The 142,742-nt window shown below is 37.0% G+C and overlaps 4 protein-coding genes across 4 annotated transcripts; 3 read left to right on the top strand and 1 right to left on the bottom strand.

Annotated features, from left to right (window-relative positions):
• Positions 1-2,233: 2,233 nt before the first annotated feature.
• LOC113044030 (bifunctional 3'-phosphoadenosine 5'-phosphosulfate synthase 1-like) lies at positions 2,234-18,691 on the top strand. Its single transcript, XM_026203620.1, has 12 exons — positions 2,234-2,482; positions 3,151-3,265; positions 3,366-3,601; positions 4,010-4,148; positions 5,695-5,813; positions 6,340-6,453; positions 6,589-6,700; positions 8,062-8,267; positions 12,377-12,512; positions 12,735-13,003; positions 14,403-14,632; positions 18,319-18,691. Exons 1-12 carry the CDS (start codon positions 2,423-2,425, stop codon positions 18,455-18,457), a joined length of 1,875 nt encoding a protein of 624 aa, XP_026059405.1. The 5' UTR covers positions 2,234-2,422; the 3' UTR covers positions 18,458-18,691.
• Positions 18,692-41,889: 23,198 nt separating this feature from the next.
• LOC113044029 (dickkopf-related protein 2-like) lies at positions 41,890-51,734 on the top strand. The gene is made up of 4 exons (XM_026203618.1): positions 41,890-42,371; positions 48,551-48,701; positions 48,792-48,917; positions 51,353-51,734. The coding sequence occupies exons 1-4, from the start codon at positions 42,189-42,191 to the stop codon at positions 51,601-51,603; spliced, it is 711 nt and encodes a 236-aa protein (XP_026059403.1). The 5' UTR covers positions 41,890-42,188; the 3' UTR covers positions 51,604-51,734.
• Positions 51,735-81,485: 29,751 nt separating this feature from the next.
• Positions 81,486-94,835, bottom strand: LOC113044028 (aminoacyl tRNA synthase complex-interacting multifunctional protein 1-like). Its single transcript, XM_026203617.1, has 7 exons — positions 94,804-94,835; positions 90,431-90,564; positions 89,313-89,426; positions 89,009-89,176; positions 86,726-86,931; positions 84,477-84,645; positions 81,486-82,329 (listed from the first exon to the last, which is right to left on the bottom strand). Coding segments are annotated over exons 1-7 (960 nt in total). The 5' UTR covers positions 94,806-94,835; the 3' UTR covers positions 81,486-82,162.
• On the top strand, positions 94,835-142,130 carry LOC113044027 (TBC domain-containing protein kinase-like protein). The gene is made up of 26 exons (XM_026203616.1): positions 94,835-95,067; positions 95,458-95,676; positions 97,155-97,227; positions 98,670-98,784; positions 99,120-99,193; positions 99,700-99,841; positions 100,825-100,885; positions 100,989-101,050; positions 101,439-101,500; positions 102,592-102,740; positions 102,819-102,957; positions 103,055-103,154; positions 103,982-104,031; positions 104,129-104,258; positions 104,552-104,650; positions 104,973-105,035; positions 105,284-105,410; positions 105,808-105,858; positions 105,961-106,044; positions 106,458-106,543; positions 110,779-110,815; positions 112,041-112,202; positions 131,071-131,246; positions 139,435-139,610; positions 141,530-141,689; positions 141,816-142,130. The coding sequence occupies exons 2-26, from the start codon at positions 95,484-95,486 to the stop codon at positions 141,924-141,926; spliced, it is 2,682 nt and encodes an 893-aa protein (XP_026059401.1). The 5' UTR covers positions 94,835-95,067; positions 95,458-95,483; the 3' UTR covers positions 141,927-142,130.
• The last annotated feature ends 612 nt before the right edge of the window (positions 142,131-142,742 follow it).

Genomic DNA, 142,742 nt, shown 5'->3' with positions numbered 1-142,742 from the left:
TCCATCTTGGTTTATTACATATGGAAATTAAATGTTGAAATTTTATAGGATGGTCAGTAGAAGGTGTCTCCTGCTTCCTGAAAACAACAAACACTGATAAACACATGACAAATGATTTTATACAACTTATATTAAATTATCCATGTTCTAAAAAACAAATCGCAGTCTGTCTCTTGTTTAACACAACTGATTTCATATAGTTAGTCTTCACCCACACCCTCTACATCCCATCCCAATTACCTAATATCCTATCCTTAACCTAATTATTCTCATTCCTGCTTATTTACAAAGCTGCAAGTATCTTGTTGAAAGCAGCAGGTAGCCTGTCTGAAACTCATCTGACACGAGGAAGCATACACTTAAAATAAAAGGTTTGTAGTCTAGCTACAGTCTTGGCACAGAATTGCTGATTGTGTGGCGCATGTAACTTGCTGTGATGGAACCCAGATGAGCAGCTTACAGGTCCTCAGCCCGGTACAGAACATGGCAAACCTAAAATACATTTCAAAGATTTTACAGTTGTCTTATTTCAGAATCATTATTATCACACTAGACGTTTACATACATTATTCATTGATTAGACTTAATGTACACCTACCAAATCTTACCTTTACCTTACCTTTTGCATGTACACTGTGCAGAATCACTAGGCAAGTTGATTTTCTGATCATATTTTTTGGTAAATTTACCAATTCCAAACCAAATCAATCTTAACTATTAATTTTGCATTTAATCTTTTATAAGTGATATATAATCTTTTTTTGGCTTGTTTTATCTGTAAAATAAAATCTGCCTAATAATTATGCATACCTGGATATAAGGTGTTTTTCACTTCCAAGTTCCAGCCTCCTCCTTTTCTAATGCATAATTGATAAACGTTCACTTACCTTACTCCACTGTGCAATTAAGTTATTAGACAAAATACTTAGTCTGATGATGGTCATCAAACACGTTATTATACTTTTAAACATTTATAACTTCGTGTATATTAACATCACACACACACAAAACTAACCAGCACCATGCTGAGAGGTTTAGACTGCTCGACTGGCTGGTTGCACGTTCAATTTTAAAAAGACGAAAAAACCCTCGCAGTGTAACAGTACACGACCCACTGTCTCACTATGTAAAAACTGGTAAGCCTCGGTACATTTTTTTTAAATCATTTTTCCTTGCTGCTCCATCAACTCCTCCTGACAGGGCAGTTAAATATATAGGTTAACTCTGGCCACTTCTTCATATCGTCTAACATTACCCACGTTAACAGCGACGATGGATGGGACAATTTGAGACCATTTGATCGTCGTAAGACGTTTTTATCGTGCTCCCAATTTATAACATAACGTTCTTTGTCTCCGACCGATTTGCGTTTAATAATAAGGGATCAGGGGTGGTTAAGCCAATAGTGGGCAGGCCTGCGACGGCTGTTCAGGTTTCCAAAAAGTGGAAGTTCCTCGTTTTACAACTTTAACTGCTACCTTTCAGCATGCTAAACATAGGCTTCATACAATTTAGCCAATTAATCCTATTGGCATCAATGTGGAGGTGGTGATTCTTACACTGAGTGTACACTTTGTACATCGTTGTATTGTATAACTTTTTTTAATTTCATTTTGGTATATAGTTGTGTTGTACCACTATGAAGCATGTCTCTTATAAAAATAAAATCACTGTACATGGCAGGACATTAATTCTATTTCTACCACTTTTTTCATACTGTTTTTATATGCTTCATCACAGGACAATGTAATTAAGTAGTATGTAACTGCAAAAACACTGTTAGAGTTGTGACATACATTTGAACCTAAAAAATACATTGTAGCATATATATAAATATATATAGAGAGAGAGAGAGAGAGAGAGAGAGAGAGAGACACACACACACACACACACACACACACACACATATATATATATATATATATATATATATACATATACACACACACACACTGTTTAAACTTTCAAAACATGTAATTTATATTATGTAATAAGTTATACAATGAATAAAAAATGTCAACGTTAAATACACACATATAAAAATATACTAGTAGTGATATTAAAAACCATAAACATGTATAAGAGAAGGATTATCTAAAAAAAATAAAATAAATAAATAAATAAATAAAAACTGATACTTGTTTGTTTGGTTTCCACGGCTATATGAACGACTTTTCAATTGTCCAATCATGATCGGCTCTGATGTCATTCCGGCCAATCCAATGGTCTAGTAGGCGGAGACTTGACGCGTGAGAGGCGGGACTTAACCGGGCCTCCATCACTTCCCGTGCCGCAGCCTGTAATCCTTTGGGCTTCAATACACAGACACAGTGGATCCGGCACTCAATTAAAACATCTCCTTCGAATATATATCGCACTATCTTATTCGTTTATCCATCAAGTGTGAATTCAGCGGGTTAGAATGGAGACATCTGGTAACTCGAGTAAGAAGCAGAAGCTGAGTAACGCGCCCGAGAGCTGGGTGAGTATCTGTTAGCGGATGAATATGTTGCATTACTGATGTGTTCAGTTACAACGTAATCATTTTATGCGTAGATATTACTTGTGTCTTACTACCTAGTGTGCTGCCCACCTAGACAGTATTTCTAGGCAGCACAAGCACTTTTTGGACATTTACTACGATACTAACATGGCTTCTAGGACGTGTAACGTACTGTGGTATTCTTTGGAGTATGTAAATACCATGGTACATAGATGTAATCATTGTTTTTGATTTATAGGTCTGTGCAATAGTTTTGAATATCATCAATAAAGATGACCATGTTTATTTGGGCATGGTACCAAGATAATGCAATTTAATTATTTAGTTAGTATATGTATTATGGCATTAAACGTTTTTTTTTTCTTCATTTATATATGCATATATAACAGATTTATTAATAAAAAATAATTGCAATTAAAAATAACACCAAGAGACGTGTGCAATACAACAAACAAATTTTAACTGAAAATTTTACAGAAAGAAAACACTTTCTTTAAGTGTTTCATTTAATACATTTATGCATTTAGCAGACGTTTTTATCCAAAGTAAATTACAGTGCATACAGGCTATACATCACTTACAGTACGTCAGTCAAACAGGAGGTCTTTGTGAATGTGATGTAAATGTGTTTCCTACAATTTGTGCAGGGGATGCAAAGAGCCACCAATGTGACGTATCAAGCCCATCATGTGAGTAGAAACAAGCGTGGCCAGGTCGTCGGCACTAGAGGAGGATTTCGAGGATGCACGGTGTGGCTTACAGGTACTCTATCAACCCCTTTCTTCTGTTATTTTGGAAAATTAAAAACTTGATGTTTCTATCATGCCTATATCTGAAAATACCTATTGTTCTGCATCCTCAGGGTTGTCTGGTGCGGGTAAGACGACGGTCAGCATGGCTCTGGAGGAGTACCTGGTGTGTCATGGCATCCCCTGCTACACTCTGGATGGAGATAACATCAGGCAGGGCCTCAATAAGAACCTGGGCTTCAGCCCCGAAGACCGCGAGGAGAACATTCGTCGTATCGCAGAAGTGGCAAGACTGTTTGCTGACGCTGGGCTTGTGTGCATCGCCAGCTTCATTTCCCCATACAGCAGGGTGAGAAACATGCAGAACTTTGTGTTTGTATAACCATGTAAAGCCTGACATATGAAATAATATTCAGAAAAATCGAATGTTTTATATTTTCTGTTATAGTCAGGATTTTATGGCTCATGGCTAGTCTGATATAGGAGAATATGGAGCTCGTTCTTGAGACTCAAACTGAAACATTCAATATGCATGTAAAGATATTCAAAGTAAACCTCAGTTGCCTCAGTCCAGGAAGTGTTTGTCTTATTCTCACATTTACTCTATAAAAATCATTATGGATTCCACAGCTAAAACACACACGTAGCCTGAAGGGAGATGTACTTGCCTTTGAGATACCTGCTTGTCTCAACTTTGATGCAGTAAGCTTTACAAAGTTAAATGTTTGATCAGTTGTTGTCTTCTACATGTCTTTAGGATCGTCTGAATGCAAGGAAGATCCATGAAGCTGCTGGCCTTCCATTCTTTGAGGTGTTCGTAGATGCCCCTCTGGATGTGTGTGAGCAGAGAGATGTGAAGGGTCTCTATAAGAGAGCTAGAGCTGGAGAAATCAGAGGTAACAAAATATGTGTCCAAATATGCTTATTTTTACTAGGGCTGTGCGATATGGACAAAAAAAAAACATATCACGATTTTTTTATACATTTTGCGATTTCGATTTTAATCACGATTTTGACACGCACAGGCATGCTTTACAGTCATAAATGCATTCAGTATAAATTTGAAACATATTTCCAAAAGATAACCAATGAGAGCTTTGTCAAAAAGTTGTAACATGTCTCTGTAACAGACTTAAGTCAAAATAATCACTAAGTAATTATGTCAAACAAAATCTAGACATATGGCAAAAAATTATAATAAAAAAATAAAATAAAACCCGTGTTCAGGGATGTTTTTTTTTTTTTTTTTTTTTTTTTGCCATGCATTGGTCATAAAGCTCTCTGTAGTGGTGCCTCAGGTGTTACATGTTTTGCCCAATTTATTTATTGCCCAAGGGTCACACGTACTCCATCTGCAGTGCGTATACAGTAAGTTATGTGTACGCGGTTCAGAAGCAGCAACGAGAGCGCATTATTGTAACGCAAAAGCACATAAAAATAATGCATGAGCGCGAATCTATCCGCTCGCATGCAGATTTCCTTTTGCTCTGTTAACAAAACCAGATGCGCATGCTCCGATCATTTGTGCTCCGAAATTTGTGCTATAAAGCGATTTAGAAATTAGGCACACTCAAATCGCGATTTTATTTCGATTCTGATTAATCGAACAGCCCTAATTTTTACTCACTCTTTTGATGTAGATGCGCTGTGTTTTATGCCTCAGATTGAATCTCTAAATGGTCAGTAGTCAATAGGACAGTCTGTCCTAAAGTGCTGTGTCAACAAACCCAAAGCATTCTCTTGATTTGTGTGACCTATATGTGCAGAAATATGTGAAATGATTAAACGAGACAAGACAAGCGTCATGGAATGTTTTGAGGCACTGAAGAAAAAAAAAAACAGAACAAGTTCTTGTTCAAAATGTTTAAAATTGGAGATTGTAGGCTTATTGCGTATGTGCGTAGCATTTCATATCGGGAAGCACAATAGTGATTTTAGCATTGTGTGAGTAGTTTGAGAGTAAGTTAAGGTCCGAGTGGTCACACTGTCACCAAACATCTTGAGCAGTTCAGTGGTGATTCATCACAAGCCTTTTGGGGTGATTCTTGGAAAGCAGGTTTCTGGTACGAGATGACTGTGACTCTGTTTCCTGCTGTTGTTGTTAGATTTAATTTCTTTTGCTGTGGAGCTGCAGAATAAGTAAGGGTAAATCAGGTGACACAAATCACATACACAAAAGATGCAAATCTGAAAGCTGCCCACATTTTGTGATGAAAACGATTAAGGTTTATAGCAGGAAGGAACTGATACATGCTCAATGCATCTGAGCTTCTTTACACAGTGGAAGAAAACACCAAATCTTTTCAGCACTACTAAGAACTAAACTGCTTCAAGTGCTACTGAATGAAAACTTGTTTTCATGAAGTGCATTCATAGTATGTCTGTTTCTGCTGGTGAATGAATTGGGTTTTTAATCTAACAGGTTTCTCCTGTTGTCCTCAGGGTTCACTGGAATAGACTCTGAGTATGAGAAGCCAGAGGCCCCTGAACTGGTACTGAAGACGGATTCTTGCAATGTGAACGAATGCATCCAGCAGCTACTGGACCTCCTGCAGGAGAGGGTAAGTTCACTGCTCTCATTCATGTTACAGTGATCTAAATGTCTTGCTTGGTTTACAAAATAATGCTTACTTTGTTGCTGAATAAAACTATTTAGTTCTTCTTCAAAAAAATAAAAAAGTAAAAATCGTACTGCCAAACATCTCAACTGTAGTTTATCTAAATGAATGCATTTCTGTGATGACGACAAGACGGCAATTCTATTTTTAGATAAAATTAATTAATTAAATAAATGGACTTTTTGATGCCTTCATGCATTTAACCATCATATTTTAAATATGGCCTTAAACTGAAGTTTTTGTGCATTAACTACGTTAAAGTCGTTATCCCATTACATGATGGGATATTTTTCTGTGCACTCTACGGCAAATACATCCTTATTTGATGAACTCAAAGCCACAGTTGTACTTTAACACTCATTCTTTCAAACAAAGTTGCAAGTTGGCTTAGCAGTGTCTCTTATCCTTTCATCAGATTTGGAAATAAATGACAGTGATCTCTGTCTGATAATGTTTTGACTGTTTGCAGGACATAGTTCCTGTGGACGCATCCTACGAGGTCAAGGAGCTCTATGTGCAGGAGAACAAGCTGGACCTGGCAAAGGCTGATGCAGAGACTCTTCCAGCAGTGGAGATCACTAAGGTATCTTCTCTCTTCGTGTGTCACTCAAATACAGGTTTAAACTCTTGAAAATGGTTTGCAAATACATTATGACTTAATAAGGCATGACTTCTGTACATCCTAGCAGCTAATGTTTGGTCTGTGTTGGTGTGTTAGGTGGACATGCAGTGGGTTCAGGTGCTCGCTGAGGGCTGGGCTACTCCTCTGAACGGCTTCATGAGGGAGAGCGAGTACCTGCAGTGTCTACACTTCAACTGTCTGCTTGATGGTAAACATATGACCCTGTGTGATCTTGTGTCTTCTCATGGCATGGATCTCTTTTTCATGCACTGTCATCTGAATGCACCACTAGATGGTGATGTTTGACAGTGCAATGCACCTTTTCCTGTCAGCCACTAATACATTCAGAAGTGCATTATCTTTTCCACTTGTTTGCATTCACTGAATCATTTTATTTTAACTGACAATGAAAGAGTGGAGAAACAAGTTTTTGATTTATTTTGCACATTTATTTAAAACAGAAATTGCAAATTGATTGGAAACCAACATCAGATAGAGCATGAAGAAACCCAACTCAAGGAGGTGAACAAGAACCTACTAGTAATCAACTAATCTTTCTGGTTAGAATCAGGAGAACAACTCAGAATCGGGGTCCAATCGCAAAGAAAACATTTCATTTCAGTGAGGGAATCTGAAAGCCTCAGAAAGTGGATTTTAAATGTTAATTAGTGGTAGAAATAAAAGAGCTATTATAGTTTAAATGGTGGCTTGGGTGATGTTGATTGCATGCTCTCAAGCCAGTTTCAGAAACCCGATCATCTGAAATAAAAAGTCGGCACCTTTTTGATTACAAGAACGACAAATGTGCGAATGGCTTTTTAAAACCATAATGCGGTCCTCGCATTTATAGGACTGGGTAATTACAGCAATTTCCCACATCAAGCTTGAGTTTCCAAAATGTGTCAATTTAGTTTTACAGCCTCATAACGCTCTGCTGTGTGTTGTCTTGCCTAGTATTCAAATATGCATCCAAGCTATGCATTGACACTCTCACACACACACATCACACACACACACACACACACACACACACCTATTAAGATAAAAAGTGGACCTAGTAGATCTTTAGTTTTAGTTATGACAGGATACAGCAAAAGAAAGCCATTAGGTGTCCATGCATTACATCAGCAGCATCATTAAACTCGATTACTGTACGTCACACCTTGTCTTATTGTTTTGATCCTTACAGTATGCCCAGTTGGACTCTTGTTGGACCAGACTGCCATTTTTATGAAGCGGACAGATTTGTGCATGTTGCGGCCTAATACTAGTTTAATTTGGATTGAGCTGAAATGGGATGCTCGCTGGGCTCTTTCTAATGGAAAACAGCTGTTTCTGCTATGATGTATGTGTGTGTGTGTGTGTGTGTGTGTTTGATCCTGAAAATGGATTTTAAAAGCTTCCCGCTCATATTGCTTCAATCAAGGTGTCAGACCTCTAACTTTCTTAGAAAACTCATCACTTTCACATTCAAGGGTTCTTTCTCTTATCTTGCCCCATAGGTCATAGGACTCGGTCTGGCCCCAGTCTGGTTGATATATGTACTGTGCATCTGTCCTCTGTTTATAGGTGGGGTTATTAACCTGTCGGTGCCAGTGGTCCTCCCCATCTCCGGTGCTGATAAGGAGCGTCTGGATGGCAGCACTGCGTTTGCGCTGGCCTACGGTGGTCAGAGGGTCGCGATACTGCGAAACCCAGAGTTCTACGAACATCGTAAGGAAGAGCGCTGTGCGCGGCAGTGGGGCACCACATGCAAGGATCATCCTCACATCAAGGTCAGGGGGTCAATATCTGTATGATTAGAAGATTACTAACAGTTTCTTAACAAAGTGAACAAGTAAAAGTTCTGCATGATGTGACACAATCACAGTCATTTAGAACGTATTTGATTGATTGTAATTACTAGATTACTGTAATTACTCTTCTCTGAAACTCGCTTATTAGAACTCAGAATTCTGCGTTTAAATTTCAACACTATTAATTCCAAATGAGTTGGTATAATTCGAGCAATCAATAGAAAAAAAACACAGTCCAAGAAGTTGTGCAAACGTCTTGTTAATAAACGTAGTGCTTTCGTGGTACATTAGATCGGTGTTTAACGCCGCTATCTACATTAAACTGCATTGTATGTCTTTTTGTTTGCTTTTAAATTGTTATTGTATAATTAAGACATTTACAGTAGTCAATTATAGAAGTTATTAGAAATATTACAAAATAACTGCTTAACTACATTGTAATGCGAAAGCCACTGCCATTTTAAGTGCTTCCACATGGTGTTGAGGAAGTAGAAGCTCGCAGCAAATTTAGATTTTACAAGTAATTGTTACATTTTACAAGTTGGAAATGTCCTAAACTTCTGGTGCTGCTCAAAAATGACTGGTTTTGTTTTTACATTTCGTTAATGTTTCGTATGTTAATATATTTTCATTCTTTGCAGCTTTTATGGTACTAAATTATATGATACATTTTTTACCAATTAAAAAGGGGTAACTATTAACCACATTTTGAGCATGCAAAATTTCAAACAGAAACTATCCTTAAATTACTTTGAGCAGACTTGTGTTCCATGTCTTTTATTTATATATATATATATATAGATAGATAGATAGATATAGATTATTGCTGAAGTGAAAAAGGCAAAGTGAAACTTAAAAAACAAATGGTAGAAGTTTATTTTAAAATTTTATTTTAAATGTTTTCTAAACATGTTTTACTCCTAAAATTGTGTGAAAATCAAAGCCATAATCTAAACAAGTTATGTTCCAAATTTGAGGTTGATATCTCAAAAATGAAAATTAGTTTTGATGCTGTACAAGATGTTTCCATTAGATAAAATTAGCTTCACACTATTTCCAATGTGGTCAAACAGTACAAGTGACTATTTAAAAAACAATTTGCAGGACAATTTAACCTTTCTAAATCTTTTTCCTAATTCTTTTGTGTTCACATAGCAAGTGCCAAAACCATTTCCAAGTTTCGTACAATTACGTTGAAATTATTCTTTCAGAATTGAATTAATTCTGATGTGTTGTGAATGCACCTATACAACACTGTGAAGCTGGATTTTGGTCTAATGAGATTTCGTTGTGCTGTGTAACCACATGCATGTTAACGTAACCATAGACTTGATGCTGGTTAGGATAAAATTGTTGATAAAATATTTCTATCAACTTATGTAAGCAGTTGGAAATGATTAACATCATTCTGTATCTAATTTTTGTTGTCAGCTCCCTCCCTTATCTTTCTTTTCTGACTCACAAACCACCTGGAAAGTCCCGATTATATGCAGGCCGTGAATGCGAGCACTGTTTAGACCACATACATGTTAAAAAGAAAGCAGAATCACAGTGATTCAGCAGCATGATCCATTAATGCATCACTTTTCACCTGTCTGAGACTGAGCACCCTTTATAGGAATACATGACGGTTGCTTCATGTCCCTTTAGTGAAGTTTATAAGCAAATATTATTGCTTTTGCTTTGCTCTTGATCTGAAACTCTTGATCTGCACTAAAGACATTAAAGCTTAAATCTACTGTTTCTTAAAAGACACCTAAGAAGGGACATCGTAACTGTGAGTTATCCCAGGGAAAGATTTTCTTCTAAAATTAAGTTTTGTTTCTGTAATTGTATTTAAAAGAAGAGATTTTCCACTTATGTCCCATTTTTTGAAGGTAAAGTCATGGATGTCTAGCGAGAAACAGCTGACCTGATGCTTTAATAGGTCTTTGTGCGGTTGCATTGCCAAGCTTTCCTTGGACTGCGCTCTGACAGAAGACAGAGCCTTGATGCCCTCTTCGTGGGTCTATGGAAACAAGGTCTCACTCTCTCAGCCTCCGCTTTAGTAATCTCGTTATTCCTCGACCTCCTTCATTTCACACATGTGTTTTAGTTGGATTTCTCGCCCTGCGTTCTATTTAAACCGTGTTTAGGCAAGTGGCGCTGTCCTCCCCTCCTCTCCCCTCACCTTCCTCTTACAAATCTCGCAGAGTAAATACTGAACAATTGTTTCCATCTGTAAGTAGGGATTGTGGGCTTAGGTGGACTTTAATGGCTCCGCTCTGCTCCAGCTTGCTCTAATGGGCGCCAATGGAGAGCTTTCGGACTCTGGAATGGCCCGGTCTGTCTGCTTGCCTTTGGTCACAAATAAACCCATCCACAGACCAAAGAAAGAAATTGCATGCACACAGTAAAACACTCATTCAATCATCCAATAAAAAGCAAATCTCAAAATGAATATGCATTTTTCTTAGTGTACTTTATGATCTTGTCATGCCTAAATTGATTTGTAGAGTTTTAAGCAATTTATTTTATCTGGTGTGCATAATTCTTCTTATTATTATAATTCTAAATTATTCTACTTGGAACAGCATACAATTTAAATATCAGGTTACTGGCCATAATTTATATATTTATTGTTTTTAATTGAACCAGAATTGTTTGCGGAAAATGGCTTGCGAATGTTATTTCTAGTTTTTGAGCTTTTGAATCTGGAATTTGATTTTATGAATCTGTATGTGTAAAATATGAAGGTATGTAAGATGAGAATATAGTATGTTCATAGAATCGTTCATCTCATTATTTGACTGTGTCTGGTGTGCATGTTAAACTCTCTCTGCTGAAGCGTGTCAATCAGCAGGACTGTAAAACTGGCCTCCATTATGTGAGGTAAATACACTTTTCCTGTTTATTTCGGCTGTCAGTCTGACAGCTGAATCCACATTCAGGATTTGGTGCAGGGGGATGTTAACCAGACTCGAGAGCATTTACTTAATTGCATTATCAATGTTTTTTTTTTTTTTTTTTTTCCTCATTGAAAGGGGTACAGTGATCAACTAGTGCTCTGCTATTTTCTATGACAGCTAATAGAGTTGATTTACTGTATAGATGCGATTAGTGCCAACAGATCACTCATTGAGTTTTTCCATTGCCAGGCTCTGCAACATAAATTAAATAAACGGCTGCTACTGTTGCTATACTGTGGCCAGCAAATGACAGCTGCACATGCATTCAGTCTTCAAATGCAAAAGCAATGCAGTGGATGAAGCGTTTTATTAACATTCACCGCTTTCAGAACTCTCCAAGTTTGCTTAATATGATCACATACTTGCACATAAAGTTCTCGAGCCACCAGTGCTGCTGTCAAGTCAAATCAATAGATGAAAGTCTGGGGTTGTGAAATGGTATGCTCCTTCCTAGTGGCCCTGAATCTGCTGAGAGCTGTGGAATTCTCACCATACTGTACTGCTTTTTAACCCTGGCCAAGTTACCGGCTCAATGAATGCCAGCGAAGACCTCCTGAAGGCAAAATATTAGCAGAAGCAGCCGAGAGTTGTAGCCTGATATAATAGATCACTATATAGAGGGATTGTAATTTCTGGTTTTAAATGGAACTCTGTAGAAAAGAGCTTGTAGACTAGAGCTTTCTAACTAGAATTATTCAACTTGTACAGGGAAACAAAACTGTATTTACTATGTAAGGTCATAGGCTGCTACAATGAGTACTTTTAAGGAAAAGCCTGTTGGGTTGTACAAATCACAAATCATATTTTTAAAATGCATAGTTTTGTTTGATTTTAGTATGTTTTCAGAACCAAATGTGGTTGGCAAATTAAAACAGTTTTTTTTTTCTGTCTTTGTGGCTGGTTTGTGGCCAGAAGAAGACTGTAGACAAGACTTTATTCAATAGCTATGTAAGACCACTTTATTACAACATGTTGAGAGTTTAAGTCAGTATGTTCTTGCATGCATCATTTGGTTTCAGAATCTGAAGGGTTCCTTATGTTCCTCATGCCTCAAAGAGACGGGGCAAATTATGATAATTTTTCCAACGGTATTGTACAGATGATCATTGTTGTTTTTCCTGATGGTCTTTCCTGTGGCAGATGGTGATGGAGAGCGGAGATTGGTTGGTGGGTGGTGATCTCCAGGTGCTGGATCGGATCTACTGGAATGATGGGCTGGATAGTTACAGGCTCACACCAACTGAACTTAAGCAGAAGTTTAAAGAGATGAATGCAGGTATGGAGCTTCACTCAAAGAGTTGCTCCCTTTGACCTAATTGTGACTAGTATTTTGTGAGATAGAAGTTGTCTTGGCCTCGAACTGTAGCAGGTCACACAGACGTACAATTTCATTAATGGATTTGTATTGTCGTAGACTTGCATTCATCCATATATTGCTGCAATACAATTGTAAATAGGGCAAGTTTTGAAATATTAAATACTCTTCTCTCATTTTTAGATGCCGTCTTTGCCTTCCAACTGCGGAACCCAGTGCATAATGGCCATGCACTACTCATGCAGGACACACATCGGCGTCTAATTGAACGTGGCTATCGTCGACCCGTGCTTCTGCTTCACCCATTGGGTGGCTGGACCAAAGATGATGACGTGCCGCTGGCCTGGCGCATGAAACAGCATGCGGCTGTACTGGAGGAGGGACTGCTTGACCCCAACTCCACCATAGTGGCCATTTTCCCTTCACCGATGATGTACGCTGGCCCAACAGAGGTTAGTGTAAATTTAAAAAGGACTGAGAACAGATACCTGAGGCACCCCATTAAAATAATAACTTTAGGCTCAGCTGGTCACTATATTTTTTCAATTTTCTTGCTTTTAGTGGAGAATCTTGAACATTTAGTCATCTATTTAAGATATGATGTTCACCATATAAAAAAAATAAAACTTGTTACATCCCCTCCCCAGGCCTATTGTAATGCAGCTGCTAGCTCCTCATTTTGAAACACCAGATTAAAATTAGCCTTTTAGCTTTTGAGATCTTTCTCAATATGTAATTCTTAAAGTATCCCATACTTGAATTCTTCAGGAATTGGAAATTGTTTGATATATGCAATATTTTAAAGAAAGAAGCTCTATTTATTGCACTTTGTACTATGAATGATAATTGAAACAGCATTTGAAGCCAGTGAACAGTCGTATGGAAAGTTAGTGGTGAGGAAGTTTGCACAGGGCACATTCCTCCATGAATTGTTGGAGGTGCACTGGATTTCTGATCTGTTCCACCTAACCTGTGCTTGAGGCTGAAGACAACGGGGACAGACTCTTCTTGTGGGCGTCACACATCTGATTTGTGATTTGATTTGTGTCTCCAAGAGAGTTGTAAACAGAACCAAATTGTTTAGAAGCCAGTACATTCTCTCTCTCTCTCTCTCTCTCTCTCTCTCTCTCACACACACACACTCACACGCGCACACACACACACACACACACACACACACACACACACACAAAAACTTTTGCTGGTGTAGTGTTCCATGGCTATTTTGAAGTCTCTTGATCTTTATTCATGTGGCTGGGGACATTAAAAAATTTATTGGGAGCAGTCAAGAGTCTTATGACCAAAGCAGCCCACAGGAAACACACTGACTCCACAGAAAAGAATTAGCTTAGGTGATGTAGGCCAATTCTAATCATGCATCCATAATAAGAGATGTTTTCATTTATTTTGAAATGATAAGTTTTGACGTTTTCTTTTTAAATCGTCAATTTCGCTGTGCCATTAAACTAAATTTCACATTTGCATTTGTTTTACATGATCAATGTTCTTCCAATTTTAAGCACAGGATTGTTAATCAGAAATAAAATCTTAAGCACAGATTGTTACAGATTTTTTTTTTATGTCTATCTGTGCTCTCAAATCTTATTCGCATGCATTTGGTCACGACAACATTTTGTTATGCCATATTCAAATATACACAAATGTGAATGACATTTGAGAGCTATAACAGAGGGAAAGATTTTAAGCAAATAATGGTTTAAAATTTGCCTTTTTCTCACACAAAGCTCAACAACAACTCCAATTCTCATTCATAAGTCAACTGCTTGGACTAACTCTTAGTTAGATTTGTTTTAAAGTAAACATAAACTACATTCAAACTGCTCTCAACAGGTGCAGTGGCACTGTAGGGCCCGGATGGTGGCTGGGGCCAACTTTTACATAGTGGGCCGTGACCCTGCAGGAATGCCTCACCCAGACACAGGTAAAGACCTCTACGAGCCCTCCCACGGGGCTAAAGTTCTCACCATGGCCCCTGGACTCATATCCTTGGAAATTGTGCCTTTCAAAGTGGCAGCCTACAATAAAGCCAAGAAGGCCATGGATTTTTATGACCCCAAAAAGTAAGTTTTTTTTTTTTTTTTTTTTTACATTTGCCTTCCTTTCTATTGAAACAAACTAACTATACAAATTGAGTAAAACGAGTATCTTTAAGCAACTAATTTCATCAAATTTGAGAGTTGGGCATATTGACAGTTGTAAATTGAAACCAACCGCTGAAAGCATGAATTTACTTCATGAACATTTATCTTCTATACATCTTCAAGCAATCTATCACTGTACAAAATTCCCTCCATGTCAGGCTTCCTCGATTCCTAGCTGCGTTGCCAAGAATAACAGGAAATGTTTTGTTGTTGTGTGCCTTCATCAAATTCTACGGATTTGCTCCGTTCTTTGAAGTCATTTAGAAGGGGAGATCTGCCATTATTCCTCTGGCCCTGTGCAAATGCTGCCGAAGATGACTAACGAAAATCATGCGTTTTCGCTATGTCTCGTCTTGCAATTAATAGCGCCCACTGCTATCGAGTGAACAGGCTTTTCAGTCAACCTTGATGAAGACCATGCAGCATGTCAACATGCAGCAAAAGTGACTTGAAGAAAGACAGTGGACTTTTAATGTTGCATGATCTTCATGCAAATGCTCATCCCACACGGAGTTTAAAGGAATAACTTAACAAAAAAAAAAATGTATCCATTACTCACCCTCAGGTCATTCCAAAACAATATACGACTGTTTTTTTTTCCATGGAAGAAGCAGAACAACAACAACAAAGACCTTTTAAATAGATCTTTCATCTGTTAAGATTCAAAGAGGACCAGGAAAAAAAAAAAGCTCTGAAAATAATCTATACGAATCATTTATGTGCATTATGGTCCCTTAGTGTTTAAAGGGGTCATATGACCCATATGACCATATGATCTGTAAAGTTGCAAAGACTTAAGTCTCTAACCCAAAGAGATATAATTTATCAAAGTTAAAAGTCAACCACGTCCTCCTAAAACGGCTCGTTCTAACATGCCCTCACATGTCTATGTCATGATGTGGGAAGATTTGCATAACACCGCCAAAATGTTCACGCAATGAAAGAAAGGGTAACTTTTATTCTCGCTGTTGCCGCTGGCACCTTGTCGTGGAGATGCTGTGTGTTTCATTGTGAAAGTCAAGCTACTTTGTTTGGCCTTCCAATAGAGGACACAACTAGAAATCAGTAATTAAAGGTGCAATAGGTGATTGTCTTCAGAAATTTTTTGTTATACTGGTTGAAAGTCTCTTCACATCTCGATAGCAATCATTAAGTGGTTTAAATTTATATATCTGTATTTTGGACAGCGGTTGCAGGGAGGGTGGGACGTTCCCTTTCAGTGCTATCAGGCTAATGTTAGCATTTTCCAAGATCTCCTATTGCACATTTAAGTTATATTTACAACACTGTTCCGGAAAAGTTCAACCCAAATATTCAGATGTGTGCTGTGCATTTTGATAAACATTGCAAGGACAGTCTGGCACTTCTGACTCGCAGTCTATAAGTACATTTTCATATGTAAAGGATTTGCACTGATGATTCAAATGTGAGTTTTGAGCAGTGTAGAGTAACTGTTAGAGCTTGTTGTTTGATGTTTCTCTGAACACAAATGCAGAAATGGTTTTATGTTTACTCGACACGATATGTGAATGCCTATTTGAAATTGGTTTTATTGGTGTATGTCTCATTGCACCAGAACACACGGCATTACAGTGTTAAGGGGCATAACATTTCCATCACACGCATTCGGCCAATCACAATGCACTAGATAGCTGGCCAATCAGCGTATACCTCGCTTTTCAGATCAATGAGCTTTGAAAAAATGTTGCGTTTCAGAAAAGGGGGGGCATAGAGGAGAAACAATAATGTACAGTATGTAGAAAATAATGTTTTTTGAACCTTAACAAAAACACATTGGAACCACATAAACACATTGGATTACACCAAATAAACAAAATAATGTTCTTTTTAGCAACTTCATATAAACCCTTTAAGTGTAAAAGAATATAAACATTTGAAGCAGTTAATAAAGAGCAACTTGAACATTCTGTAAAACATCTCATTTTGTCTTCCATGCAAGAAAAAAGTAATACGAGACAATTTTTACCTATGTTTTAAGTGGTGCAGTTATTTCTTGAGATCATTGCTTAACTTAATATGTGAAGTCGAGCAGCATGCGACAGTGAGACTGGAGGTTACTGGCATCGCTTCCCTCATATGGCCCAGCAAGACCACCGAAATATTGGTTGGGGGGTGAGTTTGGGGTGGCAGACTCACACTCCGTCTGACTTTCAAAGGGTCCCGCTTGGCGCCTTAGTAAATTTATGGTGTTCTGTCTACTCCTTAAGCAGGGTGTTGGGCCTGGCCAAATTCAAGACGAATATGGATGCTGAGCCTAATTGCCAGCCCATCCCCCTTGAAGTCCTTTTCTAAAATGCCTCAAATCAGTCCAAGCTGTTTCTCATTTAAATTCATATTAACTGTTCTCTATGGAGTTGGAGTTTATGTGTTCCACCCCTTCACCCCACTGAAGTGAATACCAGGTGGAATGGTGATAATATTCCATAAACCATCATTTGGCGGTCCATCCAATAGTAGAATGCATCATATTTGCCTCTTACTACTGGATGATTGCTTAGGTGTTCTGAATGCCTGTGTATATATATCTGTACAGTACTTTTCAGAAGTTGGTACATTAAGACACACAATGTCTTTAGGATACATTTTGATTAAAAAAAAATACAAAAAAAAATGCATTTATTTGAATTAGGAAATGTTGTAATATTATAGTTGTCACTTTTTGCTATCACTTTTGATCAATTTAATGCATTCTTGCTGAATTTAAGTATTAATTGATTAAAAACACAACCTACTGACCCCAAACTTTTAAATGGTAGCAGTATATTTTTTTATTTTGTACCGTAAGTAAAAATAAAATGAATCCTACTAAACACTATCAATACCATAAAAATGACTTGACTGATTCAAAATACTTGGGTTTCTTCCAATGCATTATTCAACATTCCACATTATAAGCACATATGAAACTGCTTGTCTAGACTGAAAAGCTGCTGTGAACGACACCGTTTAATGAATGTGGTTAAGATAGGGAAAGCGCAGTGCAACAGTGTACATTTATAAATTCATTGCGCTGCGTGAATTTGTTTTCTTAAGGTCTGCGTCTTAATTGAAGAACAACTAATCCGTAACAAATAAACCCAATCCGTAGGAGCCGTTGAGGATTGTATTTAGACTAGTGTTCGAGTTTTATTCATGCAGTTGGAGACTAATTAACTCTATTTATCAGACGTTTTGCACTCTGTTTATTTTCAAAGCATTTGTTTAAATGAAAACGTGTAGCCGAGAGTTTGGATTTAATGACATGGGTCTGAAGTTTAGATTTCTTTCTTGCTAATTTATTTTTTGTCTAGAAGTAAAGTCAGCCTGTTTACCTCCTCGTCTTTGCACCGTTGAAAGGAATTATATGGCTTGAAGAGCCACTTGAGAAAACATATTTTATCATAGAGCTCTTTTCAGAGAACAATGCACGGTTCCATCCAGAGTGAAATGTCTCGAACAAAGGAGCAGTGTACAACACCTTGTTATTATCTCTGACGCAAACCCCGAGATTATGTTTCTTTGTCATTTTCTTATCACATTGGGTACCACACTGTCCCTTTACCATGCACATCTTAACATTCCCTCTGCCGTCTCATTTTACCCAGACACCAGGACTATGACTTCATCTCAGGAACCCGTATGCGGAGGATGGCTCGTGAGGGCCGGAACCCTCCGGAAGGCTTCATGGCGCCCAAAGCCTGGAATGTTCTCAAGGAATACTACCAGTCTTTAGAGAAGGCCTAAGCAGGTTTCCAGGTGCGGAGAGACAGGTGGAAGCAATTCTGTTACAGTGGAAGAAGGGAAAGGAAGTTCTTGGTTTGTGAAAAATAAAACACACACACAATGATTGAACACTGGGACCACCCAAAGGACTTCTTGCAATGTTTTGGATGTTGTTTCCTCATTAAATCACTGTCGGTTTCATAGTTCAGAGTCTTATGGCAGCATTTTTATATGTTCGGTAAAAAAAAAAAAAAAGTGAGTTGACTTGTGAAAGGTGCATTTTAAGTTTTCAATACTGTAAAGATTATGCCAAATTATGCCATCTCTATTCTTGTACACTCCATAATCACTGTAACAATTGGATAAAAGATAACATGTACATTTAAAATTGCCCTACTTGCCTTAAAGAGCTTTTATTGAAACTGTTACATTTACAGCATTGTTCTGGCTTTCATGCATGTTGAGCTCTATTGACAGCATTTATGACATATTGTCAACAGAAGTACAACAAAAAAATAGATTTGGACTTTTTCTTATTTTTTTTTTTAGAAACCCCCGGAAGTCGGTAACATCAGTAAAGCTGAGACGCTTTGCACAATAGGTGCAAAAATAAAGGACTTTTTGCATAGAGAAATATCCAAACAAAAGACCTAGAACAGTAGACCCACTGCACAACTAATGTATTTATTAGTGCTGTCAAACGATTAATCGTGATTAGTTGCATCCAAAATAAAAGTTTTTGTTTGCATAGTATATTTTTGTATACTGTGTTTATTATGTATATATAAATGCACACACATACAGTATATATTTTGAAAATATTTACATGTCTATATTTACGTTCATATAATATTCTAAACAAATATTTTAAAAAATCTGAAATATACTTGAATGTGTTTGTATTTATATATACCTAGTAAATATACACCATACACAGACGTATATTATGTTAGCAAAAACTTTTATTTTGGAAGAGTTTAATCGTTTGACAGCACTAGTATTTATTAATATAAAAATGGAAAAGTATATTGCAAGTACACTAATCTAAACTTTTTTTTTTTGTCTTACCATCAAATAATTACAATTGCAGTTGATGGAGCTTAATGTTCTGAGCAGTGAACAATTGTTGGAGCCAAAATGTGTGCCTGGATGGGACTGTATACGGTTGTTGTGACGGTTGATATCATTAGAAAAATCCCTATTGTTTTATTCAACGATTATTCAACTGAGTGTGGTGACAACAGTATCTTTGTCTTCATTTTTGGCAACATTTTATTCTAAAACCTGGACGACTGTTTAAGGAATTTGCTTGCAAAGCAACAAAACAATTGAAATCTGTGAGGTTTGTTTTTGAAGTTACTGGCATTACTTTAATAGCATCTGTCTAGTCTGTAACATTTCTATCCATAGTGTTTTGATATTCCTTTGTCTGAATATAGTGTTTTGTTGAACAAAATTATTTCGCTTTGTCTTTAGGTGCATTTTTTGTAGTATTTATTTTTATGATTTTTTGTGTTGTATTAGAATAGAAAGATTTTCTTGTAGATGTTCTTCAGTTTACAATTCATAGTTGCCCTGTTTATTTTTAACAGCATTGTCATTCTTACCTCAGTGTCTTTAATAAACCATTCCACCAAAAAATCCAAAATCACAAATAACAGCTTCATTGATTATTAAAAGTCTGCGCTTGTCTAAAAATATGAAAAGGCATGAAAATCACTGATCATAATGTACATTTTCCCCAGTTCCCGTAGTTAAACAGTGCCGTGTGCAACTGCTGTACAAGTTTAATGAAATACATCAGAAAATACACGCAGAGAGCCAGCTGGCCTCCAGATGCGGTCGCGCCCCTGTGAAAGTGGGACACCTAGGGTTAATCCAGACTCTTTCAGGAATACCCTGCCCTCTCCTTTGATTCCAGCTTGGAGATGAAACGTCCAAATGTGCCAGCCGTCATGTTTTTCTCCATACGTCCTCTGCCAGATCTTGTTCGATCTGTGATCCGCATCGAGTGGTGCCTTCAACATGAGTGAACAGCTCTTCAATATGAACATGACGTGAACGTTTGCCTGGGTATAAAGTTACATTTTCCCTCTTCATCAGTTTACCTATATTCCTATGGGATCACTTGAATTATTTCGGTTGAGACGCAAGACCAGCCTTATGTCTTAATTAAATATGCCAGAAAAAATTTCAATACCCAAGTTGGTGCCCAACTTGTAGCATTCAGTCAATCACGTAACAGTGTATGTGTATGATAAATGATGCTTGTAAATGATTCTGCCAACTGTTTTTTTTTTCCTTCAGCAGTGTCTTTTAAGTTAACACAGGCTTTATTAATAATGACAGACAGGGAAGCGGCTTTTGGTAACACCTGGTTCGAGCCTGGGCCCGTTTGACCTTCCCTCCAGTGCTGAAAATGCATAAAGGTAAATGCATCAAATCATGTGGAAATCATTACAATATCCTTAACATGTAAAGATGGGTTAGTGAAGATATTTTCAACAAATTATTGCGGTCAATATATTTGTTGTTGTTGACGATAGAAGTCTCTGTCAGAACAGCATGTGTTTTCCTGACAAATAAATACACGTTAGAGTTTATTTCTAAGTATACAAACTCCAGAGTCTTGGATCATTCAGCAGACAGTTCATGTCTTTTTTGAGATCTCAAAGAGTTCCAGCTCATAGGTTTTGACCATCTTGACCTACAACAGTCAAACATGTTCCATTTGTATTGATACGAAGTTCATTAGCGAACAAAAATAATTATTAAAATGACTAATTATTACCAAATTCATGTTTTGCGCACAACCATATTTCCTCTTCTTAAGAAAATTGAAAATTTTTATAAAATTGTGCCACCCATGAAGTGACATCATTGTGGCGGGAAGACAAGTTGGAAATCCAATTCGATTTTCATTGTCGTCTTGACTCTAGATGTGCAACCATTTAACAGTCAACATCTTTGTAAAAAAAATGTGACTTTTTAATTTAATTTTATACAATACTCTAGCAATGCCAAGGATATGGGTTACATTCCCAGTAAATGCATGATTTAACAAATTGGATACCTGAGCACCTTATTTCTCGGAATCTTTGTTGAAAAAAAACCCAACTTTTTTCCAGAAACTCTCAAGTCCCATTTTGTACCCATGTGTGGAAAGTGGCCGGTAACTCGCACGCATTGCTGCACATCCTCCATGACTAATTAGTGTCACCACTCCATCATGTGACATCATCATCGGCTGTACCGGTAGATTAAACTGTTACATGAAGCCCGGCCACATTTCCCCTGCATCTGCTTCTACTTCCATACAAAGCCGTCCATGACAAAATCTTCCTCCTATAAAAGGACAACGAAGCTGGGCTATTATCTTTAACTTCAATTAAAACTTAACTCTTGGTAATTTAAATTAATCTGAAATCAAATAAAAAGCTTCAACTGAACAAAAATTTGAGTTAACTTGGAAACTAACTAAAAGAATGTAAAGGTATATTCTAAACATAAGTTTAAAGCAAAATAAGATATTTTGAAAGATGTTGGTACCGATCAGTTGACGGTAGCTATGGACTTCCAGAGAATGAAAGTAAATACAATAGAAGTCACTGGCTACTGGCAACTGTTTGGATACCAACGTTCTTCAAAATATCTTTGTTAGTAATCGAGAGAAGTAAGAAACTCAGAAATGTGGTTGAGTAAATGATGACTTTTCATTTTTGGGTGAACTGTCTCTTTAAGTAACAAACCTGAAAACTGAATCTGAAATAAAATAAATTTATCCTGAATCGTAGTGTTGAGAAAAAAAACTACAATAACAAAATTACTATAAAACATTGGAATAACAATGAAAACTGAAAATAAAAGCTAATTAAAAAAAAAAACTATAATGGTGTATAAATAACAGTAAAACAACTCGAGCTTAGTCCCCGGTCCCACTTTACCTGACACATACAGTATTACTAGTTCTATTTATTATGTGTATAGTATATTTTAATCTGCTTCCATCCGGTTTGGCGTATCTACAGATACTAAAATCTGAGATACAGGGAATTACCTCAGATGTGAGGGTTTTGCAATGAAGAGATCACATGGATAGAAGGGTATCATAAATCAAATGCTGCATGTTACTATGTTCACATCAAAGAGACGCATCTGTTTCATGACATGATGAGGACCCAGTCCCATGAGGCAGCGAGGAGGAGGACCTGACAGTCAAGCCTCTCGCGTTCCTCGTCTTGTCCTCGTTCACCGTCTGAGTGTCTTTATACGGTATGGCAGCGCTCCAACCTCATGCCACCTGCCTTGAGTGAAAGTGATCTTTGTCATTACGAAAGACTCCGTCGTCTCAGTAAGGCTGTTCACAAACCATATGATGCATATTGTATGTCTAAATGACAAGAACTGTTCAAATCTGCCATTTCCAGGAGTCAAGTGGTGATCCAGTTATAAGTAAACAAGATTTTGGCAATATATATCTATATGTGTGTGTGTGTGTGTGTGTGTGTGTGTGTGTGTGTATGTGTATATATATATATATATAGACACGCACAGTAAATCTACTGTACAACTGAAGCCTTTGTACATTGCCATAATGTTCAGACAAAATGATGAGGTTAATTTTAATAATATTTCTCTTTTAAGATTTCACAGTTGTGTCTGTATCTTAATACTTATATAGATTCAAAATCTGTCAGCATGAAGGTCAGTCTATCTTAAAAGTGTGGAAAATTGTATTATGTTAGTTTATATGTGTGTGTTTTAATTTATTTTAAGTAATTGTGCTTATATTTCCAGCATCATGAACCATCACATACATTCAAGAGAATCATTCATTTTTGTCAGCACTGCAATTTTCTATCTGTGATGACATTTTAATATATGGACCTGAAGGTTTTATTTATTTTATTATTAAAAAAAAATAATTCACAATTTGCGAAAAAAATTAGGACCAACTGGAACCTACTCTGAATAGTCTTATTAATGTGTTAAGAAAATTTTCTGCTTCAAATCACTGTCAGTGTGAATGCATCTTTCAGTGTAAGCGCTGACTTCAAATGTCCTCCTCATGTTTGTGTGATTATGTCATGCCTAGAAAAAGCAACAATATGTACCAGACTTGATGCTGATAGTTTGATTTTCTTGTCTGCGTGTGTTTCTCAGGTAATGCGCTGCACTCAGTCACGATTTTTGCGACAGGGAAGTTGGAGTGACACTGTCTGTCTGATTGAAAGCTGTCAGCACATCTCTGTGCCTTTGGCCACAATGAGTTGATGACGAAGGTAACACTGATGCTATCATCTGCTGTATGCTTTATAGGTCAAAACTATGCATTAATAAGACATTAGCGTTCACTGACACGCTACTGTATTCAAATGCAATGGGTTATGTGGAGCGGTCTCTTGCGTCAGCACCATCTGAATGCGTCCTGATGCTGCACTGTTCTCCTTTTATCTGTCCTTCCTCAATCAGGAGACAGAGATGCTATCTGTGAGAAGAGAAACATGCACTAATCCCGGAGTTTATTTGTTAATCACTAGCAGTTTCAGACCACCCTTCAGGGGGTACCGGTACCTCACAAAGTAAACATGTACAGCGCCAGGAGCGCTGCTAGTGATTGTTGCTAGTTCATCTAGAAATCGTGTTTAGGGGGATAAATTCAGTAGGTTTAAAGTTACTTTTAAAGCTACTTTTCAAGTTTTAGATATTTTGTGTTGCTTTCATTTTATAATCATAGCTAAAGAGTCATTTGGTTGTTTGGTAGGTTGCATCAAGAATGCTGTATCTTTTAAAATCAAGTAGAATTTAGTTCTTAAGAAAAAAACTAAAAACCTTGGATAATTAGCTATAAGGATATTAAAGCTGTTTTGAAATTAAAATTGAACTCTGCCACATTTGGTGCATTTAAATAATTTCAAAAAGGCTATATTTAAGTGCTGAACACACTTAAACTGCACAAAAAAGCTTTAATTACTATCCCTGAGTTTCTGATTGTGTTACTGAAAAAACATGGTGGATGCAAATCATGCAATAGTGAAATTATTGCAATTTTGTATTGTATTTGGTTCAGTTGTTTAGATTTTCTATTACAGGCAATCTAGTTAAGTTGCATGCACAACATGCAATTATAGTATATAATGATTCAGTTTACTGCATCTTAAGAAATTGTATAAAAAACAAAAAGCAAGCAACCAATGCATAAAAAAAATAAATAATAATAATTCCAAGCAAGCATAAAAGAAACCAGATTTACATAGAAACAAAAAAAAAAAGGTCTTTTGTCCATAAGTATTGTCACCAAACAAAAAATGTATTTGGTCTCATTTACTAACCATATGGGTTGTGAATTTGGCACACACACAAAAAAGAAAATGTGTAAAGTTGTTAATTACTGTGTGTATAAATCTATTAATTGTATTCAAAGTTTCAGGTTTCTTTAATGCTTTTCTATTAAACAAACATCCTAATTTTGCTGGTGGAGATGCTCAACAAAAAAAGCAATATTAGTGCCATGCAATGTTTCCTTATCAAGGAAATCAGTCTTTGAATGACTTGTCTGCATATTAAGTTCCAATATATATCTTTACAACAAAAAAAAGAGAATTAATAATACATTATAAAAAATAAAATATGCAACTTTATAACCGTACATGTACATGTGTTGTCTGAGGTTTGAGAGGCTGAGGTCATTTGTGTTGGTTTACGTTCTCTCTCACGGTATTTGGCCATAAATAAACACAACCTGATGATATATGAGCAAACTGGCATTTGCATTCAAACTGAAGATCCTATCATGACAGCATGCAAATGGAGTGGTAGCTTTGTGAGCTCATCTTGATACACACTGTACCGTTTCCCAAAGCCCGGCTTGAACAAAATCTCACGTTTCTGCCACTGCAGATTACCTAAGCTTTGTTCGCATAATTAATAACCGATAGCGGAAATATGAGTGTGTAGTTACATCTGCTTGGCCTTTAGCCATGTGTTTTTATTAGTAATACACAGTGGCTCTGTTTCAGCCAGGGCTTGTTGGCTGAGCACCTGGTTGGCAATCTTGATTTCCCATATATCATCTGCTGTGGTGCTATTCGATGCCGCGATTGTATTTGTCTTGGACATTGTTCTAGCTTTGATCATGAGCAGCTGTAATTATTTGGCCCCGCACTTTCCGCAGGAGACAGCCGGTGCAACAGGAGAAGGCCTTGTGTGTGTGTGTGTGTATGTGTGAACACAATCCCAAACAGACCAGGCACAGTGCAGGACTTAAGTAGAGGATAAATAGCCCAACTAAATGCCTCCTTTATGGTTTTCATCAACAATACAGTTGGCTGGTATTGTGCAACACTCTTTAAGTCTGTGAATGAAGGCGGATACGTAAATGAATCAGTGGAAATTGAAGCAGGCCCACCCTCCCCCTCCAGGCTTTCATCCTTAGGTCCCGAAACAAAAATAAACACATGAATTAAACCTGAGAGGTGAATGAAAGGGAATTGTTCATTTATGGAGTCCGGAAAACAGGAGCAATCGGGCCCGAAAACAAGGGTGATTTTTCATTAAACCCCAAAAACCACGCATTTGACCCCTCCCTAAAGCTCAGCTATTGTAAGGAGCGAACAATGAAGCTTTCTGTATGCAATTCTTTTTGTATTTTTACTTTTTTTTTCTTACTGTACTGAGTGTATTGTTTATGACGCTTTTACATGCACTATAAAATAAGTATACAGTTTAAAAAGACCAATACATTTTATTTGTCAATAAAAATATATGTATAAACAAAACCTTATACAAATATTTTTATTTGCAGTTATTCAAAATTCTATCACATGCCCATATTTATTCTCTGTAAGTCAGTACTTAGATAAGTTGTTATATATATATTTATGAATGTATGTATGTATATATGTATGTAAATTAATATAAAACACAGAATAATCATAAGATTAGAATAGCAGGAAAATGCAAATAAAAAAACGAAATATATAGGGCCTATATATATTTAATATTTAAATTATATTTCTGTACTTTACTATTCTATCTATTTCTCCTACTATTACTATCTATCTATCTATCTATCTATCTATCTATCTATCTATCTATATATATATATATATATATATATATATTAGTAATAATTATTATTATTTTGTTTTTTTGCAAAATTTTGCTAAAAAAAGTTGATAATTATGTATTTCATTCTTGTTCATTCTTCCACTTTAATTTTTTTCCTTTACACTTTTTTTTTTAAATGCTATTTGCAGCTTTCTGGCTATTTTAATATCTCCTCTATTAGTAATTACAGATTGGTTTATTTTTTTAAGTAACAAATTTACGTAACAGCATGCCAATGCTTCTAATCAAAACATTATGGTAAATTGTAATTAAGCATTTGTATTACATCAGTAATGAGGGCAAAACAGACACTTTTTAATAGTAATCTATGTTCAGCACTTCCATCAGTGGCACAGTAGCATTTGTGCGTACTGTTCTGTTGACTTCTTGTCTTTTAGTGTCTCAGGAGTTAAAACAAAGGGGGGAAAAACATTTTATCTAGATCTGGTAGTCAGCAGCCCACCCTGAAGTTCAGGTAATCCAGGAGTTCCCCAGAGACTGGCTTACAGCTTCACTCCTGGTGTCCTGATTTTTATAGTTCACTCTTCCTTCACTACCATTCCTCTATCCTCAGAGCCAAAGCCAAATGTGGGCTTTTTTACAAGTTTTTTATGAGTTATAAGTAGTATTGCATGTTTCCATTTCCATTGTCCAGAAATTCCAACAAAACACACATCTCCATAAATCAGGCCCAACGGATCCCCCAGCAGTATTGTTGCTGCCCTCCTGGTTTAATCCTGAGCCAGCTTTCTGAGTTTAGTGGAATGCAAAATAGCTTTATATCGGACAGATTTAATTAGCAGTGACTGTGGAAGAGACAAAGACATTTTTAGCTTTGGAATCTTATTTGTGATAATCACGCTCTTGGAGGACAGTCAGAAACCATTCGTTCCCCCTCCCCGTGTCCCCCCTGAAATTTTAATTTCCCTTGGCCACATCCTGACTAGCCAAGGGAAGAGATATATTCAGATTTGTCCTCAAATAATATGGCTCCACTGGAGCTTATTGTGTATAGATGCGCTTTGGCACAACATCCATAATTTAACGTCAGTGTTTTCTGTTTATTGTGCAGTTGGATAAATATACAAGTCTCTTTAGTTGTTGTATCAGCAGATTTCTAAGCTTGTAATTTTATTCTTTGTAATTAGAAACTCGTCGTCTTGTCGTATCAGCTTTTTAGAAGAAGGGGGGTTTCTTCAGTGAACGATGTACTCTAAGGAAGTTTTATTTTTATGACTGACTTCTGTGGAACAGACGAGAAGACACTTTGAAGTTTTTTTTTTGTCCATACAGTGAAAGTTAATGGGGTCCAATGTTGTTTTTGTTTGTCTTATAAATATATTTTGTGTTCCACAAAAAAAGAAAATCATACCGGTTTAGAATGAAACCAGTGTGAATAGACGTTGACAAAAAATATAATTTTTCGGTGGTCCATAGCAGATGGGATAAAATAAAAATTGTATAACAAGCATAACAAGATCTTGGATGGATATGATGAGAAATTGGAGAATACTCTCCATGATGCTCTGCCTTTTGAACCTCTGCTGTTAAACCTGGTACCTGGTCCAATGTGTATTTGTTCCACTCTTTGTGTGAACAATATCTTATTTTATTTTTCAAATTAATAGTTGTATGTGCATCATCTTGCTTCTGAATGGTATCTAAATGATGCCTTCTGCCAGGAAACTTGGCGAAATTCTGTCGCTGGCTCACAGTCGAATTCAGTTGTCATATTATATTATTTTGTACAACTATTTGACTTTCAATAAATGAAAACAGCACCATGCCTCAAAAACGATTGGTGTTCAGCTTGGGGGTCTTTTAAAGGTAGGGTAGGTGATTTCAGAGAGGCTAGCATAGCAGTCTAGCTTTGGAAGCATAAGATCCCACCATCCCGGCAAATCACTCTCCAAAGCCACGCCTCCTCCAAAACACATATTCAAAATGAACCAATCAGCATTTTACGCTGTGAATATCATGTTACATTAAGAACCCATCTGCCTGTGCCATCTAGAGTTTCATGAAAGAAATCTGCATTTATCTAATGCGTTCCGTTTTTTAATACAGTCAATTATTGGGTTTAATTGTTTAAGTGTTCCAACATGAGTATTTCATTTGGCAATAATACAAGCATGTTCAACATCAAAGTGAGAGGGCTTCCGAGAAAGGCCAGAAAACTGAAGAAGGTAATTTTACAGACAAGTTTGTCCAGCGGCCTAAATGACAGATATTTTTTCTGTATATCGGAATGTCAGATTTTTTCACTTTCCGCAGACAAAATTCCAGCTAAGTGCCAAGACCTCTCGGCAGTATGAATATGAACAGAAACACGTCCTGTATGCGTGATGCATCAGCCCTCAATGGCTCCCCAGAGACATTTTCTATCTACATCCCAAATCAAGGTAACAAATGTGTTTCTGTATCACGACTATGGTTCTCTGCCAAATGCATTCAAATCAACGTTTTATTTGCGTCATGTTTTTGGTGGAGTGGGACAACACAATTAAATGGTCTTTTGGACCTCCATGAAGTGGAACATCTGTGATGTAAACACTCTGTCCCACTGAATCACTCTTATAAGGGGACATTGCCATCTTGCCTTTCGTAAGCGCTCCGTTACTGTTATATCCCACCAGGAGTGGGTTATTTATGTGAGAAATTGCTGTGGTATTACTAACTTTATCCCCTTGTGTGTATTTGTGGGAGTCTGGATTCCACTTCTGCTCATTTACACCTAATCATTTTTTAGTGTGAAAATCAGGCAAGATGGAAAGGCAGATGGAACATATTAAAAATAGATATACACACACACTGAGTGGCTTACTAATGCTTGTCAGAGTGACAGTGGGCATTATCCTTGCACATGGATTTCATTTGTGAAGCTTAAGAGTCGACAGATTCCTACATGATTTTTGACTTCTTTCAAACTTCCATTTTGTTTTGATGCCAGTGAATTTTGTGGCATATAATTTTTACTAAAACACTTTTGAGGACTGTCCCAAGGAATTTTCAGTAAGTCAGGGTATGTATAAAAGATAAAATGCATTACAGTGTATATAGGCATAATTAGTAATGCTATTCACCTACTTCATAAAAATTAAGTTGTAGAGAAAACATTATTGGATTATGCTTTAGAGCACTGCATTAGTAGCGCAAAAGGTCATAGGTTCAATCCCCAGAGAACACGCATACTGGTAAAATTTTTTTATAGCACTATAAGTCACTTTTGATAAAAGTGTCTGCTAAATGAATAAATGTAAAATAGCCTACTATTTCTGTCATTGTACTTCAAAATGTGCAAATGTTTAATTCATATTTTTGAAATTTACTAGCACTTCTGACGAGTAAAAATTGTTTCTACGCCAATATATGCATTGAGCTCATATATATACCCTAATGTAGCTACTTGTCAAATTCTCGCTGAAAAAAAAGATTTATGAAAAATTTAAAAATTAGATTTATTTAAAAAGATGTTATGAGGATAAATAAATAATCGCTTTTCTTTTTTAAAGGACTTAGTATATTTATAAGTACAATGTAGTAACCATTAGGCTAATATTAATTCTTAATATATGCCTATTATACGCGTCGGAAATTACTCGATTCTGATTGGCATCCAGCGGTGAGACATTTTTAATATTAGTAGTAATCCATATCAGCGATTTCAGTTTGCTTGTTTCAATAACTGAAACTGGCATAGATCGTGAACTCGCGCTCTTTTATTTTATACAATCACATCTGGCGCCATCTTGTGTCTCACGCTTTGTAGCGATAATAACTGCTGATGACTTCAGGTATTTTAAATACATACAGTAGCCTATATTACTGTATTTGGTTGCACTGTTGGTCTTGTTGCCAGGACAAATGTGTTGTTTGGTTTAATGGACTTTTTTCCTTAGTGGAAGCTTTATATTAATGCGCAGGATAGGTTACGATTTCAACTCTAATCATTTGGATAAATGCGATTAGTCTGTTTGATATCATTTTACTCCATCTAAAACTCATAATAGAATGAGCTTTGGACCTGTGCCAGTGTAGATTTTCCTTTAATGACTTTAGGAAGTGGCTGTTGAATAGACTTACAATGTACTTTGGGTTTGCTTACGGTATTACAGACTTCTATGAGGCCCTTTGAACTGAAAATAAAGAAGTGTTTCCTCGCTATTCAGACAAATTACATTTGATCTTGGCTGTTTCCTTTCTTTTCAAATCCCTTTTAAGTTGTCTGCTGAGTGAGAGAAAGCAAAAGTGACTTTCTTGGCTGAGCTGAAAGGCCAAAAATATATAGGGCTAATAATCATACAAAGGCCCAGCTGGTGGTTTTGACTTTAACCTTCTTAACGTATATGGTGACTGAATAGACTCTGAAAGTGTTAATTCACCCAACATTAAGCAAAATGTGCTCTTTTTATGTCAATAGAACAAAAAACAGCATAATTACTGAAAATATTCATTGATATCGATGTTCATGTTACGCTAGTTTTGATGTCAATCATATATCATTCCTTGTCTTGTGAGTGACTGCAGTGCACCAAACTTGAAAATCTATAGCAGGTTTCAGTGGATAACAATTAGCATTTTAGTCTGTTCCTCACACAAACTATTGCGTGGCTTATGTCTAGTGTTTTTAGGATGTTAATTAAGATCATGTTAATTTAACTAGATTGAAATCATTTTAAGACTTATTTCAGCCCCCTGTTTGAGAACCACTGGTTTTTCTAGTATATGCTGCTCTTTTAACATCCATTTTTGTGTTCTAAAATAAGTCACATTGTTGGAACTACTTACCACGCTTACAAAATTTCCCCTTTTTCTTTAGAAAAATGAACTTTTTGTGTTCTCAAGGCTAATCAAATCCAGATTAACACAAAGTTTAAAAGAAAGTAAATACTTTTTTTTAAGTCAATTCCTCTTATCTCCCCTGCTTCTCCCAGAGTGTTAAAAGCTTTTGCAACATTTAGTCCAACACATGGTTACAATGTACTATGCACCATCACACGCTATTTAAATGTCTCAGTATGTATACTCTTTCGTCAAGCGCATTTGAGTCTGAATGTATGGATATGTGTTCCAATTTACTGCATTGCTAATGAAAATGTGCTAGTTTAGTGTTTACTTCATACTCAAACCCGGCCTGAGGGTCAGAGCAGAGACTGCAGTCTTCCCTGTAGAGAAGCCAAACTTCATTAGACATTGTGTATTTATGTTTCAGTGTTTATTAAATGGTGGTTTGAGTATTTTAGTGATGGTACGCTTGCTCATCACTCTTGTTGCCCAGAACTGGGTAGTTAAGTGTCCAAGAACAACAATGATGGATTTTGATAAGACATTCTTAATTCTTCTTGGAACATCTCCATGCTCTTTTAAACCCAAATTATTCATCCAAACATTTGTCAGTGACCTATGGTGAAAATCAGGTCAGAACAGGAGTAGCTGTTATGGCAGTTAGATGCTTGTGGTATGGCAAAGTATGGAACCTCTTTTTAATGTTACCCACAATTCTTCCTTTTACACCCAGAAGGTCTTCTGGAATCAATTGTCGCCTCAACAGTGTGTCAGCACTCCTGAAAAGTTGTCATCAGACCAAAACTAAGGCTTCTATGCTAGTTCAGCAGTTTGTAGAAAATGTCACCCAAGACAAAATCACAGCCAACAAGTAGCTCTGTTTCATAACGTAGTGAGCTGTCTCACAATTCACTGACAGGCAGCTGTCTTTTAAGGGTGACTTTGAATGCAGTTTGATTTATTCTTCTCTAAAGATTTCCTTGATAGAATCTGAACTAATCATGAAAACTGTCAATATGAATTCAGGACTGTGCTATGATTTTCTCTAGATAGTTTGCTTTATTTTATAACACCGTTCCAATTCTCCAAAAATATCCAATGCTGTCTTTAAAACGACTTAATCATGCAGGACTTCATGGCATCTTATCATGCCAGCTGGGCATGGAAGCGTTGGCTGAAATGGACTCTGGTAGTCATTACACAGGGTTCCCGGTCCCTGCTTGTTGTTTCTGCAATTTCTACATCTCATGTTTAGGGACAATGAGCCATTGTGTGGCAGTTATTCAATCCTGTGCAGCTTACGAGCTTTGACATTGAGTGATCACATAAAATGATGTCACTGCAAATGCTTGTAAGCCAAGTACAAAGGAGCACCTAGATACTGATCTGTGGCCAGATTAATGTGAGGGAACGCTGAAGAATTCAGAGGAAGTCTGTAACAAAAGTCACAAGTGCGTTGATTTTACAGAATGAGGCAATTTTGGTTCTTAAAAAGAGACATGGATTTTACTGAACGTTTTAAATGACAACAAAGGAAAAGAAGAACTTTTGAAACCCAGGATCCACAGAAACTGGAATGCCTGATTTCTAAAAAGTTCTACAAATCCCATGTCCATTGCGTCTACATTTATTGACCATTAGGCTAATTGATTATGCTTTCAGCTACAAATAATAGTGTCCACACAAAAAATATGTTGTAATCCACCATGTTTTTTGAACTTTCATTGTATGGAGAAAAAAATAGTTCAAAATGTTGTTTATCTCTCCAAAAGTAAGTCATGCATGTTTGGAACACTCTTAAACACTCTTAAAAATGAAAGTTCTTTATTGGCATCTATAGGCCGGGACATGCCAAGCCGACCTGTTGGTTTGTTTGGTGTGTTCCACTCGTTGGCTCTCATCGGGCTCACGTTGGCTGCAGTTTGCCCGATTCAACATGTTACAAGTGAGAGCTCTGATTGGATGTTTAGTTAAGCGAACGAATCAGTGCCCCTGAATTAAAGCGAAAGTGATTAAAACAAACATGTAAATTACGGTACAGACAGAAGGCTGTTTAAATGTTACGTGATCTTTCACAATCATTCTAATACGCGAATGTTTTCATAACAACATGTGCCACTTAAAATGATTAAAGTTATCAACATTACTGATATTCAAAATGGTGAGTAGGCGCTGCTTTCTTTACGTTTCGTATATCTGCATTAATCTTGTATATATTTGTTTCGGTTTCTCCCTTTGAATGACAAATGTGTACTATTAATAGCTACTGATAATGAACTGCTCATTCCTCTCACGCATGCGCAGAATGCACGTGTTTGTTTGCCGTCGGCAGTAGTCTGTGCGGTGTGTTCCAATGCAGCTTTTTGGTCCTACGCGCTAGCTTTGTGTCCCAGCCTTATGGTTCCAAGAGGGGAACATTAACATCTAAAGAACCTTTCCATTTCTTAATAGTGAACCAATTTCATTATATTATTAAAATGTTAAAGAGCCACGCAGATGGGAAATCAAAAATTACCTGTATTACAGTGTATGATGTAGCTGTCCATCAGTGTAAACAATGTGCAAATAATTAAACCAAAAAGTACACGATTTATGAAGTTATTGGCTTCTAAAGTAAGGAGTCGACTCTGAATCGCTGAAACGAGTCGTTATAGATTTCAAATCTTTTGCCCATCTCTATGTACGTCACTAGGAACACTTTCCATAATAATCTCCGCCTACCGTCTTGGGAGAAACTGAACTCTGACCCGCCCCCCACACAGACGCTCTGGTTAGTGGTGGTTGGTGTGATAGCATCATGTCGAGGTGACAGTGTGTTTTTAATTGTAAAGGCAAGTTTGTTTTATTTTCACTGCCAAAGAATGAAGATCAGAAGAACCAATGGCTAAAATTCATTTTCACCACAATACCAGAGCAGTACAACAAATCCCTTTTGTTGTGTTCACAACATTTCACTGATGACTGCTTTTCTAATCTCGGTGAGTACAGCGGGATTTTCAAAGCGTTTGGCCATAAAAGAGGGTTCATTACCAACTTTATTTAGAACAACGAGCATCTCCGAATCACAACACGAAGTATGATTATGAAGTTATGTGTCTGTTTTCTCCCGAGCGTCTTATCAGTATGTGTGCTTTCTGCAGCCTTTGTTTGTGCTGATTGTCATGTACAAACACGTCATTAAAATGAAGTGTAACTCCGTGAATACTCAACGAAGAGACATGAGAGAGATATCTATAGAAAGCTTGACATGTCTACTTTAAAACTAAACAAGTGCTGCCGAAAACAGATTCTGTGATAAAGTAATCCATATGAAAACAACGTGATGTCTGTTTTTCACGTCTCCCTTCATTATATCTAATGTGACCACGCCCCTGCGCTGAACGTGCCATTCAGATTCAAACTGAAGCGCGCGGCTTGAATACACCCACACAGAAGAAAAAGCAGCGAGACTGTTCAAGTTTTTTATTTTACTGTTTGCTTCGCGGTGAGAGGAATAAGACCTAATTCACCCCAAACAGATGCCATTGCATAGTTTACCGTGGAGGTGTGTGCGGAACAACCAATCCAAACTGCTTATGTTAGTTGACCAATCAGAACACAGTATGCTACCGAAAGGTGGGGTTTAAGGAAACTGAATCTTTTGAACAGCTTCGCGCGAACCGTTTGGGGATCTCTGAGAATTGAGGTAATTTTAAAATGATATTTTGACAAAATGACAATGTTTTTTAACGTTGGATGGATTTAAACCTAATGTACAGGACTTATAAACAGTGATAGGAAGCTTAGAATTTTCATCTTACTGGCTCTTTAATCTAAGAAAAAATAAATGGTTATTTTAAGAACTTTCCCTCAAAAGTTTATAGTTTTTAGTTCATTTTTTAAATTGTGTACGAACGCAGAATTTTCTTTTTTTGTGTGTGAACTAACCCTAGAATTCCAGTGTTTCCCCCCTCCAAATCAGTGTGGAAAATGCAAAAATCAATCTGCTGATTCCATGGATCAGATTCCATCTGGTTCTGCAGATGATGTAAAGTTTTATTTGCTCTGAAATTGAGTGTTGATGGCTGTTCACCGTGTTCTCAATATAAGGAAAAAACTCACAAAAACATTTGCAGCCCTTTACTAGCAGAACAGAACACGAACAACAATGACTCTGTGTCTGATTTACATTTAAAGATCTGTTTGTCTATAATTAAAACCCTATTCCTGACAAACCCAATCAGGAGTGTACACCGCTATAATTACACAACAATAATTGCACACAAGTATGTTGTGTTCTGTTGCATTTCAGCATGCTATTAACATACCGACACGATAGCATTGCTGTTTTATGGTTGACTGGACTGATTTAGTGGAATATTTGTGAGATCACAGTTTATCATGAGAGCGGTTTAGGGCCTACAGTATTTGGTCATGGCACATCGTAAGTCTAAATAGATGAACTGGCTCCAAGTTGCACTTCCTGTGTAGAACTTTTATTTAGATAATACAAGATGGAATACTATTGACATTTTAAAATGTAATTAAAATTTTAAATGAAGTGTTTCTTTAAGAGGGATTGCTGTGTTCATAGTAATCTGGGAATTTACAAGAACTTCAACATGAAATCCAAATTGATTTCTTAAAATAAAAAGGGGTTAAGAATACTATTTCAGGTCGACAACAAGTAATTTATCATATGAAAATGTTTTTGGTTACTGAAAAGGGTGTATTTGTAAAAATGTACACAAAAGCAAATCTGCATATTAGAGTGATTTCTGAAGGATCATGTGACGCTGAAGACTAGAGTAATGATGCTGAAAATTCAGCTTTTTAGAGGCCAATAGTAGCCTCTTCAGGGGCTTTTCTTAAAATCCAAGACCATATGGATAAAATATCTGATGCCTGTGAACACCTTTAAAATATGCAGCGCTGAAATCAAGCTGTGTGTAACTCCAGGAAAAACCCCACTTTATGGATTCCAGTTCTTTTAGGATAACTCATCAAATATTTCTCAATATCTGGCACGCAAGGTGACTTGCTTCTCACTAAGCCTTCAAAGCCCGAGGCGTTGTCGTATTAACCCAGATCAGGCTGCTTGGGTTTGAGTCAGAGACTATGCCTCTAAGGCTGTAATTTGACAGCAACTTCCCTTCATGTGGTTAATGTGGTCACTGTTATCAATTTAAAAATCTGAGTCATTAAGATGTCAAGAAGCTGCATTCATGATTTGACCATTTTGTGACTTTTAGGGAAATGGCCCAATCCATCTTCCGGAAAAAAGGGGACAGTGTAGGAGAGGTTATTTTCAGATTAGGCAATGTGGTCTCTTCATGCTCACCCACCATTCCAGAGAAAAATTCCAATTCTTCCAAGACTTCCTGGAATTTAGGGGTCTTGAGGAATAAGCTCTCTGAATCAGTTGACCAAATCTGATGAAGGTTGGAGAGGTTTGTCTCTGCTATGATTTTGAAGGTAATTTTATTAAGAACATGCTAAAGAGAATAGTGCAACAACAACAACAACAACAAAAATAACAAAATAAGCAATATTATTACAAATAAAATCAGTTATCAGTAGTACAAAATAAAATATAAAATGAAAAAAGTAAACCAAAATAGCAATTTCTTAGTTTCCCTTTCACTTTGCCATATATCTATTTTTTTCTAGCTTTTTTAAAATAAAATTCTTTATCTATATTAAATTGTTAGCTATAGATGATAATTTTTGTTTTATTATTTTTTTTTATTATGTAATATATTCTGTATGAATAATTATTTCAGAATCATTACAAAAATAAGAAAAACTTTGACTGTTTGAGATATGAATAATACATTGCATTTTATTTTGTCATTAAAGCATTTGTTTATGAAATGCAAATCCTAGCCTCAGTCTTCCTTGTTGTTTTACTCCTGGCAAAAGATAAAACACTTCTTTTGCGTATTCACTTATCTAGAAAGCCTTGACTTCTAGCAGAATTTTATGGGTAATTGATTTACAGAAATAAAACAAGAAACCACACACACCTGTTTTCCATCATTTGTTGAAAAATACATTCAGGAAACAACATGGTTTGGGTCAAAGGTTTTCAAAGGGTTCAGAATCTTAGAAACATTTGTACGATGAAATGGATAAATGCAATAGCAAATTGTTTTGTTCCAATCATAATTCTTACATACTGTATATTTGGCAGCACTGAGGTGGGTCTGAATTTCAGGTTTTATTTGTCATCGTGGGTTGTGCTTGAATGTGCACACATAGAAGGACCACACGGAATATATAAGAAATAAAACATTAGATTTTGGGTGTTAGATGGGTCAAAAACAACCCATCTATGCAAGCATGAAAAAAAGAATAAAAGGCATTTTGTTAAAATTTTTATTTTAGCAGTTATTTAGACCAACACAAAAATTGCAAACAAACATTTAAAATATTATTTTTTCATTATTATTATTATCATTAAAATGTTCTTCACAACTTAAATTAAACAAAAAAGTTTAATTTAAAAAGTTTCAACTGTTCATTGAAATGTTTTTTGGGGAACCAGAAATTGTTGAATTATTTTTTTTTAAATACACGTGCTGGTCATATAATTAGAATATCATCAAAAAGTTGATTTCACTAATTCCATTCAAAAAGTGAAACTTGTATATTATATTCATTTATTACACACAGACTGATATATTTCAAATGTTTATTTCTTTTAATTTTGATGATTATAACTTTAGAATATAACTTAAGACCAACACAAAGAAAGGATTTTTAGAAATCTTGGCCAACTAAAAAGTATGAACATGAAAAGTATGAGCATGTACAGCACTCCATACTTAGTTGGGGCTCCTTTTGCCTGAATTACTGCAGTAATGTGACGTGGCATGTAGTCGATCAGTCTGTGGCACTGCTCAGGTGTTATGAGAGCCCAGGTTGTTCTTATAGTGGCCTTCAGCTCTTCTGCATTGTTGGGTCTGGTATATCGCATCTTCCTCTTCACAATAACCCATAGATTTTCTACGGGGTTAAGGTCAGGCGAGTTTGCTGGTCCTTAAACCAGGTACTGGTAGCTTTGGCACTGTGTGCAGGTGCCAAGTCCTGTTGGAAAATGAAATCTGCATCTCCATAAAGTTGGTCAGCAGCAGGAAGCAAGTGCTGAAGTGAAGTGAAGGACCTTGGACTTCAAAAAACACAGTTGACTACACCAGCAGATGACATGGTACTGGAAACCATCACTGACTGTGGAAACTTTACACTGGACCTCAAGCAACGTGGATTGTGTGCCTCTCCTCTCTTCCTCCAGACTCTGGGACCCTGATTTCCAAAGGAGATGCAAAATTTACTTTCATCAGAGAACATAACTTTGGACCACTCAGCAGCAGTCCAGTCCTTTTTGAAGCGAGACACTTCTGACGCTGTCTGTTGTTCAAGAGTGACTTGGCACAAGGAATGCGACAGCTGAAACCCATGTCTTGCATACGTCTGTTTCTTGAAGCACTGAATCCAGCTGCAGTCCACTCTTTGTGAATCTCCCCAACATTTTTTAATGGGTTTTGTTTCACAATCCTCTCCAGGATTCGGTTATCCCTATTGCATGTACATTTTTTTTTCTACCACATCATTTCCTTCCCTTCGCCTCTCTATTAATGTGCTTGGACACAGAGCTCTGTGAACAGCCAGCCTCTTTTGCAATGACCTTTTGTGTCTTGCCCTCCTTGTGCAAGGTGTCAATGGTCGTCTTTTGGACAACTGTCAAGTCAGCAGTCTTCCCCATGATTGTGTAGCCTACAGAACTAGACTAAGAGACCATTTAAAGGTATTTGCAGGTGTTTTGAGTTAATTAGCTGATTAGAGTGTGGCACCAGGTGTCTTCGATATTGAACCTTTTCACAATATTCTAATTTTCTGAGATACTGAATTTGGGATTTTCCTTAGTTGTCAGTTATAATCATCAAAATTAAAAGAAATAAACATTTGAAATAATACATCAGTCCGTGTGTAATGAATGAATATAATATACAAGTTTAACTTTTTTGAATGGAATTAGTGAAATAAATCAACTTTTTGATGATATTCTAATTATGACCAGCACCTGTACAACTGTTTGTCAAGTCGTTGTCCAGTGACCTCATGTTCTGTTTATATAGTAAGCATAGTGTTCATAATATATACGGCAAAAATAGTAATAGTAGTATGTTAATTTAAACATAATCATTGTTTGTGCCCATTTTGGACACTGCAAAGAACACCAACAAATTGAACATTTCAATGGAGTCTTTGTTAAGTGTTAAGTTTCTTAGTACCATGCAAATTTTGACCTACAGTGTGTTTATGTTAAGCAAAATGAGGAATAAAATAAGCAGATGTGACTGCAGTTTTGACGCAGAGGACAGTAGATTCTGATATATGATCAGAGTGATGAGATAAGACACGCTTCATTGACAGAACAGATGAGTTATGTTTCTCTTATTATACCTCTCGCGGCATTATTTCTACTGGAATCAGTCCAGTCATGACTCATGTTGATGTGAGATGTAACCAAGCTGAGGTTACCACCTGGATATGGTTCCTGACATTTGAAATGGCTTAAGAACTTGCGGGCCACCAAATTTGAATGAAATTCAATGAAAAACAACAACTGCTGATCTCTGCTGTAAATTTGTCTCTGTTTGCTCTACTCGAGATGGCTTGAGGCGATAAAGCCTTTGGACTCTAATGTTGTCCATACGCACAAAACATTACATCGTACCGATCAAATCTCGGTTGGCTTATTAGCACTGTGGCGATGACAGAATTTCAGAACGCCACCCAGAGTTCTGTGTTAACCTCATTGGAAGCTTTATTTATTTTTCCACTGCTTATTCACCCTTGAACCTGTTCCTCACTTTCAAGTACCATATTTTCCACTCAGGCTACATTTTTACCAGTGAGGTTTTGATTTCAACACTATATCGTTTAGCTGCCAAAAACACCATCCCTATGATTTCATCATCATAAAGCATGACTGCATTACAGCATTACTATATTACTGTTCACTTACTTCCATGGTCCTTCTCCACATGTGATTTATTATTGTGACCATCTCATACAATTTATACCTCCAAGATCTGCTGATTCATGGGTAAAAGTTCAAGCATGTCAGTTGTTTGAAATCAACATCCTGAATGTTGTTTTTATCCAAAACTTTGAGAAATGTGTTTCTCCTCTTTAGCAGACAGGTGTTCTCAAAAAATCCTGGCTTTAAACAACTGCTGGGAAACTCAAAGATTCCATCTGGTCACTGGCAACGAATTTAAGCGAGGACTCATACTGACATTACGTAATTATATTTGCGGTTTATCGTTATTATTGTTTCCTAAACCATAATTTGTTTTGTATTAAAACCATACAAAAAGTGTGATTTTGTTTAAATGGTTATTTTTTTATGTTCTCTATTTTTCTTTTTATGATATTATGTTTTTAATCTATGAAAGTTTAAAAAGCAAACAACTCTTGTGCACTCATTAGTCGACTGTTCTCATATAAGATGATTTTCTTATACTTAATTAGCAGAAATGTTTTTATTTGCTTTGACACAAATAGCCCATAAAAAATTGATTGATAGATTTGAACCTTTTTTTCCCCAAACTGGGCTAGTTACTAAGTTCTTAGTTTTTGAAAGCTTTAGATAGATAGATATATAGATAGAGAGATAGAGAGATAGAGAGGTAGATAGAGAGACAGACAGATAGATGATGAGCGGATGGATAGAGTGACTGATGGACAGATATGGAGACGGGCGGATGGACGGACAGAGAGAGACAGACCGATAGATGATGGATGGACGAATGGGTGGACGTATAGAGATAGGGATGGACAGACGGACAGATAGAGGGACGGACGGACATGCATAGATGATGTATGGGCTGACAGATGGATAGAGAGATGGACAGACAGATGGATGGATGGATAGACGGACGGACAGACATAGATAGATGAGGGACAAACAGACAGATAGATTGACCTGACAGATGGATGGACAGACAAAACAGATGGACAGACAGACGGATGGAAAGACAGACATATGGATGGACAGATGGACCGGCAGATGGATGGACAGACAGACAGATAAACAGACGGACGGAAAGACAGACAGATATAGATAGATGGACAGACAGACAGATATATAGAGAGATGGACAGACAGATATATAGAGAGACAGATGGATGGACGGATGATGGAATGATGGATGGCTGGATAGATATAGAATGTCACAAACATTACTTTTTATACCATACTTAGTTAAATTAATAAATTAAATGTATCAACAAACATATAGGCAGGCAGATCGACTGATTGAATACTACATGAAATAGTTTTAATGTTATATTTCAATATTTATCCTGTAGGTTCAGCTTCATCTCTTTAAGCTTAGCCTATCGCAAATGTGCTGCGATGGTTTCCTGTTGTTTGAGTCTGTAGAGTGTGTGAACAGGGGCGCACCAGATCAGTTTCATCCTTTTGTCAATACAGACTGGGGGCGGAGGAAACACATCCTATAAAAAGAAGGTATCCCACATCATAAAACGCCAGGCTTCTTCTCAAACACTCACACGAACAGGAATCCTCCTCTCTGCTGCAACCAACTTTGATTTTTAAATGTTTTTTTTGACAGAGCATCCTGACGCTTTACATTCCTCTACATCTTTATCTTATAAGGTATTAAGTCTATCTGCAATGTGTATGCGATGTTAATTTTATCTGACAGCTTATTTGATGGACTCAGTAAAGGGTTTATACTTTTTTAAGCCAAAGTGTGGTGGTCAAAGCACCTAGTGGCGTAGGAAATATATTATCTTCAAGAAACCAACACATTTTCATTCCGAGAAAAAAAAAAAAGACTGAAAGGATGCTGAACGATTCGCGGAGTCTGAGCTTTTGGATGTTGATGCTGATGATCGCGGTAGTGCGGATGGGAGAAACTCAAGGGACCGAGAGCGAAGCTCAGGTGAACTCCATCAAATCACTGGAGCCACAGACCGCCGCCAACCGCTCCAGCGACGGCCCCAAGAAAGACAACATCCCCGCTCAGGTAAACCCGACACCTCGGCCATTAGTTCATCAGTTTAAGCTAAACCCCTTCAGGAATTTTTACTTACCTATTGGCTAAAGAAGTACGTCTCAAATGTCACATGTGTGCGAATTGTTCGCTGATCTTTTTAAAGGAATTTCTATCAGTTACTGTTTGAGGACAAACTCATAGCCAAATTCCTAAAATAGCAAGATTTCATTGATTATCCCACATCATATATGTTTTAAACGAGTTTTTAAAACAAGTTCTTGTGATCTACAAACAATCTACACTAAAGTGATAAACCTGACAGAAAGTGGTTTTGTTGTTGTTGATGTAGTCTGCTGTGTTCGTGATAACGGAACGCGGTCAAGCGGCAAACTGTTGCTATGGCTACCTCAGCGATATGTGGCTGACATGTAAACAAACTTTTAGTTGTTACCGAAATCTTGTTTTGTATTAATTTTCTTTTATATGCTAACGTTACATATTACACCGTAAAACTTATTTATTTGACTACTTATTTCTCATGTCTATCCATTATAGGCTTCATTTGGGTGTTTGACAAAGTGTTGATATACGTTTTAATCTACAGGACCTGACGCCAAGTTTTACTTTATATATAATGCAACTGGCTTTTTATATTATGTGGCTCATTTACTATAATCAATTCTAAATGCCTCAAACATATGTATTAATAAAAAAAAATACTTGAGTATTATCAGAAAGTGATTGTGCCTCAGTTGAGTGGCCAATGTCCTTTTGAAAGCTTTATTCATATTTCTAGTCTGTTAAATCCTGGATTCATGCCAATCTCAAGATTTATTTAAGACTTGTTTTAATTATACATTTTCACAATATTGTTACTTTAGATTAAAAAAATAAATAAATCCTCTTTGCTGTTTGGTCCTGGTTATGTCTCTCAGATCAGCTATAAATATGCAGATGTTGTTGTAATTGAGAGCAGATGCAATTCAATGCAAAAAAAGATGAGCTGATGGGATTTTTCTCCCTCTTGCTTCCTCTTTGGAGTGGGAAGATCTCCAGTATGCAAGTTTTCCTGCCAGACCCTCATCTAAACAATTGCTCTCGACTTTACCATCTCCATAAACGCAGGTGGTCTGGATGATCAGACCACTGCCATACATGTGGAAACCACTACAGTCCAATATTAGTTAAATGTCATGCTACATTTAGCTGCTTATCCAAATGTAGATTGCTAACAACTCTGTAGATTGCTAACAGAGCGACTGTTGTCTCATTTGGAAGTTTCCAGTTGCAGATGTTGCAGATATTGTGGCCAGATCCCAGCTTTCTATACCTGGGGCGGCTCTCTAAATCTGAAAGAATTGCTTAGGAGATTTAATTATATTAATTAAAGATAACTCTGGAAATCGTATAAATTGCTGAAAAAAAAACAGCCTAAAATTGTTCTGCTGGTCTTAGGTGATTTAAGGTTCTGGACCAACAAGTGGCTAAAAACATCTCTAAAACCAACCAAACCAGCTGCAGAGACCAGCAACGACTTTCAATGTAAAAAAATTAAATAAAAAGTAGATTAATTTATCTGTATTATCTGAAGTGGGTAGTGTATTTTTACTTCATGATTATGTAGTGTGTGTTGTGCAGTAATTTATAATAGATTCAGCAAACAAAATTGTAGATGATGAAAACGGGTTACATCAGTTATATTGTTCATAGCTCTTTTGTGCCAATGGTCACACTCTAGATCACCACGTAGTACACATCATTTGCATGTATAACAGTTTACATTGACAATGTATTAAATTTAATACCAGATTCGAAAGAACTGGTCATGTGGAAGCATTTTATGTGGTGGCAAATTTCTTGATTGCACCTGTGGCTTTGAGAAATTTATTTCATTCTAGTTCCCTCTTATATCGGTTACATTTTAAAAGCAAATAGCCATCATGTGTTTGAATAGCATATACACGCGCACTCGCGCAGACATGAACATTGACCATTGGTGGCCATTTTTGTTGATTTTTCTTATTGCTATCAATTGGTGGTGGATTTAAAAAAAAAAAATTGATGTAATGCCCCCTATGGGTGGAATTGGATAAATCTAGCCCCTGCAGTTTCATAGTTGTTTACAAAAATGTAAATGATCTTATTATAGTCCCATCTAGAGTGAGATGGATGCAAAGTAGTGTGAGAGATATCTTTACAAAAGTTAATGATGGCACCCAGAAGAGTGCCTGGAATTAAATTACCATTATGTCCTTGTAGACACTTTCCCTACATTTTTCTCTCCCATCTGATTGAGCTGTCTGCAGAATGCTTTACATTTTATATGTCATTACACAGCTGCTGAAATGTTTCCTCTCAAGTCCTCTAACTCTCAAGGATATGGCGAAGATTATAACACAAGCTCCCAATAAATCTCCCACACTGGCGTTCTCCCAACTGCTGCAAATTAGCCAGGCAAGAGAAACGGCCACCCAGTTTCATACATCCGTCCTAAAGGGCACAAGCAGAATTCGGTGCTGTAAGTAAAGCTGGCTGGTAGCCATGATGTCAGAGTTTTATTAGTAGCTTCAACTTCATTTAAATGCGTTTTACTCTTTGACGGTGAAACTCATGTCAGATGTTGTCCACAAATATAATAAACCTAACAGTACATTTGAAACAAACCAAAATCACTCACTTTAGACGATCAGAGTAAATGTTCAAGGGGGGGTTGATAGTGGTTTCCAGTTGTGGGCAACCCAAAAAGAGGGATATTGGGATTGGCAGAACTCATTCACCACATTAACCTCGCGACTAGAGGGGAAGAAGCTATAGTATTCCCCATGAACACGAGAGCTGTTTCACATCAGTGGCGCAGCTTTGGGACTTTTAACTTTTCCTCTTATTTAATTTGACGCTGAGGTTCCGTTAACGAGGAGGGATTGTTTGGGTCTGGCTTGTAATAAGGCGAGGTGGGTTGCCCTCTCCAGCTCCCTCTGAGGTTAAGTGACTGTTTAGTGATGCTAACGAGCTAAGAAGGTGAAATAAAACAGGCAAAGGTGTGGCGGCTTTTTAGCGCTAACCAGGCTAATCATCTGGATTTGACTTCATTTGAGGAACAAGACAGCCAAGAAGGAATAATCATCACCGGTTTCACAAAATTGCAATGCATTACTTTTAAAAGCAACTTACTCCACCACTGGTCATTTGTTGCAGTCAAATGCTTGAAATGTATGGGAGGGACCTTTTGTATTTATTTCTTGTTGTCTAGATTGTGTATAAAGGAATATTCCCAGAGCCCCCATATTTATCTCAATACTGCCTTTAAGGGTTTGTTCCAGATATTTTTTTTTTTCTTGCTGGTAAGATTAGTCTTCAACTTGTGCTTCAAACAGTGGGAGAGTGCGCAGCTTTCCTGTGCAATCTGATAGCTATAGGGCCATGCCCTTTGAGGGTGGATAAGGTTTGTTTGTTCAGTGACATAGTTTATTTTACTCTTGAAAACCCTCTCAATTCACTAACACCATTCATGGTGTCAGATGTCAGCTTTGCTTTTGTAAGGTCAAGTTAAGCTGGGCCCCAAGGCCCTAGAGGAACATATGTGTGAGACACAGGTTTTATGTGTGAAAACCCTTTTCAGAATTTCATGAGTCTGTTGTGTAGATGAACTTAGACGGGGTTCAAAGAAAGCCTTGCCGTCCTATAGTTGCACACTGAAATTAGATGGAAGATGTTTATTTTGTAAGCTGTAGTGTACAATATCTATTTTGGGCTCAAAGGTAGCTGGGAAAAGAAAGAAGTATTTGCGCCCTTATGAAACAAAAATATATTGCAGTATATTGGAAAATATCATGTAATATATTAGGCATATATTCTTATATATGGGATTCAATATTTATTTTTTCCAAAATATTGCAATGTATTGAAAGCGGCAATAATTTTATAATATTATATAATATATGTATAATCAATATATTATTCAGTGTATTCAAATATATAATATATTAGAAAATAAAAAGGGAAAATAATATATTACAATATATCACAATATATTTTAATAAATATATTGGTAAATATAATTTCCTTTCGTAAGGGCAGTAAAATTTAAATTAAAGTTTTTAGCTGTTTTATGCATATATTTTAAGCAGATATTTAGTAGCATTATATATATATATATATATATATATATATATATATATATATATATATATATATATATATATATATAAACTAAATGTTATATACACACACACACAAACAAATGCACCAAATATTTACAACTACATTTTTTTTCAACTTTAAATGCATATATTCACAACTCTACTCTTAATTACAAAAATAAATAGTTAATAAAAAATAAGAATACAGAAGATATTTTTTTAACTGATACATAATGTGACATTTTAATACTTACATAAAAAAAAAAAAAAAAAAAAAAATTTTCTGGCAGTTTACAAATCTGCCTGCTCAAGTACTGCATGCATATCGGTTGCTACTAACAAGATAAGACTTGACGTAGTTTGGGTATTACCTGATATCAATCCTTAAATGTTTTTTGAAAGCATGAGGGAGAATACAGATAGGGAGATGATTTTCAAAGGCATGGCACATTTAGTCTTCAAAGTTCGCCTTTTTGCGAGCATGAGAGCGGTGACACAGGGGCCAGTGGGCATCCCTCATCGCCGTCTGTCTCTGAGCTTATCATCGTGACACTTATCTCACACATGAATGTACTGTATGGGAGGAATAAAAACAGACTGTGGAATCAATGAGGGATGAGGATCAACGAGTCGTATCCAAGCGTTGGCCGGGTCATTAAAATCCTGATGTGATGACGTTGCCAGATTGTGTGCAGACGCGATTATGTGTCTGCATTGGCTCTGGCGGTTTATGCTACGCTGTGGAGAGATGCGGGTGACTCTTGCAGCTTCGGAGTCAAAATTCAGTTTGTCTTTTACAGTTTGTATCGTTAAGTTGACATAATTTAGCTTGAAAGCTGAGCACATTTTACATCTAAGCACATCACATATAACTGAAACGAATAAGAGATGGAAAATGTAGTCTTTTTTTTATGACGTCTGAATGAAACTGTCTGTTTTACATGGTTCATTCTTCTGCTAATGTAATGTACCCGATCATTTTCTAATGATGCAGTGAATGAATACTGAATGTTTGAGGTCAGTCACTTTTTAGTATTTAAACATTTTATGAGCCTCATCCATTCCTTATTCGTCTCATGAATGTTTCGTTGGTGGTTTGGCCTGGTTTCATCATGTGTTTTCAATGTTACCAATTCTGTTCCTTGCATCAGAAAGGAATATTGCTCTAAGGTCTTTCAAGCTACAAAACAGACTTGTTTTTATTTGCTATTAGATATTGAGATTTTCTTCTCCCCTTGTTGGAGCACGTTTTTTTTTTTTTTTGCATTTGACGCGGAACTGAAGATTGTTATGGGTGATGTAACGCTGGAGTTTGTGATTCATTTAACATTGTCAAGCTGAGTTCAGTTTGAGCTTATATTTATTTTAAGGTAATTTAACCAAATATGAATGTGCTTATGGTCTGGTTTGCTTATTTAGTAGGGGTTTTGGACGCCCTCTAGACTAATTTGATTGTAACTCGAAGGTATACTAGCATAAAACACATATTAGGTAATTTGTAAGTGTATTATTATACACTATTATACAGAATTTTGACATGAAACATTGCAATTACCTTTTTTAGTTATCCCTCAGTTCAAACAAGCTTTTATACTATCTTGTTCAGAAAAATGAATCTAAAATGTCCAATGTTTTCAGTGCATTTATTTGGTATTTAGCAATGTTGTAAGTGGGAAATTACTCAGTCGGGACTTGGTACAGTGATCAATGTTCCCAGGATCTTGTAGAAATAATGCACTCCGGCAGAATGCAAACTTTTCATCACATTCCCATCATAAAAAAGTTTATCATGGGATCACTTTGCATGTAGTTTCATCTAGAATTTTCAGCGGTCACATAAAAAAAAATGGCTGGTGACAAGGATTAATGATGGTTGTAAAAATTCAAATAAAGGATCAAATAAATGTATATTGTCACTCCTATTTCCTGTTATTTTATATTTATTGTAACATTAACTAGGTTTTTTGCTATTCAAGGAACTAATAACTTCCCAGATTTGAGTGTTTTGTTGAAATCAGGATTTAATGGAGAAGAACCAGATCTGATCCGTCTTTCTCATTCTTTTCTCAGGGTCATCCATGCAGCAGTGATAAAGAGTGCACAGTAGGAACGTACTGCCACAGTCCTCAGCACGCCCCGTCCCGCTGCCTGACCTGCCGCAGGAGAAAGAAGCGCTGCCACAGAGACAGCATGTGCTGCCCTGGGAACCGCTGCAGCAACTGTACGTTCCTGATTGATCACTGGGAGATACTGATCGTTTCCCATACTAACTCAAAGAAAGTTACAGTGGATCTCTTCTGTCTTTCTTTAGACATCTGCATCCCCATCTCAGAGCGTGCCCTGACCAAGTCACCTGTGGATGAGCACAGCAAGCTTTCCATCAAAGAAAAAGGCTGGAGGAGGAACGGCAAAACTCAGACCAAGATCCCTCTCAAAGGTGAGCAACCGACTAAATGGAGAACCACAGTTTGTGAAAAGATGTCTAGGACTTGCAGATGTGCATGGTTAGGGAGAGCATTGACTCAAACAGACTTTTGCCCTGCGTGGATAAAGCCTGGTCGGGTTTGCAGCAGAAGAACCGATAATCAATGATAAACTAGAAAATCTAAATCTAAAAATTTTCTTTTTTTTTTTTTTTGCAGAAATATGGGTTTATAATAAGGTCCACATACTATTCATGGTTAGTTCAGTCAGCTCAGGTCCTTTAAATAATGTTAACAGATACAACTTTACATTTTTGTAATGTATAAAACATTGTCACAGACTGTTTCCACAGTTATTAACATCTTAAATGTACCAAGGTGTTAAATATTGGCGCAGTTCTTTTTGCATAAGCAGCCAGTGAGCTTGCTGCTCAACATTTAATAGTACTTGCTGTAGCAGTTGCAGTGTGCTTCAGAAACCCTCCACCTTCCCCAGCTCCACCTGTATAGATCTGCTACAGGGTGATCATGTACAGTATGCTGTATGTTATGTCCAGCAACATGCTCACAGCAGCATGTCTGTGGATGTATTAGCTGAAGCAAGTCTCTGTACATAGCAAATCTATTCCCCCAAGACCAAACACATTAACATTGTCAAGTAAGTTACCATGCTAAAACCTCCAAAAGTCATCATGATAGAACTAAGTTTAGTGTTAGTTCGTGTTAACTAAAGGAACCTTCCTACAAAGTGTTTATAGATTTATTAGAATAAACTCTGAATAGCTTTGGGAATAATGATGCCTCTAACCTGACACACTTTCCAGTGATTAATTTTTTCTTGAAAGCGCTCTCTGTATACCCTGATTTCTGGAAGTTACATATAATCTCAAGCAATGTTTTTCTGTCTAGTTTTGTGTGCCGTATGCATCAGACAGTCAGTCAATGTACCTTGGGCGGTCTAAGACTGTTTCATATTCATACTCACTTATGAACTATGTCTGCAATGAGTTGATTCACTGGATGTGGTTGCATGCATGTGTTGAGGGGGACGGCGGGCCACAAATTTGGCTGTAACTAAACGCAGCTCGTATATCTTGACATTTTAACCACAGCTGGAGGCCTGTGAAGGAAGGATCACAATGCAGTGCTGTTCCCACACCTCCGTATTCTCGCATCGGTAACATGCATGCTGACGGCAAAGTCACGCTCAAACATTAATTAAACCACACAAGATTTAGATGGAGCCATTTGAGGCACCCTACATGTACAGACTGCTATTTACAAGAAATTATGACTTTTCCTTTTATTAATCAATCAATTTTTTTTTTTTTGTATTGTTTATTTTGTAGTTAATGTATTTATTTATTTATTTGATTGTTTGATTCATTTGATGAATTCATTCATTGTTAAAAATACCCACAAACCAATATGGAAGATGCAGGAAACTGTGGCTTTGTTACAGGAAGTCTAATTTCTGTGTTAAAAGGCCTTTGGCAGGAAAAGCTTTCATGGTGAATTGTAAAAAAAAAAAAAAAAAAAAGACACTTTTGCACGACAAAGTAATATTTATATACATAATAAATATTTGCTTCACTAATTATCCCTTTGAAGAGTAAAGCAAACCATAAGCTGAGAATATCAGGTTCCCTTCAAACAGGCCAAATTTCTTAATATATATCAGGAAATTATTTGCTCAAATTAGGGGCCCCAACACTGTTTCTGTATATAGGCCTCGTAATGCAACTGAAATTAGTATAATGCAGTACAGAAAATGCTTTAGTGTTTTATAAGTAAGCCAAAACAACATATGGGGCTGTTTTCATGCCAATTTTAATGTTACAAACTGTAGTGCTTTTAGAGATTTGTAAAGGAAGATTAAATAAACTCAAACAGGCTAGTTATTTTGAAAGTGAAAATCATTTAAAAAATACAATTATAGCAAAAAATAACTATATGAACTGTATATGGAATATATTGAACATCCCTTAAAGGGATAGTTGTCGTAATTTACTCACCCTGATGTCATTCCAAACCTATATGAGTTTCTTTCTTATGTTGAATATCATAGAATATATTTTAAAGAATGCTGGTAATCAAACAGTTGAAGGTTTCCATTGGCTTCAATAGTATTTCTTTCCCCACTATGGAAGTCAATGGGGACCAATAACTGTTTGATTCTTCACAATTCTTCAAAATATCTTACTTTGTGTTCAACATAAGAAAGAAACTCGTACAGGTTTGAAACAGCCTGAGGGTCATAAGTAAAGTAAATGATTACAAAACATTTATTTCCTTTAAGTTCTATGGATTGTATGAATTTATGCATCTGGCAGATGCTTTAATCCAAAGCATTTTTAACTGCATGCATTTCCATGACCTTGTCATCATTAGTGTTCCATACTTCTGTTTGAGTAACAGAAATGCGATTGCTGCCTTCTTTGATCTGCAGGTCACGAGGGTGACCCTTGCCTGCGATCTTCCGACTGCTCGGAGGGCTACTGCTGCGCTCGCCACTTCTGGACCAAAATCTGCAAGCCTGTGCTGCGGCAGGGCGAAGTCTGCACCAAACAGCGCAAGAAAGGCTCCCACAGCCTGGAGATCTTCCAGCGCTGCGACTGCGCCAAAGGACTTGCCTGCAAGGTATGGAAAGACGCCACCACCTTCTCCAGGTCCAGGCTGCACGTGTGCCAGAGGATCTGAGACGGGACGCCCCTGCAAAACAAGCTGCACCTTGGGGCCCCTGCGTCCCGCTGGGAGAGGAGTGGACGAGGTCTCCTTTCTCCAGGACTTACTCAGCTGTGATAAAGAGAGAAAGGGTGAGATACAGATGAATGTGTACCAGAACAGGGTGGGTTTGGGATGGGAACGAACTGATATGGTGGGGTGCCCAGTCGAAGCTGTTGAGGAAGCACTCCGGGCCTCTTTTCAAGATTATTTGGTGGAGTTTAATTGATTTACAAGCCATATTTATCACTGATTTACCATTTGATGCAGGCGCTGGCATTATTTCAGTATGTCCGTGCTGTCAATTTAGTATCTGAATGCTCTGATTTGGTTTCTTTTTTATTGAATATTTCATGCACATATGAGTTTTTCACTGCATAACCACTAAAACATTAACTAGGTTGTTTTTTTATTACATTATCACAGACTTTGGTTCTCGTTCACTAATAATTGTCTGAAAACAATTCAGTTTTTAGTTGACTTTTTTTTCCTACATTTCTGAAGTCTCTTCTGAAAGTGCACTTTGAGTTTGCTTGTATTAAAAAAAAGATCCTATGTGTAACACCAGAACAGAGGAACAGTATGTTTTCAAGGTAGCCACACACTAGTAATGCATTTGTCTGAGAAGTATGATCATTTTATTCAATAGATAACGTTTTTATTGTGTCAGAAATGTTAAATCGGTTCTGATTATCAAGGGAAGTTGTTTACAGTGCTGTTCAGTGAATGTGCAGATGCTTCATGACATTATGAATCATATTCCATGCTTTTATTCTGTAAAATTCCACACCGTCTTTTAGCTAGGATAAAACAAAAAAAACGAATAAGCTCTTATATTGTAAATAAAATGCAAAATTTTCAAAAATGTATTTAAAAACAGTTGTATATCATGTATATATTGGTAAAAAGAAACCGACGGGGACATGGATAAAGTAGCATAAAGACTTTTTTAAGTTCTGCTTACTGTTTGTCATAGCATGGTGTGGTTCCATTTTCTTCAAGCTCTGTTTTTACTCTGCAGTTATGAAAATCCCCACACAGAACTATTTCTATTAAATTATTTTCAAAACCCATCTCTTCTTTGCAGAGCTCATGTTGTGTATTTGTTTGATGGCTGATTTCCTGGGTTCGTGCTTACTTTGTTCCTGTCGTAACAGTGCTGTTGTGTCTCATTGTGTATTTACAGTGATTTAAACAGATTAAAGAATGTATTTTATATTACAAGCATTTGGCTGCTCTCATATTTTCAGCTCTAAACTGAACCGCTTCAGTGTCTTCGCTTCTAAAAAAAAGAATTTATGAAGCTGTCAGCATTCAGTGAATGAGTCCCAGTGGTTTTTTACGTTCTGTATTTCTGTTGGCTGTATATGTAATGACATTTATTAACTACTACATTAAACATAAGTAACTAACATGCATTTTCCCTTTCTTCTCAATGTCTGTTTCACGATTAGCTTAACGGCCGTGAGTCTAACATGTCAATAAAACATGGAGACTGGGCCCTTGTGTTTCTGGCAGACAGGTTACGAGTAGGCGAAAGAATATAAAACGTCTAAGGCCGTTAACATGACAAACCTTAAACAAAGCTGGAGCGGTCCATAAAATATTCTTGGACCACGGATGCAACTAATTGCATTAGATACTTTTATGCATTACATTACTTTTGCATTACTTTTTGTTCCCGGCGCTAGGCTTACTTATTTGTTTTTTAATAACAAACCCCCAAAAGTTAAATTTTTGGCTACTTGTAAAGGCCCTTTTCACACCAAAAGTAGAATTAATAATCCTCAGGCTTCTTTTTGGGGTAAGAGAACAGAGACTGGGGAGGTGTCAGTGAATGAATGGGAAAACAAAGTAAATCAGATACTTAGTTGTAAATGAAAAAGTAACGCGTTACTTTACTAGTTACTTGAAAAAGTAATCTGATTATGTTAACTTGCATTACTTGTAATGCATTACCCCTAACACTGATCACAACTGAATCATGCCATTGTAAGTATGAAGATTCATTTCACTGAATCATAAAAGTTTAAATGGGAATTATATTTTTGCCAAAATTCCTACTCTTTTGCAATTGTATTTCCCCCAAAACATTCAGTAACCGCTTTCTCTGTTTCCGAAAGCATGCATGTGCAACCAGTCACTGGTTAAATTTGAAAGGCCAGGAATTTCTTTTGAATTATAGTGAACTTGTGATTTTTATGAAAAAGGATATGCATGTGATAAAAAGGAAAATTGGAAGAAATGCTAGTCTTTAGACTGCTAACGGAGTTGCATGTGGCAGCTCTACAAACACTGCGCTTTACTTCTTTCATCAGCTCGATGATTTGATTGCTTTCATTGGAAGTGTTGAAATCACAGGGACTTTCCACATTCGTTCCTTAAAAACACCTTGAGAGATCAGCAAATAAAATAAAACGGACATATTTTTTATGCTCTTTTTTTTCTATTTTAAACAGTATTGGTTATAGTGATCTAGATCTAGTGAAAATCATTCAGAGCGGTTTAATTTTACGGACCGTTAAAGGAACTAGCGTCTGATGTTGCAGCCCATAATAAATCATTTTCTCAATGTTTTTGGACCATCTACAGGCACAACCTGTAATAATTATGAAATACTAGCCTTTCAGCTCACGGTCAACCAAGTCATTCTGTCCAAGCATTTGGATTATGTTTCACATGTGTTTTTCATTCTAAATAATGACTTGTGTCTTTAGCATTGGGTGGGCTTTTGGGACCAAGGTAAGCATTGTTCTTTATCAGTTCGGATTCATAATTTTTCTCTGAAAAATCCCTTGATTGGCATTGAACCTCAAATCCAAGTTGAAATATAACGCTGACCGAAGCTCTTTTCTGAGCACCAAAGCTGAAGAGAGTCGGCCACCCACCAGTTCAGAGCAGCAATCTGCTAATTGGTTCAAAGTGATGTCTGTGGCCCAAAGCTGCTCTCTCTGAGACAAATGTGTCATCGTAATCCAACACAGTTGTTAGCATTGGCCCTCAATGTGACTGTGCATGTGCCAACAGGCTTTGGTGTCGTGTTGATAGATGGAGGGCCCTGGTGAGGTGGCATGTGGCACACTTTCCTGGACATCAGATGTGGAAGAATGAAAGTCAAGGGGTGGCAGATGAAGCCCCAACTAGTGCTGGGAAAATGCACTTTTTTATGTGTCACCTCTGCCTTTTTGACTTTCTGTTTTCTCTGATATATTAAAATAAATTCCTTTTTGGCCCTTTGGGAAATTTTGCATGCTGGGTTTGAACAAACATTGTATGCATGAGAGTTGCAGCACAGTGTGATGGAGCATATGTATTCACCTCCAGGCTGCATTTCATATCTTCATAAACTCCAACTTATTGGATTTTCATTTTCTAAATTGAGTCAGCTAACATCTGTGAACTTAGGCCCTAAGAAAAAGATGAAGAAAAACGAATAATGACCTGGCAGAAATGAACCGTTTTCCATTACGTTTCTAGACATTTCTTCCAATCCTAAAACATGACACAGTATAATATCGGTAAAACATCTGTGTAAATCAATACTGAAAATTCCTTACACTGAAATGTATTTTTTTAGATTTCTATAATATTTAAGAAGCATTTTAAGTAACCATGACAAAGAAATTATGCTTACAAAATCTTTAAATCTTAAAAAAATTGGTCAAAGCTAACTGTATTTTAACATTTAAGCAATATGGCCATTGAGGCATATTGTATGCATGAATGTAAATATGTCAGCAAACATTTTTTGCAGGTTTATATTTCCTGGTGACGGATGGATGGATAGATAGATTTGTCACAGGTGCTATTCACAGTGACCTTGTTAAAACTGGAATTCTGTTTGCTTGAGTTTAAGCTAAGACTCAAAGTTTCCATTACTCTTTGCTTTTTCTGCTCTTGACATAAGCCATTTTTCTTACGATTTTTAAATCATTTCAAACAGGCCAAACCTACCACATACACAGAGGCCAAGAAACGGGTCATAATTGTTTTAGAGTTTATCCAAACATACTGGCTGCAATATGCCAGTCCCTTATTTCTGGAGCTCTTCCTGGTGAAACAATCAGTCCGGCTCGCTCCTCATTACTCCACACTGAGAAGAAACCAGGAATTTCAATTAGTCATGTACCTGTCATAACCAAGGGCCAGCTGTGTATTTTTTAATCAGAAGACAAAAATGTTACAATTGGGAGGAATTAAGAGTCAATCTATCATTGGATTAACCAAATCACCAGTTTTGCTGTATACAAACCAGCACATTTCTTGCAAACAGAGTAAATACTTAAAGCTCCGGCTGCATGCTTTTAAAAGAAAACTCAACAAACAAGATTAAATGTGAGCGATATTATCTCAATATGATTCAATGTCAGCGATGCTATCTCAATTTACGTTTGCTCAAGATCACAATGAAAAGGAGACATTGCATATTTGGCTTTGATATTTCTAAACACAGCTGATTCATTCTGACAGATCATGTTGTAAACAGCTAAAGAATGTCATGTGCATCACAGAAATATATTTACTTTGAACTGGACGCTTCAAGTTGCATACTTCCTCAATCTTTCATCATCTATTCCAGATAATTCCTTGTGAAAAGTCACTTGAATCACATTTATGCATTGGAGACAAAGTAATTAGGGGTTCAAAATACTGATATATTAGGGTAGAAAGTACAATAAATTAGAATTCAAATAATATATATTTAATCATAACTCACATTCAAAAATGTGAAGCTTTTGAGTGTGTTTTAAAACATGTAAGTATGTGTGAACTGTTCAGTACAATATTGTTTCGGTTATACTCTAGATATTTGAAGTTCATCAATATTAGTGCCCTGCAGAAAGTTGTGTGTCTATCATGACCCACTTGTGTATTTTATTAATTAGGAGACAATATGTCACAACTAGGAGGATTTCTGAGATCTGTCATCATCAGATAGAGCACAGCAAAGAAAATTAAATGTGATTTTACAAATATTACCTCTAGTTATGTTTGAGGAATTAACGTGAAAAAAAGACATCTCTGCAGATGTCCAAACACAACTGATTGAATCTGACAGAACGTAAACAGCAGAAAAATGCTGTGTGCGTCACATAAATTGGTTTATTTGTTTTGTTTGCTTTTAACGTTCTGCTCCAGGTTTGCTCAGCAGGTCAGAATCCACTCCAAGCTCAGACTTGCATTGTCCATTATTTATTTAGTCAATATTTCTTTATTTATTGAATGTGGCTCCATCAGTTTGCAGTACGCTTGCTTTGTTTCTTTTTGCTTCATTTGGGACGAACAACAGACTTTGGTGGTCTTGCTGAACATTATTTGTTCTTAATACCCAGAGTTCACCAATTTATTTCAACTAGGTTATGATTTTTTTCTCTAATTTAATTGACTATATGCCACAGATGCTGTCCATAGACATAACATTGAAAATAACACAGAATATTCCTTTAAATCCTTGGGCCATCAGCTCTTATACTCCAAATTCACTTCAAATCTCAATTTTCCAGTTTTGGATTTTCCACCCTGTCACACTGTAGTTCAGCTTGTGTGGAAAGGCCAGTTTTGGCCGTGCAGTGCGTTCTGTCAGCTCTGATAGGGGATCGACAAAACTCAGAGAGGGAGTCAACTTCTTTTGACAGTTTGAATAGCCTAGTAGCTTGAAGAAAAGTGAATGCAAAATTGCACAAAAATAGTTCAACAAAACCACATCATAATACAAAAGTCAAAAGAACAGGAATATCATTTATGTAAAACACGAATCATTTTTTAGGGGCCCGGCCATACAGTATTGTTTACAATATGTTTATTTATGACCTAACACAATCAAAACAATACATTTACTGCCTATTTTGTTATTTGACATATTTCCAGCAGGATTTATATATAAAAATATAAATTTTTTTAAAAGTAGGATGGGACTTGATTTTACTGAATGGGAATTGATTCCCACAAAATTTGTGTTCGAAATTGACAACCATGTTTTATAACTTTATTGTTCTTACACCAGCTGTGAATATTAACTATAACCATCAAAGATTGCAACGTCATAACAGTGGGCTCTATTTTAACAATCTAAGTGCATGGTCTGAAGCGCATGGCGCAGGCGCATCTAGCGCGTGTCCGAATCTACTTTTGCTAGTTTAACGACAAAATAAAAAAAGACCCATTATCAAGTGCACTTATTCAATCCCATTATGCACCACATAACGTGTATGCAACCATTATACACTCAATGGCTAGCAGTTAGAGAATATCCATTTACCGTTAGCAACACGCCAAACAAATTCCCACATTACACACAGCATCTGAATTTGTTGTTTTTCCCTTGCTCATTCAGAGGTGGGATGATTTCGATTACAGCCTTGTGATGTATCTCACGAACTGGAGCTGTGCTACATGCTTCATGACACTTACTGGGATGAGATTCTGTTTCCTGTTTGTTTTCATCTGCAACACATTTGGGGTCAAGTGTGTCTGTCTACAAACAAACGCTGGCAATGTTTGTTTGCAAAGAGATTTGAGAGTGGGCATTCATCTTGTTCTTTTCTCCTTGTGGTTACCAGTGTTACCAGCCTTGATCAACAGCTCAGGAGGAGCAACAGCTGAGGAGTGTTTATGTACACTAGGATCATGCTGCGAGAGTGTAAGATCTGTCAGCAATAGTCCAATAAAAACCTCTGCCAGCCATTGCGCAGTTCATTACATGTCACATTTTACATCAAGGGATTTGTTAAATGAATCATTTCTATGGTGCATCTCTTGAAAGACTACAAACCATAACCTACAAAGGAAGTCTATTGTCATTATTGAATCTCTGCAAGTTTACATCTACAGTATAAAGTGAATCACATGATGAGTTATATATCGTGGCACTGCTGGTTAACCAGCATGCTTTCGGCTGTGTTCAAATCAGACTGTGTTTGATCTGATTACTCACTAGGACTAAAATTGTGTGATGCGGGTTTAGGGGGTTATTCATAGTTGATTGTAAGTTTACAGTTAACGGTGATATTGCATGTTGTGTGTACCATTGTTGAGCTATATAGTCTGGAAAATCTAGAGCCAACTTGCATTCGTTTTTAATAGTGGTTTACTTGTTTTTCAGGATTGCGCTGCTTGCGATTGTCTGCACCCAGAGTGTGTTCATAAAACCTTGAAACTTATTACTGTATGTTAGATTCGGAAGGTACTAAAGTGAATTATAAACCACATCCTGTGCAAGAAAAGATACTTTATTTCCGTTTTTATTGAAAAAGCATGTAGGAAAGACATTGTTTAACAGGCATCATTAATACCATTCAACAAAACTATAAAGGTATCTTCTTTTTGTATAAGTTTTGTTTATAAGCTGTTTTAGTATTATAAAACACATAAATTCAAGTAGAAAAAAAAACTATTAAAGGTGATAAAAGTAATATCCCACAGCTGAAAAAGGGCAAAATACTAAGAAGCAATTACAATGGCTTACTGTGGCCAATAAGTACACATTGCATTTCATGAGTTTGTATTTAGTCAAGTTGCTTTATGTGATTTTATTGTAGTTATGTTATTGTGTTCACTCAGTATTTAAATAATATTGCGTGTCACATTTGTATTTTTTACGTTTGTAGGGATAAAGTGATCTTGTTACCATTCTAGGGAAGTAATTATGAACCTGTAGTGGTTATTGAGTTGAACTTCCTCGACACCACTATTGCTCCAGTCAGCACTGAGCATCCATTTGTCAAACAGAACAATATGATATCCTGTTGTATTGTGCACCTTTCAACGGCTTAGAGCGCCGACACTGCCACTCCTACTCCCATGAGGACGGCTCCAATCACCTCGTCCCGTCCACATCCAGTGTTATTCCACATCTCCAAAAGAGCTCTTTGTCCACATGTCTCACTTTGGCAGTTTAACTGGATAGGACCTTATTGAGTTCTTGTGGGTGGCAAAGGGTATAGTTTCCCCCCCTGTCCAAATACAGAAAGAGCCCAAACAATTACCAGGGCCCTTGGTGAATCAGCACATCCATCGGTTGTCTCAACGTTCTCCTGACGCTTCCAGGAGACAATGGAGCCAGAGATCGACTAGAGGAGGAATGTCACGGACAGCATTCGATACGAAGACGGAGCCAGCTGTCTCTGCTTGTAATCAACTCAAAGGCAGAACCACATGCTGCACTCGGGTTAGGAGACATGCACGCTCATACTTGGGTTTCATTTATGGACCAGATTGGAGCACGTTTGCCAGGGGCCACTTCGGCACATGTAGCCGTAATTGAGATGCAATCACTGTTTTACACATTAGCCCGCTGCCATTTTGCTGACGGTCATGCTGAAAGCAGCGCTGGAGTCCTGCAGTGGCATCTACGGAGCCGGTTTATAGGCGAGCGCCAGGGGCCATGACTTCATCTGGCACACTGTGCATTGCTGAAAGACTGTGAATGGGTGGCTGCGAGGGTGGCAGGCACTTCTCTTGCTGTCAGCAGGCTTGTTCGGAGGCAGCGTTTACACGGAAAAGTCACATCTACGGTATATTGCTGGGATGTGCCTGATCATGCATTGCATGCAGAGGCGTTTAGCGCACTGCTGTTTTCCAAATTCCTCTCACAAATCAATTTCTGACCACCCCGGTGATGACCACCTTTAAGAACATACGGCTAATTGGACGGATAATGCTTACCGGCTTATTATTCACAAAGCATTCCAAAGTAATGGAAAAAGGTCTTGTGTGAGGTCTTAATTACGGCAGTTATCATCCGTTGCGTTACGAGCTTTATACTCAAGTATGCTTCTGTTAACTGGTGGAGACTGATTTCAAAACAACACAAACTATACAATGTTACATAAACTACAGTTCAAATGTTTGGGGTCATTACACATAAAAAAAAAAAGAAAAAATAATTTTATTCAGCAATTATGCAGTAAATTGAATTTTAAAAATCCAGTAAATACTTTGACATTGTTGCAAAAAGAATCCATTTCAATCTATATACAAAAAATTGTGGTGCAACAGATATACAACAATAATATTAGAATGATTTCTAAACTGAACATACGACACTGAAGACTGACAGGATGGCTGGATAAAATTCAGTTTTGCCATTAAAATGTACTAATATTTCACGATTTACTGTTTAATTATGTTACTGATCAAATAAATGCAGCCTTGAGCATGAAAGATGTCTTTCACAAACAATGCAATAGTTATTTTGCCATTCTCATTAACATTTTTTTTAGTGTCCATTTTCATGTATCCTGGAGTGACGCACGATGATATGCTGCCAAGATGGCGATGGCTGCCCCCACCCACTTTGAGCTTCCAAATCGCTCTTCAGGAACCTACGGGTGACTTCACGGACACTACGTCCATGTTTTTATACAGTCTATGTTTGTGACCAATATTTTATATGTAGACTGATTTCTTCTCTCTGAACTGTATGCATCGCATCAGTAGCTGCTTGATATTATTCTTTAATGTATCGTTGGCTAAGCATTGAGATGCATATTGCATTGGCCTCAGTTATGGAGATGCACATTCCCAATGCAGATGCATTAAAAAAAAACAAAAAAAAACAACTGCCTGTATTTGCTACAAAAAAATTATTTAATCTTGTTTGTTATAAGAAATATTTGAAATGCTTCCAGTTTTTACTTACTATATTGTTGTTACCTTATGAAAGGTATTTAAAAAACGGAAATTTCTTGAAGTGCTAGTGTGTTTTAATAGTTTTGAGTTGTTTAGCAGATCACAATCACAACGCTAAGCCATATCCTGCTCTCACGTGGCACACGGCCTCCTCATGGGGCCGATCCTCTGACAGGCTTCAGCAGGCTCGGTCATGCTCATCGGGGACCACTGTGAATGACTGACCTGGAAATGGACGTTTCATATGACCACTCTTCGGAAGTAGAGCTGTGAGGAGTGCTATTATCTGCTCAACAGCTCCCACGTCCACACACACACACACACACACACACAGAGAGAGAGAGACAGACAGAGAGACAGGAAAGAGAAAGATGAAGGGAAAAAGACAGAGAAAGAGAGTGAGAGAAAGGGGCAGGGGCAAACTGGAGGGAGGGAGCGAGGGAGGAACGTACCCCACCCTGTTTACTCCACACTAGGGATTCCGGTGCCCTGGTGACATCATGTCTCTTCAAGTGAGCAGACTGCATTGTTATCACTGACTGGCTCAAACCTTTCTCTTCTCTCTCGGTCTGTTTTTTTCCCCCTCGTTCCTTTTTCACTCACTGCCCTTTTTTGTTTTGTTTTTACAAACAACAAAAGGGACGCCAGAGTTTCATCAAGGCAGGAGACATCCTTCCTCTGGCGGTTAAAAAGAGCAGCCTCCCCGCCTCCCCACACCCCATCGTATGAATGGGCAGATCACACAAATTGGGCGGCTCCCACCGGATAACTTTACCTGGTCTTTCCTCTCCCGCACCACCGCAACCCCCTCCCTCCCTCCACAATCCCATCATTCATGAAAAGTTGGGAAAGATCTTTTGAACATCCAAGCCTATATGAGCTTTACCTGTGATAGCATTCAGACTGATATCGCAGAGATGAGCTCACCGGATGAAAACACCCTTTGCTTGATTTTATCTGAAATGTTTTTTTTTTTTTTTATATATATAATTCTATTAATCATAATTTTCGAGAGGAAAATATTAAGCAGCATAACAGTTTTCAACACTGATAGTAACAAAAATGTAGGACACTAAAGACTTAAGAACTAAAATGCAGCTTTGATAACAGGAATAAATTACATTTGAAAAAAAAAGTTGAATAGGAAATAGTTTTTATAGGATATGTTTGTGTATTATTACAGTATATACAATTTTGTGTATTATTATATAAAATTGTGCATTGTTGCTTCCCATGTAACTTTATCATGTTTTAATTGCATTATGGGGTCATCATGAATGTGGGAGGAAAATCTGGGATAAAATCTTGAAGCAGGTTGTTTTCCTACCTCAGAAGAAAGAGAATTCGTGCTGACTGAAAACACAGCTGTATACTCTTTCTTCACGAGTGGAGTGTGTGGCCGAGCAGATCATAAATTGTATAGCGTTCAGTTTTGGCTTGTCAGCTCTATTCATCATAACATAAAAGTCCTGAAAGAGCTTGGCTCTTTTGTTAACCCAGGTTCAGCTAGTGTAGGTCACTTGTGCTTCTGTTACCAATCACTCAGCCCAGACAAAGGGAAGTTCTGAATATTGAGTGTGTATTGTGAGAACTCTGTCTGTGCCAAGCCAGTACATCTCACAATCTCGATGGTCCTGTTCCAAATGATCGAACTTTCTGTCTGCTTCCTACTTAGACAGCATTCTAACTAGGGACTGATCTGGAACGCTCTAAGTGAATGCGACTTCACTTACAATCGATTGGCAATTTTCCATTAGCATTTGTACAATTGCAATTTTTTCATTAGATGTTATTAAATATTCTAATGAACATTCTCCTCAGTTTGCTACCCATTTTGTCCATTGAGCTTGTTGCTATGTGTAACGTTGCTGGCATGAAACAAATGAGGACAACCCAAGTGCAGTTTTATTTACAATGACCGATGACCCAAAAACATAAACCATGAACTTGATCCTTGAAGTAAAACAAAACATTTACATGGACTATGAGCTTGACTAGGCTATAAACAATGGCCTGGCACCTGAAACAATGGACAGCTGTGAACTGCTACAATTCTGTGAACAATGAATTGGTAAACAAGATAACAAGACCAATGAACAGAGCCAGGGGTCAGGCCAGGGTTGATGGAACAAGAAGCCAATTTGGAGCCAGGAGAACATGGAGCCAGGATGGAGGCTGTGAAGCATGGAGCCTAGAGAGTTAAAGGATGGCTTCATGGTCATGGCAGGACAGACATGTATGGCAACCGTGGTCGTGACAGACTAAGCATGGTTGGCCCCTGTGGGCATGATATGGAGCACAGGAAGCTAGTAGACCTTCTTTGCATGTGACACGACAAGCAGACATCTCAGCATCTGCAGCCCAGAACAAAAAAAGATGGCCGTTGCCTTTGGACAACAGAAGGACCTCTAGGATCACCTAGTCTTAGCCTCAGAGATCACGTCTAATGCATATCGCACACAAAATCAGAAGCACTTCAGGAGTTTCAAAGTCATCATCGGATTGGTTGAATTATACAGGATTTTCGGGAGATGTGTGTGTTGTGTTCTTTAACGTCATGCCTGAAAACAAAAACGCCTTGATTCCACACCCCCTCACACCCACCTCAGTGAGGACCATCAAAGTGTGGCCAACTGGAGCAGACTCTTTACTTCAAGACAGGTTTCAACACACTGACTGGAGTATGTTTGCTTTACAGGCTGCCTGTGGCTCTCACACGGACATTGATATCTACACCTCCTCTGTACTGGATCACATCAACTCCACCATTGACAGTGTAACAACAGAAAAACAGATAACAACATACCCTAATCAGAAGCCATGGATGAACAAGGAGGTTCGACTTCTGCTGAAAGACCGCAACGCTGCCTTCAGGTCAGATGACGCTCAGGCCTACAGTAAATCCAGGGCTAACCTGAAAAGGGGCATCAAAAAGGCCAAGGACTGCTACAAGCTGAAGGTAGAGGAACACTTTTCCAACTCTGACCCCCGACACATGTGGCAGGGCATCCAGATCATCAGTGACTACAAGTCAAGCAACTCCACACCAACAGTCATGGACGTCTCCTTCCTTAACGAGCTAAATGACTTTTATGCCCGCTTCAACAGCGACAGCAAGGAGACGGCCACCAAAATCTCACCCTCAGCAGACCACCAACCCCTTAAACTCACCTCCACAGATGTCCACACTGCACTGAGCCGGATCAACGCACGCAAGGCTGCTGGCCCTGATCGCATTCCTGGACGTGTGCTTAGGGCATGTGCAGAGCAGCTTACAGGGGTCTTCACAGACATTTTCAACCTGTCCCTCACCCAAGCAACTGTGCCAACATGTTTTAAGTCCACATCCATTGTGCCAGTACCGAAACACTCCTCCCCAAAGTGCCTCAATGACTATCGCCCCGTAGCACTCACACCCATCATTATGAAGTGCTTCGAGTGACTGGTCCTAGCACACCTCAAAGACTGCCTCCCACCCACACTGGACCCACACCAATTTGCCTACCGCAGAAATAGGAGCACAGAGGATGCAGTATGCACAGTGCTGCACTCTGCACTCACACACCTGGACAATAACAACACGTATGTTAGGATGTTGTTTGTTGACTTCAGTTCAGCATTTAACACCGTCATTCCCTCCAAGCTGACCACAAAACTTGGAGACCTGGACATCAACACCTCCCTCTGCAACTGGATTATGGACTTTCTGACCAACAGGCCTCAGCATGTTCGGTCAGGTCACACCCACTCCACCACCATCACACTTAATACTGGCGTACCACAGGGCTGTGTGCTGAGCCCATTCCTCTACTCCCTTTACACCCACGACTGCAAGCCTGTGCATGGATCCAACTCCATCATTAAGTTTGCAGATGACACCACGGTGATTGGCCTCATCAGTGACAACGATGAGACTGCCTACAGGGAAGAGGTACAGCACCTGGCCACATGGTGCGCTGACAATAACCTGCTCCTTAACACCAATAAGACCAAGGAGCTCATTGTGGACTTCAGGAAGAAGAATGGAAGCACTCATGACCCCATCCACATTAACGGGCTGGCTGTAGAACGTGTTTCCAGCTTCAAGTTCCTGGGAACCACCATCTCGGAGGAACTGACCTGGGCCACAAACACCTCCAGCCTGGTCAAGAAGACTCACCAGCGCCTTTTCTTCCTCAGGACACTGAAGAAGAACCAGCTGTCTTCATCCATCCTGGTGAACTTTTACCGGTGTGCGATCGAGAGCATCCTGACCAGTTGCATCACAGTCTGGTATGGGAACTGCTCAGTGGCTGACCGCAAGGCACTGCAGAGGGTGGTGAAAACTGCCCAGCGCATCACAGGGACACCACTTCCTGCTCTTAAGGACATCCAGAGGAAACGCTGTCTACGTCGAGCTCGCAGCATTCTCAAGGACTCCTCTCACCCTGACCACGGACTGTTTAACCTCCTCCCCTCCGGGAGGCGTTTCAGGAGCCTCCGAACAAGGACCACAAGATTCAGGAACAGCTTTTTCCCTAAAGCTGTCTCCTTGCTGAACTCTTCCCTCTGACACCCCTCAACACCCCCCACACCACACATAGACTCCTCCCCCTCTTCAACACTCTGATTTATTTATTTATTCACAACAAGCAAAAAACAGTAACTTGTTATTACTTGCACTACTGTCTATTCTTCCAGGAACACTGTATAATCCATTTGCACATTGTAATATTTTCTATGCACTTTACTGTCCATTGCAATACTGTAAATTATGTTCATAATTCTGCCTATAGTGTACATACACTTTTACATAGCCCATCTGTATAGTATGTTCATAGTACACCTATCTGTATATCGTGCTTATAGTATTTAATATCTGTAAATTATGTCCATAATACTTACCTGTATAGTTATTGTACATATTATAGACCTTTATTCTGTACTTACTGCTTATTGCACTTCTGGTTAGATGCTAACTGCATTTCGTTGCCTTGTACCTACATGTGCAGTGACAATAAAGTTGAATCTAATCTAATCTAATCTAATCATGAAAGAAGAACGCCATCGTGTTTCCAGCTGTGACCATTAGCACTTATCAGGATCAACTAAACACTCGATTTTCAAAAGTATGTTAAATAATTTAAGTTTGCAGCCTAGAATCTTTAAAATATGTCTTTAAATCTTTAAAAAGAGTTTTACACACCAATCTGTTATTGTGGGGAGATTTCCTTGCCCCTAAACATGCCTAGACACAAAATGAAACGGGATTGGTTGCTTTATCTGTCAGTCATGTGTGCTCTTCAAGTCAAGTCAAGTCTGCTTTATTGTAAATTCTTCCACATGTACAGTCCATACATACAGAGAATCGAAATTGCGTTACTCTCAGACCCCCGGTGCATACAAATAACATTAACAGTAGAGCCTAAAAATCTAGATCAAATATAAAATGTAGATACAACTATACAATAAGGGAATGTAAAAAAAGACATATAATAAAATTAAAAATAAAGTTAAATAAAGCAGCCAAGGTTCCCAGACCTTACACCATCAGTCTGAATTTTTGGCAACATGAGATTAAGCATCACCAAACTAGCAAGCACAGGCAAAACCAGACTTGGGAGCACAGGTACCCATATGGCCCACCCAATCCCCAAAACAATGTTTAGGGGAACTTGAGTGGCCATGAGCAGCTAAGTCCAATTCCACAGTTCCCACAGTAAGTAGGAAACTGCACGGCAAAAGGGCATAGTCAATACTCGACTAGAGTCCTTGAACCATCACTTCCAGGCATTAGGTCATTCAGCAAGTCATTTAAGCCATTACAAAAAATGCCTTTTAAGGCCACATCATTAATTCCCACCTGATAGCACAGTCCACATAACTCTTCCATGTAATTCTTAATGGGACGATTACCCTGGCATAGACACAGCAGGGTTCATGGTAGGTCATGTAATGCTGCTGACATGAAGCACACAAGGGCGATGGCATAGCAAACCAAAGTGCTGTTTTATTTACGATGGTAATAACTCAAAAACATAAACTCTGAATTTAATCCTAGACATAAAACACATCATCAACATGAATTATGAGCTTATTGACTACACAAACACTGACCTGGAAAAATTAACAGCTTAAAGGGGACATAACACACCAGTTGCCAGTTATCTTGAGTACCTTTAGAATAGTATTGTATCCTTCATTGCTCCATAAAGAGTCTTTAGTTTTGTAAGATTTATAAAAGACAGATACAGCTGTACCGCCTCTCTCCGAAAACCGTCAAGCTCCTGGAGGCGTGCCGAGTGCGGAGCTAAAGAGTCACATGCATGTAGAGCTTTTGCATGATGATTCTCTGCAAGCTGTGACGTTGACATAAGACAGGAACAATACATTTATTGACTTAAATTTTATTTAATTTGTTTATAAATAATTTGTCACCGAAATGCAAGAAACAAACAAATAACTCCACAACTTTGTTGCTGCCCTTGAGAAACAAACTGCATTTACTGTTTCCTGGGTTTTTTGGGAAGCTGAAGGTAATTTATGTTGTTATTCTTCTCGTTATTGACGTCACCGTCAGCTGCAGTGACTGCAGCTCTGTCCACTGAGTAGTCTCGCAAAACCAGACCTTCAGACTGATAGCTGTAGGTTTGGAATGACATGTTTTGTAGCAACTGACATGTCAAACAACCCATCACAGTTTGTCGCGACAATGACAGAAAGGTGAATAAAATTCTCAGATGTTTTAACTATAAATATTTGAGATACTTTTAAATATCCAGCATTTAGTTGATCCGTATAAGCACTCGTCGTCACAGCTGTAAACACTACGGCTTTCTTTTTTTGTGTGGGGGTTTGGCACCACAGCATTTTTTTTTTCAGGCAGAACGTTAAAGAACGCGTTACCCAATGGCAAAAAGGCTGAATGGAAGCATTGGTTTTTCAGCGTGAACGCTGCGACAGAAATCACAAAACACATATAAAACGAGAAAGAGCTTTGCGATTTACTCTACAAATAGATTTGAAAAGTAATAGGGCAATGCAGACACCCTGGCCAGAACGTGTCCCCGGGAAATTGAATGTATGATCACCCTAAATAACCCTAACCCTAAAAAACAAACTTCTATGGTGACATTGTTGATTTCGTGATCGAAAAACAAAATGACAAATCCTTCTCGAGCTAGTCTTGTGCAGTGAATGAAGCAAGTTGAATGGCATGCTCTTGCTCTCACTCTGGTTGCGATGTGTGCACTTTATTAAAATTAAAATAAACACTGAAGAGTGTATTTGTCACAGAAATACACTGTTTTACATTCAACATGCTTTTTGAACACTGGCCATGTTTGCATCAGAATCCAACTCTTTAACAGTGTAAATGATTCAGAATGAAATGGCATTAGACTTCCCTTTTTAATATACTTCAGTACACGACTAGAGCTGCATTCGAAATTGCATACTCTCTTGAGTAGGTACTTGGCAGCTGCTAAAAAAGTATGTTCCGTGTACTCTGAATGTGTGTGTGATTTTATCATGTGACCTACCAGCGTCTGTTATGTCACTTCACTGCCTTCACAAATCCTTTCCCGTGACATCATGGGATAGTATTGCGTCCATGCACACTTCATAATCGCACAGTAAGAGGTCATCCAGTTTCTTTTTATACCTTTTATGAATACTGTGAATCCGGATATACTAATCTTGTTATACACTGTTTCCGCCTACTATATAGTAGAGAAGTGTGTGATTACAGATACAGAGCTGTACCCTTTCTCCACGTTTTCACGGTTCATTACCCGTGCGACTGGCTTTGTTCATCGAATCGTCTCTGTCTCCTGGTGTTGAGAAGATCTCTTTCTGTCTGCCCTTTAACCTGTCCTAACCCTGTTCAATTGTCTACTCCACCCCTCTGGAGACTGATGTTACAAGTCCGACCACCTCCTTCTGCAGGAGACCACAGGCTCCAGTGCTTTGTCACCTTTCTAGCACTACAGCAGCTCTGGAAATCTAATGATTTGTTTATTGCCATCAGCCAAGACATAGAATTGGGTCCCACCGTGGGAGGAATGATGTATTCTTTGGCAAGTAAATCGATACTTTTCTATCAAAAAAACCAAACTCTGCACTGTCATGAGAAATTAACAGTAGTGATCCCCTGAGAGACTTTTTCTATGGGGATATGGCAAAACACTTGTTTCTATATAACTAATGGTGCCTCACTATGTTAAGTATCCATGGAAATTGGAACAACAGCTTTAAAAATAAACTGCACACTAAGGACATTTCATGGGTAGTGTCTGGAGGAGAGGTGGCAGTGTGTGTGTGTGTGTGTGTGTGCTTATATAAGGGAGGGTTAGCATAAAATGTGTGCTAAGAAAATACCATAAGCACTTCTTGGAAATTAGTATGTAGTTGATCTTGGACAAAATGTATACGTTTATAAATGTAAAATTGGAAAATTTTAATTTAAATATTATAGTAGGCAAAATAAAAGTAAACACTTTAAATACAAATAAATACATAAAAATAAATTGAATACAATTTTAAAAACTGTCAAAAAAAAAAAGCTAATAATGCACATGATTGGCTAAGGCTAAGCCTAAATAAATCATAATAAAAAATGTTTTTCTTTTTACAAATTAGCACAATTTACAGTTTGATGCAACTCATCAAATTTTGCTTGATGAAAACCTCACGCAAAACATTTTTCACACATGCTCTTCAAAAACTCATTAATCCGGACAGAAAAATTAAATCCAGACATTTAGTTACTGTAACAAAATAGCATTAATATTTATTCATTGCCTTTTTTTTGTGGCCAAGCACTAGATCTTTTTTCTTATTGAACATATGGGGTCTTTAAAAAAAAAGCATTATTTTATTAGGGTTAAAGAAAAAGTTGAGGAAAAATAAAATAAAAATAAGATCGACAATAAAAATACAACTGAGCAAAGATCATTTCATTATCTTTTTCTTTTACACTGCATGGAAATAAAAAGCTCTTGGTTAAGAATACACGCATTTAATGAACAAAACATGCCCTAATGGCACTTATGAAGGCTTCGTGTACATTTCCATCCTGCTCAGCAGTGCAGCACATTGACTGGCACTTTTAATATGCTTTCCAGAACTCTGTGGGTGGCTCTGAAAGAAGCACACTTGAAATCACTGGTGTTGTAATGTTTTGTCTTCACCAATACACTCAAGGTCACTGAGAAAGATCCTCTCAAGAACAGTTGTCTTCATCTGTTCTGAAAAAAAAGAGACTAGAATACATATCGTGAATGTAACATCAAATGACTGTGGCTCATCCAGGCCACACACTGTTAAGATTTCAAAGTACTAGTGGAAAGAAGCCGAAGTCTGCTCATCTCTCAGAAGTTCCCTATCAAGGGATCTCGCCATTCCTCTTGCAGGTTTTTGGGTGGATGGAGGGTTTAGGTGATGACAGTGCTCGTGACTGACCTTTCACCTTTACTTTCATGCCAGTTCCTCCTCGTCTTTCACGTCGAGGAATCTGTTTATGTAGACAGGGAGGAGGCACTACACTTCCTTCTTCTTTTCCTTAGTCTATCCCCGGGCTACTGTTGGACCCTAGGATAAAAACTCTTCTCTGTGTCGGTCATTGTTGACCCACAGACTTTTGTTTTGATGCTCACGGAATGATTTTGATGAGGAATGATGCGGAATCCGATCTATAAAAATCTCTCGGAACGAAATAAAAAAGACAAGTAGAGAAAGAGATAAAAAAAAATAGAAACTACAATGCTTTCTTCAGTACTCTCACATCTTTTCTTTGCCCCTGTCCCTTGTGGTAACAGGACACCTGAACCATTGATGTGCTGTGTTTATCAAGATGTCTCTAAGGGACAGTTAAGTGTGGTTCCTTAATGACTCTTTTCACTGGTCACAGAAAAAGTGCACCTCTCCCATGTGATCCATTCTCCATCCTGACTAAAGAGCTAGAACTAAACTGAGGCCGAAACAGACAGCCATGAGATGTTAGACTGTTTTACTACCCTTACCGACACCATCACTCTTAAAACCCCTCTGGACATGTTGGATGTTGTGTCCAAATACTTATTTTAAAGGGTTGTTTTTGCTATATCATAGTCACATAAAAACTATTGGCATTGGATACTCTTAATCATGAGGTTTTGGAGAAGGGGTGGTGTGCAGGGGGATAGAATATACAATTTGTACAGTATAAATCCCAGTAACCCTATGGAATGTCACCATAATCATAGGAATACCTGTGTGTGTGTGTGTGTGTGTGTGTACCTACTTAACCACATGTTGGAGACAAATTGGTACCCAGAAGTGAGCAAAACCTGACAAAATCAGATTGATTTTCAGCAACAAAGGTGATTTTTTAAACATGTATCTTGCTTTGAATGAACTGATTGTTAAATAAATTGAAAGAAGATCTTACTGTTGTGTTTTGGTGATTAAACCAAATGTTCTCAATACATATCACAATGATCTTGTGTACTGAAACAGTGATTATGGGAAATGAAAATAGGCCTAACCCTAACCCTAACTGCAATGAAATCATGAGATCAGGTTTTGAAAAGATGACTAGCGGTGTTACACGTGTGATCAGTTTAAAGTTTTGTACTAAGAGTTTTGGGGGAAAAAAATGGGAGCATAATTTATTTGACTTATGCAAATAGTACCAAACCAATTAAAAAAAAAAAAAAACGGTAATGTTGTAACATGATCTCTGGCTTCAGACAAAGTAGATAGCATTTCTCCTAGTTGGTTCTTATATTTGGCAAGTGTCCGTGTGCCGTGATGGTGGTTCGAGAAGTGATGGATGTGCTTGAAATAGAAGGTCACTAAATGGCAGCTGAGGTTCATGGCAGGCTAATGGGGGCCAGATGTAAGGCAAGGGTCAAAGGTTATTTCCCATCTCTCTTCCTCTGTCAGCATGAATGCAGTGCATTGACACCCAAGTCCAAAGAAGCTTAATTTCTGTTCTGATGCGCTAAGCTGGCTATTGTGTGGTGGCATATCATGTGACAAATTTCGAGAGGAAGACAAGCAAACTGCTATCAAAATCCTGACTCAGATGTCAGAACGGATGGTGAGAATAATCTGGGATTTTTTGAAAAATGTAAAACAAAGACAATTGAAGATGCTTTCTTAAGTAATGTTTAGTTGGCATGCTGATGTCAACAATGCAAATATCAAAAAAACTAACACAAAGACAAAATGCAGAAAATCACTAAATAAAAGCAGAGAAACAATAACAACTGAAATGTGTTGAGAGAATGCAACAATGCTGTAGTATAAAGTTGTGCGTGACATGGCTACAGAACTCCACAGATGTTTTCTGCTGGTTCCAAAAGCTTTATTATGACAAATAGTCTTTAGAGAGTTGCATTGGTCTTGTGGAATAGTCGTTCTCTAGATTTCAACAATTTCTGCAGTGGAATCTATGGTGGAAGCATTGGCAGCCCCTTGAGGCTGATGTTGGTAAACCTCTGAACTCCATCATGTGGTCATGTCTGTCACCACAGGCTTTGATAAAAATAAGCACCACACATCTTGAGTAGATGAACTAGACAAATTCATTTCAAAGTGGAAGAAAGATTATGGAAAAGGACCACAATCAATGCTGGAGACTAATATAAGCAATGCTATATTATTGCACTCATTAACTCGTTAACAATAATTAGCAATGATGTTAATTATGTTAAATATTTATTAATAACAGATGCAAACTGGCTCCGGATCAATGTATCAATCTTCTCCTTCAAAACATATGACAAAATCATATTTTCCCATGTCATTTGTCACATGTGTTTTAGCAGTGAGCTTATTTTTGGATGGATATTAAAAATTGACATTTTCCTCGTCATGATTTTCTAGCAGCTCCAGAGAAATGGCCACATGTGTGCAGACCTGTGTATCGGTGAACAATGAATTCAAACAGCATACATCTTTTCGTCCTTCACTAGCCGAGCTGCTGCCATTGAGATGAATAGGAATGCTAATGGCTAATGGGTGTGATTCTCCAGGTATTAAAGCTCCTCGGTTCTCCCAGAAGGGATCTGTTTGGTTTGAGGTAGCATTTTGAGAGTTAAAAAGCAAAGAACCTTGAAATACACAAGCTGTAGTTGATTTGTATAGTGTTTGGCTGTGACACCAGTCTCTTCTTTTACATGATTTACCAATCCATCTGCCATCAGCATGTGGTCTTCATTTGGTTGTACTGTTTGAGGAAGATAAACTGCTTAAAACATACTGAAGCGGGTTCTGGACTGTGTCAGAAGATCTGTGCTTGGTTGATTTTTTACATTGCGTAATTGTAATTATAGCTCCAGTGTTGGATGAGCACTGGAAAAGTACTCAATGTACAAATTCCTCAAAAAAGGGAAGCATACTAACAGGAATAATTAAAGACTTAATCAGTTACAGATTGCTACTATACATCCTACTATAATGGTTCTGTTCCAAAACTTAGCTGTTTGATGTCTACTACTACCTACATATGGGCAACATCCTAATTGAAATGAAACCACAAAGTGGTTGATTTTGATTGTAAATGGGTGGCAACTCTTATGCATATTACAATTTGCAATTCTAACAGGAAGAGACTTGACTCAATTGTTTTCAAGAGAGTTTGATTACTAAGCATAGTGCATTGCACACGTATTGGATAAAACAGTCAATTTTGAATCAGGTTTGAACCAATTTAATGCACTTTTATGTGACACTTAGACATTATTTCGCATTTTTTTCCCAACAGTCTGGAATTTTTATTTTTATTTTTTTATATATATATTTATATAGATAATATATTAGATGTACTGTCTTCTCCTCAGGAATTTGGCCAAATTGAGATCTTGCAAAGCCTTAAAATGTGCATATAACAGTTCACAAATTTTCTTAGAATAGAGCTGGTCATACAACATTTGTTCTTTCTGTACTTAAAGTGTTAAAAAAACAACACCAATGGCAATACTGGCCATTATTTGTGGAACATGCTGAAAAGTTTCATCTGGGAGGATCACAGGGCGACGTAGATTTTCCAATTTTCTTTTAATCATCAGAACTTAATGTACTACAGCTACAGAAACCATAACGGGTCACGACATCTTTGACTGTCTGCTTCCTTTCAAACTATCGTCACTCACCGCTACGGAAAAATCAGTAAAGTACACAGCGAGGATGATGCTTTCTATTGCTTTGATCATGAATTTCCACAGTCTGTATTCCAGATTCATCACTCCCTTTATCAAGGAGATACAATCAAATCTCAACTGCAATCTAAAGCCCATTATACGAGACTCCAAGACATCACTGATTTGAGTGACTTTATTTTTCTTATTATTGTAAGCATGAAAAAGTGGGGTTTATGCTTATAACAAGGAAAAGATTCTCAAAGTCAGTTCTAATATATATGTATTTGACTTGCTTAGGGGTTTTCTTCAAATAAGACAAATTGAGGCAAAGAAAGCCATCACTTTTGATTTGTCAGTGCAGTGTTGTGGGCATCGCATCTTTAACTCTGTCTTTGTTTATAGTTAAACCAGATGGGCATAGCAAGTGTAAAGTAACACAATGCTGGATTTACAAGGCAAACTGTACTAATATCACTTACACTTGCCTGCATTATGATAATTGGCCGCAAGCGCATTTGGAAAATGTATTTCATATGTGAAATATATCTTTGGAAAATCCCGGTAAGAGGCTTCAAACGGTCCTGTAAGAACATAAGACTTCAGACCATTAGTGTGCTCAAATGTGTCTCAGAATGCTTTTGAGTGATGTACTGAGGTTGTGTGGGTAATACTCAGCAAACCAAAGAATATATCAGGCTAACCAACAGTGTGGTAATTGGCAACCGCAATAAGTGTTGACACAAAAAGGCTCCTTAGACGTCTGGAACCTAAAACTACAGATCGGTACAGGGTGCTGAAATGATGTTTGTCCATGGGTGGCTAAGATCTCGCCATCAGCCTGAAATTTGCTTGATTTCACCTGCGGGACGGTGGAGTCCATGTCTTGGACTAATTATGGTCCTCACCTCAAATCTTTTTCTGCTGGGATTGCCCATATTCAAAGTCATCTGAAGCAGTCAAGTAGCTTCTTGTAAGCAGCAGACTGAAATTTAAGATGCTATTTTCTGAAAAACTGCCCTTCTGCTGTAGTTTTCATGCACACCGCAATCAAGCATGATGCTTGTGACAACATTTCAGAAACACTGACAAAAAAAAAAAAAATGAGTGTGAGTACAGTGGAAGCATAACATCTTTACAATAAATATATCAATTGTAATAAATTGGTAATTACTGGTATTAATGTTCTTCGTAAACACCCATTAACCTGCCTACCTATATATATATAGACTCTGGTTAAAACCCATCTCTTCCATCTTTGTTTGACTGTCTAACTTTAACACTTACTATTCTAATTCTATTTTTTTAATTCTAACTACCTTTCTAATCTTTTTGTATTCTATTTTCATTTCTTTTATTATGCAATTGTGTGTGTGTGTGTGTGTGTGTGTAAAGATCTCTAACACTAGCTTGCTCTATTCTTTTTTATTTTATCTGTTTTCCTTGCTACTTGTACAGTGTTAACCTAACTGAGACTTGTTATAGCACTTATATATCATTGCTCTTTTTGTTGTTTGTGATTGCTTCCACTGTCTTCATCTGTAAGTCGCTTTGGATAAAAGCGTCAGCTAAATGAATAAATGTAAATGTAATGTAAATATATATATTGTTGTTATTATTATTATTTTAAAAAGTATTTTTTAAATATTTGGTAACTCTTAAAGCCTAATTATATAATGCATTATACAAGTATTTATTTTTGTAATTATACCTTAGTGCACCTTATATGATCTCATGAATAATTTTCTTATAATTCATTATAATATTTATCTATTCATTAATTATTTATTAAAAGATCTAATGCATTATAACGCGCATAAGTACCTGCATTGTACATAAAGGTTTATTGCAATACCAACTTAAAAATATCAGGATGATTTCACAATGCAAAATTCATAAAAAAATATATATTAATCAGTTTTTTAATATGTCATTGTCTTACAACATTGATATTGACAAGTAAAAGCATCTTTTAAATGAGATTTTAATTTACTTGGAAGTCATTCTTAATCATTAAGTTTTTATAATGTTGACATATAGAACACCTTTTAAACAAGATTAATTTACTTGAAAAGCAAAATGAATTAAGATTATAGGATTTATATTTCTTACCACCTTAAAAACGTATATTTTTACAACAAACCTCATTTATTTTTTATTCTTTTAATGTGCGCCCATGTTTAAAGAAAACTAAACATCAAAATATATTTTCTGAAAATAGTTCCTAATATCTTAATGTAATTGCTTTAATATTTCTACCTTTGTACCAGTTTTAACCCTGTCAGCGCAGTCTCTGGTACTGTAACACCATTAATGGTTAGGCTCTGCCCTCCTGTGGTCGTCATGGCAACTCTCCATCGTCACCTCCAGTCACGTGACATCAGAAAAATCACTGCTTTAGACACCCCCACAAACCCTACGAAAACCTTCTGCCTTCGTTCATGTGCACAGGAACAGTGGTCCCCAACCTTTTTAGCACCAAGGACCGGTTTAATATCAGACAATATTTCCACGGACTGGACATTAAGGTGTGAAGCATAAATACAACAAAATAAATTCTGTCTATTCGTATTAGCAGCGTCCTCGTAACATCGCGCCAACACAACATGAATAATATATAATGAGCGAGTACATCATTTATCCATTTTCCAAACCGTGTTTTTGTCTTATCCTTAATCACTATGGTACACCTATAATAAGTGTTTATATTCGGACTATTTTAGTCTGGTTGGGGTCGGCAACGCTGCAGAGTAGCGCAGTACCTGTGTGAGTCGCCATAGATGTAAACAGAGAGAAGTAGCTCCGGCTGCAATGTTCTTCCGCCAGACGCGAGCGCCAAAAGTTACCGACTGCAGCTTTAATGTAAGTTATTTATTCTTTCTTGTGCGGCCCGGTATCAAATGCCGCACGGACCGGCCCGGGGGTTGGGGACCGCTTAACACTTCCTGATTTGTGGCTGTGTGAAGGACAACCGAATTGAACTGAGTTACACAACTGGTCATCCCCCTCAGCTCTCCAGCTGCACAGCTCCTCTAGAGAGGGTCACTGCAGCACATTCTATGACTCTTTGATTCGTGTTATTCTAACTCAGAAGAGTTGTTTAGTGAACCGCAGCAATGTCAAGTCTTTTGTTTCAGGTCATCCCTCTGTTCTCTTGTTTGTTGAGTCTGTCATTATTACAGATCTCATGCTGATGATTTAAGCCTCTGTTTAACTTGTCATGGTGGCCCGCCTGAGACAGGAACACATAAGCTCCTCACATAACGCCCTGCTGTGAACATGGAGCCGGAATTATGCAAAGAATTAATGAAAACTAATTCAACTCTTCCCTTCTTTTTTTGGATTAACTGATAGCAGACTTCAAAATGTGGGTATAAAGAAGCTGTTCAGAGTGGACCAGAGCTGTTCCGTTTCTTGGTGGTCTTTGCTCAGATTTACAGCACTCATCAGCACTTGTGGCATAATGTTACCATGAAAAAAATCTTGTTTAGGAAATTAGAAAATAAATAGGGTAATATTAATGTGACTAATATGATGAGAATAACTAAAGCTGAAATAATACACAACGTGCAACAGAAGAATCAGTGAAAGTGATTTGTGGAACACAAAAGAAGAGTTTAAAAATGTCACATTGCATGATTTTAATTATGCAGTGAAAGTCAGTGGGGTCCAAAATATTACTGGAGCTCGCTGACGTCCACAAGCACTGTTGAAACTATTAAATTTAAGCAGTGACATGTTTAGGTTCGTGAAATTCACAGAGCCCCCAAAACACTAAACATGGCCCTCTCTTTAAAAGAACAGTTAACCCATAAATGAAGTACATTAAACATTTTGTGAAGGAACTATAAAAATGAAATAACAAAAATCTAAATAAAACACATATTAAATATTTTATTTGTTTACATGTAAGAAAAACCACGAACATGCAAATGTGAAAAATCTCAAGGGCTACTTCCAGAAAATACATGAGGTCAAAGAGGTTTGTCTTATGTAAATAAGAAATGATGGGAATTTGTGTGAAATATGAACATATAATATAAAACACGAATAATACCTCATGTAATCAATAAAAAAGTAAATGTATGAGTAATGGAATGTAATCACATTTTTGGAATCTATTTATTTAATCCAGATGACTTGTAATCAGTTGCTACCCAGCTCTGAAATATAGCATTACATCACTTGCTCATCAATGGAGCCTCTGCAGCGAATGGTTGCCGTCAGAATGAGAGTCCAAAAAGCTGTTAAATACATCACAATAATCCACAGGCAACCTGCACAACTCCAGTCCATCAATAAACACCTAGTAAAGTAAAAAAAACTAAATTTTTGTAAGAAACGAATACATCATCAAGGCGTTTAATAACTTCATTGAACTACCTCTACCTAAACCTTTACAGGGAGACTGTGATTCAATATTTTTATGTGCAATTTGATTTGCGTAGGAAAAGCATCTCACCGTGGATGTTGTCTTTTAAGTAACTCGAGTAAAGAAGACTGCTGTTTGTGAGCAAAACTGTACTAAAACATTCACATGGCTAATAGATTTCCTATTCTTTTATTGTGTGCTGGTGAACTATGAAACCACACACATAACAGCAGGCTTCAAACGTCCCTTTTAACGGCAGCCAGAGACCACTCGTCCTGTTGAGTTTTTATTTCTGACTCTCGATAAAGATTATTACTTATAAAGATAATTCCCTTGAATAACTTTTTACAGACCCTTCGAAGGCCTTTACAGAGTTTTTATGTGACCATGCAGTAAATTTCAAGTCAAGTGTGTAGATTTTCATTACTATATGCACATGTAGGCCATTAAACTTTTGTCGTTCTCGAGCTCTTAATTCGCTTTGAAAACATCTTTGCGTTCTCACATATACTGTACACGTTCATCAGTCCATATGGATGTCGCAGCTATGCTTTGATGGACAGATGGAGTCGGTCGCTCTCAACATCTTCAGTTTTGCAGCTAATGAATTCAATGTCATTTTGGGAGAGAGGAATTGCAAACACTGGATCCGTTTGCTGTTGTTTGTATTGGGTTTTTAAAGCGATATGGAAAATTCGACGTAATTCTAGGATGTAGCCTTACTCTGACTGGGTGTTGTCACAACAGTCAACCGCAGAAAGACACACAAATGTGCAACAAATCTGTGATCAGAGAGCGCTTCATGTTGAGTGAGTAACAGCATCAGAATCCTTGAAACTCTTGACAAGCATCCTGAAGGTCTGAAAGCCATCTGAATTTAAGAAAATGCATCCCCTTGTATCTCAAGAAACACCTCATGAAATGTATGTTTATGCTTACAGATATGTCAGCTTCTGTAATTATGCATCTACAGGTGCAAATAACAGATAACAGGCAATACAATTGAAATAAAAAATGAGCTAAATGCATAAATCAGTGAAACAATATTTATGTAATATTGAAACTGAATATTTAAGTTTTCTTTTCTTCTTTGTTTACATTTCAAATTTAAAGCTTGCATGGTTTGAAACCATCTTACCAAATACTTCCAGCGTTATTTTAGTATAATAGTATAGTGTAAATATTTATGTATTTTTTGTATCCTTTTCATTTATATTTCTGTTTTAGTAATTGTATTATTTTGTCATTTTAATGTGTCTATATGGTTTTTATTCATTTTTGTATTTCTATTTTTTAGTACATCAAGTTAAACTAAATGAAAATGAGAAATGTTACCAACTAGCTGAAATAAGTTGAATCTAAAAATAAAAAATAAAAACCTATATACAGTATATTACATCTATTTATCAGATGAAACTGTAGCTATTGAAGGTTTTTTTTTCTTCCTAGAAAACCTTGTTGCTGGAAATTGTAACCACTAGTGACATTAAACCCATAATGCCCTACAGAATATGAGGAATTTAGTTTCCATGCCATTCAATTTAACTGTTATACCCAGTAACATACAGTAAGTGCACTTTTAAACTGATCTGATGGAGAGACCCTCTTCTATTCATCTTTCTAGACTCGCATCTAGAAATGGCAAATGAATAGATTCCTTAATAATAACTACACATGTGAAGGCCTTTTCAATCTTCCTCTCAGGGTTTATATGTGTTCGGCATATAAACCACACACAATCATGAATCCAGCACTCACCTGCCCCATTACACCTCAATATCCAGAACCAGCACACAGCCAATTTTAAAAGCATGTTGTTTAATGTACTGTAAACTTTACCTAGTTGGTAACACACTTTATGGCTTACTGTTACTTTAATTACAAATTGTTAAATCAATCAGCAAGTGCAGCTAGTTTTAATGAGAGAAGCTCCATGTGAAAGGAGCCAAGGCAGAACCAGAGACACATAACAATGCAAAACTGAAAAGTAAAGTTTTTTTTCCCCTTTAGATGACAATGATGTTTAGGTCCACTTATGGAGTTAATTATTTTTGACAGAATGGGGTTGTATGGACATATAAATCCATCAGTTTAACGGAAAAGAACAGAAACAGAGCAGATCTGTTCAACAGCGAGCGAAACTTCCTCTGCAAACGTCTGTGATGTTCCCTTGAGGGACCAATAAAACCCAGCAAATCAAAATGGCTTGAAAAAAGCTCAGATAAGATTAATTCAAAGGAAATGAATATGATTCACCAACCTATAAAAAATAATTATTCCATTCTGGAATATTGCTTCTATTGTGGATTTTTGGAAATTACCTTTCATGCAGTGTGTAACACAGCTCTAAATGAATGAAAACATCCGGCAAAGTTTTCATTTGAAAGTGCACCTGTATAAAGTTATCGTCTCTCAAAAGAAAAGACTCGACTCTGAATCATTGAAACGATTCGTTTTTAAAATGAATCCCAAGCCGTTTCATGTTGATGGCAGCATGATGGGACATTAGCATATTGCCAGCCCACTTGCTCTTTTACCAGATTAGCTTCAAATGAGGGGTTTGGAAAAAATCAATCGCTGAGCGTATTGTTTGGGAGTCGTTAAGCAAGTAACGTAAAATAAATACATATTATAATACAATAAAAGTGAATTCCAAAACCAAAATATGAACCTTTCATTACCCATAATAAGGGCACTTAAATAACCAAAAGCCTTATATTCTAGAGGGAATGGACTACAAGAATTCACCTCTCTGGGCTGCTCATATCGGACGAGCTTTATTGTGTTCCCGTTATAAATGGATTCACCTTAAAAATGTTTTTAGCTTAGATCATTATTAACTTACATTACCAACTTAAACGTTAACATGAAATTTTACATGTGTTTTGTAATACACATTTGATCTGATTTTATTGTTGCCTTGTACTTATTTCAATTCATTAATATTAACGCACAAACAAAAACATTTTCATTTCATTTTATGAATGTAGGCTAACATTATTTAATACATATTGTCGACTGTTAATCAAGGCCAATTACCAAACTATAATGTATACAGCCTGAAGTGTTACAAATGTATATGTAAAATAAAATGAATTGACAATTAACTTAATTCATTTTCTTAAAATCCTTAATTTCTTTTCGACTGAAGAAAGAAAGACATGAACATCTTTTTATTGACATGGTGGTGAGTAAATAATAAGCAAATCTTATTTTGGAAGTGAACTGACCCTTCAAGTTCAAAAGTTCAAATTTTAATCATTATAGAATTCTGTTCCTTTAAAAAAATGTATCTATTGACATGTTACCATATACAGACACATTCAAAGAGTAGCATTCAAAGACTTTATTCATCTCAAACGTGTCCCTTCATTTTGCGCCATTAGAGAGATCAAGAGGTTAGAGTAGAAGGAAATTCTTTTAGATATTTCTATTTGATTCCACTGTTGCTCATTGTCTGAGCTTTGCACACTCCTTTCCCACCGACCTCAAAGGCAGCTCCCTTGTAAGTGGCCACACATTGTTCATTGGTGCGCAAGTCTGGCTGGACCTGCTCCCACACTTTCTTCTTAGGGTTCAGCTCCTTGTCGGGCTCACCTGGAACAACAAAACAGAGAAGCGGAAAGTCTGAAGTGCTGATTAGTTGGTGTTTTTTTCCCAACAGCTGTTAAAAGACTAAAACAAGAGCTGGTTTTGTAATCAACTCATTATCATTAATATCCCCTTGCACAGACCAATTCGTAATGAATCTAGAACGAGTTTAAATAATTAGTTCGAGCCGAGCCAAAATGAGAAGCTCCAAGAACTCATGGAAAGCAGATGAAGACAGGTGTTTTTCCTACTACCTGCAATAAGCGGTCATAAATCAAACCAAAATGAATTCAAAAGCTTGATTTGAATGCAGACGGGGATCCTGTAACTTGCATCTGTTCTGCTGCTGACCTTTTCGCAACCATCATAACCGCTACAATCCAAATGAGATGAGAAATTCACAAGCGGAGGAAGGACTGAGAAAGGTCACAGCCTGTCTCCATTACTTTTAATGACGAGTTACAGATGCGTGCGGTAAATACAAAATAGAAAATGCAGAAATAAAGTCGTCATATGAATCAAAAAGACTTTTACAGGAGAGAATATTGAACTATTGCGTGGCAATCCATGAAAAACGGCAAAACAATACAAGAAAGAGTAGAAAAAGGTAGTAAAAAATAATTTAACAAAATAAACTGATATGACCACTTCTTTGATTTAGAGGTCATTTATGACTCCCAACAGTTGGAGGAAGTTGGAGAACTGCCTCATTCCTGCTGCGTACTTTGGTTTGGGGAAGAATAACTGTGATTAACTTGGAAAAAAATGAATTGGACAACATTATGTTTTTTTGGCTAAATGGAAAGGTGTAAGAGACATTATTCTCATTGTGTCCTGTCCAGATGGTCCTCCTCTGCACTCCACATTCACACATTTCCTGGGAATCTCCCCGTTGTTGTGTCCGGCTGACTGCAAATGCTACACTCCTCCAAATTGCCAGATCCACCATATTGTTTCACAGCACGAGAATAACATTTGTATCTTTTGTGAGGTTCTCTTAAGCACTAAAGAATTCATTTTCTTTTCTTTTTTTAAAGGGAAAATAATATTAGCTCATATAGTGGAGCACAAACAACTATGTCACCAAACAGAGAACTTCATGTTCTTTACTGCGAGATCTTAAAGAATTAAAAACAGACAGTTGTGGTTATATAACAAAATCTTGAGAATCAGATCCACGAGAGGCACATGACTACCTACATGAAGTCTGGTCTAGATTAAAGCTTATGTTAGCGACCCGAAAATGGCCACTTAAACAGGTAGAAACCTTTTGAACAATTGTGACCCTGGAGCACAAAACCAGTCTCAAGTGGCACAAGTATATTTGTAGAAAGAGCCAATAACACATCGAATGGGTCAAAATGATCAATTTTTCTTTTATGCCAAAAATCATTATGATATTAAGTGTAGATCATGTTCCTTGAAGATATTTTGTAAATTTCCTACCATAAATATATAAAAATATAATTTTTTATTAGAAATATGCATTGCTAAAAAATGTATTTGGACAACTTTAAAGGCGATTTTCTCAATTTTTTTATTTTTTTGCACCCTCAGATTCCAGATTTCCAAATAGATGTATCTCAGGCAAATATCATCCTATCATAAATTATTCATCAATGGAAAGCTTATTTAGTGAAGTAGAAATCTCAATTTCAAAAACTGACCCTTATGACTGGTTTTGTGGTCCAGTGTCACAACTTTCAAATGGCCAACCCATAAATATGAGCATCCCTCACAAGATGAAGACATGTTGTGTCAGTTTGATCAATGATGTCAACATCTCGTAACCAACACGGCAAACTTTGAGAACTATGGCAAAGGAAGATCAAAAAAACCAGAGACTTGGAATAGTGCATGCATCATATGGATCCATTTCATTGTCCATTTAGAGCATGACAGCTCCTGGTTACCATATGCTTTATTCAGTAAGAATGTTCCATTTAACTTTTGTGTCCCATAGAAGAAAGAAACTCAAACTGATTTTGGAATCATAGCAGAACTTAGATTTTTGTGAGAACATTTCCTTTAATAAACCAGCATGATACACTCAGATTGGCTCCACAAAGCAGATTGTAGATGCCATTGGACTGCTGGGCAGTAATATCATATTGCATATTGCAGTACGTTTGTGTATAAATATATAAAGTTACCTGGGAAGCCCTGGAAGGTAACCCTGTCTCCAGCCATGGCTCCACTTGGGGGATCCAAGATTTCAACCTTCTCTGGAGAACTGGCACACATAACCATGGCCTGGGATAAGACGCCTCTCATTTTAGCAGGCTTCAGGTTGCATAGAAGCACAGCCATACGATTCTGCATCTAAAGATGAAAAAAAAAAAAAGAAAATAACTAAATGTGTGGCACAGGAACCTAGTGCAATCTTTTTAAGTGGTTAAAAAGAATACTATAAATTTAATATCTAATTTATTGCATGGCAGAATGGGAAATTATGCAATGGACCAAAACATCAACAGCATACTGTATTATGAGGAACAGCTGGGCAACTTTATAATTGCTGAATTATTTGTTTTTATAACCAAGAACCAGGGATGTAGAACAAAACAGACCATTAACAAAACTAATAAATTGAATACATGCAATAATCATTCAACTCATCTACTTCCAAAATGAACTCTAGACATTCATAATTATTTCAACTTTATAAATGCCCAAACATACTTAAAGCAACTGTGATGTAGTCATAACCAGAGGGGGGGAAACCCAACATGATTAAATTAAATGAATGAAGGAAACAGATGCGTTTTATGGGTGTCATTAGAATTTCTGACGAGCTGCTAGGAATCCCCTAAACAAATCATAAACTCGGGGTTCTGGAAAATAAAGCACAAGAGACTGAGCTGTCTGCATGGAGCAGGTTTATGGACCTGCATGAATCGTAGTAGTGCAGACGTTTTATATGAAACAGTAAAACTGAAATATCCCCCTTCTCAATATTCTGACACATAACACCTAATCAACAAGAGCTGCATTCATTTTATGGCAAACAAAGATTGCTCTCAGGTACAGTAGCAAGACATATAAGCAGTCACAATTTTTTTACTGAATGATGCAACGCATCTACAAATTTGAGATCTGGCTATGATTCAGTTAGTTTTGTGTATGATTCATGTTTCGGTTAATATGACGAGACACTGGAAGGTTTTGTACAAGTAAACAATTTTTTTCATATTAAGGAAAGGAATCTATTTTGAATAAGTCTACATGCTCTAGCTAGATTAAAAAGTGTAGAGTTAATTAAATTCTACAAATCAATCAGATCTGACAATAAAAATTAAATGCACTGATTATAGAATTGAATATCGTAATTAATCTGTAATTAAAGCAATTGCATTTTAATAATGTAATTGTATTTATTAAATGTAATTTATTTTAATGTAATTAAAAATGTCATTTTTTAAAAACAAATAAAAATTGTTACGTTTAATTCTAATAATTATTTTAGGTGCTTTATACTTTATAAATCCCTGAATAAATGTGATCAAATTATTAATAATATTTCTTACATTTCAGAAAATAAAATAACAGAGTATAATTCATTGCAATTACAATATTATTTGTTTATCATGCTTTGATAAAAAAGTAATGCGACCGATATTGGTTTTTTGACATCCAATGCCTATACCGATTACTTGGAAAGCAGGGGGCCGATAGCTGATATAAAGGCGATATAATTATAATTTGTTTTTAGTAGTATTAATATTTAAGAAATTTGAAATCATTTGACAAAGGATTAAAAAAATAAATGTATAAAATTAACATACTTATACTTAAGATGAGAGAGTATTTTTCACAAATAAATATTTAAAAAATATATAATTAAAAAGGAAGTAACCCCTGTAGTCAACAGTGCACTTAGTATTCTGGGAAGTTTGTGTGTATTGGGAATCATATTTTTCAAATAAAGCCAGGGTAACACTCATTTTACATACAACACACAGAGAAAATGACATGAATATGACGGTGTGCAGAAGCATAAAGCGCATCATAATTTAAAATCACATTTGAAATTTAAAGCATTCAATTCACATGGACTGACCGTCACACAGATAATACGCGATCATGCAGATCACATGCACACTTCACAAGATCTCACAGCTGGATTCGACTACGTTTGCACGGTTTGTAAAATTAAATGTTCATTAGTCATTCAAAATAAAAGTCCCGCCTCAAACACATCAGCAAAGCAGAAAAACTTATCGACCAATGCCGATATTTGAAAAATGCCAAATATCGGCCGATATATCGGTCGACAACTTATGCTTTGCAATTTCTAAATAAATGCATGAAATTATTTGTTGCATTTCAGTGATTATTGATAATTCCAATGACCGTCGAAACCGGACTCAGTGATAAACATGAGTTAGATGTGTCAGTGTACCTGCTCCAGAGGGATGTGTTTGACCAGGCCACTGACAACAGTGCGTGGAGCCGCTTCCCCAACATCCACCTGTTCAACGTAGAGAGTGTCGGCGTCAGGGTGCTTTTCAGCGCTGAGGATGCAGCCCACTCGCAAATCCAATCGAGACACATCTACTTTCGCCTCTTCCTGAGGAGGCGCCGCTGGCTTCTTCTCCTTCTTCTCTCCTGGACCAAAAGTGCATTACGAATCATTAGATGATGTCTTTCACATATTTGTGTGTTTGTAACTTTGACAATTACAACCATCACCCAACACACCCTAAATATCAGTAAAAAACACAGGCTGTGTATGTAGAGCTGTTAGAAACATTGTACCAACCTCGGTACAGTTTTATTACAGTACATATCCACCCCAAGGAAATGTGCTTTAGTTTGATAGGTGTTTTTAAAGCAACTCTTTGAATTATATTTTTAGCTTGTTCATATTGTTCCCTAGGGAGCTGTTGGGATGCATTTAAAAGTCTGGAACTGGGAATTCTGTCTGCTTTTCATCCGGGTTCTGTTTTTAACTTTACCCAAAACAATTGTGCCAACAATGGCTTCAGTATGGTGTTTGTTTCTAATTGCTCCAGTCATTTTGTACAACTTTACCACTGTTTCCGAGACCTGTGGGGTTTGGGGGAAACCGTTTTTGGAAAACCACTTCACCCTTAAAGTCTTGAAAATAAAAACCTCTGTGTAGTCTATACAACATTAGCACTGAACACAATGATTTCCAGACGGAGGAAATCAAAGCAACACAGGTCAAAAGTCTAGGGTCAGTTAAGAAATAATACTTTTATTCAGCAGGGATGCACTCAAATGAATAACAGATTTGCAATCAAGGCAACACATTACATTTTAAAATGTGCAGCACTGTAAATACCATAGTAATATTTCACAATATTCCTATTTCACTGTATTTTTGATCAAATAAAGTCAGCCTTGGTGAGCATAAGTGACATTTTTTATATCTTACTCCAAATGTTTTAACGGTAGTGTAAGCTTTTCTGAGTTGATAAAATCAGTTTACTTTTTTTTTTTTTTTTCAACATACCAATTTTTGCCTTTAATACTTGAAAAAGCCATAAGGCACCAAACTGAACGTTATTTGGAAACCGCCAGTAATATTTTCTTTCATAATCGTTCATTTTCACACACCACTGTAAGGTGACCGGGCTAAACCTTCTTTATTTTCTCAGAAAACCTTTTGAGTTTCAGGTAAAGATGTCAATAGCTGTTAAATATGCTGCATATTCCAAACTTTTAATAAGGAAAAATGAGTGTAGTAGACAACCCTTCACTCTGAAGCATGCAGACTACGTGTCTAAGTGATTCAATCCCAGCCTTTGTGGTTTAATAATCACACAGGGCTATTGTGAATTTCACTGGTGATTTTGATTAATCACGCAGCCCTAAGTTCAGAAAATACTGGTAGAAAAAGTGCCAAGAGTCCTCTAAATGTGAGAAATCATGCAGTTCTACCAAAAAATAGATACGCGTGAACTACTGGTGCTACATCCACACGGAAACACAGCATTCATCAACAATGAAGGAAAAGAGACATATTTGGAAAATTATGAAACTCCTTTTAACATCTGGCCAGGAGGAAACACACAAGTTAACTTGTTTTTCCTCAGCCTATAAATGCACAAAAACAATCTGCGATCTGTACTTAGATATGAATAGAGTGTTCCCGAGTTGAAGGGATTTAAGTGATTGGAAATGAAAATCATTTTCATAATAAAGAACCATGAAAGGAAATCTAAGCCATTTCAAATGCTCTATTCTGTAGGGCAGGAATACTTAGAAATATAACCCCCAGAAGACATCAGTGAGGTCTTTAAATCTGGTTTGCTTTCAGATCTGGTTATAACCCAAATGAGTTTGACCTGCATCCACAGCTCACATTCACTCATGGCGTCCTCCCAAACTCTACCAAGCTTCAAACGCGTTCGTTATGCTGCACTGTTTATGAGTGCGGGACTGTGTGCATTAGTAAAACGTCTTTCTTATTCATGTTCCTATTTGTAACTGAAGTGTAAACATTCACATATTGCCAAAAATGAAATGAACCCCTAGTCATGACACAGCCTAGCCTTATCAATTAATTTTTATGGCCCTATATTACTGACACTTTCTTCCAATTGCAATTTACAGCCTAATTAGACATAAAAGTTAAGATATTGCTAAGTTTTGAATGGTGAGGCAAATGAATCAATAGCACTGGAACTTTGCCTTATAGTATCAGTAATATGCTTACCCTTCTTCTCGGCTTTCATCTTTTTGCCGTCATCACTGTTTTTGGCTGGTGGGGTTTTTGTGGCTGGGGCAGGAGCAGAAGGGGCTGCTGGGACAGGTGGCTCTGAGGCTGTGGGTTTAGAGACACACTGGATGCTGGGCTCTGCTGAAGGCACGGACACATCTTTCACTGTAAAGAACAAACCAAATGATTTGACTTCTTTATTGCAAAAAAAAAAAAAAAAAACCCACAATGTATCTGTGAATGCTAAATGCTCAACACAAGTAGCATTTCATTATTTCACCAGTATGTTGTGATATTATACCTCCTCTTCTCTTTTCCATTTCCAGAAGTTGTTCCTTCAGTTCCTCAATGTCCTTCTTGAGCTTGGCATTCTCCGCCATCAGTTTCTTTTCCTCTTTTACTGTGGCCTGCACAACTACACCGAACGTTGCATTCATTAGAACAAGACAAAAACATTCATTCAGAACTTCTCAACTCAACTGTCTACTGCTAATCATTTGCTATTTTATTAATATACACCACTGTTCAAAAGTTTGAAAAAATCTTCCAGAACATTATAAATCCCTTAATGGTCACTTTTGATCAATTTAATGCATGCTTGCTGCATGAAAGCATTTATGTCTTTCAAAAAAAAAAAAAAAAAAAAAAAAGACCCCAAACTTCTGAAAGGATAAATATCTTTAAATATCATTAAATAATACAAACATACGGATTAAGTATTATAATTTTTTTTCTTTCTTGTTTGTCGTGATAACGATTTAATTTTCATGTGATCTCAACTAAACAAAAGTTGTTTTATTTGTTGTTGTTGTTTATTTACAGTGATTGTTTGATCTACTGTAAATTAATAATCCATGGCCTCTTAGGACTTCTGTACAAACATCATATTGTTTTCCTTATCAAATTAATATTGTTCTGGCCCAACTGGTATAAATTAGTGCCGTCAAATGATTGATCGCATCCAAAATAAAAGTTTTTGTTTACATAATGTGTGAGTGTGTACGGTGTGTATTTATTATGTATATATATGTATAAACACAAACACATTTATGTATACATTTAAGACAAATATTTTATGTTTATATATTAAACATTTATATATAATATAATAATGTTTAAACATGTAAATATTTTCTAAATATATACTGTATGTGTGTGTCTTTATATATACACATAATAAACAGGACACATACATATATTTTGTGAGAGAAAAACTTTTATTTTGGATGTGAGTGATTGTTTCACAGCACTAGTATAAGTGTTCGAAACCTCTGTGAATGCAAATATGATCTTTCCAAGCATTTGCATTCTGAAGTCGATTATTAAAAGATTCCTCTTTCTACTTTTGATCCTCTCAGACATCCTCATTGGTCATTGACCCGTGATCAGCACACATGCACGCCTCATGCATCCACTTACTGGCTTTCTCCTTCAGCAGCTGGACCTGCTGCTTGAGGTATTCGATGATCTGGTCAGCCTCCGCCGCCTTCTGTTCCAGTCTCAAGAGTGAGGGTGTGTGGCCTGACATCTTGAACAGGGATCGTACCAGGAACCTGGAAAACAAGCCAAAGGAGAAGATCAAACGCGGTAGGAACTCTTAGTCACTCATAAACATGTTCACAAAAAGAGGATCCACAGAGACATCCTATCCATGTTTGGGAACATGCGGCACTAGAGCACGACCTCTTTCAGTGAGATCTTTTCAGATCTTTGGCGCACGTAAACACGAGGTGTTTGGCAAACTTTACAAGGTGCTTTAACTTGTAATTTATACCGATACATGGCCAAGTTTCTGTCCTAATCCCCTTCCATGAAGGAGAATTATAATGAAACATCTGACACCAGCCAGATGCTCAACAATAGATCGGCTAGACGCCAGACAACATGCGAAAACCTCATCAAAGCGTACATTCTCCATCGTAATCCCAGTGAACCCTGCTTTGGGTTCGCACTTCAGTACCGCTTGAATCGCCTCGCCACGTCCAGGTCAACTAAAATATTCCTCAAAAAGGAAGTGGATGGATTCAAACCATATGGCATCTAAATGTGTGTGCTCTCATGTCCACAATGAGACAAATACTGCGTAATTGCATCACTGTCCTCTCAGCTCTGTGTTTTGATTGAGGAATCCTCTTTGGTCCCACAACGGATCCCATTCAGTCGGAAGACAGCTGGTGAAGGACCACAGACACTTTACACATTTGGCTTGGGCTCATTCACTGCAAAAGGACTAGGGGAATTTTTACAAGGCGTAGGAAAAGAGAAGAACACATCATAACACACAGTGCAGGGTGGTGCTGGAAAACAACAGCTGGCGCGGGATGAAAACAAAGAGTTCAGATGAGGAAATTAGAAACACAAAAAAGCTGGAGTTGATAATATCGTGGATCAAAGTCTCTTGTTTTTGAAGTTCTTGAACTGCTTTAAATGGGCCTGTGGTGGAAGGATTTATGAGCACCATGTCAGGACTGTTTTCATTTGCATAACCCCTGAAAATGAGTCCCGGAGCCCAAACCCTCCCCCCCAAAAATCCCTAAAAGCTCAGTTGTCACTGTAACCCATAATGCCATTCAACAGAGGTCATCGGCATCATATGACAGCCTATAAACATGAATGTTAGCCATGCAACGGATATAAAATGTATGAAATGCAACCAAAAACAACGGCGTCTGTGAAAGAAACCTTGAAAATGTTCCCATTTAAGGCCAACTGACACCAGTGAATGTAACACTTGCAGGAGCAGCTGTCACTGTCATGCAAGTCTGAATGGTGAGGAGATAATGACCACGCACTTGTGCTGCACATTAGTCAGCACTTCCATTGGCCACCAGCATCAGTCCACAGTAAAGACTTCATTCTCTTCTATTCATCTTTAAGAAATTATAAACGATCTTAAATACTCTCATCTCACAGGGATGTTTTTATGTAACTGTAATGGTCTACAAATAACTGCATGAGGAACCAAATGAAAAGCACATGACGTCCTATGCATGTAAACTATTTTGGGACACAAAATGGAATAGGATTTAGTTTTAATGAATGTATGACAATAATAACATATTATCGTTTACAACACCATAATGCATTAAGTGACCACACTAGTTTATGATTTCTAAAGGTTATGTTTAGAGTTGTTCCGATTCCGATACTAGTATCGGAAATATCTCCGATACCACAACAAATTCTGGCATCGGCATCGGCGAGTACATGAACCCATATACCGATCCGATACCATTTTCTTAAAAAAGACCTAGTTATGACCGCAAGCTTTGCCTAACCGCTGCACGGTTCTTCTTCGCTGCTCAAAATGCATTGAAAACACAGGAAGTTGTGCTGTGTTGCCACAAGCAACCCCTGTTTAGAGCAGCGAAGAAGAAATGAAAACGCGTTAGCAGCCCTTATCTATATATGACTGGATCACTCATCACATTCTAAACTGCCAAAACACAGTGAAGCCGCTACTATATTATAGATCAGTGGTTAGCAGTATGTCTCTGTAGTACCGGTAGTTACAGACTCTCGAGTATATTCAGTACCGGCAGCTGCGTTCAGTCGCTTCCGTGTAAGTCAAAGCGCAGGGCTCCAGACAGTAGCCGAATATATACTAGTGTCTGTGAATATTAAACTGCAAAATACTATTTAAATATTACTCCCGCAAAATCTACATCTCTGTGGGTGACTGGCACAGATGCGCGAGAGCTCGCTGTTTTGTAGTCTCTGCTGTGTGTCATGAGGACACGAACGCATAAACCGTCACTTCATGAGAATTTACCGTTTCATTTGAGAATACGGTCATATCATAAACACAGACACTCAAAGATCTTCATGGCAGCCCATTAAAATAAATGTTTGGTTTACATGAGTAAATTGACAATATATAAAGCTACTGTTGTAGCCTACAGTAATAATAATACGTCTCTATAATAATAATAATTATGCCTAGATGGTTGCTTGTTTTTTACTTGTTTTGTTGTAAAGAGATTATCTGATTAATAGATCTTTTTTGTTGCAGTTTTTTTATACAGTTATATTGTAAAACTTAAATACCTTTTTTAGTTTGCGGTGTTAGATTTTTGGCTGCATTTGAAGTTCTTTTTTGCATAAGAAAATAAATAATACTGTCAAATTCATGTTAGATAATAAAAATACTGTAATAAATACAGTAGTTCACCATGTATTTGTTCATGTTTTATTGAGGGATCTGTCTGAAGCACACCATAAAAAAATTCTAGCAATTTACACAGGGCTAGTAGTATATACAGCTGTATATACAGATATACACCCAGGTATCGGATCAGTACTCGGTATCGGCCGATACCCTGAGCCCAGGTATCGGAATCGGTATCGGGAAGAGAAAAAGGGTATCGGAACATCTCTAGTTATGTTAATGGGCTCATTTATGTTAAACAAATTAAACAAGATTAAGGCTTTTTCATATATAGGTGGCCTAAGCAAACACAGTGTAGTTATGCAATTTGATAAGTAGAAGACATGCATGGTGGCACTTTTATCTGTTGACTTGTTCAGGACAAGTAAATAAATCAGTTTCACAGACTATAGTCATGGCCAAAAGTTTTTGCACTGACATAATTTTGTGTTTTGCAAAGTTTGCTGCTTTAGTTTTTGTTGATTATTTTTCCACACGTGTCTATGGTATACTGAAAAACAAAATGAAAACAAAATAAAGTTTTAAAGGCTTTTATTGGCAAATATTTTTAATTAGTCAATACACTGTTGACCCTTGTTCTTCATTACCTCTGCAATTCACTCAGGCCTGCTGGATATTAGCTTCTGGGACAAATCCTGACAGACAGTGACCCATTCCTGCCTTAATAGATCTTGGAGTTGATCAGGACTGAGATCCGGGGAGTTGCCTGGCCACAGATCTAAAATTTCAATGTTATGATCTTCGAGCAACTTCTTTATCACTCTTGCTTTGTGACATGGTGCTCCATCATGCTGGAAAATGCATGGATCATCACCAACTTGCTCACTGGAAGAAGTCGCTCTTTCAGGACGTTTTGATACCATTGTTTATTCCTGGCAGTGTTTTGGAGCAGGCTTATGAGAGAGCCCACTCCCCAAACATGGATGGTCTCAGGATGCTTCACTGTAGGCACAACACAGGACCAGTGTTCACCTTTTCTTGTCCAAACAATCGATTTTCCAGATGTCCCAAACAGCCAGAAGGGAGCTTCATCAGAGAAAATAACTTTGCACCAGTCTACACAATAATCTAGAAACAGTGTGAATGTCCAAAACAAGAGCAAACTTTGCAAAACACTAAATTTCACCCCCAAAACCTTTGGCCATGACTGTAACTTACATCCTGCACATAAATGAAAGTAAAAGAAAGACAGACAGCAAAGCAATCTATTAAAGAATTAATAATTTCTAAGTAAATTTTTCATAAAGGTTTAGATAATCATTAAGAGGGAAATAATATATTAATCATTGATGCAATTTTTCTCATAAATTATCAAATAAATTAACTTTTTTTAAGCCTTTAAGGCAGATATCTACGCAACGATGGAAATGTAAACATGATACGATTTTTTTTTGTTTTTATTTTTAGTAGTGATATTCATACAGAAGGATCATCGTGACTCGTGATGTCATTTGTAAACTTCTTTATATAGATAACGTTACAGTGCTGACTGTCACTTCACCTTTCAATCTTCATAACACATCCGTACTCTCACAGCTCGACTTTAACTACATTCCTAACACACTGCATAGAAAAACAGACAATACTCATATATTAAAACGTCAACGCGAGCTCTGTTACTCACATAAAACTGCAACCGTACGGTTCTCTCCTACAAAAGCCACACGCTACACTCGTCTATCTTCTCACACCGCCGTCGGAAGATGATGACGTCACGGTCACGCGGAGATCAGCTGTTCGCGTGCGCGGGATAAACACGTCATCGCGCGCCTCTGCCGTTTACAGTCGCCGGAAGACTACACCGATCGCTCAAAATTACACATATATCAGAAATATCATCAATGGACACGTGAATCAAATGGAGCAGTCTTTCGTTTCAGACAAGCAGGTATGCCGCTAATTCAATGTTGCGTTTGTAAACCCCAAACGTCAGAAGTCCAACAGTCTAACGTTATTTCAATGATATGAAATTTTGTCAAATATCATCGGTTCGGTTTGCAACCGCGTCAGACCAAAATAGTAAGTTATGCTCTAAGATGGAATATACACGTTTTAGTGTTATGATAAATCTAGTTTATCATATTTTATATATAATATTAACATACCTGACGCTCCTAATGAAAATGTACAACAAATGTACTGTTGTAACACTAACTGTTGTTACTGTTTATGCTGTATTTAATGTATAATAGCCTATACGTGATATTAATAACACATTAAAATGATACAAAAGTATATTCTGTATAACTGTATGTTGTCTGTATATTGCCTGTGTCAGTGTTTTTGTTGAGCATCCGGCGAGTCATGCAGCCCCTCAGAGATGCGGAGCTGGGGGCCTCCACCTTCTTCGCCTCTCCTCTTCCTCATGATGTGTGCGGCAGCAATGGGCTTCCTCTCACCCCCAACTCCATCAAGATCCTGGGACGCTTTCAGATCCTCAAGACCATCACCCATCCCAGACTGTGCCAGTATGTGGACATCTCCAGAGGGAAGCATGGTAGGATGTCGTGCGTTTCCCGCTACATGACCGGCAAATCATCAGAGGCCCAAATAAGATGAAGTCTAGTCAACCCACAGTGCTTTTATTTCCATAGTGCTTCATGCAATACAGATTGTTCCAGCTTCACAGTATTAAACAGGGAAAAATTAATCAACATTAGTGATCTCAATGATTGAAAAATTAGACCAATGTAAAGCAGCTGTAGCAAGACAATAGTGTCTGTCAGTTCAGTTAAATACATTTGGTTCATTATGAGACAAGCTCTACTGAAAACAGCAGTGTTGTTCTTCAACTCGAGTTAGTTCAGCGTTTATTCAGTTTGGTTCAATAACTGTCCATGTTGCAAAATGAATTCAGTTTATTTCATCTATAAAGCAGAAGACAACAGTGTCATTATTCAGCTGAAATTCAGTTCGAGTTTTGTCCTCATCCAATAGTGTCAGTGCAGTTAAAACAATAAGGGTACTTAATATGAAATATCTCTTAAGGGTGACCCGACATCAATTGATAAATTACAGTAAATAAAGTTTATTTCCTACAAATATCAAAAAAAAAAAAAAAAAAATGCATCTCAGTGTTGAATCTTGTAAACAATATTGATACCTTTTGTAAAGTATCAGAATTGATGAACACTGCAACACTGACACAGTTATTGAATTTGATTCGGAGCGATAATGACCTTTATAGCTGAAATGGAAGTTGTTTCATAACCGATGACCATGCAACACTGACGCTGTTATTTTCCCTGTTTATTTCTGTGAAGCTGCTTTGAAGTAATCTAAAGTGCTATTAAGTTGAAATGTGTGCTTTTTTTTCGTTTCTCTTAAAAACCTCACCGAGTCTGTTTTTGTTTTCTGGTGCTCTTGAGGGTTTTATCATCTTTTATCTTAGTGATTTTTATCTTTGTGGTTTAATGGCATTATTTGTGTGCTGATTCTGCCTGTGAGGATCTTTCTTTTCATCTTTAGTTGCTTTATGACTCCTAGCTCAGTATTTATCATGCACGATGCGCGTTGTATCATGCACGTGTCCCCTATGAGAAAACCCTCTGACATCGATGCATGTGTAGGCAAACACATGTGTTTGAAGTCCTTATGACGATTATGCAGATTTATTCGAGTTATAACTTTCTTTCATGTTTGAGAAATGACCTTGAATGCAGGTCATCATCTCGCTGGAGGGAATAATCCTTTCTGAGGATAATGACTGGGTTATTAAAGTCAATTTTGAAATGGGAATAGTATGAATGTTGTACATTTTGGAGTGATTGTTATTGCAAAACAATAGCGTTTTTTGAAGATACTGTGACCTTTTTTTCAGTTGCATGCAGAACAGTGCAAACCAAATATAGAATAAATAAAACACAGATAAATTTACATGAGATGCTAAAAGTTCAGTGGATAATGTTGCTTGCAACACCAAGGTTGTGGGTTAGATTCCCATGAACTCTAATTTGACCTCTTGACATCTTGCAGAACGTCTGGTTATTGTAGCTGAGCACTATGAAAAAAGCTTGAAGGACCTTCTGAAGCAAGGGAAACCAGTCAGGTAATACATGCACACGGAATATAACTGATTGCATATGGTCTGTTTACATGACTTTGCTGCAAGTGAGGGATTCTTTAATGAAAACCATTATTTATTTGAAATACAGGTAGACCGTTTTTGCTCAATCTAAGGCAACACCAATAAATAAAAGCATGGAAATAGTGATTTACAGTGGTATTACCATTAGATACAACATTGTAATATCTTAATTTAATAGCAATTGGGCCAGTTTGACAACAATTCACTATCAAGGACTGTAGACGTAGATGGTAAAACTTGCTTGAAAACAAGACGGAGGACAAAAACATCTTATTGCAAGCAGTAAAGCTTCCATTTTTTTAGACAGTATATAAAGTATTGAGTCACAATTTCCAATCAGACCAGTCATGTCTAGCAATATTTTCACCACCCCAATTACATATCCAGATATTTCCAAAGAAACATGTTTTTCAACACCCAGACCTGTCTACAGGTTTCATGACTTGGGTTGCACTTTATTTTACAGTACGTGTACTTACATGTACCTATAGTGTACTTACAGTGTATTTATCTAAGAAAGTTCTGGTAAAACAAGGTAACTACATGGGGTAGGGTTAGGTTTAGCGGTAGGTTCAGGGTTAGTACCTAGTTATTACATAGTTATTAGTACATAGTATGTACATGGTGAACAGGACTGTAAAATAAAGTGCTACCATGACTTGGGCAGAAAAGTCAGAATGTACTGTTTATAATATTTGACTGATAAGAACCATCCACTTTAGTTTATTAAGTGACATGAACTTTAATACCCATATTTGTTTTGGATTTGTTTTTGAGGTCAGACTCACCCAGCAGCCTGTGTTTGTACAGACTGTTTGTCCTCTCTGTCTTCTATTAAAAGCAGATGAATGCAGTGTCTTTTACGTTCAGCTTTTTATTTTCATCCAGTATCACGTTAAACACAGAAAAACTGTAGCTGTCTGAGTGGAATTAACAGCTGAACCAATGATGTATTCACAATAACTGACAGATATTAGCAGTGACTGAACAGCTTCAACTGCATATTTATGCTGCTCTTGTTCTGCCATCTACTGTATAAATCTGATATTTTATTATGAATTAATGGCACTTAAATGAATTGCATGTTCTTATGTTTACTATTATGCCTTTCTTTTGACCCATAGTATCTATATGAATATATCTATAAATGTTTGTGCATACATATATTTATTTATTTAATAATAGTTAGACTAATAACTGTTTGTATTTTGTCTTTTTTGGAAAATTTCCAAACTCTACCCCAAAATATGTAATCGATCGTTTATGATCAGGTCTTAATTCCAGGAGATGTGATGAATAGTTTAACATGGGTATTTGTGGGTAAGCATAGGTACATATATGGTTGTAATATTATGTAATACGTTTAATTTTTCAAGATTTTAAGATGTTCTTGTCTCTCTTAGTCCAGAGAAGGTGCTACAGGTTGCCTATGAAGTGCTGGAAGGCTTGGAGTTCATGAATAAACACGGCATGGTGCATCGTGCCTTGTCTCCCAACAATGTTCTCCTGGACCGCGAGGTGTGTAGACACACAGATAAGCTGCAGGGTGTAATAACAAGCTTTAAATTTAATTTAATTTTTTAATTTTATTTTTTAATTTTATTTTTATTATTGATCTAAGCCTGTTATTATTATTTTTTGCTCAAACATTTAATAATATTTCATATTTTCAATATAAAAGCTTTATAGTAAATAAGCTGGGAATTCTGACTTCAGTCTATGTTACTGTTAGCATGAGTTTATTTAATATAATAAGCACAGTAAAATTGTCAGAATGACATCAGAATTGATGTCTCACTGTGAAGTGCTTACAGCTCACTGTTGGAATCCGATGTTCTTTTACAAATCAACAGGGCAAGGTGAAGCTGGCCAAATTCGGCCTGTATCACATGACCGACCACGGAGCAGATGTTGACTTTCCTATTGGGTACGTCATTCAGCTATAATGTTTTTCATTTGTTTCCTGATCTAACATATTCCTCAAAGTGAAACTCACGTGCTTTGGAGTCTATATAAGGGTACAGATAACATCTCGGCATCCTTATTGCAGAGCAGAAAGTCAGGGCGAGCTTTAAATCTTTTTAAGATGCATCGCGGCTCCAAATCGAAGCGTCAGCCTTTCATGGAAAAAAAGATCAATGGGTCACGCTGTGCTCTCGTAATAAAGAAAGATGAACTAACATTAGAAGTGCATCATTGTGGCCCATCTTTGTTTGGATCAAAAGCAGATCCTGGATATCAAAGCGGCTTCCTTGTGTGGTATCATAATAACTTAGTGGCACAACTAGGAGCCCTCATGTTCTCAGAGGGCCCGTCTTATAATATCAGGGTTTGTGGGACATGTCTTTTGTAATCTGTCATCACAAGGACCACATCTGCACCCTGCGAGACCTTTCCAACACCCGTGTCTTCTGTTTCTCTGTGTTTTTGTAGGTATCCATCTTACCTGCCTCCAGAGGTTATTGCTCAAGGCTGTTTTTATTCCAGCGACCCCTCGATCATTGAGGCCCCTCTTCCTTCAGGGCCCAAAACAGACGTTTGGTCTCTCGGGGTGCTTCTGTTTGAACTCTGTGTGGTACGCTCTCAGAGTTTTCATTGATTCTGCTCAACAAGGACTCAACTGAATTCGAGATTAATGCAAATTATTGTTTCCAATATATATATTGTAAGTTTAAAAAACTCCAGTTTTCACTTACAGGTTACATTTTATGCATATATATCAATCAAAGACAATAACGTTTATAAATTCCTTTTCTCCCTAAAAAAACCTTTGTTTGATTGCAAAATGGACACTTTTGCTTGAAATACACAAAATTCTTTTCTAGCTCGAATTTTTTCGAATTTTATTATTATGTTTTTATTGTCTTAGTTTTTACTATCATTTTGAATTAGATCCATTTTTATACTTTTAGTTTTAGTTTTAATTTTAGTTGAATTTGTAATTAATTTTATGTATTTTGTTTTGTCTTTTTCTATGATTTAGTTTTTTTTTTTTCAGCTTTAATTTTTAGTTTGATATTTATTTTATTTTAGATATTTTAGGTGGTTATTTTAAGTTTAAACTAAACAAAACTGGAATTTAATTAAAAAAATAATAATTTAAATAACACCAATAACATTAGAAGTATATTTAGGTTTTAATCTAATATTTTTAATAGATTTAATTTTTTTTAAATAATATTTTGTAGTTGAAATAAATAGATTAATATTGAATATTATAAATTAATAACTTAATTTCGGTTAACAAAAATGTTGTAATAGTTTTAGTTTTAGTAAACCGTAATAACTGTCCCAGGCCAGAAGAAACTAATTGTAAACAAACCTGAATGTTGGCTTGGCAAAGCCTACTCTCTTTTTTAAAAAGAGGAATACAAGGTCAAAACAGGCACAGTGCATTATGAGATGCAACGTTGCATTTAGTATGCTCTGTTGTATACTACACTTTTGGCAAATAAAGAAAAAATATACATACTGCAAAACTATTCAGACTGTTGAAATGTGACCACAATGATTTTAACATTAACTATTTGATGTCATGTGACTTGTGTTGTCCAATAGGGAAGGCAGATTCTACAGAACATTGATATTAGTGAGAGAATGAAGTTCATCATCACCTTAGGCAAGTTCGTGCTTATGTGACCCTGTTTCTGTATTCACATCACATTATTATGTCTATTTTCTGTTGTAATGCATTTGACTGGAATACCTTAATGTCTCTACAGGATGCATGGACGACATAATCACGGTTCTTGCCGAGGAACACGGCTGCTTAGATACAATTAAGGTAAGTTTGCTCATCTTAATGGATAGCCTTTCATCTTTTTACTTTACATTCCTTGATGAGATATTTGATTATGTTTTCTTTTTTTGTAAACCTTTTACTGCCGGACAGAACAATACACAATCAGTCTCATGGTTGGAAATGCTTTATCTCAGGGGTTTCATCTCGAAGGAATTTGACTTTAAAAGGTTTACTTTGAAACCTCTCAGATAAACTCTTCTTAGCTTGACACTGCAGGCTCACTGCTCGTACGGCTAATGTTTTCCAAATGTCCTCATAAAACTTCACTTTTCAGCGGGGTTTATGGCACGAATGACAGATAGTGCTGATTTATCAGAGTTTGGCTGGGTTTGATGCTTTACTAATATTCTTGTCTCCGTCTTTTTCCCAGGAGCTGCCTGAAAATGTGCAGGCTTTATTGAGGAAATGCCTGACGTTTCTCCCTTCAAAAAGGTTACCTACAATATTTAGCCCTATATCATTTCTTTATGGAAATAATAAAACTCTGATCTTCCAAAACTTTTCATGCAGTCAGAAGGACATTTGGCATTATGACATTATGCCTTTAAATCTCTCGAGTAGGGACTTGCACTTATTATTTATTAATTTATTTTACTAATAAATGTATTATTTAAATTCTTTGTAGGAATGGGCCATATAGTTATAAAATTGGTAGTTTTCATTCATATTGCATCTCAATATTTATATTTATTTAAACAGCCATTAACACTTCAGAATATAGATATGTAGCAGAGATACTATTATAGTTTTTTATAATGATTTTGAATCTGTTTTTACTACTTTTATATTTTCAGTTCAGTTTCATTACATTTGAGTATATATTATTCATTTTTATTTTTATTTGATTTATTTTAGGACAATGTAGTCAGATTTGTAATTAATTTGACGTGTTTTCCTGTTTTTATTTTATTTTATTTTTTATTTACTTTTTAGGTTTAATTTAGTTTTATTTGAGTTTTGGTTTTAGTTCAGTAGTTTTGGTTTAGTTTTAGTTTTTATTTATTATATTTCCAGAATAAGTCTTTAGAATCCATTTAAATGAAATTAGAATTTCATTTTATTTTAATTTCAATTATCAATTATTTTATTTCTCGATTAGTAAGTTTGCTTTTTGTCTAATTAAATTATCACATTATTGGAATTAATATATTAATTAATATTTATACTACAAATAAATAATACATACAGTATGATCTAAAAATAGTATTTTATTTTAACAATAATTTTATTTTTATATTTTACTTTTAGTTAACTGTAATAATTAATTTGTTAATATTAAATATTAATTTATTCATAAAGTGTTTAAAATGTCCATACAGGAAATTTGCCCTAATAAAATTTTCCATACTTGTTTGCTTTGGTCTAATTGAGCACACCGAACATCACAATATGGAATTGATGTACTACTTAATATTAATACTACTAATAATTATTCATGCATACAGTATGTGAGTAAACAGAGAGGACCAAACTCATGGTTAATTAATAATAATAGTTAGTGTCTGATTGTTGTTGTCTTTCAGAGCCACTCCGGCCGAGCTTCTGGGAGACTCTGTGTTTGAGATCATTTCCTGTCAGTACACACCCTACCAGAGCCCTGTGCGTCTGTTCGCCGCCTCCCCGCGCTGTGCTCATTTACAGCTTCCAGAGGACATCAGTGAACTCTGGAAAGGTTCGAGTGCCTAGATCTCACACTGTGGAAACATTTTTAATGACTATAAAAAAATGACGATACTGCTGTGTTGTGCAGATGATGGAGAGAACTACCTGTCAGAGAGAGCCATAGATGAGGTGCATCATCTGTGGTGTTTGGCAGGAGGAGACCTGGAGAAAGAGCTGACCAATCAAGAGATCATCCAGTCCAAACCTCCCATCTGCACCCTTCCCAAGTACTCCCACATCTCTGACCCCTTAACGACTGTCTCAGCGTGCAGAATAAATCATCTGTTTTAAACAGCTGTTTGCATTCGTGTGTTTGCTCTCCAGGTTCATTTTGGAGGATGGCGAGTCTTTTGGTCAAGGCCGCGACAGAAGTTTCCTCCTCGATGACACAACTGTGACGCTTTCTCTTAATCAGCTAAAAAATGTAAGGGTGTTTGCTCGTATAGGCCATCAAAATACAATTGTAAATGTATTATATTTTTCAAAAAGCATAGAACAAAAATCTATCTATCTGTCTGTCTGTCTGTATGGTATGTATGTATGTATGTATGTATGTATATGTGTGTGTGCGTGTGTGTGTATTTATGTTAGGGCTGCCAGTCGATTCAAATTCTTAATCTAATTGATTACAGGATGCTGTGATTATTTAATCGAATTAATTAATTAGGCCAGTATGCTAACAGCATTCAAATATTTTAATCACGTTATTTTTGTATTTTGTATAACTAATTAATACAATATTATTATTATTTTATTGTACATTTACAATTATCTTCAACATTTAGATATGTAATTTTGATTTGGGTTTATATTGAATATTGTAGACAATGTTTTATTTTTTATTGTACATTTATGATTATCTTCAACATTTAGGTGTGTAATTATGACTTGGGGTTTATATTAAATATTGTAGACAATATTTTATTTTATATCGTTCAATTGTTACTATCTTAAATATTGAATGTATAATTTAAGTTTTAAGATTTTGGTTCATATTTAATATCATAGACAATATTACACAATATTATGTTCATATATGATTATCTTAAATATTTAGGTGTTTAAGATTTGGGTTTGTATTGAAATATAAAAAAATGCATAAATGTGATATATGTATTGATATAGGATTTATGTTTATATTTAATAATTGATTAATGTAATAGTTATGGACAATACTTGACAGTGTTTTTTTTACAAATCCAAAAACATAACGTGAGGTGACACTAAAGCACGGCTAATCTCTCATTCCAGAGGCTGAAGGATGTCGCAGGAGAGACGTACTATCCGTTACTAGAAGATGAGTAAGAAATCATCTCTTATTCATGAAGTCAGATCTTGTGTTTGGCAGCAGTCAGTGTGTGTGTCTGATGCTGTGGAAATGTCCCGTGTGTCCCGCAGACAGTCCAGCCTGCCTCAGTCTAACAGCAGTAATGAACTGTCTGCCACCGTCACACTGCCCCTCATTATCCGGGAGAGAGACACCGAGTACCAGCTCACCCGCATCGTCCTCTTCGACAGACTGCTCAAGGTCCTTCACACACACACATTTTCTGAAAATGACCACATAAAAATAGCTGAAGAAACCACCCCATGATGGATGTCCACCCACAAAACAAACGGCTCATTAAGACATTTTCAAAAAAGACAAATCATTAATATTGACTTACTGGTTCTTTTTCAAACACTTTTTTTTTTATGTTGACAATTAGAAATAATTCATAGTGTATTAGTTTAACAGACTTCAGCAGCTCATAAAACAAAGTTTAACAAACCGCTATTACTGTAAATAATTCCATAAATGTGTTTCGCATTCATTTTTAGGCGTACCCCTACAAGAAGACCCAGGTTTGGAAGGAGGCGAGGGTTGATATTCCTCCTCTTCTGAGGGGTCTGGCCTGGGCAGCTTTATTAGGAGTTGAGGTACACACAAACACTGCATATACGCCAGGGAATATATTCTAATTGTTCAGCAATAGATGTTTTATGACTGTTTTTATAGGAAACCGTGGGCTGGTTTTCTTGAGTCAGATCGAAATGTTGAAGTGTTTGGCGGCTTAAAAGCATGCCTGGCGTTTTCTGGTCATTAGTGGACTATTGATGCATGACGTGTGCAATCAATCAAATTTTGACATAAATTCAATGCACATTTCACTTTATAGCAACACAGTTGTTCTGTTTTAATATTAAACCTGCCTTTTAGTGCAACACTCCCACATTCAAATCAATCAATGTACTCCCGCAGGGGGACATCCAATCAAAATATGACGGCATCGATAAGGACACGCCCATCCCCACTGACAGACAGGTGAGACTCTTTTCTATGTGTTTAATAGTCTTCGCACTGATTGAGGTTATTAAAAAGCTGAATAATTAATCAGCCTGTTGAATTATTCACTTTGTTTGTGAAGTGCCTGTTTTCAGCTTTAAGCCTTGTTAAGATTTGACTGTGCACTGCTGAATATTTCAAACGATCCCGGAGCAAACAGCGCTGACGGAGACGCGTCGCCCACCTAGTTGATTTAAGGCTGCAGACTTTATGCATTTGTCACGCAGATTGAAGTGGACATCCCTCGCTGTCACCAGTACGACGAGCTGCTGTCGTCACCTCAGGGTCACATCAAGTTTCGGCGGGTGCTCAAGGCTTGGGTGGTGTCTCATCCTGATCTGGTGTACTGGCAAGGTGATGGAGCCATGCTCGGGTGGGGTCATGCACACGGTTCCGCTTTCTGCCACTAGATGGCACCAAAGACTTGCAGTGTTTCTGTTGTGCATTCACTGTTGGAGAAAGATAGCAGATCAACTCTTGTGCACTCTTAAGAAACCCGTCAAGAACACATCTGGGTCATATTTCACCCTAAAATATGAAGAGATCAAGCTTATTTTTTAGAATGTGAAGGTGTTTTTCATTATGCCTTTTATTAGCATTACAATCAAACCCATGTTCCACCAAAATTATAATTCTAATGATATGTAATTGCTCTCGGTGCGTTTTTATTTTAGAATGTGACATGGGCATTTTCTTGACCGGTTTTGTGAGACTGTCCCATGTATGTCTTGATTTGATGTTTTTGCTGTAGGCTTGGATTCGCTCTGCGCACCTTTCCTCTATCTAAATTTCAACAACGAAGGTAAGATTTCTGGCCAACTTATATATATTTCTTTTTACATTCTTCCTGATATTAGTGGCTCTAGCTGGACTAACTCAATCCTGTTACTATTTTTCATCTCAGCTCTTGCATATGCATGCATGTCGGCCTTCATTCCCAAATATCTGTACAATTTCTTCCTGAAGGACAACTCGCATGTGATACAAGGTAAGGGGACCTTTTCGTTTCTCCATAAAGAACAGAACTACAGTATAAGATTGGGAATGTGTGAAAAAAGTAGCCACATTTAATCGATTTGCGGCATGCCTGATTTGTGTTGCAGTTTGCACGTGTTTGCTTGCATTGCAGCTGTTTTTTAAAAATCCTTTAAGTGTTTATGGCTGTTACACTGCAGTGATTGCAGCCGTAAACACTTAGAGGATTTCTGTAGCCTGACATTTGGGCATGTTTGTTGTTGCGTTTGCAAGCTCAGCTGTCAGCACTTCAGGAGCAGAATTGCTTTGTTTAGCTGTCTGACTGAGCTTTGAGCAGAGTGTTTGTCCTGCCATGGGTATAACGTGTTAAAAGTGTTTTTGGCTGGAGTGCAAACGCCTGAATGCTCTTATTCTTCACTTCTCCAGAATATCTGACCGTCTTCTCGCAGATGATTGCGTTCCACGACCCCGAGCTCAGCAACCACCTGAACGAGATTGGATTCATACCTGATGTAAGTGTAAATATTTCATGAGATCGCATCGAAATCAAGTCAAATTGACATTGTTTACTTTGTTGCATGCCCCATGCTATCAATATTTGATCCATTCCTGTTAGCTTTGAGAGCCGTCTATATGCTAGTTTACTCCGAAAAGTGTTTCCAATGGCAGAACAGAAACCTATTGGGAAATATTGTGTCTAAAATGTAATTGAGCAATGTGTTACTCATTATTAACCTTTTGTTGTGTTCAAGAGTCAATTAATTTTTTTCAAATCCACAATACTATTGAGCTGTAATAACAATGACCCTTGCACTTATAGCAAACATTAATGAGTGAGGCTATTATTTTATTTAGATAATAGAATATAATAATAATTGCTATATTATATTTTTATAATATTATATTTAAATATCACTTTTTATATTTATTTTAACAAAAAATATATAACAGTTTAATTAAATACAGTATAATAATTAATTATTTTATTATAATTAATTTTATAACAGTATTAATGATATTTTATTATAATATAAATTTTACTTAAATGATTGCTATTAAATTAATAATATTTAATAATAATAAAATTCAATTATATCTGCTGGTCTTAAAAAGTATTAATTTTCCCTTCTACAAATTAGGGCCTTAAACATTCATCTTAAATGTAAGCTTTTTGCAAAGTTTAAGTTAAGCAAAGTTATTTTCATGTTCCAGTTAAGCAATCTGTGTGTGCGTGTGTGTTTGTTTGTGTGTGTGTGTGTGTGTGTGCGTGCATGTGTGTGTGTGTGTGTGTGTGTGTGTGTGTGTGTGTGCCGGTGTGAAATAAATTAAAATGTAATGGAGATGGTTTGAAACTTCAGTTTCAGTTTTCAAACTTTGAAGTGCTGCTCATACAATTTACATTTAGAAAATATATTGACATATTGTTTTCCCTTTCATTTATTTGTCAAATTATCTTTAATTAGTCTTAAAGTCTTCAATTTACCTTGGAAAAGCTTGCAGAAGCCTAATTTTTTAATTTTTTAATTTTTTAATATAATTAAATATTGTTTATAATGATAAATATTTACTTCAGTAATGAGTTATTACATTTGCTAATTTGATTTGTTTTTCTAGTTTCACTTTAGTATTAATTATTTATTTATTTGACCCTTTTTTTAGCATTTAACTTATTTGATGTTTACTAAAAGGGTAGTTGGTACACTCAAATCTGAGTCGGTATTCATATTATTGACTCATACCAGAACATTTAAAAATGAATAAATGTAAGCGCTAAAATGCTTTTGATTGCGTATACAGTATAATGGCTTGTTTTGACAGCAGATCCTCTCTAGAGTGATTGAGCACATCTTTGCATTCATGTCCTGTCACACGTCAGATCTGCTGTGGCTCGTGTCATTGATGGGCCGCTCACACACGTGGCTGACCCTGAGATTTGATCGCCGGCCAAGTTTTCGTCGAGCGCACACACACACCAGAATATTCTGTGATCCACAAACGCTCCCTCTTTATTTTTTAAAATGCCAAGATGATGTCTCTCTACACTGATGGATAGGTGACCTCCACAGACAAATCCACCCACAGCTCTGCGACCGAGGGTCCAAATAAATGATGAGTTGTGGGAATCAACACGGAATTGGTCTTTGATGCAGGAGCAGAGAACCGGCGTTCAGCTCAGCCTCTGCACAGCTGCTGTTATGGTTCGACCGCATGAATCAAAAGAAGACACTGCTGAACTGGAGTCTCTGAGCAGACCATTATATAGGCTTAACCCTGCCATGATTCCCAATGCGTTTGATCTGGAAGTGTTTGTTTTCTTGACAACACAATCCCAAAGTCACCTTGCTGGCTTTTAAAGGGGCCCTGTTAGTAGAATTTAATGCTTTTCTCTGAAGCAAGGTGGACTTTGGCCAGAATACCCTAGCGACCACCCAAAACACCCCAGCTAGATTCATTTTGTGCGCTGTTTGCTTGATGTCCGTTGGTTCCCACTGTTGTTGTCATTTTAATTTTCACTGAGTTGGGATAATATTTGACCCTGACTTGACTTATCTTGTTATTATCAAACGGTCTTTGAGGCATGAATGCATCTTGGCTGATGTTAGTCGAGTATTTGGCTCAGTTCAGTAAAGTCTGCATGAGTGCTATTATATTTGGCAGCACAAGGCCTGGAATTCGCAGGAAAGTGACCTAGTTTTGTGTCCTGCTTCTTGTTGGTATTCTGATAATGTTGGATAGGCCAGGTTTTTTTGCCAAAACTAACCGTTTTTGTTTCGATTTTCTTTCAAAGCATTCGTTAAATTGCTTGGACAAAATGGCAAACGTGTAATTTTGGATCTAATTGGGTAATATTTGTTGTGATGCAATCAAAGGTGACGTTCTGTTACTTTAGAAGGACATTAAAGAGATAGTTCACCCCAAAATTTAAATTCTGTCATCATTTACTCATCCTCATGTCGTTCCAAACCTGACCATAAACCAAACCAGAAAAGAAGATATTTTGAAGATTGCTGGTAATCTAACGGTTAGTGGCCATTGTGATCTGAATATCACGTGACCCGACTCTACTATCACCCGACTCTACTACCCTCTGTTGCGTGAGCGGTGTATTGCATACACGCATTGCCCATGACGCTTGCGTCCACTGTTTAGACTATGAAAGGGAACGCGTCGCTCACGTCGCTCACGTTGTTTGCTTGCGTTTCTCGCGTTGACTATGTAAAGGCCCTAAGAAAGCAACTCATACAGGTTTGTAATTACAAGAGGCTGAGTAAATGATGACAGAATTTTCATTTTTGGGTGAACTATCGCTTTAATGGCGGTTTGGGATCAGTAAGATTTTATAAAAATAAATTAATACTACAGCAAGGATGCGTTAAAACAATTAAAATTGACAATTATAATATTACAAATGATTACAAATGCTATTCTTTTGAACTTTTCTATTGAGTAAAAAAATCATAATGGTTTCACAAAAATATTAAGCAGCACAACTGTTTTAAACATTGATCATTAGTATTTAAACAGTTGATTGATCAGCAAATCAGTGTACTAGAATGATTTCTGAAGGATCATGTGACACTTAAGACTGGAGTAATAATGCTGAAAATTCAGCCTTGCATCACAGGAATAAATTGCATTTTAAAATATATCAAATTATGGCTGGTAGACCCAATCAAATTTGTGAACCCGTAGAGATTTTGGACGATCATCTCTTATCGTGGTTACATGCTCACGTGACATTACTGTGCTACGTGGTTATGAAAACCTTTTTGTTTGCATGTGTTTTTAATCATTGGAGTTTAAAAACTTTTTTTTTTTTTTTTTTAAGTGATTTTTGGGCAGCTCTTAAAGTGACCTCAGTCTAGTATTCCTGCAATCCATCGTTCATGTTAATCAAACAACAATGTCAACGTTCCTGGTAATTATGCATGCAGTTTATATTGTGATCTATATCATTCATGTGAAATAAAACTACTCATATCGTGATAAGATTTTTGTCATATCACCCACCTCTAATTAAAATGAAAACATAAATTGTGATAATATTTCACAATATTGCATCATTATTTTGATTAAATAAATGCAGCCTTGGTGAGCATAAGAGTCTTTCAGAAACAGAAAAAAATAGTTTTTTTTTCTCGTTTTAAACGTTACTGTATATTGTTTCTGACACCATTTATTTTGGGTGTCATGACGTCACTGGACCTCGTCCCATCACGCACAGCTCCTCGTTGCCTCTAATTTTGACTCCTCCGGGGCCGTGCTGTCACGTTTAGCAGCGGTCAGTCTGTCTCAGTCAGAGATGGAGCTCTTCCCAGCAGGGAGCTGATTTGGCTAGACCGAAGCCTGTCTCGCGCTCGTCCTCTCATTTCTCCCTAAACCCCTCTGAGGCCGAGCCACCAATCAACTGCTGAAATGGATTATACATCCTACCCAACCGCAACCGAGCAGAACCATGGGAAAAGAGGCAGTGTTGGAACAGGTGCTGGAGGGAGACGGCAGAGAGACGCGGGGATGCTGGCTGTTCATTACACTCCCACACACGTCCTCTCGTTTCACAGAGGGCTGTGAAGCAGAGGCCTGAATGACAAATACAGGTTCCCTCTGATGAATTTAACAATCGCTGAGGTGGTTTATTGGGAATTATAAAAGGGCCCGTGCTGTTTGTTCATAATAATCACATTGTTGTTCATGTAAAAATGGTTTTCGTGCAAGAATGAATGTTCTTTCTTTCTGTTCCTTTCAGCTGTATGCCATCCCGTGGTTCCTTACAATGTTCACACGTAAGTATCAGTGACTCCTTGGCAAGATTTCGTCATTTCACAATTATTTTCTGGATGGGTTATAGCTAATGCACTAAAGAATAATAACAAATAGTACCTTATTTTGAAGTGTTAAGGCCTGCTCACACCAAGAACGATAACTATAAAGATAACAATATTAGCGTCCACACCAGCAGCGAAGAATATCGTCTGGTTATTCTAAGCGCACGTCTGCTGCTTTAAATTCTCGAGCTCGTTACGTTAGGATGGATTCTGTTTGGATGTCAATATTTTTTTTGTTCATCAGCTGGAAAAAATAGTTCTGAAAGTGATTCTTTATTGTTATATTTGTGGTGTGAACTCCACAAGATTTTTTGAACTATATCTTTATCGTTCTCTTTATAGTTATTGTGCTTGGTGTGAACGGGCCTTTACTGTCCCTTTTTCTCCTGAAGTTGACTGGTTTCTTTTGTTTTGTGGAATAAAAAATCTTCAAATTAAGGTTGCTAAAACACTGTCAAGATGATTCAGTTGGTCAAATTATAGAAGGACATATAACCTTGGCCGTAATTATAGTGATTTGCACTGTAGTAATTTATGGCGTGTTGAATTGTTCTGATTACATCTTTGACGATGATAAATGCGTCAGATTTGTTCTTTTTGCATTTCCAAAACAATAAGCACTGATGGACTAATTGTGCATTGTTTAATCATACATTCTGTAATGTGTAGTATCTTATGATAAAACACACAATAATCATAAAAGAAATAATATTAATAAAAGCTGTAGTATTTTGCATATTATTAATATTACATTAGCAACACATATTTGCATTAATAATGTACAAATTATTTTTCAGTGTTGTTATTATAGCATAAATAATAATAATGTAAAACTATACTGTGTAATAAACATTTTAAAAATGATAATATTTCAAGATGCTATGCTGTCCTTTGATGGTCAAGCAACAAGCATGAGTACATTTTTCTTTAAATGCACAACAAATTCATGACTTATACTTATGAATTATTACTTATTATTTATTATCACTTTTTGAAATAATAACATTATAAAAATGTCTTTTTTATTTTTTATGTGGATCGTTCCAGTTCTGGAATCTGAAATCAGAAATTACACAATATAGCAACAGCCATGATGCAGAAGGCCTGTTGACCAAATTAATGCGCAGCTGTTACAGTGCAAAGGCTGCAAAATAACTCATTTCTTGTCCCATTTCCTCTGCAGATGTGTTCCCCCTGCACAAGATCTTCCACCTGTGGGACACTCTGCTTTTGGGGAACTCCTCTTTCCCCTTCTGCATCGGTGTAGCTATTCTACAGCAGCTGAGGGACCGTCTGCTGGCCAACGGCTTCAACGAGTGCATACTGCTCTTCTCAGACCTGCCTGGTAAGAGTCACCAGTGCACATGCACATTTTCTTTTCTTTTACATATTCCTTTTTTAGTATTTTATTATTTTTTTCCATACTAAAGTCCATCTACTATATATTGTTACTTGTAGGTTTCTTGTAGCAAAAACAATGATTTAGTTTCTCGCGACCATTTCTGACCTGACAGGCTGTTGCTGCTGTACCTTTAAGACTTCTGCGTGTAAATGATATGCGTTGTGTTTAGATAACCTCTGTGTGCCAGTGTAGTTCAGACTTTCATTCATCAGGCCAAGTCTTAGTGTTCCTGTAGCTGAAGTGGTAGAGCACCGAGTTAGCAAGTTGTAGGTTCGAATCCCAGGGAACACATCTTAAGAGAAAATTATTAGTCTGAATGCAATGTAAGTCGCTTTGGATAAAAGTGTCTGCTAAATGCATAAATTTAGTTGAATATTGAACAGGCATTGACATGTCAACATGGGTGGTTGTATGCTGATGACAGTTTCTAAATTACTTGTTTTGTTGTTTGGTTAGCATAAATTAGCATTTTGAAGGAAAATTTCTGCACAGTACATTGAGCTTTTATTTAAAAGCTTCAAAGTGCATTTTATTGGAAAGATCCCATTTTGACCCCATCAACTGAGTAAAGGTCTTGTCACATTTTACAAAATTTAGCTGGCAAAAAAAGTGTCTGTTGTCTAAGAGCGAAATTGAGCCGATCACATGGATTTCTGTTAAAATTACTTTGCCCGCAAAATTTTGCAGCAACAATAATTGTGACCACACACTAATTACTAGAATTATGTAGAGCAGGTGCATTGTGGGTAAATCCACTGTATGCTGTAAAAATGCTGAGTAAAGTGCTAATAATGAAAGGTTCTAATAAAGTTTTGAATAAATGAAAAAATATACTTGCACTTAGCACTTGTTCACCCTCATGTTATTCCAAAGAATAACTTTCTTTAATGGATTTGAATATTAGAAACGTGTTAGTGTGTTACAGTATTGTTCAAAATAATAGCAGTACAATGTGACTAACCAGAATAATCAAGGTTTTTAGTATATTTTTTATTGCTACGTGGCAAACAAGTTACCAGTAGGTTCAGTAGATTGTCAGAAAACAAACAAGACCCAGCATTCATGATATGCACGCTCTTAAGGCTGTGCAATTGGGCAATTAGTTGAAAGGGGTGTGTTCAAAAAAATAGCAGTGTCTACCTTTGACTGTACAAACTCAAAACTATTTTGTACAAACTATTTTTCTGGGATTTAGCAATCCTGTGAATCACTAAACTAATATTTAGTTGTATGACCACAGTTTTTTAAAACTGCTTGACATCTGTGTGGCATGGAGTCAACCAACTTGTGGCACCTCTCAGCTGTTATTCCACTCCATGATTCTTTAACAACATTCCACAATTCATTCACATTTCTTGGTTTTGCTTCAGAAACAGCATTTTTGATATCACCCCACAAGTTCTCAATTGGATTAAGGTCTGGAGATTGGGCTGGCCACTCCATAACATTAATTTTGTTGGTTTGGAACCAAGACTTTGCCCGTTTACTAGTGTGTTTTGGGTCATTGTCTTGTTGAAACAACCATTTCAAGGGCATGTCCTCTTCAGCATAGGGCAACATGACCTCTTCAAGTATTTTAACATATGCAAACTGATCCATGATCCCTGGTATGCGATAAATAGGCCCAACACCATAGTAGGAGAAACATGCCCATATCATGATGCTTGCACCTCCATGCTTCACTGTCTTCACTGTGTACTGTGGCTTGAATTCAGAGTTTGGGGGTCGTCTCACAAACTGCCTGTGGCCCTTGGACCCAAAAAGAACAATTTTACTCTCATCAGTCCACAAAATGTTCCTCCATTTCTCTTTAGGCCAGTTGATGTGTTCTTTGGCAAATTGTAACCTCTTCTGCACATGCCTTTTTTTTAACAGAGGGACTTTGCGGGGGATTCTTGAAAATAGATTAGCTTCACACAGACGTCTTCTAACTGTCACAGTACTTACAGGTAACTCCAGACTGTCTTTGATCATCCTGGAGGTGATCATTGGCTGAGCCTTTGCCATTCTGGTTATTCTTCTATCCATTTTGATGGTTGTCTTCCGTTTTCTTCCACGTCTCTCTGGTTTTGCTCTCCATTTTAAGGCATTGGAGATCATTTTAGCTGAACAGCCTATCATTTTTTGCACCTCTTTATAGGTTTTCCCCTCTCTAATCAACTTTTTAATCAAAGTACGCTGTTCTTCTGAACAATGTCTTGAACGACCCATTTTCCTCAGCTTTCAAATGCATGTTCAACAAGTGTTGGCTTCATCCTTAAATAGGGGCCACCTGATTCACACCTGTTTCTTTACAAAATTGATGACCTCAGTGATTGAATGCCACACTGCTATTTTTTTGAACACACCCCTTTCAACTAATTGCCCAATTGCACAGCCTTAAGAGCGTGCATATCATGAATGCTGGGTCTCATTTGTTTTCTGAGAATCTACTGAACCTACTGGTAACTTGTTTGCCACGTAGCAATAAAAAAATATACGAAAAACCTTGATTATTCTGGTTAGTCACATTGTACTGCTATTATTTTGAACAATACTGTATGTGTAAGCCAGGTTAAAGAGGTTCTAGATTTAAACCGACAGAGTGTGTCTGCCTCCTGAACAATGTTAGGTAGGTTATTCCAGAGTTTGGAGCTAATTAGGAAAAGGATCTGCTGCCCGCAGATGATTTTGATATTCTAAGTATTATCAAATTGCCAGAGTTTTGAGAATGCAGCGGACGTGTAGAACTCTAGTGCAATAAGAGCTCGTTAAAATACTGAGGTGCTAATCCATTCAGGGCTTTATGAGTAATAAGCAAGATTTATATCTATACAATGTTTGATAGAGAGGTAGTGCAGTGTTGACAGAACTGGGCTAATATGCTCATACTTCCTGGTTCTAGTAAAAACTCTAGCTGCTGCATTTTGGAACAGCTGGAGTTTGTTTATAAAGCGTGCAGAAATGTGACAACCATTATGTAGAGCAGGTGCATTGTGGCTCTTTATTAAATTAATTATTCGTTTTTAAGTTATTTAAAACTAAAAGTTTTTGTTTTATGGGGAGAATAAAAATAAAATTAAATGAAAATGGTGATAATTTTCCAACTAACGTAAATAAGTTGAAATCCTAGAATTTCTAAAACTAAAATAAAAATATAAATAGAAGCTAAATAGAAATTTTACAAAAAAACGAATACATTTAAAAAGCACTTTACAAAACCGATCACGTCGATACATATTGAAATGATTGGATTTCTTCTACAAAATTTCACAGAGCAATGATACCTGTGACTAGAATTATGTAGAGCAGGTGCATTGTGGATAAATCTATTGCATACTATAGAAATGCTAAATAAATTGATACAAATATTTTTATTAACTGAATAAATATATGAAAAAAAAAATCCAATACCTCATGTTATTCCATAATAATGAATTCTTTATTAAATTCATTCTCAATGTTTACATTATTTGTTGAAAACCCTAAAACTAAAAGTTAAAACCTTTTGTTTTATTTAACAAAAAAGGAGTACTATTTGTTTTCACATTCTCCATTAAAATATTTTCAAACCGATATATGACTTCTTGGAATCAGAAAAAAATGTCGATTAAGTCAGCAGAGTTGATTTTGTGAATATGTTTGATTAAAATCTATATTAAAACCTACTGTAATGCATGGATCTAATATAACGTTACATCAGATTTTTCTTCAACCATTAACAAACATTCATGTAAATCATAACAGATTATGTTTGTTTGAATCCTGCCAAGACATATTTCACAATGATGCACTTTATAGGGAAGGCGCGGCTTATGCAAGCAGTTTGTAAATGTCAGTCAGCCGATTGTTTTGTTTTCATCAGCTTGGGTTTAAAATCATATTTTACTGTTTTGGACTCATGTCACTGAGAATTTGATATGAATATTCACAAAGCTGGAATGCTGTGCTTTGCAACAATAGTCCTGCATCTTGTGGTGAGAAGCAGCAGCAGTTATCCAGTGAACATAGAAAAAAGTATTCCTTTCAGAAAATGTACAAATAGCAATCATTTTAGATGTTTAATAACTATTTGGAGCATTGGGATTGCTAGAAGAGGGTTTAATAAACTCTTCTTTTTTGGGGGAGATTTTGGAGGCTACAGTTAAGGGAGATGCTGAAGGAAAGCTGCAAGCCACGATGACCATTATTGTCAATATGGGAGCCGAATGGTTTGGAGAAGAGGAGAAAAGTATGAGAACACCTTACTCCAAGAATTGTAGAGCAGTGAGATTTCATAACATCAGGCAGGAGATGCGTGCGCTGAAGTCTCAGTTTAAGGAGGCAGGAGAGAGTGAGTGCATTGGCATTAGGGATGTCAAATTTCGATTATTTCCATGATCGATCGTCGTTTAAATTAACGATCAATTAATCGATTAATCGTTAACCATAATACTGCAAAATGCGTCTATTGTAGGCACGCAGTCAGCGGTATGACAGGATGTGCAAAAGCCACACACACACACAAAACGCTTTCTCACTTGAATTTTGAGGTTTTAGTCTGAATAAAATGCTAGTAGCAGGATTATAAAATGAATAGATGCGATTATGATCATTTGATAAAATGAAGAGAGCGCGCCATACTTTTGAGGTCATTTTACTTTGTTGACAGTTTCCAATCCCGCACGGAGAACGCTGAATGCGCCTCTTTAAATGGTTTTGTGGTGCTCGTTGTTGTATTTTAAAGCACAATTGCAATGTTTTCAACTGACATTATTGTATAAAATTATCCGAAATGTGGAGCGCGTGTGACTGCGCTGCACATTAAGTGAACTACATCGGCGCTGCTGCACCAAAACACAGTTGCTCACATTAATTTGATCCTGCTGGATTCTGTCCTAGAAAATGTCAGATTTTTAAAAATCCGGCATACAGCGCATTAGATCGTGACAGTGCATGCGTGCAGACGAGGATGAGCGAGCGCGGATTTGGCTAGATTTATTTGGAGGTTATTGCTCATGTCTCATTCGGCACAAATCGAAATGTTTCCATATTCGCAATGTATTTGAATGTTAAACTATTATTTATAATGTAAACTAGGCTTGTACTTAACACGCATTCGCATATAGACGGAAAAGATGATCCTCTTCATATGAGCAAAAACGTCCTTGGCATAACAGCAGAGTGGACCGGTATACTACGGTCTATTTAAACTGACCAGTGTAACCTTTTAATGTTTAGTTGACATTTTATTTTGATAATGAACAGACTGCGATGTAAGTTTGAATCGCTAGAATATATGTGTGCAGCAGGCTCCGGGGCGATCGAAACAGCTGAGACATTAAAAAAAAAATATATATTTTCCGCAAAAGTGTTTACTTTCATTTGTGCACACTCACAATAAAAACAGAAGATTTGTGCTCTTGTAAAATAAAGCAAACAAACAGAATGCGTTGTCATCCTTTTTTTTTTTTTTTTTTGTGAACTTATGGAGCGCCCACACTTCTGTTTTAAATCCGTTAATCTTAATTAGCCTATTTAAGTCGGATATACTTCGCATAGCCTATTTAAAAAAAAAAAAAAAACATGAAAACAAATTGTTATTTTTATGTTGGGCCTATTACTTAGTAGGCTATAAATTTTCCTTAAAGCATCCCATTTTGTCCCAGGGCTTAGAACCTGTGCCCTAGTCAGGTCCATGCAGAAACTTGTGAACGATGCTCGGCGTCACCGTTTAGTGACAGCAGTGAATGCTCCAGGAATGTGTCGGTCACAGCGCCTATTAATCGCTGTTTTGAATCCAGCAATTATTTATTTAGAAATGATAAGATCTGATTATGACAAGTGTGGTATAAAAGCTTTGTTTATTAGAGGAATAATAGGTTAACTGGAAAATGTTAGCTCGCGACCATGCTTTTGGACCTCATTTACGCGGCTTTGTTCTGGTTTGCCGGTTGGTCAAGAATTTCCTCAAATTCAGTATATTTAGGCATCGTTTCTTTTCCTAAATCTTCATAGTCTAACCCTCTAATTTCCCAGGTTTATTTTATTATCTTTCGCTTTTAATAACTGTTTTCGCATCTCTTACTGTGGTAAACATGGGAAGGGAAATTAAAGATTTCATGAATTAAGTATTCATTCGATTTATTAATTTGTTCCCTTATTTCACTTAAATCATGGGTTATTTAGGGAACAAAATTAATGAAACATGGACAATTGCCACATTAATAATTCGTAGGAATGAATTAACAAGTTGTAGGAATGAATAGACTATCTGTCCTGTCACTGTGTCCCGCAGCCCTGCAAAGCGCACGATATAAAACAGTTATCTGATGAAATGATTAGTAACTACATTTCTATTGCATTTAATGTTGAAGAACTTTTATGTTGTTTCTATTTTAATGTACTTTAAAGTTTAAATCACATTAAAAGCTTAATTTGTACATTGTGAATGAATGATGATGCTTTTATATATCGTCACCGTCACTCACAGCCGCTCGCACGTGTTGAGTGCGCATGAGCCGCACGCAGCCCAACATTGAATCGGTTAACCGACCATCGATAGCCTTAATCGATTGCATCTCTTATCGACAATTAATCGATCATCGATTAATCGTTGACATCCCTAATTGGCATAGCTCCGCTGATGTTTATCCTGCGAAAGTAGATCAGGGTCCTACGCCGAGCAGAGGGGCATCAGAGGTGCTGTCGTGAAAGGGACATGCTGCTTTTATAGCCGATCCCTTTTAAGTTTGCTAAGGATTTGCTGGGGCAGAAGCATAGTGGAAAGCTGGTCTGTTCACTGGAAGAATACATACATATACATATACATATACATATACAATACATACAGCGATCTAAAGAGAGAACAGGAGTTGGATTAGTGTGACATCTTTAGTCTCCTGGACCAGAGTCACAGTTTCACTTGTCAGAGCTGCAGTTCTCATACAAAGACTACAAAAACTGCCCCAAACTCCTTTTTCATCTGTGGCAGATTCTTTTCATTTTCTGGAGAAGGGTAAGAATCCCAGAGCATTGGCGAGTGGCTGAAGGGGTATGGATCCCAAAGGAGGAAAACTCAACTCGTATAGATCAGTTCCGCATAATCTCCCTGCTGAGCATAGGAGCAAAGATCTTCTTCAGTGCTGTCTTCAATCGAATCGCACCTATTTGGCAGAAAACACCTATATCGATACATCAGTACAAAAGGGCGGAGATGCAGGTATTCCAGCGACCACCACCCATCAGGGCTTTTATGGATGATCCCAGGATGTCGGTGGATTTTACAGGGCCTAGAGGAGCTAATGAAGTGCCCGTATGCATTTCAAACCTGACAACTCAAGATCATTGGTACTGAAGAAAGGGAAGGTGGAAGATAAACTAAGAGTCTACATTGCAGGCACAGCCATTCCAGATATATCAGAAAAGCCAGTCAAGAGTCTAGGCAAGGTGTTCGACAGTTCTACTCAATTGTGGCTTCCCAGGGAAGTTTAAAGCCTGGGTATACAAGCACGGCATTCTCCCTAGAATTCTGTGGCCCCTTCTTGCATATGAAGTAACGATTACAACAGTTGAGATCTTGAAGAAGTAAGTTAGTTGCTACCACAGGAGATAGCTGGGGTTGCTGAAGAGCCTGAGCAGCATCGTGCTTTATGGCCATCACAACAAGCTGCAACTACCTTTCAAATCCTTAAAGGGAGGAGTTCAAAGTAACAAGAACTATAGAAGTGTTATAATACAGGGACTCAAGGGACCAGAAAGTAGCTAAAGCAGGGATCCAAGGGAGGACTGGCAGAAAATGGATGGAAGAAGAGGCTGTTAAGAAGGCAGAGGAAAGGTTGGGATCCTTTCCGGCACCACATGTGAACCTCATCAGAAGGAAGAAAAGGAATAGCCTTGTTCAGGAGGAGGTGAGAGCAACTGTGGAGGAGATCCTGCAGGGCAGTGGGAAATCTGGGAATGAAACTAACAAGGAGCCTGGACGAAATGGGCGGAAGCAATAGATAGAAAAGTTACCTGGATGGAGATTTGGAATGATGAGCCACACCATAGTCAATTTCTCATCCTGACAGTGTACAATGTTCTGCCGACTCCATCAAATCTTCACTTATGGGGAAAAGTAGAGTCACCAGCATTGAGTCACCCACTGTGCTCCAAGCGAGGATTTCTGGAGCATATTTTGAGCTGCTGCCCAAAGGCATTTGGAGAAGGCTGGTACCGATGGAGGTACAAACGAGTCCTGAAGACCATTGTTGAAGTTATCAACACTGGAGTTGAAAGGGCAAAGCGGTCCCGACCCTCCAAGCAGAGAATTAACTTTGTCAGAGCTGGAGAGCAGCCTATTTCAACAAAGAGAAAATCTGCAGGCATTCTGGCCTCTGCAAGGGACTGGCAACTGCTAGTGGACCTAGAAAAATAGCTGAAGTTCCCTAGTCATATTGTAGTTACCATCGGAATCCACAAAACAAGTTGTGCTGCTGGAACTGACCGTCCCATGGGAAGATTGCTTAGAATAAGCATTCGAAAGTAAACTCTCCATGTATGAAGGACTCGTCAGCGACTGCAAGCAGGCAGGATGGAGAGCGAGGTGCATCCCAGTTGAAGTTGGATGTGGGGGGTTTGCAGCATGTTCCAGAGTCTACAGAGAGCTGGGCATTGAGGGAGCGAGCAGGAGATATGTGCTATATGTAGCACCACTTAAGCAGCAGAGAGGGTTTCAAGGTGGGAATGGCTAAAAAGAGGAGAGCCATGGAGTACTAAGTGTCCAGCCAGCTGGTCTGATCAGCCCCAGCTGGGACACCTGGAGGAGGGTGTATGATGTTGAAACACCCGATAATTCCAGGAACTTCACTGATGGTGTATCCAGCGCCATCAGAAAATTTATGTCCGACTAAAACGGAAATTTTTCACATCTTTGGCTTGTAGTTCAAAATTAGACTGTGCGCATTTTGTGACTCATTTTGACCGCATGGGTGACAAATGTAAATATTTAAGAAATGAAAAATAAACATGGTTTCTTTTCCAACTAACTTAGATAAGCTCAAATACTATGATTTCTAAAACTAAAATAAAAATATAAATAGAAGCTAAATGGAAATGTTACAAAAAAGGGTAATTTTATTTTTTTATAAGCACGTCAAAACGGATCACCTGGATTCCTGATAAAATTACTGAATTTCACCCACAAAATTTTACTGAGCAATGATAAATGTGGCCACACCTCAAGTATATCCTAGAATTATTAAGAGCAGGTGCACTGTGGGTAAATCTTCTTTACACTATAGAAACACTGTGTATAGTGCTGAGAAACAGACAGTCGCTGTGGACCCAGAATTGGAAACTGCAGAGTGATGCACACCTGTCTGGTTAGGCGCACTTTGCCTCCCCTCTGTCAAACAATGTGCTTTATTCCCTGTAAGCTTCCTGACGCCGGGACTCAGTTGGGACTTGTTTGCGATGAGCTCAGGATAAGTTATGCGGCTCATGCCGTTCTTTCCATGTGGTATGCTGGGAGAGGCAGCAGGCAGGCACCAATGGGCCTGATGAGTGGTGTTTTGGTCAGGACAGCTCCGTGTGTTTCCTCTGGCATCTGCTTGCCACTATTCCCCGAGGTTGCTGTCAACACTGAGCTGCGCGGCGTGGCTGAAGTGATGGACGATGATTGAGTCTAATGTGAGGGAATTAGCTGGGAGCATTCAGCGCTGCAGGAACGCTGATGGTGTGTATACTCAGCCACAATGCAGGGATTACATCCCAAAATAATGTGGAAAATATCACATTACCGTGGCAGTTGAAAGCAGGACAATTTCTGAAACTTGTCGCTGTATCTATCAGGCTAAAACACACTGGTGTAAACAATGGTTATGTTTAAAAATGTATTTATTTATTATTTTTTTACATTTGTGTGTGTGTGTGTGTGTGTGTGTGTGTGTGAAAAGGTAAAAAAGGCAGGAGAGCGGCATTTAAATGTCTTTTTTTTTATTATTGGCAATAGATATGCATGCTGCAATACTTTCTGTTTTTCCCACCATCTAAGATAATGTCTATTCCACTTTAATTTGTATACGTTTAAATACATTTTTGAATCTCTAGAAAATAAAGACACAAAAACATATTTAAATGGGTAGCTAGGACACAAAACAAAATTAAATAAAATAAAAAATTACAAATTTAGAAAATAAACATACAGAGCCATATATAAAGGGCTAGGGCACAAAATTAAAATAAAATAAAATGTTTTGTTTTAGTTGTCAGTTTAGCTTTTCCCTTACAGGTGCAATATATATTATTAATTTAATAAAATTAATTTAATTATTCATTTGCATGCTTTGCACACAAAAATATTAATAGTAGATTTGACTTAGTAGTCAAATAGTAGACCAAGACTCATCTTGGTAACTAAAACTAAAATTATTCAAATATTAAATATTAATTTTAGGAATTTCAATTAAGATTAAATAAAAATATATAAATATTAAATAATAATTTAAAAAGCAAACATTTTGACTTCACAAGTAACTGAAATGTTTAAGTACTAAAATTACTTCAACTGAAATAAAAATCTTAATAGAAGTTAAACAGAAATATTACAAAAAAAGTAATAAAAATGCAACTAAAATAAAAAAAATAGTATATAATTCTAAAATAAGTGATATACAAATATATTTTATTCTATATTGATCTTTTTTAAATACAAATTTTATTTTACTGACTGTGACCAACATGTCGAGATCACATGACCAGTTTATTTTTTAATTCAGCCAAGATAATGAACTGAAACACCTGAGCATCTGTTTGTTTGAGGCTAATGCTGTTATATGAGTGGTTTGAGAAGATTAATATGAACCATAAACGCTTATTGCACCTTTAAAGCTAAAACGTGCAGCACTAATGGCACCAAACAGAAATGCAAAATATCTTGTATCTATTTTTTTTTTTTTGCCGTTTCTAGAGACTAGGATCATCACAAAGATGAGTATGATTTAACAGGTTGACTGATTCTGTGATGTCTGTCAGGTGGTGCTAGGGATGATTCCAAAAAAAAAGCAAAAGAAAAGCAAAATTCGAAAGAAATCAACTTTAGCATCAGCAAAACCATTGCACCAGCAATCACAGAGAAATCTAGACATGTCAGCGATGTTCAACAGAAGCCCGTGAGACACGCCATTACTCCGTCCTGTCAGGAGACAAATATCCAGCTGGAAGCAAAGCACAAATCACATTTTGACAAAAAGAGGATCTGACTACAAGTGGCTAATAAGCATCTGTCACTGACAAGTCTGGAAATAGCTTCAGAGGTTTTACAGGACAGTCTTCTATCAGATATTGCTGAAAACTTGACAGAATCAGACAATGCGAGGGATGCACTGAGGTTTGATCAGTTCCTCAAGCCAGATTAACTAGTGGCTCTGTGTCAAAACCTGTTTCTCAGTGTTATATCATGTACATCTGCCTGCAGGAGCTTCTGGAGTCTAACGGCATGTAGCAGACTGGATTAGGAATAAGCTGCCTGGGTATGCATATATATATATATATATATATATATAAATGGACTAAATAAGCTGACATCCATTATCCATCTTAAATCAGTGCTGTTGGATATTTTCTTCCATGAAAAAGAGTGCTGTACATACTGTTTGATCTCGTATTTTGTAATATTTGTTAACATTTTTTGTTGTGATGACATTTTATTACCTCCTCAGGCTAACACGGTCTCATTTTTTTAAAAACATGCAGATGATTTTGATTCTGTCTGTTCTTTCTGTAGACAAATAAGGATGTATGAGATGGGAAAATTGATGGGATAATATACGAGATGGGAAAATTGTTTGCAAATCTAATTTAAAGCTCATTTATAAAAACATTTCAAAATGTTCGAACAGTAGTACAAAATATGTATTTTATGTATGTATGAAAATGGCAAACATAATACATAAGTGAGGTAATAATGAAATAATAATAATACATAAGTGGGATAATAATGAAATTCATTTTAAATACATATAAATATTTTCCTTGAGTGTACACATCTTCATTATTTTCATAATTTGTTATTATTAATATTATTATTTTTTTTTTTGACAAATTACATGATTTCTTTTCAAATATGACATCTGCTTAAGATTGTCTGAATTAAAATAATAATAATAATGATATCTACAAAACATCATTAAGGGGTCTACAAGGGTTCGCTTTCTAATATCATTTCCAATTGTTTTTTAAATAGTAATATTTTAAACTAAAACTACCACTGTTTTTGAAGAGATAATAATAAAATATTATGCCAATCTACTTGCAAGTAGTTGGAAAAACTTTATTACTATCTCCAGAGTTTTACACCAGCTTGCTATATTCTTTTAAAAATATCAAAATAATTTTCTTTATCAGAATCATCGCACAAGAGGCGTTTTCCAATAATTGGAGTCTGTATTAATAGCATTTTTGAATGCCACTTCATAGATGAAAAAGTTATCATCATTGATCCGTGTGTTATGCTTTCTATGCTGTTAAATATCTTGGTTTTACCATGATTTTTTAGGCATGCTACCATGGTAATAGCAGTGTTTTGGGACATATCCTGGCATTACCTTTGTTTCTGTTTTATGGGTTGTAAAGTGTTAGTTTTGTAGTATTCTGTGATGTTTTTTGGAGTATTAATATCATAACTATAAAAATCACAAAATACCACGGCATGTTAAAGTCCTAATCTATTATGACGTGGTACCGCCACAGAACTTTTGCAAGGCTCAGCTAGTTGTCGCGGTTGGATTTTGTGCTTCAGAGGAAGACTTTATGAGAATTATTTACAAACATGTCACATTATTTCTCTCGGGGAAGTCTGTAAAAGTTGCCTGGGGTTTTTTGGGCATATGCAAAGCATCAGTATTCACAGAACAGGGAATTTGTTTCAAAGCAGAACTTTTGTCAGCTTACTGACTAGTAACGTTATGCTGCGGAAACCCACGAACGCACACAGGCTCTCCGAGAATTAAACGCCTTTGAAAGTTTCGCTTTTGAAGCCGAGGATGGGTTTGAACGGAGGTCTCCAGGGATTGATGTTTCTTCTCTTTTCTGTCTGTAATTGTGACAGCGGTGTAATTAACACCGCGTGGGGCGGTAGTTCTGACGAAACGTGGATGAACATGCAGACACTTACGTTTGAGAAGGTCACGGCTGTCGTTTCCTCCACCACATGCTGTTGAGTTGTCTAATGCATGCCTCAATTTACCTCACATGCAACTGCGCCTTCCTCTGCTGTTACAGGATCTCGCTGGCAGGCGTCCATGGTGTGGGCCGTTATCTCCCATCTTGAGATTGTTTCGCTTCGTTTGTCTCCAGATCGCTGGTTTTAAATGGCTATTTCCTCGTCAGAGAGGAGCGGGTGGCATTAAACATTTAAAAGCCATTGGAAGGAGACTGGTGTATCCAAACGGGGTACAGGTCGATACTGCTGAGATTTTGGGATTACATTTTTCTGTTATTTTTCGCTGGCAAGTCACATGAAAAGTCTGAGGGAGAAAGCTCCTTTTATAGGTAAAATATGTTTCCTTGCTGCTTACCAGCTTCTTCTCGGTTTGCTGTAGTCTTTCAGACTTACACACACACACACACACATTTCACTCTATTAGTGAGTTTTATATGCAAAAGGTTTTAACTCTAACTCTCAAACCTGTTAATATAGTAGATTTAATGCAAAACTTGATTTTATTTGGTCCAAAAATGTGGTCCTTCCAAGTTCAACTACAAAACCTGCACGCAAATAGTAATCAGAAGCACTTGTTCCTCCATTGAGATTATACATTTTTACGGAGATCGAGCCAACATTGCACAAACATATATGAATCACTGACTATGATTTTTACTAAAGAGCATGTGAGGAGTGCAAGAACATGCAGTTCTCCACTAGCACAATGCTACAGTTGTTATTGTTTGCCATTGCATTGCTATACATGTGGTTGCTTTGGAGTTCTAGGTGGTCTCAGTTCACTTCAATCAAGTTCATGTTTTTTATATAGCGCTTTTCATGATACACATCGTCGCAAAGCAGCTTAGCAGAAAATAAACGATTCTAAAGGAACAAATTCGAAGATGTTATAATGAAAATATCATAAAAGTATTCCATATGCACTACATTCCAAATCTTAAGGAGCTGTGCAAGAGCTTTTTGTGTTGAGCAGACTGATATTTTAGGTGTTCTACCTTGGTATTCTTCACTGCTGAACCATTGATTCATTGAGTACTGAATCAGTCTGCTTCGAATGAATCAAGCAATACTGTTGGAATAAAGGTACTTGTTACTCTCGTTTTACACTGTTCTCATTAAAGTGCATTATTCATTTATGCCCAAAGCATTCACTAAAACATTTTTCTATTGAGTCTTTACGCACGGTCATCACATTCCTCGATCGTAGCGTGTTTGTTTGACCCACTTGTTGCTACATGACTGGGTTTACTTTACACACTGTTAGCACTAAATATAGAGTTGGTGAACCAGTGCCTTGCAATTCCTGTCTCCTGTACACAAACGTCTCAACTTGTTAATAACATGTTACCATTTTTATTATTATTATTATCTCATGCAGGTTACTAATTAAACCATAGAGACTGGTTTGTGTATGTCCCTGAGTGTTTTGTTTTGGCCACAACTGCAGATCGCTTTTGGTAGTAAGTTATATTTCTCTGGAGAAAAGTCTTGGAGGTGAATTTTCCTCCATTGGCTTTTTTCATTCCCTCATAAAGAGGTTTTAACTAACTGTTATCACCTTTATCAAGGTTTTTTTTTCTTCCCTTCTTATATCTTATGGAAACCGTGGGCTGGAAAACGTTGGCAGTGATGAAATGGATTCATGAGCCGATAGGTGTTAAATGGCCTAGGTTCACTTTTTGCACTTTGTTATTATTTTGTAGACTCTGAAAAGACATGCGAACATTAAGCCGTGAAGCTCCGGGTGATGTTCGGTGTAAGCGCTCGACCGGTGAACATTTGTGAAGGTCCTTACTGATGTTATTATCTATAAAGGAGTGTGGATGATAGCAGAATTCACTCAAAAAATATTTCAAATATTCTAATCTAATTGCATTAATATGACCTTCAAATAAAAGATCTGCACTCACTGTTCAAATTTACATTTTGCAGCAGAGCAATGGACAATCAAACTTTTCAGCAACAAATTTCTTTCATTGGAATGGATCATGCAAGACCCAAAACATCATCCGATTTTCACTCAAGTCTTGAAAGTAGACAATGAAAACCTAATCATATATTTTCTTTGACATTTATTTATTCAGGAAAATGATCTGTGATTGGCAAAAGTATGTGAATCTCTAGGATTAGCAGTTGATTTGAAGGTGAAACTAGAGTCGATTCTGTTCACAGGTGTTTTCATTCAGCTGTCAGTGTCTGCCCTGTTTTATTTAAAGAACTGGGATCTATCCAAGTTTGATCATGTTTGTGGAAGTGAATCATGGCATGAACAAAGGAAATCTCTAAGGGACCTCGGACAAAGAGTTGGTGTTGCTCATCAGGCTGAAAAAAGGTTACAAAGCTATCTCTAAAGAGTTTGGACTCCACAAACCCACAGTCAGACAGATGGGGTACAAATGGAGGAAATCCAAGACCACTGTTAATTTCCCCAGGAGTGGTCCACCAACAAAGATCACTCCAAAAGCAAGACATCTAATAGTTGGCGAGGTTGCAAAAGACTCCAAGGTAACTTCTAAGCAACTAGAGGCCTTTCTCATATTTGCTTGGCATGGCTTGAAACTGATCCCATCTGTGAAATATGGTGATGGTAATATCATGGTTTGGGCCTGTTTTTCTGCATCTGGGCCCGGTCGGCTTGCCATCATTGATGGAACAATGAATTCTGAACTATACCAGCAAAATTGAAAGGAAAATGTCAGGATGTCTGACCAAGAACTGAGTCTCGAGAAAGTAGGCCATGCAGCAAGATGATGACCCCGAGCACACAAGCTGTTTCGGGATGTCCAAGTCAAAGTCCAGACCTTAATCCATTTGAAATGTTGTGGAAGGAGCTGAAGCAGCCAGTTCGTAGGAGGAAACCTTCCAACATCATAATGAAAAATGGGCTTAAATTCCTACAAAATGTTGTGCAGGACTGATCAGCAGTTACAAGAAATGTTTAGATGCAGTTATTCCTACTTTTACAAGGCACAGATATGTACCACTGGATCATTTTCCTTTTTACTTTTCAGGACTTATGTGAAAATCTTATGACATTTTGGGTCATATAGAAAATTCTAAAGGGTTCACAAACTTTCCAGCAGCACTACTTGTATCAAATGAATGAAATGTAAAATATGGTCTATTTTGGAATAAATATTTTAGTTTTCTTTCCCTCTACCTTTCAGAATTATTTTGTTTTTCAACAAGGGTGCATTAAATTGATCGAAAGTATTGTTAGGATATCTCCTCCAAAAAAAAAAAAAAAAAAAAGGTTACAAAAGATTTCTATTTCAAATAAATTTCCCCAAAAATCAAAAAATTCCCACAAAAATATTAAGCAGCACAACAGTTTTCAGCATTGATGAGAAGAAATGTTTCTTGAAAGACAAATATTAGAATGATTTCTAAAGGGTCATGTGATACTGAAGACAAAAATGGGAAAATTCAGCTTTGCATCACAGGAATACATTTCATTTTAGAATATAGAATATATTTGAGTAGAAAATGGTCATCTTAATTTGTAATGATTTTTATTTTATTTTTATTTTTTTTTGCATTTTAATAAAATAATTACAGCCTTGGTAAACATAAGAGGCTTCTATCTCACTGACCCCAATCTTCTGAACATTAGTGTATATTGTTTTAGTTTTTAACCATTTTAAACCGAACATTTCTGTTAATTGACAACAGATTTGGCCATGGATCAATGCAGATGCTGTACAATTTCATAATATAAATTCTGTCTGCTTGTTCATTCTGAAAAAAAAAAATCTTTCACCACAAGATTCAGTTATTCATGAGGTACCATTTCACAAATTTACCGTGATAACCATCGTTTACGAAACATCATAGCTAATACAGTAATTATGATTACAAGCATAATAATAATGTCGATCCCATATCCATATTTTGCTGATTTCACTCCTTCAAACCATATCCGATGACTTCAGGAGAAGGTAGTAGTCTGTCATTTAGTTCTTATCCCACTTTCCCACTGAATCCAGATGACTCCTTCATGCATGTATATTTCATGCCATCTGAAAGTCTGAATAACGTCTGCAGCTAATACTGTAACGAAAGCTTTGTTTAGAAAGATGGGATGTGGAATGCATAACCAAATCTGTCCTTCGGTCACATGATATTTGTCTTGGCTACACTGATGGTGGAGGTGTTTCGTGCAACATTCATGCAATGTGACTGGATGTCTTTCCTCATTCCTTCCATGCCACTGTGTAGGGTTGGGATTCGAGAGCGGTGTGGATTGAATGTGGGTCGCACGTGGGGTGTCAATGACCCCTGGTTCGATTGGGAGGATGTTACATTACTGTTATGGCAGAGGTGACGATTCTCTGTAATTATGATGTGCGCGTGTCTTGAACTTCCAGATCCGTCTGTCTTTCTTCATCTCTGCCTGTAGATTTGGGTCAGTGGAAGGCGGGACGGGGAGGTGATGGTTGGAGGAGAGGTGGATCATCTGTCACGGTCTCTAATGCACTGACTGATTGGTGCCTCATCTCTCATGCTGTTTGCATTCATTTTCCTCCTCCTTTCTCTGTTCCAAAGCCTTCTTTGCCATCTTAACTGCAAAAGAGCATCAAAGGTGACTGAATTGAAACCCATCACATAGACAGAATCTCTGTTTGCCATACAAATAGCAATTCTCAAATAGTAGGCAACACAGTTGTTGTTTCTTTCTCTCTCTTGCCTTTATTACTTCAGTAATCACAGCCTCTCAGTGAAAGTCCAGTGTTTATAATCCAGTATTCAGATCATATCCTCTTAAATAAAATGATGCTGTCACACTCGGCTTGATTTAAATAGTAGGCCAAGCATACTAAACCACTTCATTAGGGATACTTTTTTTGTCGCTAACAGGATAGAAAGTGAGTGAGATAGCGAGGAAAGGATTCCTGGTTTGTTTATATTATCCATGTGAATCCCCGTTACTTTAATCTCCGGTTTAAGGCGCATGGATCAAGAGAGCTGGCTTTGCATTTTGAAGGAAGCAGCTGAATCTCCTCTTCTTCTCTTCCTCTGCTGCTGGGAGAGTGTGAATGAAGTGTTGATGTCTTCGCTGAGTTTGTTTGGGACTGAATGAAGCATTGGCAGAGTGTCAGAGTCTTTGGATCGGCTGGAGGGCAACTCTCTGGAGAGGCTTTCCAAGGTCATCCAAGGTTAATTAGATGGAAGTTAGACAGTCTGTAATTCTCCTGTGGCTTTGCCATTTGAGCATAAAGTTGCTGTTCTTAGTGCTCTTAAGATATTTACATTTCCCGTAACAGCAAGTGCTAGATTCAATAGCTTAAGACTCGCTTGGCATTATGAAATATAATTTGTGTTTACATCACTACGGATGCATTTTGTTTCCACAATAATATCAAGCAGCACAAATGTTTTTAACATTGATAACAGTAAATGTTTCTTGAGCATCACATCAACATATTAGAATGACACTGAGGCCAGGAGTAATGAAAAAGTCAGCATTGCATCGCAGGAATAATTACTTTTAAAAATGTGTTCTAAGAGGAAACCGTTATTTTAAGTTGTAATAATATTTTACAATATTACCGTATTTTTTGTCAATTAAAAACATAAGAGAATTCTTAGAATTAACCCTAAACTTTTGACTGGTTTATGGAGTGATATTTCTCTTTGCTGTTTTGTCAGAGATCGACATTGAACGCTGTGTCCGGGAATCCATCAACCTCTTCTGTTGGACTCCTAAAAGTGCCACTTATCGCCAGCATGCCCAGCCAAACAAACCTGCCAGTGACAGCAACAGCTTCGGGAAAGCACCTTCCTATTACTCTACAGAATATCAAGACCTGACCAAAACAGACCTGGTAAGTGTCCCAAATCTGCCATTTACCTCGGAATACCTTGGCTCCATAATCAGTCTCCTCAGAAAAAGGTTGTCTTACTGCATTAGGATGCTGGATGCATTTTCTTCTCACAATAACGCTTCTTCTCTCTTATATTACTGTCATGAGAGTAGTTGCTATTGAAGATATAAAGGTAGAAACCCTAAACAACAGAGTGACCTTTATAACAGTAATCGCCTTCGACATCTTGCTGTGTTCCTTTTGCCCTTTTGGACTTTTAAAAATTGCTGTGTGCCGAGAGCTGAAGTCGGAGATTATGAAGGATAGAGCCAATTACCCATTGCTAATCAAAGGATCCATGAAGGTTTGCGGTCAGAACAGAGGTGAATTTAGCCACTGATGAGTTCAGCTGCCCACTGTTCATTTCCTAATGAGATGCTTTAGCTCGCTAGTAAACATTCAAGTGCCAAGGGATACTGGAAAACCTTAAAAAGTCAAAATATGGGTGGTTTTATTTCAGATTTGTAGGCCTGTACACAAGGAAACTCAATAACACGAGACTATGGAAGATTTGCATACAGTGGAAGTCTGTGGGGTCCAGTGTTGGTTTGAACCCCACTGACTTTTATGAACTGGACAAAAACAGTGGACTCAAGTTTAGAAATGCATACATTTCACCAATAAATCACATCTTCCAGGAGTTGTTGAGTAGGTGGCAAAGCTGGAGGTCATAATTCAGACTTCAGCTCAGTTTCTTTATCATTTCCAACATGATAAGGAATTTCAGCTACATTTGTTCTGGCTGTCTGGAGTTTCTGCTCAAAACTCCCATGTAGGCTACAGGCATCAGTTGACCTCAATTGGCTCGAATGCCGCCGTTAATTTGTCAAAGTATGTCCTAATGCGTGTGAGAGTTCAGCCTTTACCCATAAATATTCCATCCTCTGCTCTCATCCAACCTCTCCGATGACCTAACCTTCTGATTGTGCTCGTAACTCTTCCTGTCATATTATGAAAATCTCCTGGTTGACATATACTAAAGACCAAAGGTAATACAAAGACTTTTCATATTCTTATCATAAGCTACTTTTAAACACATGTGACTACTATGTAAGTACTGTCGTTGAGAAATCACTCTCGGAAATTTTTTTGTCTATATATATATATATATATATATATATATATATATATATATATATATATATAGGATTAATAATATCAATTAATAATTAACCTTAATATACAATTTATTCATAATGGTTTATTAATAATGATACTATTTAATATACTCAAGGTTACTCATGAAAAACAATTAGTTTTATTCAAAGCATATATATATATATATATATATATATATATATATATATATATATATATATATATATATATATATATATATATATATATATATATAATAGTATTTATTAATATTAATAATTAACCTTAATATAAGAATACATTAATAATATATATTTTTTTTGTATTAATCAATGTAATTATTATTGTTTATATTTTAGCATCCAAAATTTCATACGTAATGGGAAAAAATGTAATAGTGTAGATGAAACACTGGGCCTTCACATACTTGAAATTTAATTGGTGCTTCTGCACAACCAGGATAATAATGATCAGATTGACACCACTTAATAAATATAATAATCCAGCCAGATAATTAAAACAGTGTGCTTATTCAGAAACAGTGCCATATTTATTTATTTATTACAGGTTGTCTTGTAATCATTAAATAACTGATATTAACACTTCTGGAGAAGCTTGTGAGTCTTAAAAAAAATGAATTTCTTAGCACAGATATGACTGGTTCTGTCTCATGAGGATGTGAGATGTATTTGGAGTCACACACTGAGAGCCTCTATCTAACCTTTTACCTCTTTGTGTTTGGTTCTCTGTTTGAGATTCATCAGCGATGGGCCCAAGGCAGTGCTGAGCTTCACAAACACTCATCTGTTGACCTAATCTCGTTCTTTTCTCTAACTGAACACAGCGTGATGTCAGGAAATGCACAGCTTCAGTGATTATATAGCTACATTCGCGTCTGTGAAAGGCTGAGAAATGCTCATGGTCTCACATGCCTACGCACTGGCATACACATTTACATTTAATCATCTTGGCGAATGCATTCTTGCATAAGCAATTAACCACAACGTGTAGAAGGTACATAACTTGGTAGAAAGTGTCATCGGAACAGATTTGGAGAAATGTAGCATTGCATCACTCAACAAGAGATCCTCTGCAGTGAATGGGTGCCGTCAGAATGAAAGTCCAAACAGCTGATAAAAACATCCCAGTAAATAATCAAAACAAGGATGTCTGTACAGAATCTGTTAGTATTCTCATTCATCTCAATGGAAGTTATGCATTTAAATCAAGTGACTTAATAGTCTTCAGTACATGTTTTGAAACACTTTTCTGTGTTATAGTTTTAGACCCATTCTCCTGTGACTATTTGAGTTCCTATTTCTTTTCGATTTGGTCTTCTATTTATTCATCCTTTGTCATGCATTTTCCTCTGTGCAGAATCACTTGTTTTTTTCTCTAGCTGTGCTCCGGGTGGTAAATGGTGCGGTTAGGCCTGCTGTTGATTGTCATCTCCTGGTCATTAGAGCATGATGTGTCTGCTGAACAAGCTCTCTGCTCTCTCTTTTTGTCGGCCATCTGACAGGCGCCATCACTAAAGCCTGACTCCAACAAGTCTGAACTTGCAGCTAAACTTTCTGTGTGCAGCCGTGTGTTTGTGTGTGTGTGTGTGTCTGTGATAGAGATGATGATACCAGTGGCTTCAGCTGAATCAGAGAAACATCATGTGTACACGGCTGAATGCATTTTTGAGCAACACTTAGTAGTTGTAGATGGTCGCGCTCTGAAATTACTGTCATGATGAATAGTAATAACTACAACGTGCCTTTTATTGCAATGGTTACTGACTGCAATAAAGTATAATCAAATGGTCATACCTGATATGGATGCATAACACACTGAAATGTGTTTTGTAAAACAGAAACAGATTTCTGTGATTGAATTCCCATTTCCCATTTGATGCAAGATGAAAATTCCAAGTCAGTTATGCAATTTAGTTTTGCCATTTTCTGCACTATTCCGAACGTTTTTTTATTTAAACAAATGTGTAATTTGCAGAATTAGAATCTATTATCTGAACTGGACTGAAAAAGTCAATTTCAGCCAATGTCAATAGTTCTAAAATGTTGTTTTCTTGCTTTGTTCATCAGTCATTTCATCATAACAGGTCTTTGCAATTCAGAAGTTCTGAGATTGTATATACAATGTTTTACAAAGGCTCAGAAAGGCTGTATTTATTATTTATTTATACAGTAATATTGTGAAATATTACAACTTTAAAAAATGTTGAATATATATTGTAAAATGCATTTATTCCTGCGATCAAAGCTGTATTTTCAGCATCTTTACTGTCACGCGGTCCTAAAGAAATCATTGCATGTTGATTTGCTGCTCAAAAACAAACAAACAAAAACAAATATATATACAGTATATATACCAGGGATGGGAAGATTCACCGATTTGCATCGGTGCATTGACAAATTCGACATAAAAGTTAACAATGCGATGCACCGATTTAAAAATCTGCATCAGATACAAGTTGGCATTTGTATTGCAATGCATCGCTTCTACCATATCTGCATATACTGTCACTTTTGCATCAGAAGATCCATGTAGATTTACAAGAGATTCCTGATGCTGATTGAGTTCTCTGCAGACTTATTTCTGAGCATTAGTTCTTCCACTCCTTCAGACAGTTCTAGCAATTGTTCATTGAAGTCTCAGCCATTAAACAAACTGTAACTTCAGTTCATTTTGTAAAGAACCCAACCTCCATTACCTGGGCTTTACTAGATGCTTTTAAAAGGCTATTTATGGCTTGTTAAGTGAATAAGCTAGTTAACTCAATAACTCAATAACAAGATTCTCAATAACACGCCACTCTAACACAAAGAGCCAAAGAACTGTGGGTAATCCTCTTAAAAACATTCCCTTTGGGCTGTGTACATGGCCTTTGTGTCAGCCTGTTAATGATCGATGTTCGGAATGACAAAGTGCAAATGAATTCTCGCTGAACTGAGGTCATTGTCACAACCGAAAACTTAGAAGCGAATGGACCTGTACTTTAGTCTGAAATAGTCAGTAGTCTTGTACTGGACCCTTTTCAATCAGTTTTGCTGTTCATTTTGTTGTGTGCATTGGTATGTTGTTTGTCATTTAAGTGACATGGCATGTGGTATTAATGCTGTCCATTAGTTTCTGGTTGTTTCATTGTCATTGTGTCTCATGTGTTGGATAGGAACCTGACAACTGTAATGAAGTATATAATCTTCCAGCTCTGTAGAAATAAGTAAAAAAACAAAAACAACCAAAGCAATATATTCGCAATAAGCCACCAAAACTCCCACTGCGATGTTATTGGTATTAGATGTTGATTCTACAGAAACAAAAATGCATTTTAATAGTTAGAAATAAACAACCATGCACATTGTTTTGTGGGGAAAAACCATTGTCATCTTGTTCACTAGATTTATGCCACTATTATTTGGGAAGCTGGTTTCGGAATAATATTTTTTAACGAAAAGTTTTATGCAAATACTTTTGAATTTATTTGAAAATGTTTTTATATTCTAATATTAGGTAGAAAAAAAACAATACACTGCTAATTTATTACATATATTTCTATATACATTTAAATAGAAAATATTTTTTTATATTTTTGATTTAATGCAGTGACAAATAAAAGCTGATCATTTATTTTTATCCATTTCCTGTGCATGGAAACATATGGCTTCCTTTATATTTTAGGAAGGATAAGATTATCATCATAATATATAGTAATCATCATATTTGTGGGTACTTGGAACTAAACATTTTGAAAATACTTGAAGCATATTGTTAGACATGATCTAACAATATCAACCCAAATAATTTGGCAGATTATCTGGGCAATGGAATTATTTTGCATGCAACAAAATGCATGCTTATTTTTTATTTTATTTTTATTTTTTTAAGTATATTCCAGCTTTGAGGTGGCTTGTGACTAGGCTCTGATTGGTCAGGAGAGGGGAAGTGAGCAGACCATTGTCTCATTCCCTCAGTCTTAGATCTGTATAATTATTCTGATTCCAGACTTTCTTTGAGACTCTCTGTTGTGCGGCAGCTTAAATATCACCTATTCCACAGAAGCCAGATGTTGGATGGTTAAACCCCTCTCATGCACCACAGGACATCGTCACATGACTGAATTGATGCAAGATCTTCATTTCTCATCATTTTTGATAGAAGATAGCATATATCTTTTGACAGCTCCTGTCATGTAGATGTTAAGCCCTTCAAACACAAGCTTGTTTTCAGATTTGCACGGGTAATCCTTTTCAGACCATAAATACCCACTGGAATGCTTGCATGGTTTTGGTTATTTCTCCATTTTTAAAGCCAGCTCCTTTCAGCTTTGAGACAAAACATTTCCCGCTTCGACCGATCAGACCAGCTCAGTGGCTTTCGAATCGCTTGCCGTTCTCTGAAACCGCAGAGCATCCAAACAGGCAAGTTCACGGCCTATTGAAATGTCACCACTGATAATAAAAGGTCAAGACTCTTGCCTGCATTTAGAGCGTCTGAAACCAGGGCACAAGGGCCTCCTTTAGGCAATGATGAGAATGCCACGGGCCCTGTGAATCTAATGCACTTTAATACCAGAATCCATTGGACATCAGCCGCCCTCCATTCCTCAAACTTACCTCCATTGCTAAGGTGACCTCATAGGTAATTGGCTGCACTCTGTGGGAGGCTGGTACTCCGTGACTGATTGGACTGATTTCATGGGCTACTGAACATTGACATTTACGAGATATCCCCCCACCTCACTGCCCTTTCCTGTGCTGTTGCTCTTTGTTTCAGAGTCCTGCACTAAGAAGTGAGGAATTCAGCAATAATGCGCATTGTTATTAGGGCTTTTACTGTTTATGCAGTGTGGCTCACTGATGCTTTTCACAAGCATAAGATTTGGCTAATCAATTGCACCATTTAGTAGTTGGAAATAAATTCTGAAAAGCATTTTTTCATCACAGTGGTCATGCTTTTCACAATCATAAGATGTCACTAAACAACTAGATTAGTCAATACTAAGACAGCAAAACAGCGAAAATACTTAATAAAATCATTGGCTAATTTTAGAACTAAATTGCAACTGCAATTTTTACAAAGGGCAAAATGCGATATAAATATGTACATTACACTACAATAGCACTATGGTATGACTGGATTTGAACATTTTAAATTCAAATGTCAATCATGAATAAGGTGGTATTATAGATGTTTAAATAAGTAGAGAATTTACTATACTGTTTACACTGTGATAGATTAATTTAAGATATGTTTTGATTCTGAAGTATGACAGTATGTCTCTTCCCAGACATTCCAAGTCCCAATCCAATGTTAAATGGGCAAAGTGATGCCATTGAATATATTTTTTAGAACATTTTTACCTCTAAAGAAGCTTTTCCCTTTTATAAAGAACCTTTTGTGCAATGGAAAGATTTTTAAGTTCTTGGTACCATACTGTACTTGAGCCAATAAAGAACATTATTTTTAACAGTGGCAATCAAACCCATAATCTCAGCAATGCTATGACTTGCTCTGCTGTTTGAGCTACAGAATGCAGATAAAGATGTATAGCTCATTCTACTGGAAATCCTGACAGTATTGCTAAAGAAAGGGATTTTACTAAAATTACACACTACACATACTAGATTGGCCATACTGCCCACCCCTTTTTGTAATACGCTTGCTGTCGGTGGTTACTGTGGATGATTTGCTTGGGAATTTGGCCAGTGTTAAGGTGTAGAGAGGATGAACAGGAACAGTGATTGTTGTCCATGCCTATTGTGCCTATTAAATCAGTCCTTTCTGATAAATATCTAATGTGCCTGAACCTGAAGTGCAAATTAGAGCTATAATATTGATGTATTGCTTTTCTGTCGACTGGGAGAAATTATATTTATGTGAGAATGAGTGGTTTTCGTTCTGAGTTCAACTGGACCATTTGTTGCTCTGTTAATCGTTGGGATGTGGCACAGATGGAGAAATTTCCAGACAGATGGGCTCCTTGCATATAGAGGCTAGATGAAGCTAATTGCCCCAACCGGGTTTTGAAAAAAGGGTTTGAAAATGGATTTAAGATAGCAGGGTCCCAGGACATTGGCTGCAATTGTAGGCCTGAAATTGGTTTTGATTCGGGCAAGTTTGTGCACCCCATGAAGACTTCAGCAAAGATGCAAATGTGAGGATTTCTGACAACAGTTTGTGAAATTTTTTTAACGGTTAAATTAAGCGGCAGTATTTTGGATACCCTTGAGGGGTCATACAGCACATCCAGGTAGCCTGGTGAGCTGTCGCATTAATAAAAAACATCTAATCTTGCAGAACTTTTAATTTCCACCTTAACAGACAGGAAAAGATCATCGGACTGACATCTAAACACCATTTAACACAGTTTGTATCTACTTCTGGTTTAGGGTCGGGTGAATAATCTCAGCCTCCGCTATCTGGGGAAAAAAGTTTAACGAGAAGTTGAGATTTTTCTGGAGTTGTGCATCATAATGCCTTAAGACTGTTTGATTGCTGTGATGTGTTCACTGGGTGTGAGCTGGTCATCTTCGCAGATATCTAGGGCTTTTATTCACCTTGAGGTAACTGCTGTGTTTGAGAGTCAGAAGCCATCTTGAGAGCAGCTCAGTCTTGACAGGTTGAGCTCGAGGTGTTGATTATTCATTCAGGTTGAGATGTCAGAGGGATATAAGATCACAGAAGTGAAAACAGATAGAGGCATGAAAAGGAGCCCTGATTTTGGTCGACTTGGCAGTGAAAAAGAAAAGCTATGCATTTGTGTAAGAAACTCAAGCTATCTGGTATAAATGGAGAATGGTATCGGCTCAAGTACAGATCCCTGAGGGATACCTGTATCGTCAGGGTGCAGGATGCAGGAGTTAAACATATGTGTGTGTTTTCATTAAATGTACTCCATGATTCTTCACTGTTTTTCTTGCTTAACACTTATGTTTACTTGTCTTACTTTCAACCCACTCATCACTTTCTCTTGCACATTTTTTTAAAATAACGCTCAGTGCTGCTAAAAATCTGTTGTTTTACCACTTATTTTTTGCACCCTCAGAGCCGTGAGCCACTCAAGCTGAGCGAGCTGAAAGCAGAAGTGTCTCCGCGTATATCTGTGGAAGACCTCATTGACCTGTGTGAGCTCAGTGGACTGGCTTGCTTTAAAACTCCTGTCAAGAGGGCCAGGACTGGGAAACCTAAGATTCTGGCAGTGGACATCCGCAGCCTTGAAGAGTATCCTTTCAGTCTTAATGATACTGCAAATAGATTCCTCACGCTTACAGAAAATAACATTTTTGCAACATTTTTTTACTCTCACCAAGCCTGCATTTATTGATCGGTTTCTGTGACGTAAAGCAGTCTTCAGTGTCACTTGATCCTTCCGAAATCATTCTAATATGGTGATTTGCTGTTCAAGATACATTACATATTATTATCAATGTTGAAAACAGTAGTGCTACTTAATATTTGATGGATATAATAAAAAGAAAAGAAATAAAAAAAAGCATTTATTTGAAATAGAATTTTTTTTTAAATAATTTAAAGCACCCTTTTTTCATTTTTTAAGTATTTATATCTTTTAAAAAATATCTTAGTTACCCTTAACTTTTTGAACAGTTGTGTAATTGTATCTTCTTGAGATATAACACGTTTTTGTCTTGTTATGTTTAGAAAAGGATTTTTTTGCATTCTATGTGGAACTCACGAGGGCCCAAGCTAGACCTCAGGACATTAGAAACATTAAAAAATTTAAAACCAACTCCAAGAACAAAGGAGGCTTTTTTATAAATATACTTGCAGAGTTGCCATAGTTGTGCTTTTCTGTTTGAAAGCAATAATTTGGGAGTTGGCTGTACTCTTATGTAAATGAGGTAAAAATCAGATCAGTTTAAACTGAAAACTAAAAGTCCAGTGTGGGAATGTGTGGGAGAGCATTACAGTAGTACATTTGTTGAAGAGGTTTGTCATTGTTTGCATTAGGGCTGCTTTAAGTAGATTCTAGAGAGCACACAAGCAGCATAAGAGCAGTCATAATAAATGTATTCAAGGCCTTCAGGGAAATTAAGCTGCCGTATAGCAAATATAATGTAAAAGCTGCAGGGCTGGTATATGGATGTAAATATTCAATGTCCTCTCATTCTGTATTCTGCACCATTTATGACCATATCAATATTTGATATGAATGTTAGACTAAGACCTTTCTGTTTTAATGCCTGTATAAGTCTGCGTGAACTAATGATTAATGTGAGAATTTTCTCATCCTCTTGAGAAACGGAGAAAGGCCTTGTTAAATGTTTCAGAAAAGTTCAGATATCGATCATTTTGTTGAATGACATAGCGCAAAATACCACAGATTGTAACTTTATCTATAGAGGAAGGCAGTTAAGAAGAGTTATTACTCAATTACACTATGCACTCGTTCTCTTTCCTCATCTCATGTTTCTCTCCGGTCACCTGCCCACTTTCATTCAGTGCTTCTCTTTGAGATACTTGCTCTTGCATGCGCTCGTCTTGGTTGTATTCAGACAATGTCCCAGGGGAATTTTAACCCCACTCTTTTTTTATCTTGTCCTGCACACTTTGTTCTCCGTCTCTTTTCTTTTGTAGTGCTGCAGTGGTTTTCGGATGTAGTTGGACGGTTTCCACAAAGCCGATGGATCTATGTGGAGTTTGTTCTGTAAATCCTGTGAACTTCAGCTGACACAGTTACAAACGGCCAGCTCAAGAGCTTACAAGAGATTGCGTGCTGCTTAAAATGTCTTACCAGAACATACGTACACCAAAGTACCTCTGGGAATTCGCTTAATTCACTGTAATACACAGAGTAGAGCAGAACTTCGTGATGGCCTCCACAGTTTTCCCTTCATAAAAATATTAAAAAGATATGATTTTGGCATGGCTTTAACATTAATTGTTTAACATTTATAATAAGTGTTTCTTGAGCAGCAAATTAACATATCAGAATGATTTCTGAAGGATCATGTGACAGTTAAGACTGGAGTAATGATGCTGAAACTTCAGTTTTGAATCACAGGACAAATGACATTTTAAATCAGAAAACTGTTCTTTCCGATTGTAACAATATTTTACAATATTACAGTTTTTTTTATTTAAATAAATGCATTCATGCGGCCCTTAACCATAATGTGCAGCTTCAGTCGAGGTCACATCCCAGGCAGCATTAACATCCCGTACACCTCCACGTTTGGGCCGGAGGGGGAGCTGCTCCAGTGTCCCGCCACCAGCACCCTGGCCGGACACAGATTGCGTGTCATCGTGATCCTCAGCAGCATCATGAAGAATGCGACCACGGTAAAGTTCTTAGATTTTCCTCTTAATATCCTGTTAAATGCACTCACTGCAAGTCACATTATTGAGGCTTCTGTAAAATGCATTCAAATGAATAAAGATGTTAATTCACTTTATTTTCTCCCTCAGTTTGCAGCTCACCTAGTGAAGGTAAATTTCCCTCGCGTTTGTGTCTTGGATGGAGGCATGAACAAGATGAAGTCCACTGGGCTCTTAACCGTCCCATCCCCGCAGATATAATGGGATGTTCTTCTGTTAAAGGGAAACTTTTAAACTTTTTACATGATGCAAAAAGCGAATACATTTCTCAGCTAATACAGTTTTCTTGTATAAGGCATTATGCATGTCAGCGCTGAAAAGTTTAAACTTGAAAATGAATAACAAAACTGAACATTTTGGGACCAAACAAATAAAAACAAATAAAGTTGTTGTTTTTTTACAATATCTGTTGTCAAAATCATTATTTGTAGTTTTCAAATTTAAATGGATTTATTTTTTAAAAGTTACTAAATTGAAAGTTGCAATTCCCGTTCTAGTATGTATTAACCTGTTTACTTTAATCAATGTTCCTGGTGTTATGCGTGTCCACGTTATTGTAAAAAGATATTCTGAGCTAGCTCAAAATCTATTCGCTCTTCCTCTTAAATGACTTTCCTTTTCCGTTTACGTTTTGTGAGTTATTGGACAATGCTGACTAATAGTCGAAATGTTAGTGATCCAACCAATAGGAAGCTTCATTCTGCATTTTCTCTTGTTAAATATCCTGTTTGCAGTCGGAAATGTTGATCCCTCATGTTGATCCAAACCTGTATGGCTTTTTCTTCCACAGAACACAAAAGGAGATGTTGGGCAGAATTTGCTAAACATTACTTTTGGTATTCAGTTCTAGTGATGGGACTGAAGCTGTCCGTTTATGAAACAGTCTGCCTGAAATTTGAATCATTATTAGCTGAAAATCTCCTCCTCATTTATATTCAAATATATTTCCTCAAGATGCATCTTTTTTCTTGAATGCATAAAAGCAGCAGGACATTCTGCATAGCATCTTTTGTGTTT

The sequence above is a fragment of the Carassius auratus genome, chromosome 26 (genome assembly GCF_003368295.1).
Source record: "Carassius auratus strain Wakin chromosome 26, ASM336829v1, whole genome shotgun sequence".
NCBI classification, from domain to species: domain Eukaryota; kingdom Metazoa; phylum Chordata; class Actinopteri; order Cypriniformes; family Cyprinidae; genus Carassius; species Carassius auratus.
The sequence above is the reverse complement of the archived record's forward strand: the minus strand, read 5'-3'. Positions and strand labels throughout refer to the sequence as shown.

What these genes read in the sequence shown, in the direction of transcription:
- LOC113044030 (XM_026203620.1), top strand. Translation starts at nt 2,423, where the DNA reads ATGGAGACATCTGGTAACTCGAGTAAGAAGCAGAAGCTGAGTAACGCG. An exon ending in TGGACCTCCTGCAGGAGAGG is followed by an intron (nt 5,814 to 6,339) that starts GTAAGTTCACTG and finishes GACTGTTTGCAG; the next exon opens with GACATAGTTCCTGTGGACGC. An exon ending in GTTTAAAGAGATGAATGCAG is followed by an intron (nt 12,513 to 12,734) that starts GTATGGAGCTTC and finishes TCTCATTTTTAG; the next exon opens with ATGCCGTCTTTGCCTTCCAA.
- LOC113044029 (XM_026203618.1), top strand. Translation starts at nt 42,189, where the DNA reads ATGCTGAACGATTCGCGGAGTCTGAGCTTTTGGATGTTGATGCTGATG. An exon ending in AAGACAACATCCCCGCTCAG is followed by an intron (nt 42,372 to 48,550) that starts GTAAACCCGACA and finishes TTCTTTTCTCAG; the next exon opens with GGTCATCCATGCAGCAGTGA. An exon ending in TGGGAACCGCTGCAGCAACT is followed by an intron (nt 48,702 to 48,791) that starts GTACGTTCCTGA and finishes GTCTTTCTTTAG; the next exon opens with ACATCTGCATCCCCATCTCA.
- LOC113044028 (XM_026203617.1), bottom strand. An exon ending in GATGAAAGCCGAGAAGAAGG is followed by an intron (nt 86,932 to 89,008) that starts GTAAGCATATTA and finishes CTTTTGGTCCAG; the next exon opens with GAGAGAAGAAGGAGAAGAAG. An exon ending in AACACATCCCTCTGGAGCAG is followed by an intron (nt 84,646 to 86,725) that starts GTACACTGACAC and finishes TTTCATCTTTAG; the next exon opens with ATGCAGAATCGTATGGCTGT.
- LOC113044027 (XM_026203616.1), top strand. Translation starts at nt 95,484, where the DNA reads ATGCAGCCCCTCAGAGATGCGGAGCTGGGGGCCTCCACCTTCTTCGCC. An exon ending in CTCTTAATCAGCTAAAAAAT is followed by an intron (nt 103,155 to 103,981) that starts GTAAGGGTGTTT and finishes CTCTCATTCCAG; the next exon opens with AGGCTGAAGGATGTCGCAGG. An exon ending in CAACTCGCATGTGATACAAG is followed by an intron (nt 106,045 to 106,457) that starts GTAAGGGGACCT and finishes TCACTTCTCCAG; the next exon opens with AATATCTGACCGTCTTCTCG.